The sequence below is a fragment of the Belonocnema kinseyi genome, chromosome 1 (genome assembly GCF_010883055.1).
Source record: "Belonocnema kinseyi isolate 2016_QV_RU_SX_M_011 chromosome 1, B_treatae_v1, whole genome shotgun sequence".
In the NCBI taxonomy this organism is placed as follows: Eukaryota; Metazoa; Arthropoda; class Insecta; order Hymenoptera; family Cynipidae; genus Belonocnema; species Belonocnema kinseyi.
The window spans coordinates 46,065,387-46,183,766 of NC_046657.1; the positions used below are offsets into that span (position 1 = coordinate 46,065,387).

At 25.4% G+C, this 118,380-nt stretch overlaps 1 protein-coding gene across 9 annotated transcripts; it reads right to left on the reverse strand.

Moving 5' to 3' along the window:
* Positions 1-31,892: 31,892 nt before the first annotated feature.
* Positions 31,893-105,395, reverse strand: LOC117168158 (radial spoke head protein 3 homolog B). Of its 9 annotated transcripts, XR_004466468.1 has the most exons (13): positions 89,158-89,213; positions 82,861-83,561; positions 80,123-80,472; positions 76,454-76,528; positions 73,994-74,072; positions 71,064-71,234; positions 69,229-69,357; positions 68,071-68,274; positions 67,830-67,992; positions 67,668-67,754; positions 51,440-51,622; positions 48,459-48,794; positions 39,647-39,859 (listed from the first exon to the last, which is right to left on the reverse strand). XR_004466468.1 is itself a non-coding variant. In XM_033353618.1 (12 exons), exons 2-11 carry the CDS (start codon positions 83,329-83,331, stop codon positions 51,444-51,446), a joined length of 1,908 nt encoding a protein of 635 aa, XP_033209509.1. In that variant the 5' UTR covers positions 83,332-83,561; positions 89,158-89,213; the 3' UTR covers positions 31,893-31,978; positions 51,440-51,443. The 9 variants fall into 9 exon arrangements, 8 of the variants coding, with proteins under 8 accessions (XP_033209509.1, XP_033209488.1, XP_033209519.1 ...); XM_033353618.1 differs by lacking the exons at positions 39,647-39,859; positions 48,459-48,794 and adding an exon at positions 31,893-31,978; XM_033353597.1 differs by lacking the exons at positions 48,459-48,794; positions 89,158-89,213 and adding an exon at positions 105,290-105,395.
* Between the last annotated feature and the right edge of the window lie 12,985 nt (positions 105,396-118,380).

Genomic DNA, 118,380 nt, shown 5'->3' on the forward strand with positions numbered 1-118,380 from the left:
TCAACATTTGTGTTGAAAATTCATATTTTCGGGTAGAAAATGTAACTGCATTTAGAAAATTTGTGTTTTTATCTTAAATATCTTTTAGAAAATATAATTATTTAATAGTTTTATTGTGCTTTTTTGTTGGATTTTTAATTTAATCAATAGGTAGAAAATTCAACTCTTTCGTTGAAAATGCGTTTTTTCTTTTAATTCATTTTGTAAAATAAAAACTTATCTTTCCCATTTTTGTTTGAAAATGGATTTTTTTGTTTAACCAATTCAACCACTCAGTTTGAAAGTTATGTATTTTGTCAATCTTTTGGTTTAAAAGTAAACTTTTTTTGTAAAATTCATATTTTTGGGTTAGAAATTCAACTTTTTTGTTCAAAATCCGGGTTCTTATTGCAAAAATAAATTTTTCAAACGAAAATCTAACTATTCCACTATTGGTGAATATTCTATCTTTTTAGTTAGGCACGAAAAAACATTAATAGACAAAAGTTTTTCACCCAAAAAGGATGTACAAATTTATTATTGATAACTTTCAGATAAGACGATTAGACTTTCTTTTAATCCTAAAAAATAGGCTTATAATTTAAAAAATATATATTTTTGAAAAAACAACACAAGAGACGAACAAAGTGAAATGAGAAAAATTGTTTAACAAAACGAATATCTACAATATTTTTATAAACTCTTGTGATAAAAATATATTGAAAATAAACAAATTAAGTTTCTGGCAAAACAATACAAATTAAGAAAATGTTCAATAGCATATTTTTTTAAATAGGATACGCACTTAATTAAAATATAAAAATAAGACGCTCGAAATACTTTGTTTTCAATGTTAATGCATATTATGGATTGGAATAATATATATTTATCGAAATGATAAACATTTTGTGGATAGCTAAGAATCAAATTTAATGCAAAATAAGAAACAAATATTAGAATAATCTTTAAAAATAAAATTTTTACATTATTTTGCAATATCTAAACAACTAACATCAAGTTCGAAGCACGAGATACGTGTTCAGAATGTGTTCGTTAAAGCCGAAGGAGCTTTAACGAAAGAGAATTCACAATCACCAAATTTCACTTGTCGATTCTTTGACCTTTAATTTTTAAAAGTCCTTGGTAAAAATGGGAGAGCGAAGAATACCGAGCGCGAAGCGCAAGATGCACATATTATTGAACGCGAAGCGCGAGATTCGACAGTCGCGCTCCAAGTGCACTCAAACGTTTGGAGAAAAATGGTCTTTTTGCCTTAGAAATTAAAAAAATTTAATTTTTGGTTTAGAAATCATTCATCTTATTGAATAATAATTTTTAGGTTGAATGTAAATTTTCGGATTGAAAATTTAATTGTTATGTGGAAAATTGGTCTTTTTGCCTTAAAAATTCAAAAATTTAATAGAATATTCAAACGTTTTGTTCACAATTCTTTTTTTATTGACAATTAATTTTTTCAATAAACAAAAATTTCACTCCTTTGTACAAAGTGTGTATTTTTGTGTTGAAAATTTAATTTCAATTAGCAGAATCAATTCATTTATATAATTTCAAGAAAGTAAGGAAAAAACTTTCAAGTATTTTTTAAATACCACTGACTTGTTTGAACAATAATTATTTATTTAAACGATTTTTCCCCTGTGAGTCGCAAGAATTTTGAAAAGTTGCATGGCTGGCATCATGATCTTTTTTTTGCAAACTCCTTTTTTTAGAAGTTTAATTTTTTTTCTGGTTATAAATATTTGTTTTTGTACTTAAAATTTAACTATTCCTTTAAAAATTAACTTTTCTGTTTGAAGTTTTATCAGTTTAGTTCAAAGTTCATTTATTTAGTTAGAATTTTTTTAAATTTAGAAATGAAAATATTTGCTTGAAAATTCATGTTTATTTTTTTTATTTTCAAAAAATTCGTCTTTTTGGTGAAAAAATTAGATGCTTGCTTGAAAATACATCTGTTAGATTAAAAATTCACTTTTTTATTAAAACCTCGCCTGTTTTGGTAAATAATAATTCTTCTTGCTTTAAAACTCGTGTTCTTTTAGTAGGAAATTAATGTTCTTACTTTAAAATTAATATTTTCAGTTGAAAATCCAACTACATATTTGGTTGAAAATTAATTTTTTCCTATGAAGACCTTATAATTTTAGTTGGAAATTCATTTATTTGGTTAAAAAATCCTGTGTTTGATTAAAAAATGGACATTTTTTGTATAAAATTAATTTTTCTTTCAAAATTTATTTTTTTTCTTGTTAAAAAGTTTAGAATTTTTTCAAATTTGTTGTTGTTGTTGAAAATGTACATTTCAAACTGCAAATTTTAATTTTTTTGAAAATTAGTCTCTTTTGATATAAATTCAATCTTCTGGATTGAAAGTCAAACTTCATTGGTAAAAAATTAGCTAATTGGTTAAAAATATATTTGTTATAATAAATTTGTTATGTCATTAAAAGTTCAATTATTTAGTTGCAAACTCTCCTTTTTGGTAGGAAATAATTTTTATTGTTTGAAAATGTATCTTTTTGGTTGAAAATGTAACTATTATATTGAAAACTCGTTCTTTTTTTGTTGCAAGTTAATTTTAATAACTGAAAATTTAACTTCTTCATTTTTTATTGCTAATTTATCTTTTTTAGTTAAAAAATTTACATTTTTGGTGAAACTTAAACTATATGGTTACAAATGCATCTACTTTGTTAAAAATACAAAACTTTTCCTTGAGCAGACCGAATTCTGTTGGAATTTCCTTTAAGTTGTAATATTTCTAGATTTATTTATTTTTTTTTTTGCTATTTAACTGTTTACAATTCTTGTGACTTATAAGGAGAAACAACTGTTTAAATAAATAATAATTGTTTTAAAAAGTCAGAGGCATTTAAAATATACTTGAAAACACTACATATTGATTAAAAATTATTCATTTGGAAAAATTTCCAAAAAATACCGGCTTTAGCTTAATTATCAACCGAATTTCATGAATTTTTATTTCACTTTGTTGCAATTATGTAAATAAATTGCTTTGGCTAATTTAAATTAAATTAATCAATGATTTCATAATGCGAGTTTCTCTAACTTGCCATAATCTCATAACAATGCCGAGTTCATTCGTTCCGGATAATTCGACTTGCTCCGGGGTGTCCGCCGTCTGGGGTGGACAGCTAACACTGAGCGTCACTGCTATTGTTCTCACGTTTTTTGATTTTAAAATAAAATAAAAACATTTTATCAAAAAACCGACTTTGCTTGCTCCAAGATATGCTTATTTAGATGAAGTATGCCCAAAATTAATACAAAAATATTCAACCGTGCGGCCCCGAAATTCAGAACCGATTACACATTCTGATAAAGGCTTTAAGTTTATTTTTTTTGTTGAGAATTCATATTTTCCGGATGGAAATCTAACTATTTTGTGGAAAATTTTAAATATTTGGTAGAAAATTAAATTTTGTGGTAAATTTTGTTGTCAAAAACTGATCATCTTAAGTTTAAAGATTCAACAATGTGTTTAAAAATGTATGTATTTCAATACAAATTAATGTGTTTTTTATTTAAAAAATAATCTTCTGGTTTGAAAACGAACTATTTTTTCTGTAAGGGATTGATATTTCTGGTTCAAAAAATGAACCAACTTCGGAGAAAACTGGTCTTTTTGGTTTGTAAATCTAAAAATTTGATAGACAATTTAATTACTTTAACAAATTTTCATTATTTTTGTGAAAATTTCAAATATTTTGTTGAAAATCCTATTTTTTGAAAATTAATTATTTTAATGCGTGTTACATTATTTCATAATTTATTAAAAATATATCTTTTTAGTTTCAAAAAATAAACTAATTGCTTTCAAATTTATGTATAGCTTGTTGAAAATTCTTTTTTTTTTGTAGAAAATTGAAATGCTTTGTTGCCAATTGTTTTTTTTTTTTGAAGATGCATTCTTTCAATGACAATTTAATTATTCCATTTTTATAATCGCTTTGATAAAAAATTCAACTATTTGGTTCTAAATGTATGTAGCTTTTTGAAAATTAATCTTCTTAATCAAGACTTCAAGTGTTTGGTAGAAACTTCAAATATTTTGTTATAAATGGTGTTTTTTTTGCAAATTAATTTTTTTTAATGGAAAATTTGACTATACCATATTGTTCATATTTGATCTTTTTTAGTTAAAAAATCGAATTATTTAGTTAAAACTTTATGTAAATTATTTGAATGTAATCTTTTTTGTAGAAAATTAATTTTCTAGATCCAGAAATCCATTATTTGCTAAAAAATTTACTTATTTTTCTTAAATCCGCCCTTTTTGGTAAAAAAAAAAGTAAATTATATCGTCGAAAATTCCTCCGTTTTGGCTAAAATTCGTTTTTCTTCATTGAAAATTAAGGTTTTTAAAATAAAAATTTAATTATTTTATTTTTTGTTGAAAATTCACTTTTTTTGGGAGACTTAAATAATTGATTAAAGTATGTATCTCTTCAAATTAATATTCTTAATAAAAAATTCAAGGGTTTGGTGAAAAAATTCTATGAAATTATGTAGCGGATTTTTTTTTTTTTTTTTAATCTTCTGGTATGAAAACGAACTTTTTGATTAAAAATGTATATTTTCGGGTTAAAAATGCCAACTTTTTGAAAATAATGTTTCTTTTTGGCTTGAAATTTTAACAATTTGGTGAAATATTCAATCAATTATTAGAAAATTTAATATTTTGGCACATTTTTGGTTTAAAAGTAGAATTTATTTGATCATTCATATTTTCGAGTTGAGAATTCAACTGTTATGTTGAGAAACCTCTTTTTTGATTGAAAACTTTTTTTCAATGAAAATTTAACGATTCCATTCATGGTTATTATTGGATTTTTAATTTAAAAATTCATCTACTTCATTGACATTGTACGTATTTTGTTGGGAATTTGGGATTTTTAGTTGAAAATTAATCCTCTGTTTGAAAAATGAACTATTTCAATAAAAAATATTATTTTAGGTTTGAAAATGTTAAGATAAAAAAATGGTCTGCTTGGCTTGTACATTTAACGATATGGTGAACAATTCAACTGATTTGGTAGAAAATTAAATTATTTGGTAGAAGTCCCCTCTTTTATCAATAATGCGCTTTTTAATTGAAATTTAATGTTGTTAAATAGAAAGTTTACTCTTTTATTTTTAGTTAAAAATAGATCTTTTTAGTTTCAAATTTTAAATTTTGGTTAAATGTTATGTATTTTGTTTAGAATTTGTGTTTTTTTAGTATAGAATGAATCTTCTGGGTAGAAAATTTACTAATTTAAAAAAATCCAATTATTAGGTACAAAATTCAATAATTTTTACAAAATCCAGTTATTGGGTAGACAAGCCAACTGTTTTGTTCTAAATTAAACTTTTCTAGTTTAAAAATTCAATTATTTAGTTCAAAAGTTATGTAATTAATTGAAGAATTTGGTAAAAAATGCAATTACTTGGTAGAAAATTAAACAATTCAGTACAACATTAAATTATTTGATAGAAAAGTCCACTGTGTCATTAAAAATTTCTTTATTTTGTTGAGAATTTGTGTTTTCAGAACAAAATTATTCTTCTGAATTTAAAATAAAATGTTTTTCTCTAAAACTGAACGATTTAGTAGAAAATTCAATCATTTTTTGGAAAAAATAATTTTGTTTGTAAAAATATTTTTTATTATTATCAAACATTTTGTTAATAAATCTTGGTTAAAAATTCAATTATTGGGTTGAAAACGCAGCTGTTTTGTAAAAAGCTCGGTTTTTTGGAAGAAAAAATTCGAAGCATCAATTTAAGAATAATTCTTTCGGGTAAAAAATTTAATTATTTAGTAAAAAATTCAATTAATTGGTAGAAAAATAAATTGTTTGGTATAAAGAGTCAACTCTTTTGTGAAAAAAGAATTTTTTTAAATTAAAAATTAATTTTGTTAAATAAAAGTTTTACTTTTCTTTTCAAAGTTGAAAATATATATTTTTCGTTTAAAAATTCCATTTTTTGTTAAAAATGTAAGAATTTTGTTGAGGAATTATGTTTTTTAATATAAAATTACGTTTCTGGGTTTAAAAAAAACCAATTAGGTGAAAATTTAACTTTTTTGTCGAAAATTCTGATAGAAAGTTAAATTGTTTGGTAGAAAATTTAAATTTTTTTAGAAAATCCAATTATTGGCTAGAAAAGTCAATTGTTTTGTTGTAAATTGATCTGTTTTATTTTAACAATTTAATTATTTAATTTAAAAGTTATGTAATTAGTTGAAAATCCTTTTGATAAAGAAAAGTAATCTTTTAGTTTGAAAATTATAACTTATTTGTTAAAAATGAATCTTTTTGGCTTGGAAATTTAAAAATTAGGTAGTTCTTAGTTAATTTATAGAATACCTTTTTGAATATTTCAGAATAAAACCTATGTTAATGATAAAAAATACTAAAACATAATTGTATATACGGAGGCACAATGTTAAAATTGTGTTTGTTCACAATTTTATGTCGAAAGAAACAAAAAGGAACGTAACTAAAGATTCGTTAAGTTTCTTTTCGTTCTTTTCTTTATAAATTATAATTATAATATAATCTTTTAATATTTATTTAGATTGATCTTTGTTTTCAGTCGAATAGTTTTTAAAATATCGAAATAATTGGCAAATAAAAAAATGGCCTTCAAATTCTTTTGAATTCCTGTGTGAAGATATATTAGACAATCGAGAAAATGCAGTTTGAAACAGGTGTTATCTGGTTCTCCTAAATGCAGAAATAGACATTAGCGAAGAAAATGAACTTTCACCTGGACTTGAACGGCCGGCCGGCACCAGCGAAGCGGACCCGTTTGTTAACAGCTTTTGATTTTCTGATTTAAGGTGGTCCAAGCAAGCCATTACCAGCGACGATAGAGATTAAGATAATTTGATGATTGTCTTTATCTCTCTGAAAGAGGAGAGAAATTTGCCTGTTTTGAAAAGGCTGTCTCGACAGACCCGTTAATGGGCATGATTGTGTCCAGTCCAGACCAGGTCCAGACGTGAAGGAGATTTCTTCAAGGGTGGTGGCGGACACAATTGTGTGGTTTCGCCAGTAAGACTTGGCTCTATCTTGTCATGCCATTGGTCAGCTTGCCCTTCCGAGTGGAGTTAGTCTTCTTAAGGCAACACAGTCAAAATGCCGATACCCAGAAGTTCCGAGGTGGTAGGAAGATTGCCGCCATCATTGTTCAGGTGATAGACGCTGTCGCCATTTTATGGCGCTAGTACTGCGCTCGGCAGCACTACTCGACACCTGGCTGGCCTCTTCTATTCTTAAGCAGGTTACTCGCAGGTTCACAGGTTCACAGGTTATTCTAGTTGTAGGTATAATTTAATAAACAGAGATTCCGATAAGGTCCGTTTTTCCTTTTACTCGATTTTATGCTCTTAAGCTGCTTCTTCATTTTCTTTTTCTTCTTCTTCTCCTTCTTTTTGTGTACAGATTATAAAGGGACCATTCCGAACTTAATGGGATTACAATCTTGCAAATTTCGTTACTTACTTTTACTTTCGCTTTTTTACTCAAAATATATTGCAGAATTATATTTGTGATAGAGGAACATCCACATCTTAGGTGATATTCTAATTACTGGGGGGGGGGGGGGGGGGGGGGGGGGGGGTGACGTTACGTAGAAGGAGAGTCGCAGAAGTTTCGTAACACTATTTACGTAAATTTTTAATCAAGCATTCGAATTTTAAAAAAATGCACATTTTTAACCAAAAGTGCAATACTGACATTTTCTTTAAAAAACATTAATATTCAGTAAAAGAAAAAGGAATTTTTTAGAACCAAGTTTTATTTTGTGTCAAAAATATCAGTCTTCCGCGAAATAATTAAATTTTAATTGAAAAAATTATTTATTAATAAAAAGACAGGAATTTCGATAAAACAGTTGAATTTTCTACTCATTAATTAAAATTTCATCTGAAAAAATTAATTTTTAATAAAAGAACAGGATTTTTTAAACGAAAAAGTTTAATTTTGTATCAAAATATTCAACATCCTGCGAAATAATAAAAATGTTATTTAAAAAAATTTATTTCCGGTGCCAAACAAGATTTTCAACAAAACATTTGAATTTTATACAATTTAATTAAATTTTCAATTAAGAGAATTAATTTTTGACAAAAGAACAAGATTTTTTCCGGAAAAGTTTAATCTTGTGTCAAAAAATTCAACTTTCTGCGAAATTTAAAAACTTTTATTTAAAAGTTTCAATTTTCGATGAAAAAGCAGGAGTTTGATACAAATAGTTAAACTTTCTGAAACAAAATATCAATTTTTAACCAAAAATGCAATAATTAAATTTTCTTTACAAAACAGTTCAATTGAATTAAATATTCACTTGAGAAAATGAGCATTTAATAAAAGAACAGGATTTTTTTGAAAAGTTTAATATTGTGCCAAAAAATTAAGAAAACAGTTGAATTTTTTTAAACAAAATATGAATTTTTAAATAAAAATTCAATAATTAAATTTGCTTCACAAATAATTAGTATTCGATCAAAGAAACAATAATTTTTAATAAAAAACTTAGATTTTGTGCCTAAACAAATTAATTTGCTACGAAATAATTAGGTTTTCATTTAAAAAAATTAAGTTTGAATTAAAAAAAATTTTTTTTACGAAATAGGTAATTTTGGGACCAAATTATTAAATTTAAAAAAATTCATTTTTAATAAAAAAATATGACTTTTAGCTATAAGTTTTAATTTTGTACCAATTAATCAAATTTTTATTTAAAAAAATTAATATTTAATGAAAAATCAGGATTTTTAACGAAAAAGTTGAATTTTGTGCCAAAAATTTGAATTTTCGGCGAAATAATTAATTCTCCACTCAAAACAATTATTTTTTAATAAACTAATTATATTTCCTAACAATTAATTAAATTTTCATTTTAAGCAATTTAAATTTTGCATGAAAGAACCGGATTTTTTCACTGAAAAGTCGAATTTTGTTACAAAAAATGCAATATTTTGCAAAATAATGAAATTTTTATTCAAAAACATTAATTTTTAATGAAAAAATAGGATTTTTGTCAAAGCAGTTAAATTTGGTGCAAGTTAAATAAGATTTAATCAGGGACTAATAATTTATAATATAAGTACAGCATTTTTAACAGAACTGGTAAAGTTTCTACCATATAATTCAACTTTGTATTAAATACTTTAATTTTCTACAAAAAAGGACGAATTTTCAATAAAATACATACATTTTTAACTATATAGTGGAATTTTTGAACTGAAAAAGGTACATTTTTAACCAAGAATGGAATAGTTAAATTTTTATTTTAAAGAAACTAGTTTTTAATCTTAAAAAAACAGCATTTTTAACAAAATAGCGGAATTCCTTATGAAATAATTGTTTTTTTTTCAAATCGTTTGATGTTTTTTACAAAATAATTGTATTTTATATGAATTTATTGAATTTTCAACAAAAAAAAGGTTACTTTCAACCCAGAATATTAATTTTCCACTAAAAGAACACGAATTATTAACAAAAGGCAGAAATTATTAACCCAACAGTTAAATTTTCAATGAAAAAATAATAATTTTTTAACAAAATCGATGTATTTTTAACAGAATACATCAGTTTTGAACTAAATAGTTGAATTTTTAAGCAAAATGCAAGAAAAGAAATATTTTTTTAAGTAGTAAATGAATTTTCAACCCAATAGTTGAATTTTGAAAGTGAATATGTTATTTTCAATTTAAAAGGCATTAACTTCTAATAAAAATAAACCAAATTTCAACAAAGCAGTTGAATTTTCCACCAAATATTAGTATTTTCTATTAAGTTGATGAATTTTCATACATATTTTACCAAATATTTGAATTTAAAAAAAAAATGATTTTTGAACATAAATAATTTAATTAAGTTCTCAATCATTCAAATTAGTATTAAAAAAAAAAGATTTTAAAAAAAAAAGTTTAATTTTTTGCAAAGTAATTAAATATTCAGCAAGAAAATGTTTCTAAATGAAAAGCAGAATTTTTAATAAAACAGTTGAAATTACCACCAAATAATTAGGTTTTTTTTTTTAATTTGATTTTTAAGGAAAGAACAGAATTTTTAACAAGGTAGTTAAAGTTTTTACCAAATTATTCAGTTTTCTATCAAATAATTCAATTTTCTACGAAAAAGGACGATTTTTCAATAAAATACGTACATTTTTAACCATATATTTGAGTTTTTACGCTAAAAAAAGATTAAGTTTAAATGTTTTAAAATTTCATTTTGTTTGGAACCTAAGTTTATTTTTAACTTCACTTCATCGTAAACTTGAATTAATTAGAAACTTGGTTTAATATTGGACTTAAATTCATTTAAAAATGGAAATTGCCTTAAGCTCGCATTACTTTAAAATTCGATTTTATATACAACCGAAGTTTTTTTTTTAATCTGACTTCATCGTAAAATTGAATTAAATATAAACTTGATTCAGTGTTGGGGTTAAATTTATTTTAAACTTGCAATCGCCTTAAGTTTGAATGGCGCTTTAAAGTTTTATTTTGTATTGAACCTAAGTTTGTTTTTAACTTTACTTTATCGTAAACTTGAATTAATTAGAAACTTGATTTAGTATTGGACTTAAACTTATCTTTTTAAACTTGAAATCGCCTTTAACAAGAATTACTTTAAAATTTGATTTTGTATAGAACAGAAGTTTTTTTTAACTTGACTTCAACGTGTGCTTGAATTCATCATAAACTTTTTCAATATTATACTTAAATTTATTTTTTAAATCTTGAAATCGCCTTTGACAAGAATTACTTTAAAATTTAATTTTCTATTGAACCGATTTTGGTTTTAAACTTGACTTTGTCCAGAACTTGAATTATTTATAAATTTTATTCAGTTTAGGGCTTAAATTTATTTTAAACTTGAAATCGCCTTAAGCTTGAATTACTTTAAAATTTGATTTTGTATAGAACCGAAGTTTTTTAATCTGACTTCATCGTGCACTTGAATTCATTATAAACTTGATTTAGTATTGAACCTAAATTTATTTTAAACTTGAGTTACTTTAAATTTTGATTTTGTATAGAACCGATGTTTTTTTTTAATATGACTTTATCGTGTACTTGAATTAATTATAAACTCGATTCAGTGTTGGGCTAAAATACATTTTGAACTTGAAATCGCCTTAAGTTTAAATTGCTTTAAAATTTTATTTTGTATTGAACCTAAGTTTGTTTTAAATTTGACTGCATCGTGAACTTGAATTAATTAGAAACTTGATTCAATATTGAACCTACATTTATTTTAAGCTTGAATTACTTTAAAATTTTATTTTGTATAGAACCAAAGCTTTTTTTTTAATCTGACTTCATCGTGCACTTGAATTAATTATAAACTTAATTCAGTGTTGGGCTTAAATTCATTTTAATCTTGAAATAGCCTTAAGCTTGAATTACTTTAAAATTTGATTTTGTATATAACAGAAGTTTTTTTTAATCTGACTTGATCGTGCCTTTCAATTAATTATAAACTTAATTCAGTGTTGAACCTAAATTTATTTTAAACTTGAATTACTTTAAATTTTGATTTTGTATAGAACCGATTTTTTTTAATATGACTTTATCATATACTTGAATAAATTATAAACTTGATCCAGTGTTGGGCTAAATTATATTTTAAACTTGAAATCGCCTTAAGTTTAAATTGCTTTAAAATTTTATTTTGTATTGAACCTAAGTTTGTTTTAAATTTGACTGCATCATGAACTTGAATTAATTAGAAACTTGATTCAATATTGAACCAAAATTTATTTTAAACTTGAATTACTTTAAAATTTGATTTTGTATAGAACCGAAGTTATTTTTTTTTAATCTTACTTCATCGTGTACTTGAATTAATGAGAAACTTGATTCAATATTCGACTTAAATTTATTTTAAACTTCAAATTGCCTTAAGCTTGAATTACTTTAAAATTTGATTTTGTATTGAACCGAAGTTTTTTTTAAACCTGACTTCGTCGTGAACTTGAAATAATTAGAAACTTGATTCAGTGTTGGACCTAAATTTATTTTCATCTTGAAATCACCTTGAATTTGAGTTAGTTGAAGACTTTATTTTGTAACTGATGTTTGCCTTAGAGTTGAATTTATCCTGAACTTGAATTATCTGAACACTTAACATAATTTTAAAGGTAAATTTGCTTGAAACTGGACTTCACCTTGAACTTGAATTAGCTTAAAACTTGATTTCACATTTAACCTACTTTTAAAAAAACTTAATTTAATTTAAATTCTTGATTTCATATTAGATCTAAATTCTTTTTAAACTTAAGTTCATCTTGAACTTGAATTAGCTTAAAAGTCGAGTTGTTATTGTACTTAAATTCCGTTTAAACTTGAATTTACCTTGATGTTAAATTAGTTTAAGACTTAAATTCACACTGAATTTATTATTGCTTTAAAATGGAATTCAACTTGAACTTGAATTAGCTCAAATATTGATTCCTTGTTAAGCATAAATTTGTATTAATTTTGAGTTAACCTTGTACTTGAATTAGCCTAAAACTTGATATCCTTTCGGTCCTATTTTTTTTTTAAGCTGGACTTTATCGTGAAATTGAATTAATTTGAAATTTGATTTTATATCGGACTTAAAACTTTTTTATGTACCTTGTATTAGAATTTATTTTAAACTTGAATTCTTCTTGAATTCAAAGTAGTCTTATTTTAGAATTCCTGTAGAATTCAAATGCTTTATGAAAAATTCCTCTTTGAATTAAAAACTTTGAATTCCTTTTGTACTTGAAGTCATTTTAAACTTGAGTTTAGTTTCAACTTGAATTCATTTTCAACTGGAATTTAGTTGAAATTTGAATTTATGTTTAATTTGAATTTATCCTAAATTTATCTTAAACTTGAATTTATATTATTGCGGATTTTATGTATCCCAAATTCCTTTTAAAATTTTGAATTCGTCTTGCACTTAAATTCATTTTAAACTTAAGTTTATTTGAAACTTGAATTTATATTTAATTTGAATTTATATTAAAACTGAATTTAAGTATCCTAAATTCCTTTTGAATTGGAAATTTTGAATTTCTCTTGTACTTGAATTAATTTTAAACTTGATTTTAGTTTTAACCTGAATTCATTTTAAATTTGAATTTAGTTTAAGCTTGAATTTATTATAAACTTGAGTTTAATTTCAACTTCAATCCATTTTAAACTGGAATTTAGTTGAAACTTAATTTTATGTTTAATTTGAATTTATCTTAAACTTGAATTTATATTAATCCGAAATTTAAGTATTCCAAATTCCTTTAAAATTTTGGATTCCTCTTGTACTTGAATTCATTTTAAACTGGAGTTTAGTTTCAACTTGAACTTATGTTCTATTTGAATTTATCTTAAACTTAAATGTATCCTAAACTTGAATTTATAATAAACCGGAAATTAAGTATCCTAAATTCCGTTTGAATTTGATATTTGGAATTCCTCTTGTACTTGAATTCATTTTAAACTTGAGTTTAGTTTCAACTTAAATTTATGTTTAATTTTAATTTATCTGGAACTTAAATTGATCCTAAAATTGAATTTGTATTAAACCGGAATTTAAGTATCCCAAATTCCTTTTAAATTTAAAATTTTGAATTCCTCTCGCACTTAAATTCATTTTAAACTTGAATTTATCTTAAACTTGAATTGATATTAAATATGAATTCAAGATTGAGAAAAATTCAAATTAAACATAAATTCAAGTTTCAATAAATTCCAGTTTAAAATGAATTCAAGTTGAAACTAAACTGAAGTTTATAATGAATTAAACTTTAAACTAAATTCAAGTTTAAAATGAATTCAGGTTAAAACTTATCTCAGGTTTAAAATGAATTCAAGTACAAGAGGATTTCAAAATTTTCAATTAAGAAAAAAAATTCAATTCATAGAGTACTTAATTTTTTCTAAACTTGAATTCGTCTTAAACTCAAATTCTTTTAAAACTTGAATTTTTCTTGAATACAAATTTTGTAAATTATATTGTTCCTGAATTTATCTTAAACTTTTGATCACCTTAAACTTGAATTCATCTTACATTTGAATTCGTTAAAAACTTGAACGCTTCTTCAAATTCAATTACCTAAAACTCAATTTTCTATTACAACTGAATTTTTTTATACTGAAATTCGTCTTGAACTTGCAATAAATTTAAAACATGATGTCACATTGGTTTTGAATTACAATAAAATGTAAAATGAAACAAATATATATAATTAGTCTCAGGTTCAAAATTTTGAACTTTTGTTAAATTAATCTTGAACTTAAATTGATATTTTTCATGAAAGTAAATTACTTGCTTAAAAATTTCGATTTATTAAATTGATGGTATAGAAAATTTGTTATACATATTATTAAATAAATATATAAATAAAATTATTTAATATGGCCATGGGGTTATACACAGAATCCTTTCCTTATTTCTAAAACATTTGGACAAGAAGTAAAAAAAAACAACAGAATTGTTGCTATTATTTAAGAACCATTTACAATTCAAATTTCTATTTTAGAAATAAATTTTTACAAGATATAATGATATTCTTTTTCCAATGTATGATGAAAATGAATAAGCGGTTATACCCCATTTCATTTTTGATTTTCATGATCCCCAGAAGCAAATATCAGTAATAATACTAGTTTTTTCTTTCTTCATTATCGCACCACGTTAACGGAAACGTATTGCAATTTCGAGACCATAAAATGACCGTGCGGTTTACTGGGTCCAATGAACCGCACGGCCATTTTATGGTCGCTTAATTGAAAAACCTTTTAGTTCACATGTTTCGCTAGGTAAAATACGAAAAAATAGCACTATTACTGGTATTTGTGGAAGATCATCAGTCTCGAGGCTGAAATAGGGCATTCGCTACATCTTCTTTGGTGTGAAACGTGGCTGAACTATGACATTTTTGTTCACTATAATCTCTACTTCATTTCAATCATAAACTGGAAAAAGCATATCATAATATCTTACTGCAAAGATGAGACCATTCTGTCTTACTTTAAATCGATCGAAAGTAGAAGTGGTCTAATAAAATAAATATTTTTTATTTAAGATTGAAGTACTTACTCGTCGCAGAATAATTAATATCCCTGAAAATTATCATTATTTTAGAGGACACTGACAAGTTTTTCCTAAGTAGATTAATCTGCATAAGCGTTACATATCGTGTGTGCCCAATGGCAGATTGCCAGAACAAGGCATCAGGACGTCTGCGCGAGTAGTACAGCACCAAGAGAATTCTTTATACTCATCTGGTAATGTAAGAAAAATAGAAATTATATAATTTTTAAACATCAAATTAATTATCTTCTTCCTTATGAACGCCCATATAATATTACAGCATTCTTCGTCGTACGACTAGACTTTAAAGTTTGATAACTCGGTTGAAAATTGTGGAAAATTTTTTTTACAGTAGACAAGCCCTGAAATCTTATCTTTAATTTAAACCGAGGATATTAAAAAAATCTTTAAGGGTTCCCGAGTTATGACCAAAAATGTCCTAGCATCTCTGCGTCGGGGTTCAGTCCTTTTTCAACAAGTTTCCTGAGTTATAGCAGGCGTTGAATTTGAGGTATGAAATTCGAGATATTTTTTTTAAACTTCTCACTTAAAAAGTTCAAAAATATTCTTCACCCTTGAAATATCTGCGCACATTGTTTGTTCATATAATTTATTTATAAATTTTATAAGAATTATAGAATCACAATTTATCTCCACTTAGCAAGACTGACGATACAACTGTAAATAATTTAACAGAAAAAACTATTTCTTTGTGCCCTCAAGTGTTAACACAGTGAATTTGTTTACATAAATTGTTAATAAAATTAATAAAAATTTTTTTAAATGTCGTCAACAAATCTCACTGGCCATATAATTTGAGAAAAATAAGGAGAAAAAAATCTATTTCAGCCTTCAAATGTCTACACTGGAAATTTGTTTATCAAATTTGCCCCAATTTCTTTTTGATATTAACTATCCACGCTGGGCATTTTTTGTATGTCATTTCTTTTTTAAATTAATAAAATAATGTCAGATCTAACAATCTGACGATCTTGAAATTGTCATCCATGACAATTTGAAAATTATTTTTTTTTCATTTCAATATTAACAGGTGCCATATTGACAAATTCTATCCCCCCCCCCCCCCCCCCCCCCCCCCCCCCACGTTCTACATTAAAGCAAAAATAAAAAACTTTATTTTTACGTATTATTGTTTATTATTTTATTTTAAACATTTCCTAAAAGCGAGCCAGAAATGTGCACTTTTTTCTACTTATTATAGAATTTTAAATGACTTTGATACTTTTCTACTAATATTTAACAAATTCATATTTGTTTAAAAATTTGTTATAGCATTTAAATGTATTTTATGTATACTTAGCTGACGTTGTACCGGAGGACAGAAAAAAAATTAATATATTTTGGTGAAAATTATTCGGTGTGTTCTATTTTATATTTTTTATCGCCATTTTTTAAAAGAAAACTGAACAAATGAAAATTGTTTAAAAAATAATGTCACATTTTAAACAGAATTCACTAGTTCTCGAAATCTTTCAATATTGAGTTTAATTAAGAAAATACGATTTTTTCAACATTTGTCGGGATAAATAATTACTTAAACAAATTATATTTTGTTTAAACTATTTGAAAATTATTAATATATTATTTTATGCACTATACGATCAGAAAAATAATTGTATGTGTTCTATTTCATACAAATTTTAAAAAATTAACCAAAAAAACTGCTGGAGCAAACGAAATTGTTTACAAAAATAGAAATTTGTTAAACATTAGAAAAAATGTAAGAAAGTTATATAAGTATTCAACAATAAGTAGCATAGGATACCAATTTGAGAAAACATTGCACAACTCTCTCTCGACTGTTAAAAATTTTTTAAATAAACAATAATTAATTGTATAAATAACTACACAATATTCTTTAAAAAATGTGAAAAATTAAAAAATAACCAACAATTATCTTTTATTTAAAAAGTATGATTATTTTGATTTTTTTAAAGAAAAAATTGTTTAAATTAGTTACATTCATTTAAACAATTAAAAATTGCCTTAAAGTCATTAGGGATAATCAAAATGTCCACTAATATTTATTTGCATGAAAAAGACGGCGGAAAATTCTGAAAATGAACAATAATTTTCACTCCTCTTCAATTTCTGGCAAATTTGGTAACTCTAGATCAAATCCTTAATTATCAGTACAATTTTTCGAAAAGCCAAATTTTTTAATGTATATACTATTTTCAAGGGCTCGGTGCCATATGTTATTATTGAATGTATATAATATATTATTGAAATTTTGAAAAAATACGGATTTTATTTCTCTAGAAATGGAACTGGGGGGGGGGGGGTCTTGCCCACTAAATTAAAAAAAAATGGAATGCATTTTTGAACCACCCGGCTGTGCACGTCTTAATTAATAGAAACAGATTTTCAACTTAAAATTCATGCACAATTGGGAGGGTACCATCTGCACTCGCGTATTTGTAAGTTACATCTGGTTATATTATTGGAGACGTGCACAGTTGGGAGAGTACCACCTGCTTACGTGAAATTTCAAGTGAGAATTCTGATCGCATTAATTTGGACGTGCACATCTGGAAGGGTACCATCTGTGCACGTTAAATTGTAAGTGAAAATTCGAATTGTTGTAATTGAGACATGCAAGGTTGAGAAGCTACCATCTGTGCATGTGAACTTCTCAGCAGAAAATCTAACTGTATTAATTAATAAATGCACAGTTGGAAGTATCCCATCTGTACACGTTGACTTATGAGTTGAAAATCTGACCGTATTAATCAAGAGGTGCATAGTGAGGAGGGTAACATCAGTGCACGTGGAATTCTGGGTTGAAATGGGTTCAGTGAAAAATATCATAGCACAAATTGAGACATGCACATATGGGAGTCTTCTACCTGTGCAAGTGGGCTTCCCAGTTTAAAATCTGATTACATTAACTGACACGTATGTAAACGTTTATGCAGAAAATCTGATTGTATTTGTTTTGAGGTGCACGGCTGGGAGTGTTCCATCTGTGCACGTGAACCGTTGGTAAGGTACCATACGTGCAAAACTAAATTACGACATGCATTAAATTTATAAATCTGATATTATAATATGTAACAATACAATTAGAGTAAAATGTTAATTAGGTAAAGAAAAGTGCCCTAGAAAAGATACTTATTTTCTCGAAATAGAAAAAAATTGTTTGAACAGAATTTTCTCAACAGTTTCACTAATTAATGTTGTTATAAGATGTTTCATTATTTAGCGTCACTCTCCGACTGAAAGCTCACCATAAAAAACAGCGAGTCATACGCTGTTATCAAATGTTATTTGAAATTACTCAATTATCATTTTTAAGTATTCATAATTAAAAAATGGTAAAACTTTACCGCTAAAAATTAAAAATTAAACTAGATATTTTAAAACAGTGTTTCATCTCACATCGTGCCAAACTGTAAACATTCAAAATTAATGCATGTTTAATTTGTGAATAATTAAAATTAAGAAAATTCAAGTTGCAAGCCTTTAAAATTTAAAAATCTTGAAAATTTAACTATTAAAAAAAACGTTCAACATTAAATTTTTAATAAAAAATTTAAAGCAATTTCGAATTCTTAAAATTGCTGGATTTTAAACAGCATTTTAAATTTTATTTTAAATTCAAAAGATTTTAAATTGTACTGTTTGAACAAAACGTTCAAAATTACATCCCTTATAAAGTATAAATACTCCAAATTGGTGAATCAGCAACTTTATGAATCTTAAAAAAAAAGTTCAAAATTTAATAATTAATGTAATTTGAAAGAGTTTCACATTTAATAAGTACGCAGTATAAATATTATTAATTACCGAATCATCAATTAAAAATTTTTTGAGTTTAAAAATTAAAATAATGCAAATTGTTATAGTTAAAAATGAAAAATAAATGAACTGGATGTTTCAAAACAGAAAGTTTCAAATTACATCGCAACAAACCGTAAACATTAAAAATTAATTAATCTTCAAAATTAATCAAATTTAATTTGCAAATCTTCAAATCTTCAAAAATAAAGAATTTTTAATTGCAAATCTGTAAAATTGAAACTTTTTTCTACTGAGAATCTTTAAATTTGAACTATTCAAAAAAAATATATATGTATATAAAAATTACATTATTTATGTAATTTGAAGCAATTTTAAAGTAAAAAGTTCAATTTGAAATCTTAAGCATTTAAAAATAAAAAACTGCAAATCTGTAAAGTTCAAAATCAAAAACGGTACTAGTATTTCAGGAAAAACAATTAATTATTCTACATATTTAGGTAATTTCTAACAAAAATAAATCCAAAAAATAGCTGATTGATTAAACATTAATAATGAAAATACTAAATAATTATTTGCAATCCTATATTTTTAAAATTTAGGAATTTTTAATTCCAAATATTAAAAATTGTAGAAAATTATATTAAGTATTTCAAAACTTGAAGAATTTGTAATTTCAGAATTTGACAATTAAAAATTATGCTAGATTCGGGTTTTAAAGATTAAAATTATGTAATTTTGATGATTTACAATTGAAATTTCTTCCATTTTAAGGATTTCGAATGAAGAAATCTTAACTTCTGATCTTCAAAATCATTAAAATATAAGAATTTTTATTTGTAAATCTATAGAATTGCAGATCCTTCAATTCCAAATCCTAAAAATGGAAATATTTTCAAAAAAGTATTAAAAATTACATCATTTTGAACTTGAAACATTCAACGTTTCTGAATTATTCATTTGAAATTTTCTAAATGTAAAAACATTTTTTATCGTTGATATACTTTACGATTTTTCTAACGATTTATAGTTTATATATTTATTTATGCGTTAGAAAAAATTACAAATGAAAGTTTTCAAATAATAATATATTAAAAAACATTAATAAAATAGTTGATAAATACGAAAAAGGAGGAAAATATGCCCTAATGGGCCCAATGAACCGCACGGCCATTTTATAGTCACGCGATTTCTCCGCTAGATACTAAGACTGAAATAGGGTACTCACTGCATTTACTCTGACGTCTTACTTTGAATTCATCAAAAGTAGGGCGAATCTAATATAATCTGTATTTCTTATTAAAAACTAATAAAAGTATTTTTTCACTAAAAAGAAATCTTTATTCTGTACCATTCTTATAACTTAAGATAACTCTGACAATTCTTTCCTAAGTAAAATAATATGCAAAAGCGTTACAAGCCACGTGTGCCCAATGTCAGTTCACCTAAACATGGTTTTAAGACTTCTGCACGAGTAGTTTTCTTACTGATATTTACTTCTAGAAGATCATGAGCCTTAAAACTGAAATAGGGTACTCACTACATTTCCTCTGACGTCTTAATTTAAATCGATCAAAAGTATAGCAAATCTAATGAAATAAATGTGTCTTCTCTGATTAGAGTAATCTGCAAAAGCGTTACAAGCCATTTGTGCCCAATGGCAGTTTACTTAAAAAAGACCTCAATACTTCTGCACGATTAGTATTATTACTGATATTTACTTCTGGAAGATCATGAGCCTCGAGGCTGAAATAAGGTACTCACTGCATTTCCTCTGAAATCTTACCATACATCGATTAAAGTAGTGCGTGTCTAATAAAATGTGCATTTTTTATTAAAGAGTAATAAAAGTACTTTTTCCTTGTAGAAAAATATTTATTCTGTACAATTATTATAAATTTATATAACTCTGACTATCTGTTTCTGAGTAGGGTAATGTGCAAAAGCGTCACAAGCCATGTGTGCCCAATGGCAGTTTACCCCAAAAAGGCTTCAAGATTTGCGCACTAGTAGTGTTATTACTGTAGGTCGAAAGAGCCACAAAATTGTATTTTATTCGTAGACATTTCTTGACTTGAATTATTTATAGCGTTGAAAAGTTCTCGAGAAAATTGAAAATTTACAGAAGACAATCCTTGAAATGTTACCTATAATTTGAGCCTTTAATATTTAAAATATATTTACCAGTTCCTGAGTTATGACCTAAAATGTCCTAGCGTATTTGCGTCGGGTTTTAGTCGGCGGTCACGCTATCGAAAATTTTAGTCATATCTCGGCAACCACTGGCAATTTTTACGCTATCTGGTATTAAATTAAAGATAAGATTGTAAAGATTTAATTTGAATGCCTAACAACGTAACGTGAGGAAAACGAAAAAAGAAAGATTTCTTTTTGCCTTTTAATGTCTGAAGAGTATTTGATTACGTAATTTGTTTATAACGTTCATGAAAAATATCGAATAAAAAATAAAAAATAATTATAAAAATACAATTAAAAATCATTGACTACATAATATAAGGAAAGTTGAGGAGAAAAGGAATTAATTTTAGCATTTAAATCTCTACACTAGTAATTTGTTTATAGAATTTGTTTTAGGTATTAATTAAGATTTTTGGACAGTAACATTTCAGGAACAAACATAATTGGAAAAATAATGTGAGGAAAAAATTTCTTTCAGCCATTAATTGTCCACACAGGGCATTTCTTTATATAATTTTTTAATGAAATCAATAACAAATATTAGATGACAATTTCACTAAATTTTGAAAATAAAAGTTTGAAAATTATTCAGATTTAAACATTTATATTTGATAGATATGTAATTAGGAAAGGTTTTTTGATAAGTTCAGTAATGAAAATTTTCAGCAAAAAATTCTTCAATTTGAACGATTTGCAATTTTAAATTCTTTAATTGTGAAGAATTAGAATTGCTCATTTATTATTTTGCAATTTTTGTACTTGAACGTGCTGTAATTTCCAAGACTTTATTTGGAAAGTACAATTTTATAGATTTACAAATAAACCGCGTTTAATCAGTCTTGAATTATTAGAATTAATGTTTATTTTAAAATTCTTTTAAAATGTGGATTAATTAATTGTTTAAAAAGTCATCTGCAATCGAAAATGTGTAAAAACATGGTCGGTGGAGAACTATCAACTTTTTTTTCTTATGAAAATGCTGAATATTCCAGATGTGCAAAGTGACAACGATGGAAGTGGTACAACTGCGCACCAGCCCATATATGCGCGTCTTAATAAATACGTTCAGATTTTTAACTTACAACTGCACGTTCATAGATACGATACTCCCAACTGTGCACGTGTCGATTAATACGATCAAATTTTAAAGGCAAAAGTCGTGTACATCTGGGAATGTAACATCGATGCGCGTAGATTAAAAATTTGAAAATCTGATTTTATTATTTGAGACGTGCACATTTTGGTGGGTATCATCTATATAAGTGGAGTTTTTATTTTAACATTCGGTCGTATCATTTAAGATGTGCACATTTGGGAGGGCACCATCTGTGCTCGTGGATTTCAAAGTTGAAAATCCGGTCTTATTATTTGGAATGCATAAATTTGGTAGCGTACCCTCTGTGCACGTGGATTTCAAAGTTGAAAATCTGATATTATTATTTGATATATGCACAGGTGGGAGGGTACCATATGTGCACAAGTAAATTTCGAAGTGCGCTGTTGTCCGTTACCCGACCCCGACCGCAAAAAAAATATATTAAAATTTTAGATCGGATATTATTATATTTACCAATACAGTTAGAGTAAACTGACAATAAGGTGATGAAAAGTGTTTCAATAAAGATCCGCATTTTCGAAAAATAGAGAAAAATGATTTAAGCTGATTTTTCTCAACTGTCTCACTAATGATTTTTCTGTAAGATGGTTCAGTATTCAGCGCCATTGTCTGACTGTTAATCTTTAGTGAAACACGCTTATAACATGTTTCTTATTTTTATTGACTAATTATTCAATTCCAATTTATTCTTGAATGTGAACTGCTATTAAATAAATACGAAACTTACGACATCGGCTTTTATAGAACTTAAACTTTAACTTCAACTATAAATTTAACTCTAACTCTAACTCTAACTCTAACTCTAACTCTAACTCTAACTCTAACTCTAACTCTAACTCTAACTCTAACTCTAACTCTTGTTTTTTTATAAATTAATTTGATTTATTTTTAATGCTATTGTTTACAATTCAACCTAAAAATATGAGTCCTAGCTTAAGGTGGTTCTAAGTAAATTTGTAGATATAATTTAGGACAAAAATTGTGTTTAATAACGTTTGTCTCATTATTATTTTTTTGTAGATTGTGTCGCTTGTTCTAAATTTCTTATTGCTTTTAATTTTATTCTTATTTTTAACGAATAAAAGAAAATCTACTCGTTGTATCTTAAAATTATGAATAACAAATTTTAAGAAATTTCTTTTGGATTAACATTTTTGTGTATTAATTTTTTCTTACCATGTGTCGTTTTTTAAAAAAAAATAATTTGTTGTATTTTGAATGTTATTCATTACGAATAAAAAAACTAAGCTCCTTATAACAAAATTATTAATAACAAATTTGAAGCTACTTTTTGGATGAAAAACTTTTATCTTGCCGTTAACTTTCGTAGCTTGTGTCGTTTGCCTAAAATTTAATTTTTTTATTCTTAATTTTATTTTTAACGAGTAAAAGACAATCTACTTGGATCTACAAATTATTAATAACAAATTTTAATATCCTTTTCTGATAGACATTTTTTGTGTAACAATTTGTTTTTCGTACCTTTTGTCGTTTTTCAACAAATTTAATTTTTTTATTTTCAATTTTTCTTTTTACGACAAAAACAAAAACTAAATATTTTAAAAAACAGTAATTCATAACTAATTCGTAGATGCTTTTTGGATGCACAATTTTTATTTATTCATTTGTCGTATCCTGCATAGTTTGACTGAAAAATGGAATTTTTTATTATTTTTCGTGCGATCGCAATTTGAAATTTAATTTTCCGAATAATTAAAAAATTTATTATGATAATCTTGTAGGACTTTTAAAAATAAATGTTTTTCTTTTTTTACTTTTTTCACATCGTGCGTTGTTTGGCTTAACATTTTGATTTTCTTTTTAATTTTGTAAATGTGATAAAATTGTTATGTGTTTTACTATAAAAAAGTCACTGGGATAAATTTTTCCTCTTTTTTAATAACCACAAACAGGTGCACATACAATTTTTAAATCTTGAAAAAAAACGGTCTAAGCAATTTTCAAAATGCTCTAACTTTTTTATTTTTAATTCAAAATAGCTGGCTAACAAACTCGATCTTCAGTTTTCGACACTAAAAGAGTGTACAAAAGATCAATCTAATAGACTATTTTTTTTAACAAAACATGTGTTTCGGATTTAAAGTTTATCGAAAAGTGAAAAATTGACAAAAATGGGGGGGGCACATTTAAAAAAAATCTAATAGCTTTTTTGATGAGAATGTAAAAATTATAATCCATAGTAAAATTGAGCAAGTGTCAAAATAGTAGCAAAAAATATTTTCTAGTAGATTTTCAGAGATAACTAAATAAATGAATGTTAAGATAAATAAATGTTGATAATTTATTTTGCTCTCGGGTGTAATATTTTATTTTCATTAATTTGTAAATCATGAGAAGCTTAGTTTGAAAAGAGATCATAGCACCAGTGATTATGGCCCTTAACAAAAGATGATGGGGTTTCCTTTATTGGTCCCTATTATAAGAATACAATATGTTTTCCACCCTTGGGCGGTAAAGTACATTGAATCCTTTTAAGCACCTGCCGGAAAAGTCTTGATTCGGTTAATATTATCATGACTCTTGTAAGCGATATAAGTATTTCTGAAATTTATTTACTTAAATTGGATTAATATTGAATTTATCTTGAACTTGAATTAACCTTGAATTTGAATTAATCTTGAACTTGAATTCATCTTGAGCTTAAATATATCTTGAATCTAAATTAATATTTAACTTGGATTAATGTTGAATTAATGCTAAAGTTGAATTAACTTTGAACTTGAAATTTATCTTGAACTTGAATTCATCTGAAGTTTCAATTTATCTTAAACTTGGATTCATCTTAAGCTTGAATAAGTCCAAAACTTGAATTCTTTCTAAACATGAATTTATCATTCACTTATATTCATCTTACGCTGTAGTTCAAATATAAAAAATTTCCACCGTCACTAAAATGTTGAATTTATTTTCAACTTTAATTAGTTGAAAACTTTTTTTTTGTATTGAAACTTAATTTATCATAAGCTTGTGTTCGTGTTGAACTTAAAGTAGTCTTATAATTGAGTTCGATTATAATTGGTGTTTTTCTTGAACTTGAATCAATTAAAAACTTTATTTGATAAAGAAACAGAATTCGTTTTAAACTTGAATTCGTCTCCAACTTTATTTAGTCTTAAACATGATCTTACCTTAAAGTTGAATAATTGTAAACTTAATTTTAACTTAAGCTTAATATTCTCCTAAACTGGGGTTTTGAAATTTGAATTACTATTGAATTAAAAAATTTTAATTCATCTTAAACTTAAATTCATTTTCAACTTGAATTCACCTTCAACTTGAATTCATATTTATCTTGGATTAATCTTGAATTAACTTTGAACTTAAATTCCTCTAGAACTTGAATTTATCTGGAACTTGAATTCACCTTGAACCAGAATTCATATTAAACTTAAAATTAACTAGAACTTAAATTCCTCTTAATTTTGAATTCATCTCGAACTTGAATTGATCTCGAATTTGAATTCAGCTAGAATTTGACTTTATCTTGATCTTCAATTCATCTTAAACTTGAATTCAGCTTGAACTTCAGTTCACATGGAACTTCAATTCATCTTAAACTTGAATTCACATTGAATTTGAATTCATTTTGAATCTGAATTCATTTTGAACTCGGATTCTTCTTGAATTTAAAATATCTTGAACTTGAATTCATCTTGAACGTGAATTCATCTTAAACTTAAATACAACTTGCATTCACAATTTTCAATTTATATTGAAATTAAATTCGTTTCTAATTTGTATTTTTCTTGATCTTGAATTAATTTAAAACTTGATTTCGCATTGGACGTTAATTCATTTTAAACTTAAATTCGTCTTTGACATGAATGATTTTAATGCTTAAATGCGTCGTAAGCTTGAATAAGTTTTTAACTTGAAATCATCTTAAATTTATCTAATACTTAAATCAGTTAACATTTTTTTGTTGTATTTTTAAACTTGAGTTCGTCTTCAAATGAAAGTAATCTTATATTTGAATTAGATTTGAACTCCAATGCGTCTTGAACTTGAATCAATTTAAAACTTTATTTGATAAAGAACCAGAATTCGTTTTAAACTTGAATTCGTCCTCCACATGATTTTGTCTTAAACATGAACTCATATGAAATTTGAATTTATTTAAAAATCAATTTGATCTTAAGCTTAAATTTATCTTAAAGTGGAATTTAAATATTTACAATACTATTGAATTAAAACTGTTGAATTCCTCTTGTACTTAAATTCCTACTGCACTTAAATTAATTTTATACCTAAATTTATTTTAAATTTGAATTGCTTTTTAAACTTAGTTGGTTTAAAACTGAAATTATTCTTGAACTTGATCTAGTTTTAAACTGAAATTTGTTAATTATTTTAATTTATCTTATTACTTATATAATCATAAACTTTTAATCACCTTCAACTGGAGTTCATCTTGAATTTAAAATCATAGATTTATAATGAACTTACCTTAACTTGGATTATGTTTGAATTTGAATTCATCTTGATATTTAATTCTTTTTTTCTGTACTCGTATGGACCTTATTTCAGCCTCAATTCAAATTCAACTTGAATTTATCTTGCACTTAAATTCGTCTTGAACTTGAATGTATGTTTTTACACTCGCATTCATCTTGAATTTGTTTTGTGATTGAGTTGGTTTTAAACTTGAAATCATTTCAAACCTAACTTCATCTTGAACATGAATTAGTTTAATTCTAGAGCTTGAATTAGTTTAAAACTTTATTTTGTGATAAATAAGAATTCTTTTTAAACTTGAATTCGTCCTCCACTTGAAAGTGCCCTCAACTTCAATTTATCTTAAACTTGAATTTATTTTAAACTTACATTTATCCTTGAATTCGTTTCAATCTCGAATTGATTTTATACTTAATTTCGTCTTAAACTTGAGTTCCTCTCAAACTTCAATTGGTCCAAAACTTGATTTCGTATTGAGCCAGAATTCGCTTTAAATTTAAATTCATCTGAAACTTAAATTCGTTCTAAACTTGCATTTATCTTGAAATTGAATTCATTATAAATTAAATTCACATTGAGCTTGAATTATTCGATAACTTAAATTTGGATTCGACTTTAATTTACTTTAAACTTGAATTCGACGTTATCTTCAATGCCTTTTAAACTTGAATTGGTTTTAGATTTGAATTGGCGTTAAACTTTTATTTGTGTGAACTTTAATTAGTCTGAAACTTGATTTCGTATTTGACCTGAATTCGCTTTCTACATGAATTATACTTTAATTTTATTTATCCTTAAACTCGATTTCGTATTGAACCAGTTTTCGCTTTAAATTTTTCTGAAACTTAAATTAATTCTAAACTAGAATTCGTCGAATTCAGCTTGGACTTCAATTAACCCACAGCTTTATTTCATATTGAAGCAGAATTTTTTATAAACCTAAATTCAAGTTTAACTTGAATTCTCCCAAAAATGGAATGTCTTTTAAACTTGAATTGGTTTAACACCTAATTCCGTCTCAAACTTATTGTTTACTTCTCAAACCTTAATTAGTCTAAAACTTGATTTTGTATTAAACCAGAATTGGCTTTAAATTTAAATTCGTTTTAAACTTGAATTCTTCTTAAGCTTAAATTCATTATGAATCAAATTAATATTGAGCTTGAATAATTTGAAAAACATAATTTGTATTAGACTGTAATTTATTTCAAACTTACATTCAACTTTAACTTGAATGACTTTTAAAATTGAATTGGTTCTATACTTAATTTCTTCTTAAACTTGAGCTCATCTTAAGCTTGAATTAGTTCAAACCTTAATTTCGTATTAAATCAGAATTCGTTTTAAATTGGAATTTGTCTGAAACATAAATTCTCTCTAAACTTGAATTCACCTTGAACTGGAATTCATTATAAAACAAATTTATATTGAGCGTAAATTATTTTAAAACTTTATTTTGTATTCGACTTTAATTTATTAAAAACTTGAGTTCGACTTTAATTGAATTCCTTTTAAACTTGAATTGGTTTTATATTTACATTTGTTTTGAACTTGTATTCGTCTTGAACTTTAACTAGTCTTAAACTTGATTTTGTACTGGACCTAAATTCGTTATTAACTTGAATTCGACTTCAATTTGATTTAACCTTGAACTTGCTTTCGTATTGAATCAGTATTCGCTTCAAATTCAAGTGTTTCTGAGACTTGAATTTATTCTAAACTTGCATTCATCTCGAATTTGAATTCATTATCAACTAAAATTCATATTCAGCTTAATTATTTTAAAAACTTTATTTTCATTTAGACCTAAATTAATTAAGGAATTAGAATTCGATTTTAATTTAAATCTCCCTGAACTTGAATTCGTTTCAAACCTAAATTGGTTTTATACTTAATTTCGTCTTAAACTTGAGTTCCACACAAACTTCAATTGGTCCAAAACTTGATTTCGTATTGAACCAGAATGCTGTGTTGGACCTAAATTCATTTAAAACTTTGAATTCGACTATAACTTAAATTATCTTTGAACTTGAATTCGTTTTAATCTTAAATTGGTTGTGTACTTAAACATGTATTAAACTTAAATTTGACTTTAATTTGATTTATCCTTAAACTTCATATCGCATTGTACCATAGTATTCGTTTCAAATTTAAATTCGTCTGAAACTTTAATTTATTCTAAACTTGCATTCACCTTGAATTAGAATTCATTATCAACTTAAATTCATATTTAGCTTAAATTATTTGAAAACTTCATTTTTATTTGGACCTAAATTCATTAAAAAATTTGAATTCGACTTTAACCTACATTCTCCTAGAAATTAAATGTGTTTTAAACTAAAATTGACTTCATACTTAATTTCGTCTTAAACTTGAATTCGTCTTAAACTTTAATTGGTTCAAAACTTGATTTCGTATTGAACCAGAATTCACTTTAAATTTAAATTCATGTGAAACTTAAATTCGTTCTAGACTTGAATTCGTCTCGAAACTGAATTCATTATAAATTAAATTTATATTGAGCTTCAATTATTTAAGAACTTTATTTTATATTGGACTTCAATTTATTTTGTACTTAAAGTCTACTTTGACTTAAATGTCTTTTAAACTTGAATTGGTTTTATATTTAAATGCGTCATAAACTTGTGTCCACCTTAAACTTTAATCAGTCCAAAATTAGATTTATCGTATTGGACCTGAATTCGTTATCAACTTGGATTCAACTTTAATTTGGTTTGTCCTCAAACTTGATTTTGTGATTAACCAGTTTTCGCTTTAAATTAAAATTCTTCTGAAACATAAATTCATTCTAAACTAGAATTAGTTGAATTCGTCCTGAATTTGAATTAGCCCAACATTTTATTTTATATTAGAGTTGAATTTGTTACAAAGCTGAATTTTCCTTAAACTTGAATGCCTTTTAAACTTTAATTGGTTTTATATTTAAATTCGTCTTAAACTTGTATTCGTATAAGCTTTAATTAATCCAAAACTTGACTTCGTATTGAATCAGAATTCGCTTTGAAATTAAATTCGTCTGAAACTTAAATACGTTCGAAACTTGAATTTGTCCGAAACTTGATTTCATATTGAATCAGAATTCACTTTCAATTTAAATTCGTCTAAAACTTAAATAGTTCTATACTTGAATTCATATTGAACTTGTATTATTTAAGAACTCTATTTTGTATTCCACTTTAATTTATTTCAAACTTTAATTCGAATTTAACTTGAATGCCTTTTAAACTTGAATTGGTTTTATAATTGAATTCGTCTTAAACTTGTATTCTTCTCGAACTTTATATAGTCTAAAACAAGATTTTGTGTTGGATCTGAATTTGTTATCATCTTGAATTCGACTTTGATTTGATTTATCCTTAAACTTGATTTCGTATTGAACCACTTTCCGCTTTAAATTTAAATCCTTTTGAAACTTAAATTAATTCTAAACTTGAATTTGTTTGGAACTTTGAGTAGCTTAAAATTTTATTTCTTATTGTAGCTGAACTTGTTATAACCCTAAATTTGACTCTAACTTGAATTCTCGTTGAATTTGAATTCTCTTTAAACTTGAATGCCTTTTAAACTTCAATTGGTTTTATATTTAATTTTGTTTTAAACTTTAATTAGTCCAAACCTTGATTTTTTATTGAATCAGAATTCGCTTCCAATTTAAATTCTTATAAAACGTAAATTAATTCTAAACTAAAATTCATTGAATTCGTCTTCAACTTTAATTAGCCCAAAATATTATTTTATATTGAATTTGTCATGAACCTGAATTTGATTTTAATTTGAATTCTCCTTAAGTTTGAATTCTCTTTAAACTGGAATGCCTTTTAAACTTGAATTAGTCCCAAACTTACTTTCCTATTTAACCAGAATTCGCTTTAAATTTAAATTCATCTGAAATCTAAATTTTTTCTAAACTTGAATTCATCTTGAACTTGAATGAATTATAAATCAAAGTCATATTGAGCTTAGATTGTTATTATTATAAACCTGGATTCGACTTCAACTTGGATTCCCTTTAAACTTGAATGCCTTTTAAACTTGAATTTGTTTTATAATTAACTTCGTCTTAAGCTTGAGTTCGTCTTAAACTTTAATTAGTCCAAACCTTGATTTCGCATTTTACTTGAATTCGTTATCAAATTGGATTCGATTTTAATTTCATTTATTCTTAAACTTAATTTCATATTGAACTTGTATTCGTTTTAAACTTAAATTCGTCCGAAAACCTAAATTCATTCTAAACTTGAATTCGTTTGAAAATTAAATTCGTTTTAAACTTTAATTATTCTAAGAGTTTATTTCATATTGGACCTGATTTTGTTACAAACTGGAATTCTCTTGGAACTTGAATGCATTTTAAACTGGAAAGCCTTTTAAACTTGAATTGGTTTTATACCTAAATTTTTAATAAACTTGAATTCACCTTGAACTTTAGTTAATTCTTCACTTGAGCTCGTATAAAACTTTACATACTTTAAAACTTGATTTCGTATTTGACTTGAATTTGTTTTAAACTTGAATCTGATTTTTACTTGAATTATTCTTGAACTTGAATGTGTTTTGAACTTGAATATTTTTTTCTCCTTATTTTAATTCGTCTTAAACTTGAATAAGTCCTAAAATTGAATTGATATTGAACTTTAATTCTTTTATAATTCAAATGCAACTTAAACTTGAATCAGTTTCAAACTTATTTCATGTTGTACCAGAATGCGTTTGAAACTTGAATTCGTCCTAAACTTAAGTTCATTCTAAACTGAAATTTCTCTTAAACTTATATTAATTCAAATCTTGAATTTAACTATCGTAAATTCCTATTAAAACTAACGTCCAAAATTCCAAAATTAAAATTCATAATAGAAATATTTTCTAGTGGTTTTACCTAAATAAATAAATGTTAAGATAAAAGAAATGTTCAGAATTGATTTTGCTCTCGGGTGTAATATTTTATTTTCATTAATTTGTAAATCATGAAAAGCTTAGTTTGAAAAGAGATCATGGCGCCAGTGATTATGGCCCTTAACAAAAGATGATGGGATTTCCTTTATTGGTCCCATTTATAAGAATACAATATGGTTCCAACTATTGAGCGTCAAAATATATTGTTTCCTTTTAAATACCTACCTGAAAAGTCTTGATTCTGACAATATTATCATGACTCTCATCAACTATACATTCAATTTTAAAATTTATTAATTTCAATATCCACCTGAAATTATGAGCGATAGTTAATTTCCGCCCTGGGCACCTGTGTACGGTTCCCCCACTTCTCTCCTGCCGCCGAGCCTGGTCAGCGGGAGTCCTTTGTCCCTAATGAGGACTAAAATGAGGAATACAAAATTTTTTTAATTTAGCACTTGAGGTTGAAGATTATTCATTTTAGTTGAAAATTAATCTCTTTAGTTAAAAATTAAACTACTTTGTTGAAAACTCAATTGTTTTGCGTTTGAAAATTAATGTTTTCAACTGAAAATGTAACCCTTCCCATTTAAATATTCATTATTTTAGTTAAAAATTAATCTCTCCGGTTTAATGTTAAACTACTCAATTTGTTAAAGCCTAAATTTTCATGATAAAAATAAATTTTTTTACTAAAGATTTTATTATTTAATTTTTTGATAAAATTACATATTTTTTGTTCATAATTAATTTTTTATCTTATTTTCTGCTGAAATTATATATTTTCTTCGTTAAAAATTTAACTACTCGCTTAAAAGTTTGTGTAATTTGTTTAGGAAATTCCTATTTTTCGGTAGAAAATTGACTTTTTGTTTGAAAATTACACTATGTTTTCTAATTCGTCTTTTTGAATAAAAATTCACTTTTCAACTAAAAATTTCATTATTTTAGTTAAACATTGATAATTTTAATTGAAAATTAATCTATTTGTTTAAAAATTGAACATATGTTGAAAAATCAATTTTTGTTTTAATTCGATCTTTTGATTTCAAATTAAATTATTTTGTTCAAAAATAAACAGTTCTTATAAAAGTTAATACTCTCGATGGAAAAATCAAATATTTACAATTTTGAAGAGTTTGTAACTACAAATCTATAAAATTGTATAAATTTCAATAATTATCTTTTAAAATTCAACTTTTCATTTTTAATTTGGAAAAAAGCTCTCCCAAAAAGGGCATTTATAATTGCAAAACTTGTAACGGTAAATTTTTTTAATTGAAGAGCTTTTAATTTTTTAAATTTAATAATTAAATAATTTTTCAAACTCAAAAAAGTACGAATAAAAATAATTAAAATTTTTAATTTTGCAGCTGACAATTCTGTGAATTTAATAACATAGATTCGAAATTTTTTAATTTTGATGAATTAGAATTAAAGGCTTGACTTTTGATCTTTATTCATTATTTATTAATTATTACACCAATACATTAAGGACACTGCCGTGGATTTGAGTAAAATAAACTCAAAATATTTCATTCAATTTTACATAAACTGGAAAATTTATTTTTTATTTTAAATTAAAATATTTTTTAAATTGAAAAATAAAATATTATATTTTGCGTTAAAAATTCATCATTTTAAGTTGAAAAATCTTACATAAAGTGAAGAATCTTCAAATAAAATAGTTGAATTTTCAGTTTAAAAATTAGTATTTAACTAAAAAATATTGAATTTTTAATGAAAAAATTAGTTTTCTACCAAAATAGAGGGATTTTTAACAAAGAAAAGAAATTTTTAACCAAACAATTCCATTTTTAACAAAAAAATGTAATTTTATCTAAAAATGTAATATTTGAATTTCCAAAAGAAAATTTATGTAAAAAAAATCGGTTTTCTACAAAATAGTTAAATTTTTAACCAAAGAGATCAATTTTCAACTAAACCGATGGATCTATGACTGAAATACTTCAATTATTGTTACAAAATTAATTTTTACCAAAAAAATATGAAATTTATACAAAAAAGTCTATACTTTCAAAACAAATAGAAGAATAAAAAAATTGAATTTTCAATAAAAAAAAATGATTTTCCTATAAAAAAAGAGGAACTATGAAAATTGTACATGCATTTTCAACCAAATAATTTATTTAAAATAAAAGTAATTTCACCCAAAAAATGAAATATTTCAATTCTCAGATAAAAAATAAATTTTTAACAAAAAATTTAGTTCTCAACAAAGTAATTACTTACAATTTTAACCAAATGGCTTAATTTGTAACTAAAATTATAAATCTTAAAATTAAGCTGTTAAATTATTAGTTGAAAAAATTAAATTTCAACAAAAAATTGAATTTTCTAAAAAATAGTTAAATTTTGAACCAATAAGATGAATGTTTATCTCATGCGATAAATAATTAACTGAAATAGTTAAATTTTTAGTTAAAAAATTATTAATTACCAAAACCTATGAAATTTCTACAAAAAGGGATAAACTTTTAAAGCAAAAAGAAGAATTTTCAACAACAAAAAATAGTTAAATTCTCAAATGAAAAATAATTTTCTACACAAAAAACGGGACTAAGTAGTTAAATTTTCAACGAAGAAATATATAATTTTAGCAAAAAATAGAATAATTAAATTTTTAGTTTAAAACATTAATTTTTGACTAAAATCAATTTTAAGTTCACAAATACATTTTTAATAAAGGATATTGAGTTTTCAATCAATTAATTAATTAAACTTTCGACAAAGGAGATTAATTTTCAATTAAAACAATAAATGTTCAACTGAAATAGTTGAACTTTCAGTTAATAAAAAAATAGTTTTATGCCAAAAAAGAGGAATTTCGAACAATGTACATGAATTTTGTAACAAATGGTTCATTTAAAAAAAGTAATTTTATAAAAGAAAATTTTTCAGTTAAAAAAAAATTATTTTTAAATGAGTTTTTAACAAAGCAATTAGTTAAACTTCTACTCAAAAAAATTAATTTTTAACTAGGATGATGAATCTTAAACTGGAATCGTTAAATTTTCAATTTAAAATATAAATTTTCAACAACAACAAAAAAAAGATTTTTTTACAAACTAGTTAAATTTTTAACTAAAGAGATTAATTTTCAATTAAAAAGTCATTTCTAGCACAATATATTAAATTTGGTTTGATCAAATATTTACATTTTTAACAAACAAATATATAATTTTGACTAAAAATAAAATAATTACATTATTAGTTACAAAATTTGAATAGTTGAGTTTTAATTTTAAAAAAATTTTTTGATCTGAAGTTTCTACAAAAGGAGATGAATTTTTAAACCAAAAAGACGAATTTGTAGAAAAGTAGTTGAATTTTCAGCACCAAAATATGAATTTTCAAAGAAAAAGTACATCTTCTATAAAAAATAGTGGAATTTCCAACAAAAGAATAAAATAAAACGATTTGAAATGTATTTTTCTTGGTATTTATTTGAATGCCTCTTATAAAAATTTCCTGCCTTTTCTATTTTTTTGAGCTCAGAATTGATTTTTTCTGAACAAACTTCAATAACTAATCAATTTTATGAACAATTTGCTTTTGATTTAATAAAATGATTTATTAAAAATTTTATTATGAAAAGACTCAAATTAAAGTAATTTTGTGTTTAAAAAATCGAAAATTATATATAAAAAAAAATGAAAAGTTACAAGGTAATTTTGAAATTGTAAAAAAGAATTATCTGAATTTGAGACAATGGTTCTTAAGTCCACAGCAATAACACAAATGAGACCAATAATGTCTATCGAAAATAGATTGAACATCCTGATATCTTGACCCTAGCTTTAAGAAAATTTATTGGTTATTGCTCGAGCCCGACCTGCTCACAATTTTCGGATGCCCATTTCCGGGTAGAATTTTTGTGGAAAAATAAAATTTCCCTAAACTAGTTAAGCTGCAAGAAATATTAAATTATTACAACCTTTTGTTACCTCGAAAGTTCCATATTTTTGAGGTTTAGAGAACTTTCTGATCTGCCCGATATTGATTTTCAAGGTTGATTCAGGAAAAAGATAGACCAGGAAAGTAAAGAAATTTGTAAAAATATTTCTTGCTAATTGAATTTTAATTGAGATATTGATTTACTTTTGATTGGTTTAGAAATGCAATTTTTACAAAGCATGAGTAATTATTTCAGAAGGAAAATTAAATAAATATCAAAGCAATATTAAATATCAAATTAAAATTTCGATTTCTCAATTAAATTTTTACGCTTTTTCGGGATATTGTAAAAAATTCGCTTACAAGAGTTCATAAAATTTAAAATAATTTCCTCAAATTAGGAAAAAGAATTAAAATTTCAAAGAAAAATTTCAATTTTGCAATATTTAAAAATTTGAGAAACAGCTTAAACAAGTTGAATAAATATTTATAAGTTTTTACGGGATACAAAAATAATTTTTTTTATAAAAAAATGCTGAATTTGGAAAAATTCGAAAATTTTAAAAGACTGTTTATTTCATAACATTTATTTTAAGAGAATATTTAAATATATTTCAAACCATTCCCTAAGATTTTCGAAATTATCAAAAAGAATTCGGGAACATTTGAGAGAAATTTATGTATTTTTTTTTTACTTTCTTATTAAAATTTGGAAATTTGTTGAAGAATTTAAAAGATTCCAAGATAAGAAAAACGTTTTCTTCAAATTCCTTGCATTATTTAAAGTGATTATATATTGTAAAAATTAATTAGAAAAGAATATCTAAAAAGATTAGAAAATATTACAAAAGATTTATCAAATTTGAATACCAAAATTTTCTCCCTTCAAGTTCCATAACAATTTTAATAATATATAAAGAAAATCCATTTTCTTTTCAGAAAAAATAATGAAAATAAAAATTCCTTCTATTTATCCGAAGCAAAACACCCAAAATAAATTTGACCCACTTCAAGTCAATAAAAATATTATTAAAAATTACTTAAATAAAAAAATCTGTGTTCCAATTTAAAAAAGAGAGTTAAAAACCAGAACTCTGTACTATTTAAATCTAACAAAAAAAAATTTACCGAAAATTTTCCTACTGTAATTCAAAAATAAATCAATAACCAAAATTCTTTCCTTCATTTTAAGAACGATCTCGAAAATAAAGAATTTTCTGTTAATTTAAGTAGCCATTTGAAATCATTAATAAATTATGGAATTATTATTCAATTATTACGCTGTCTGAGCAAAAATATAATTTATAAACGAATCAATGATATTAAAAAAATTCAAAATTCAAAAATGAATTTTAAAGATTTTAGGGCATTTTTTAAATTTTGTTCAAATTTTGAGGAAAAATTAGATTGCTTTTGAAAGACATTTTAAGGTTTTGAAAAAACTTAAAAAATAATAAAAAGTTTCAGAAAACTCAAAACAAAGTGTAGATTTTTCGAAAATTTCGAATTAAAATTTTTGAGTTGATTAAAGGTTTTGAAAAGTTAAATGAGAATAGAAAAATGTATTTAAGATTCCTGGGGATATTCAAAATTATTATTTATTTGTTATAATAAATTTCCAGATATTATTTAAAATTATCTTTAAAAAATTACAATAGATTTCTAAAAACTGTAAAAAATTATTCAGAAAGATTTTTAAACAATTTCAGAATGAAATCAAGATAGGTAACAAGATATTTAAGAATTGTTTTAAAGAGATTAACAATATTTTTCGGCATTGAAAGATTTCCCAACACTTATAAAATATAAAAAATATTTTTCAATTTTTTAGAGAAACATAGAAAAATTATATTTACATAACTTTAAAGAAAAAAGTAATTTGGAACTTTTTTTGTTTAACTAAATATTACTTTGTTTCCAAATTATATTTTTCTTTAAAAACATTTTTTTGATTTTTTTGTACGAACCAAACAGTTTTCCTTTAAAAACAAAACATTTTTTTAGTTTAAATATCAACTCAAAGATTTTTCGTTGAGAATTCATGTTTTTGTTTAAAAATTAACTTTTTTATAGAAAATTTCAATTTACAAAAAAAAAACTGTTGAATTAAAGCAAAAAATATGAATTTCGAACGAAAAATTTGAAATTTCAATCAAGAAAGACTTACAATTCAATTAATAAAAAATACGATTCAAAATATAATTCATTTAAAAAAAGCAACGTTTTTTTTACTCAAATTGGAAGATTTTTAACCAAAAAAAAATAATATTTCAACTGAAATAATGCATGTTCAATATTCAAAAATTAGTTTTTGGCCAAATCGTTGAATTTTTAACCCACAAGAAACATTTTCTACCAAAAAAAAAAACAATTTTTCAACAAATAATATAAAAGTATAGTTTTAAGTTAAAGAAATACGTTTTAAACCATTTAAAATACATTTTCAACGAAACATTAAAAATTTTTTACTAGACAGATGAATTTTTGATAAAAAAAAGACTAAATATCTAAATAAAAATCCAAAGATATAAAATTTCTATCAAAAATGTACTCTTCTACAAAAAAAAAGAATAATTTTTAACAAAATTCATGAATTTTCAAGAAAAAGGTTAATATTCTACAGAAAATAGATTAATTTAATTTTGAGTTAAAGATATAAGTTCTTGAGTGAATAAAATTAGAAAAAAGGAGTTAATTTTCTACCTAAAAATGAATTTTCAACCAAAAAGATTAAATATCTAACAAAAATGTCAACAAAAAAAATGGAATAGTTAAATCTTTAGTTGAAAAAATTAATTTTTTTAATTTTTGAAAATTACTTATTTTTAGTCAAAGAAATGTAATTTCAAGTAAACAGCTAAATTAACTAAAAAAAAAGTAATAATTTTTAACAAAATAAATTAACGTTCAATAAAAAAAAATTGTTATCTACCTTTGGTAGAAAATTATTCTATTTGATTGAAATTTCATTAAGTTTGTTGAAATATTATTTTTTGTTAATATAAATTTAAGTTACAGATATACATTTTTAAACAAATAAAATAAACTTTATTAAGATTTTTAACCAAATAGGTGAATTTTAAGTAAAAAGGGTTCAATATCTCGAAAAAAGGTTGATAAAAATGGGAAACTTAAAGTTTTGGTTCAAAAAAAATTATTTTTGAACAAAAAAAGTAATTATAACCAAAGTAAATAAAATTAATTTTGAAGAAATCGGTTAAATTTTCTACCTAAAAATGAATTTTCAACCAAAATATGAAATGTCTAACAAAGACACCATTTTCAACTAAATAAGGTTTTTCATTACAGAATAAAAAAATCTGAACCTAAATTATAATTTGCAAAAAAAATAATCATTTTTGCTGAGAAATAAACATTTCGAACGACTATTTGAAAAAATTATTTGTTTATTTGCTTTGAGCTTACATAAATATAATTTTTCCATGTTTATCGAAAATATTCAAAAATACTTTTGAAGAGTTCAGATATGTCAGAAAAGTATTTAGAAAATTTCTAGGAAATGTTTTCCCTTCTTACAGAATTTGACAAAATTTTAGAAAAAATTTGATCAGTCTAAAAGAAAATTATTTTGAAATCCTCCGGCTTTATTTTTGACAAATATTTTTTCCTGATTCGGGAAAGGAATTTTTTAAAATAAGTAAACTTCCTTTGATATTGTAATTGAGATGGGAATATTCTTTAATTTTTTTCGAAAATGAAGGTGATAGATTTTTTCAAACTTTATTTCTGAACTGAAATGAGGAAATTTTGTATTTTAAGCATTTTTATTGAGTTGGGAGAAGGAAAATTTTGGATATAAATATTTTTTCACTTTCAATTTTTCAGAAAAAATTTTCTATTTTGAACGCATGATTTATTTTTGATTGGTTTAAAAATCGGCTTTTTACTCAAAAATAGTCATAATTTAAGGAGGAAACAAAAAATTTAAATAATTAAATATTATTCTAACTGGGGTTAATAGGGTTTTAATCCGTGGCAAAGGGCGAGGAGACACTTCCGGAAAGGAAGTTTCTCAGCTGCTTAGTAATACTTTATTAAGATCCATTTACTGCGGGAAATTGAAAAAAAATAAGCACCTGTTGTGAAATTTGTTCCCACCTTTGAACTTGAAAATTTCAATAAATAAAATCGATATATTTGTTTTATTCACTGCATGAAACAACCTTGGCAAAGACATTTTAAAAATAAAAAAAAAATAAAACATTTTTTTATACAAGTGGTAAATTTATTACACACAGAAATCATTTTTTGATGATTTCTTGATTTCTATTGCATATGGAGAGGAGAGAGTAACACAAATTGTTGAGAGAAGATTATTTGTATAATCAAACCACAATCCAAGTGCCGATTTTTAACGCCAAACCTGAAATATAATATATAGTAATAAAATAATTATAAAATATAATACATTTATACAACATTTAAAAACAACTATTATTATAACATTATAATTGCTAAATCAATTATACGTAATATAATAATGATAAATAATTAATTAATTAAAAATAATTAATTAATAAAGGGACTAAAATTATAGTGTCGAGAATAGAATTTTCGACACTGTAAAATTCCGCAGAAAGAAAATATGGTAAATAGAAAATTCCGAAAATTATAAAATTGCCGAGGTAAAATATTGATTCCAAAAATTCATGATTAACGAAATTTCTTACAAAAAAATACTGAATTATATAATATCGACTCGTAAAACCAAAAACTTGGAGGAAAAAGTTACTTTTTTTAAACAAAAGAAATTAATTTTTGACGGTGAACTTGTATTTTTAACTAAAAAATTTATTTTCAACCAGATGATTGACTTTTTAAATAAAAACGATTCATTTTCTAACAAAATAGTTTTATTTTCAAGGAAACAAAAGAATTTTCAAAAAAAGAGTTTAATTTTTTACCGGGAAAGATTTTTAAGACAAGGGAGAAAAAATTGCAAGTAAATTGTGGAATTTTTAAACAAATAAGACAAATTTTTTAGAAACGTTGAATTTTTAACCCGAAAATAAGAAATTTTAATCAAAAGGTTCATTTTTAACCAAATGGTTAATTTTTGTCCCGAAAATATGAACTTTCGATAAAAAAGTTAATTTTCAATAATCATTATTCATTTAAATTTGTAGTTGAAAAATTTGATTTTACAGTAATAAAAATCTAATTTTCAACAAAATAGTTAAATATTCAACCAAAAAGATCGACTTTCAACTAAAATGAATATTTTTTAAAAAATTTCTAATAATAATATTAATATCTTTTAATAATAATCTTGATTAAAAGTTTAATTTTCAACCAAGCAGTTAAATTTTTGTTTAAAACAATTATGTTTTTACCAGAAAAAATGAAACATTTAATAGTGAATTTTCAACTCAAATTCTACACTTTAATCCAAAAATAGAATAGTTTAATTTTCAGTTACAAAATAATAAAATTCAATTCAAACAAATTTTAAAGGAATTATTTTTTAAGGAAAAATAGTGAAATTTTCATTTTTCGTTTTATTAAAGAATTTTAAAAAACAGTCGAATTTTCTACCAAAAAGATGAGTTGAAAAACAGTTTTATTTGTCAACAAATGAATTAGTTTTTCAACAAAAAAATTCAATTTTTTTCCCAAATGGCCGAAATTTTAACCTACGAAGATGAATTTTCACCAAGCAAGTTAATTTTCAATTAATAAAGATGATTTTTCAATGAAGTAGTTTAATTTATGACTAAAAAACGAAATTTAAGAAAAAAGTGCAATCGATTAATATTTTATTTAAAAAAAAATAACAACAGCTTTCGACAATAAAAAAAGGAATTTTCAACCACTTTAGTTCAATTTAAAAAGAACTAATTTTTTAAACAAAAGAGTTGCATCCTTAACGAAAATGAATAATTCGAAACAAAAAAGATTAATTTTCTAACGAAAAAGTTAAGTTTTCAATATTTATAAAAAAAAATTTAAGCAAGAGAAAGAAATTTTAAGTGGAAGGTTACATTTTTTAAGAATTATTTAATTTTTAATCAAAAAGTTTAATTTTTTAACTAATTGTTGAATTTGTAAGCAAAGAAAGCGAATTTGCTACGAAACAGCTGACATTTTAACAAAAATCTTAATTTACGATCAAATAGTAAAATTCTCTACTGAAATGATAATTCTTCAAAGTTCTTAATTAAAAATGGAATAGTCAAATTTTCAGTTTAAAAAATTATTTTTAATTAGAAATGTAACGCATTTTTAAGGAAATAGTTAGGTCAGCATTTAACCGAATAGTTGAATTGTAAACCAAAAGAGGAAAATTTTCAACAAAAAATGGAATATTACGATTTTTAACAAAAAGATGAATTTTCGGCACAATAGTTAAATTTTGAAGAACAAAAATGAAGTATTTACGAAAATAAATCAAGCAGTTGAATTTTCAATAATAAAATTTTTTTCTAAACAGAATGTATTAGTTGATGTTTTTAAAACAACTGAATTTTTCACAAAGTAGTTGAATTTGTCACATAAAGAAATCAATTCTCAATAAAGTAGTTCAACTTTAAATCAAGTGTTTAAATTTTCTATTAAAGAAGATAAATTTTCAATAGATTAATTTCTGTTAAAAAAAAGAAGTAATTTTCAACACAATACTTAAATTTTCATAAAAAAATGATTTTTTAATTAAAATGATGAAAAATAGCTAAAAGTTCAACCAAGGAATTGAATTTTTAGTTAAAACAAACAATTATGGATCTAACCATAAAAGAGTCATTTTTTCAACCAGAAGAAAATAACTATCAGCCAAAATAATGAATCTTTAACCGAAAAATAAATTTGTAAGGAATTACTTTAGTTTTAAACCAAATAGTTTAATTTTCTTTTACAGCTAAATTTTTAATAAAAAATTTAATAATTTAATTTTTAACAAAAAGATGATTTTTTTAACTAATATGAGGAATTTTCAACCTAAAAAAATCAATTTTTTATTTAAGTGATGAATCTGGAATCCGAAGAATTATTTTGTAACAAAGTAATTCTTCTCTAAAGTAAGCATCTTAATTTTCAACTAATAAGAAAAGGAAAAAATGCAATAATTGCATTTTCAACCAAGCATATTAGATTTATAAAAAAAATGTCAACACAATAGTTAAATTTGCAATAAAAGGGATGAATTTTCAAAGAAAAAGATGAATCTTTAATAAAAAAATTAATTTATAATAAAGTAGGCGTTAAAAAAATCTGTATTTTTAACCAAAAAAAAGGAACAATTTTTGTAAAAAAAAGAAGGAAAATTCGGCAAAATAGTTAAATTTTCAACAACAGAAATTAATTTTCTACTAATATGATTTATCCAGAACGAAAAATCCAATTTCAGCTAAGTAGTTGAAAATTAAACCAAGTTGTTGAATATTCAACAACAAATTTTTTTCTTGAAAAATGTGATAGTGGATGTTTTAAATAAAAACTGAATTTTCAACAAAATAGCTAAATACAAACAAGTTCAATTTTAAATGAAGTGTTTTAATTTTTTATTGAAAAAGATAAATTTTCAACAAACAAAAAATGAATATTTACATTTTCAATCAAAAAGATCGATTTTAAACAAAAAAAGAAGGGATTTTGAAAACAATAATTGTTTCCAACTAAAAAGATTAATTTTGTACTAAAATTATGAATCAATTAATTAAAAACTATACCAAATGTTTCAATTTCCAACTAAAAAAAAGGATTTGTAACCAAAAATCGAATAGTTATTTTTTCAATCAGAAAAAATTCATTTTCAATAGAAATGATGAATCTTCAACTAGCAAAGATAAATTTCAAACAACAAAAGTTCAATAGTTACATTTTCAACCAAATAGACTAATTTCTACTTTAAAAAGAAAGAAGGAATTTTCAACACAATAGTTAAATTTTAATTAAAAAAAAAATGAATTTTCAACTAAAATTCTAAAAAGTAGTTAAAAATACAACCAAGTAGTTAGATTTTCAACTTAAACAAGCCATTTTTGAACTGAGCAAGGAACAGTCATTTATTTAATCAGAAGAAATCAATGTTCAGTCAGTTGAATTTTCTTTTAAAGAAGATAAATTCTTAATAATTAATAGCTACATTTTTACATTTATAACAAAAAATAATAATTTTCCACTAAAATGATCAAGATTAAATGGAGAAATATGTATGAAAATAAAAAATAAAAATTCCCATGCATTTCGACAACCTTAAGGCGGACGCTCCCCAAGTCTCAATAATAATTGTTAAACAATAAATATAAAATTATTTTTTAATTTTTAATCAGTAAATAATGAGTAAGAGTGGTCGGTCAGTCGATAGATCTTTGAATCGATAATTAATGTTCGATAGGTGAGTAGAAGACCCATGACCCTGCACTCGCGGATGTTTTGTTTGGCAGGCAAAAGGGGGATGTTGCCCGGGGCTTGTCGACAGGAGAGATGGATTTGTCGTGCAGCTGTGTACACTGGTTAATGTACGAGTAGGAAATGGTGAACCTGAACCGGGGGTTGCTTCATTGCTTTATTGCTGGTTAAGGTTTAAGGCTTAAGGTTTAAGGTGTCCCTAAATCTATTGCTAACTTGCCTTTATCTTAAAACCCTTAAAACCGAGTATCCGATTAGATTTTAATCATCCAATTTCACTTTTAAATTCCAATTTTTTTAAACTATAATATTTTTTGCAATAACCCTCTCTTAAAAAACTGTTTTTTCACCATTTTTTATTTACTTACAATTATTTGAAAAAAGCAGATTATTTTTCTCACTAACAAAATATGTTTTACATGAAAAATACATTTGACACTGTTCAACTTCAAAAGTTGACACTTTAAAGATTTTTCATATTTTTCCAAATTTATCTTAGAAAGAAAAATAGGAAAATCTGAAGCCGACACCCGCTTTTTTACAGAAAAAAATGATATGAATGTGTTGTTGAATTTTGATTTTCTGATTATAATCCTTTGTAAAAATCGTTTTTTTTTTGACTCAGGAGACTTTAAAAATGAAAGATTTGAGGAAATTCGACGAAGCCCAATTTAACATATAACAAATATCTTCCCATTATAGGATGAGAATGTAAGCGATTTAAACATTTATCTTGTTCCTTTGAAAATTCAGTTATTTTGTTCAAAATTAATTTATCATGCATTAAAAGTTTATTTAAAAATTCAAAATTTAGTTGAAAATTCATGCATCTTTTTTAAATAAATCTTTTTTGGTCGAACTCAAAATTCAACTATTTTATATTTGGTTCAGCATTTATCTTTTTCCTTTCAAAATTCAGGTATTTAATTGAAAATTCAAGTATTTCGTCGAAAATACATTTAAAAATTGAAAATTCGGTTGAAAATTCATGTATTTTGTTCAAATGAATCCTTTTTGCTAGAAAATTAATCTTTTTTGTTTAAAAATTCATCTTTGATTGAAAATTAATTTTTTGTGGAAAAATAGTTTTTAAAAATAAAAATTAGACTGCTCCATGTTTAGTTCAACATTTATTTTCTTCCTTTGAAAATTTAGTTATTTTGTTCAAAATTTAATTATTATGTTGAAAAGTCATTTAAAAATTTTAAATTTAATTGAAGATTAAAGTTTTTTTTTTTTAATGAATCTTTTCTGGTATAAAATAAATCTTTTTGTTTTAAAATTCATCTCTTTGATTGAAAATTAGTTTTTTAATTAAAAATTAATTTTTTAAACCGAAAAATGAATTATTCCATTTTTTGTCGTAAACTCATCATTTTTGATAATAAGTTAGTCTTCTTTGCTCAAAATCCCTTTATCAGGTTGCTAATACAACTATTTTGTTTAAAATTAATGAATTTTGCTAAAAAAATTTATTTATTTCGAAAACAATTTTTTACCAAAAAAAGACAAATTTCTAACAAATCTTTAACTAATATAATGAATCTTCAATCAAAAAAATTATTTTGTAACCCAATAGTTATATTTAAATAAAAAATTCAACTTCCGGGTTGAAAAATAATTTTTCTGGTTGAAGATTCATTTTTTTTAAATTAATTTATTTGCTATACAACTTAACTATTTGGTTTAAAATTATTTTTCTCATGTTCTAAATAAATTATTTTTTAAACAAACAATGTATCTATTTCGTGTTTTTTTAAACATTTATCTTCATTATTTAAAAATTTAGCTATATAGTTAAAATTATCTGTATTTTGTTAAAACTTTGTCTTTTGTGGTTGAATATAAATCTTTTTGGTTAAAAGTACATTTTGGATTTCAAATTAGTTTTTGTATGGAAAATTAATTTCTTTGACTGCAAATTGAACTATTCCATGTATGATTAAACATTTAGCTTCTTCCTTTGAAAATTCACTTATTACGTTGCACATTTAATTCTTGGGTTGAAAATAATTCATTTACAAATTCAAAGTTTGGTTGCAAATTCAAGTACTTTGTTATAAATAATCTTTATTAGCAGAAAATTAATCTTCTAGTTTAAAAATTCATCTCTTTGCTTAAAAATTAGTTTTTTATTGAAAATTAATTTTTTTAAACAGAAAATTGAACTATTCCATTTTTTGACGCAAATTTATCTTTTGTGATAAAAATTTAATCTTCTTGGATCAAAATTCATCGGTTTGCAAATTTAGCTATTTTGTTGAAAATTGGCCTTTTTGAAAAAAATCAACTATTGGGTTAAAAATTCAATTTTTTTAGTTAAAGCTTAATTATTCTAGCTAAAACTTAATTAATTTGCTTAAAAACTTATCTCTTTGGTTGAAAAATCGTTTATTTTGTTGACAATGACTTTTTCAAACTTTTTAATAAAAAGTAGCAAATTAATCTTCTTGAATAAAAATGCACTTTTTTGTTTGATAATTCAACTATTTCGTTGAAGTTGTGTTTTTATTAAAAACTCATCTCTTTGTTTAAAAATAATGTTTTAGGAATAAAAAATTTAACTTTTAATCTAAAAATTTATAAATTTGTCTTTTTTGATGGCCAATTAACTTTCTTGGTTACAAATTCACATTGTTGTGCGATAATTCGGGTATTTCTATGAATATTTTTTTTTAGTTAAAAATTCATCTGTTTGGTTGAAAATTCTTTTTATGAATATAAAATTAATTTTTAATACCACCAATGTAACTTTTCCATTTCTGATTAAAAATGTATCTTTTTTAGTTGAAAATTCAATGATTTGCTCAAAAATACATGGATTTTTATAAAAAATCGTATTTTTGGGTAAAATTTTTTTTGTTAAAATTTAATGTATTTAGTTAAACAAAATTTTCTTTTCTTATTTGAACCAAATTGTTATATAATTTTTACATGATACCATTTCAAATAAAGAGATGAATCTTTACATAATTTTTCTTAATTGCTTATTGTTGTTGAGTGAGAAATGGACTTTTTAAATTAAAAATGTAACTATTCCATTTTCAATAAAAAATTAATCTTCTTGGTTAAAGATTAATTTAATTATCGATCAAAAATTCATAATTTTTAGTTACAAACTAATCGCTTAAGTTTCGAATTTATAAATTGAATTGGAAATTTGTCTTTTTGAGTAGAAAATTATATTCTTTATTTTAATTGACAAGACATCTCTTTGGTCAAAAATTTAACTAATTTTTTGAAAATTGATTAAATGAATGAATTAAATAAGCTCATATCTCAAGTTCTCAAAAATCTGTCTGAATTTGCTTAAGAATCTTAATACATTTAATTATATTATAACCCTACAAAAAATGAACTTACAAAATAAATACACACACATACAAATTATTTTGTGTTTTACATTTTTTTATAATCCAGGTGGTTTCATAATCCAGAATTTGAATCACCGAATTAAAGCCGTTTTTTGAGCCTCGATTTGTTGTAGTTATACTTCTACTTTTGCAATAAATATTGTATCACTAGTTAAAACATCAAAGATAATTTTTTTATTAAGGATTTTGAAGTTAATTTGTTCAAAAATGAATTTTCCTTTTATATTTGAGGACGAAGGCTTCTTTTTATATTTGAAAACGAAGAATTCCTTTTATATTTTGTAACGAAGAGTTCTTTCTGTATTTGGGAATGCAGACTTCTTTTTATATTTGGGTATGAAAATTTCTTTTTATATTTGAGAACGAAGACTTCTTATTGTATTTTATAGCGAATATTTTTTTAAATTGAAAGCGAACACTTTCTTTTATATTTGTACTCGAAGGCCCCTTTTTATATTTGTTAACAAATTTTGAACAAAAAATTCCTTTTATATTTGGAAACGAAGACTTCTTTTTATAGTTGGGAACAAAGGCTTCTTTTCATATTTGAGAACAAAGACTTTTTTTATATCTGTAACCAAAGATTTCTTTTCTTTTTTTTTGAGAATCAATACTTCCTTTTATATTTGAGAATAAAGCCTTTTTTTAATTTTCGAAAGAAGACTTTCTCTTATATTTAGAAACGAAGACTTCTTTTAATATTTTAGAGCGGAGATTTATAAAATTGAAAACGAACACTTTCTTTTATATTTATAATCGAAGGCCTCTTTTTAGATTTGAGAACAAAGTTCTTTTTTTAATTTTCGAACAAAAAATTCCTTTTATGTTTGGGAACGAAGACTTCTTTTTATAGTAGGTAACAAAGACTTCTTTTCATATCTCAGAACGAAGAGTTTTTTTTATATTTGTGACCGAAGATTTATTTTTTTTTTTTTATTTGAGAACTAATATCTTCTTTTATATTTGAGAACAAAGCTTTTTTTAATTTTCGAAAGAAGACTTTCATTTATATTTAAGACCAAGGACTTCCTTTTATATTTGAGAATGAAGGCTTCTTTTTGTATTTGAGAACGAAGATTTTCTTGCATATTTGAGATCGCAGACTTCCTTTTGTATTTGAGATCAAAGGCCTCTTTTTATATTTGAGAACAAAGATGAAAACAAAGAATATTTGAGAACGAAGACTTCTTTTTATATTTGAGAACGTAGATTTCTTTTCTTTATTTAAGAACGAATACTTACTTTTATATTTGAGATCAAAGGCCCCTTTTTATATTCGAAAACAATTTTTTTTTAATTTTCGAACGAAGACTTCCTTTTATATTAGAGAACGCAGACTTCCTTTTATATTTGAGAACGCAGACTTCCTTTTATGTTTGGTAACGAAGAGTTCTTTTTGTATTTGGGAACTAGGACTTCTTTGTATATTTGGGTATGAAGATTTCTTTTCATATTTGAGAACGAAGACTTTTTTTATATTTGTAACCAAAGATTCATTTTTTTTTTAATTTCAGAACCAATACTTCCTTTTATATTTGAGAACGAAGGCTTCTTTTCATATTTGAGAACGCAGACTTCCTTTTATATTTGGGAACGAAGACTTCCTTTATTATTTGAGAAAGTTAACTTCCTTTTATATTTGAGAACGTAGATTTCTTTTCTTTATTCAAGAACGAATACATTCTTTTATATTTGATATCAAATGCCTCTGTTTATATTTGAAAACCACTTTTTTTAATTTTCGAAAAAAAATTCCTTTTCTGTTTGGGAACGAAGATTTTTTTATAGTTGAGAAGAAAGGCATCTTTTCATATTGGATAATGAAGCCTTTTTCTATATTTGTAACCAAAGATTTTTTTTTTTTTATTTGAAAACAAAACTTTCTTTTGATTTTCGAAAGAAAACTTTCTTTTATATTCAGGAACGAAGACTTCCCTGTATATTTGAGAATAAAGGCTTTTTTTCATATTTGAGAACGCAGACTTCCTTTTATATTTGGGAAGGAAGAATTCCTTTTATATTTGAGATTAAAGGCCTCTTTTTACATTTGAGAACAAAGACGAGAACCTAGGATATTTGAGAACGAAGACTTCTTTTTATATTTGAGAACGTAGATTTCTTTTTTTCATTTAAAAAAAGAATACTTCCTTCTATATTTGAGATAAAAAGCCTCCGTTTATCTTTGAAAACAATTTTTTTTTAATTTTCGAACGAAAACTTCCTTTTATGTTTGGTAACGAAGAGTTCTTTTTGCATTGGGGAACGAAGAGTTCTTTGTATATTTGGGTATGAAGATTTCTTTTTATATTTGAGAACTAAGACTTCTTTTTATATTTTAGAGCGAAGATTTCTTTTTTTTTTATTGAAAACGAGCACTCTCTTTTATATTTATAATCGACGCCCTCTTTTTATATTTGTGAACAAATTTTAAACAAAAAATTCCTTCTATATTTTGAAACGAAGACTTCTTTTTATAGTCGGGAATATAGGCTTCTTTTCATATTTGAGAACGAAGCCTTTTTTTATATTTGTAAGCGAAGATTTTTTTTTATTCCAAAACCAATAATTCCTTTTATATTTGAGAACAAAGATTTTTTTTAACTTTCGAAAAAAGACTTCCTTTTACGTTTAGGAATGAAGACTTCTTTTTATATTTGAGAACGAAGACTTCTTTTTATATTTTAGAGCGAAGATTTATTTATTTATTTGTAATCGAAGGCCTCTTTTTATATTTGAGAACAAAGTTCTTTTTTAATTTTCGAACAAAAAATTCCTTTTATGTTTGGGAACGAAGACTTCCTTTTATAGTCGGGAACATAGGCTTTTTTCATATTTGAGAACGAAGACTTTTTTTATATTTGTAAGCGAAGATTTTTTTTTTATTTCCAAAACCAATTATTTGAGAACAAAGATTTTTTTTAACTTTCGAAAAAAGACTTCCTTTAATATTTAGGAATGAAGACTTCTTTGTATATTTGAGAACGAAGACTTCTTTTTATATTTTAGAGCGAAGATTTATTTATTTATTTGTAATCGAAGGCCTCTTTTTATATTTGAGAACAAAGTTCTTTTTTAATTTTCGAACAAAAAATTCCTTTTATGTTTGGGAACGAAGACTTCTTTTTATAGTCGGGAACATAGGCTTTTTTTCATATTTGAGAACGAAGACTTTTTTTATATTTGTAAGCGAAGATTTTTTTTTTTAATTTCAAAAGCAATAATTCCTTTTATATTTGATAACAAAGATTTTTTTTAACTTTCGAAAAAAGACATCCTATTATATTAAGGAATGAAGACTTCTTTTTATATTTGAGAACGAAGACATCTTTTTATATTTTAGAGCGAAGATTTCTTTTTTTTTATTGAAAACGAGCACTGTCTTATATATTTGTAATCGAAGGCCTCTTTTTATATTTGTGAACAAATTTTGAACAAAAAATTTCTTTTATATTTGGAAACGAAGACTTCTTTTTATAGTCGGGAACATAGGCTTTTTTTCATATTTGAGAACGAAGACTTTCTTTATATTTGTAACCGATGATTTTTTTAAAATTCAAAAACCAATAATTCCTTTTATATTTGATAACAAAGATTTTTTTTTAATTTTCGAGAAAAGACTTCCTATTATATTAAGGAATGAAGACTTCTTTGTATATTTGAGAACGAAGACTTCTTTTTATATTTTAGAGCGAAGATTTATTTATTTATTTGTAATCGAAGGCCTCTTTTTATATTTGAGAACAAAGTTCTTTTTTGATTTTGAACAAAAAATGTCTTTTATATTTCGAAACGAAGACTTCTTTTTATAGTCGGGAACATAGGATTCTTTTCATATTTGAGAACGAAGACTTTTTTATATTTGTAAGCGAAGATTTTTTTTTTAATTCCAAAACCAATAATTCCTTTTATATTTGAGAACAAATATTTTTTTTTAACTTTCGGAAAAAGACTTCCTATTATATTAAGGAATGAAGACTTCTTTTTATATTTTAGAGCGAAGATTTCTTTTTTTTTAATTGAAAACGAGCACTGTCTTTTATATTTGTAATCGAAGCCCTCTTTTTATACTTGTGAACAAATTTTAAACAAAAAATTCCTTCTATATTTTGAAACGAAGACTTCTTTTGATAGTCGGGAACATAGGCTTCTTTTCAATATACACGGGCGTATAGTGATAGTTAAAACAAATTCAAATAATCCGACTGATTTTCGTCATAATTTACCTTGCTAATTTTCATCTACGTTTTCAGTCATGGACTCCTGATAATGAATAGAATTAATCGGCTCTTCCTCGAACTCTCCTCCCTCCTCGTCATTTTGTCTAGTTCGATCCCTCGATGCATCGTATTCTTCTCCTAGTCTTTTGTAAGTTTCTGCCCGATTTTCCAAAATTTCTTTAATGATTTCTGGAATTAGAGATTTTGCTTATATTCTCCTTCAAAAATATAGAAAAGTTCAGCAATAACTTTTTAGTATTCCGTGCTTTAGTAGTATAACTATACAGGAGTTACTTCGCTTACCGACCTCCCTGTTTTACCGACCGATGGTAAAATGCAAGTCTAGCAGAAATCTGCATTACCGTAGGAAGGACCTTGCTCGTTCGGTAAGTGAAGTGAATTCTATATAGCAATACTACTAATGTGGAGCACATTTGGTTTTAACAATTTTTTGTGAAGATGGTAGGCAAGATTTTTTTGTTTTTAATTCCTTTCTAAAGTAAAATAGCAAAATTTTGTATTTTTTAGATTTTTGTTGATTAAAAAGGAAGGGGATTTCGTTCTATAATTTTTTTTATAATTGAAAGAGGGAATTTTTTCATTTTTAAGATTTCTATAAATATTTTAAATGAGGTGATGAGATTGGGACATCAATCATTAAATTTTTGGTTATTAATTCTTTTTTTTACCGAAAAAGCTATTATTTAGATAAAAGTTAAGCTAATTGAAGAAAAATTCATCTCTTTGATTCAAAATTTAACTATTTGGTTTTAAAAAATTGCATTTTTCTTAAATTGGTCTGTTCCATTTTTTGTTAAAAATTGATCTTTCTTAGTTCACACGTCTCTGTTTTAGTTGAGGATTCAACTACTTATTTTTTACATCATTTTAGTTGAAAATTGATGCCTAGTTAAAAAATTTTAGAACTTTATAGAATATTTTTTTTTTTCGTCGAAGATTAATTTTTTCTCTCAGAAGTTAACTATTTAACTTTTTGTCTAAAAATTACACTTTTCTATTTTAAAATTTATCTGGATTGGTTGGGGATTCAACTATTTTTTTGAAAATTAGTTTTTCTATTGAGGCTCAATTTTCTTCTTTGAAAATTCAACTATGTTTTTGAAAATTAATTTTTATAACTGCAAATCTAACTATTCGATATTTTCTTCAAAGTATATCTTTTTTGGTTGAAAATTGTTTTGTTTTGTTTGAAGATATAACTATTTTTTTAAAAAATCATTTCTTCGCAGTAGAAAATGATTTTTCTTTTTTGAAGACTTAAATAATTTATTGAAAATGAATTTTTTTAAACTGAAAATTAGAATATTTAACTTTTTGATGAAAATTTATTTTTTTTTAGTTAAAAATTCTTCATTTCTGTTGAAAGATTCAGCTATTTTATTAAAAATTCATTTTTAGAGTAGAAAATTGAGCGACTTCATAGAAATTTTTTTTTAAATTAATTTTTTATCTAAAAAATTAACTGTTTCCTTTTTTGTCAAAAATTGATCTTTTTCATTTGAAAATTTATCTGGATTAGTTGGGGGTACAACTATTTTATTAAAAATTTATTTCTTCAGTAGAAAATTAATTTTCTATTTTGAAAATTTAATTATTTTATTTGAAATTGGTTCTTTCGGAAGAAAATTAATCTTCTTGTTTGCAAATGTTAACTTTTTTGTTGAAAAATAAATTTCTTAACTGCAAATTAAAATATTTCATTTTTTGTTAAAAATTGATCTTTTTCAGTTCAAAATCTTTTGTTTCGGTTGAGGACGCAACTATTTTATTTAAAATTTGTGTGTTTTTTCAGATAATTAATTTTTTTCGTCTGAAAAACTACTTATTTCATTTTCTGTTTAAAAATTAATCTTTTTAGTTTAAATGTCTTCTGTTTTGGTAGAGGATTTAATTATTTTATTTCAAATTCGTTTTTTGGGGAAAAATTAATTTTCTTGTTGCAAATTTGTCTCTTTAGTTGAAAATTTAACGACTTTATAGAAAATGTTTCTTTTTTTTCTTTAAAAATTGATTTTTTTAGTTGAAAAATTAACTATTTCATTTTTTGTCAAAAATTGATCTGTTTTATTTGAAAATTTATCTGTATTGGACGAGGATACACCTATTTTATTAAAAATTCGTTTATTCTTTAGTAGAAAATTAATCTTCTTTTTCGAAAACTTGACAATTTGTTTGAAAATTAAAAATTTCATTTTTTGTTGAAAATGGATCTTTTTGAGTCAAAATTCTTCTGTTTTGGTGAAGGATTCAACTATGTTATTGAAAATTCGCTTTTTAAAAAGAAAATTATTATTTTTAAGTCTGATAAATTAGTTTATTTTCTGTTGAAAATCGATCTTTTTTATTTAAATTGTATTCTGTTTTTGTTGAGAATTTAACTACTTTATTGAAAGTTAATTCTATTAAGTGAAAATTGCAAATTTAAATATTCAATTTTTTTTTGAAAATTGATCTTTTTTAGTTAAAATGTCTTCTGGTTTTATTGAAATTTTAATTTTTTGTTTTGTTTTTTTATAGAAAATTAGTCTCCTTGTTTTAAAAATTAACTATTTTCTTAAAAGTTAATTTTTTGTAACTGCAAACTTAAATATTCAATTTTTTTTAAAAACTGATCTTCTCTAGTTAGAAATTCTTATGATTTATTTAATGATTCAACTATTTTATTGAAAATTCGTTTTTTTTTGTAGAAAGTTATTTTTTTATCTGAAAAATTAATTATTTTATTTTCTGTTGAAAATTGATCTTTTCAATTTAAATGTCTTCTGATTTTGGTTGAGGATTCAATTATTTTACTTCAAAGTCATTTTTTGTACAAAATTAATGTTCTTGTTGAAAATTCATCTCTTTTGTTGAAAATTTAACGACTTTATAGAAAATGTTTTTTTTTTCGTTAAAAATTAATTTGATTATTTGAAAAATTAACTATTTTATTTTTTTAAAATAGATCTTTTTTATTTGAAAATTTATCTGTTTTGGTCGAAGACACACCTTCTTTTATTGAAAATTCATTTATTCTTCAGTAGAGAATTAATCTTCTTCTTTGAAAATTTAACAATTTTTTTGAAAATTTAAATATTTCATTTTTTGTTGAAAATGCACCTTTTTCTCAGTTAACATTCTTCTGTTTTGGTTAAAATTTTAACTATATTTGATTGAAAACTCCTTTTTTTGGAAGAAAATTATTTTTTTCAATCTGATAAATTAATTATTTTATTTTCTATTGAAAATAGATATTCTTTAGTTAAAATGCATTATGTTTTTGCTGAGAATTCAACTATTTTATTAAAAGTTCGTTTTTTCTTATAGAAAATTATTCCCCTTGTTTGAAAATTTAAATATTTTATTGACAAGTAATTGATTTTTTTCATTTAAAATTCTTCTGTTTTTGTACAAGGATTTAATTATTTCATTGCAATTTAGTTTTTTTTCTGGTAGAAAATATATTTTCTTCTTTGAAAATTTATCTCTTTAGTTGAAAATTTAATGACTTCATAGAAAATGAATTTTTTTTCGTCGAAATCTAATTTTTTTATCTGAAAAATTAACTATTTCATTTTTTGTCAAAAACTGATCTTTTTCATTCCAATATTTATCTGTATTGGTTGAGGATTCGACTATTTTATTAAAAATTAGTTTTTTCAGTAGAAAATTAATCTCCTACTTTGAAAAATTTAATTAATTCTTTTAACTTCAAATTCAAAAATATATATATTTGTTTGGAAAATCGTCCTTTTATATTTAAAAATTCTTCTGTTTTATTTAATGCTTCAACTATTTTATAAAAAATTCGTTTTTCTTTAGAAAAGTAATCTTCTTGTTTGAAAATTTAAATATTTTGTTGACAAGTAATTGATTTTTTTTCATTCAAAATTCTTCGGTTTTTGTTCAAGGATTTAATTATTTTATTGCAATTTCGTTTTTTGGTAGAAAACTAATCCTCTTGTTTGAAAATTCATCTCTTTAGTTGAAAATTTAATGAATTTATAGAAAATGAATTTCTCTCGTTGAAATCTAATTTTTGTATCTGAAAAATTAACTATTTCATTTTTTGTCAAAAATTGATCTTTTTAATTTCAATATTTATCTGTATTGGTTGAGGATTTAAATATTTTATTAAAATTTAGTTTTTTCAGTAGAAAATTAATCTCCTACTTTGAACAAATTTAATTATATATGTTTGTTTTTAAAATCGTTCTTTTTTAGTTAAAAATTCTTCTGTTTTGTTAAAAGATTCTTCCGTTTTATTTAATGATTCAACTATTTTATTAAAAATTAGTTTTTTCAGTCGAAAATTAATCTGCTACTTTGAAAAAATTTAATTAATTTTTTTAAACTTCAAATTTAAATATTTACTTTATTTTATATTTTATAAATATTTAATATTTCGAAAATCGTTCTTTTTTAGTAAAAAATTCTTCTGTGTTGTTTAAAGAATCTTCTGTTTTATTTAATGATTCAACTATTTTATTAAATGTTTAAAGATTTTAGTGTTATCCCAAAAATTTATTTCTTTGCTTAAAGATTTATAATTTGAATTGAAAATTGATCTTCTTAATTGATTGTTAAAAATTCGTCTTGTGCCTCAATACAAAAGGTGTGTATTTCAAAATTTGTAAGATTTTGGACCCTATTTTAGGGTGCTTTAAAACAATTAACCTGGATTTAAATAGCTGATCTCGGAATTAGTGTCTTTATTATAGTAGAAGAGAATGTTGTCTGTTTCTCTTTTCTTGCTTCCATCCCTTTAATGATTATAATTTATTATGGACTTAACAAGATGAAGAAGTCGTCGGCGACTGTGCGTCGCGACAAACCCCAATCCTGAAGGATCAATCCTCGTCTGTCAGTTCAGTACCTTTTCAGTTTTCACACAATATAGAATGGATGCCTATCCCTATATATATAGTACCTCCTTCTGGTTACGAGCACCATAAATAATAATAATCAACCACGATCGCAAACAGTACCACTCAGCTCACCAGAGTGACCAGAGGCCCGAAAGGACCGACTCTACTCCCAGTTCAAGATTGCATCTTTACTATCATACTTACTTCACAGCTTACCCATTTACCATCACTATACAATACACAACTCATTTTCTCCAGTCTTATTGTAGGTACCCTTGTACTATTAACTCAGTTCGCACAGGTTCTCGCGCCTTCAACTAACAACTCTGATAATAATCATCTATTTTGCATCTAGAATCCAGATTATTGATCAAATTCAACAATAGTTCCGCAATTTTGTTTGACAGCTTTTACTCCTATTTTGTAAAATACGAAAATCATTCATTGGTGATTCAAATAATGAGGAATTTTTAATACTAAATAGAGACATTTTTAACCGAAAATTAAATATATGAATTTGCAGTTTAAAAATTGATTTTCAACCAAATAGTTTAATTTGTAAACAAGAAGATTAATATTTTCTGAAAAAAATTCAAAGAAATGCTTAAATCTACAACCAAAATAGAAGATGTTTTAATTTAAAAAAAATCAATTTTTGACCAAAACTGAAATTATTAATTTTTTAGTACAAAAAAATCCTCCGCCGAAACAAGAATTTTAGCTGAAAAAATCAATTTTTAACAAAGAATGAATTACTTCAATTTGCAGTTAAAAACATTAATTTTCAACAAGAAATGGAATGTTTCAATTTGTAGCATAAAAAATTAATTTTTAATAAAATAGTTATATTTTCAAAAAAGAAGATTAATTATCTACAAAAAAAAAATTTCAATAAAATAAACCGAACAGAAGAATTTTTTAGTGAAAAAAATCAATTTAAAACAAAATAATAAAATATTTTAATTTGCAGTTAAAAAAAAATTAATTTCCAATAGAATAGTACAATTTCCAAAGAAGAAGATTAATTTTCTACAAAGAAAAACGAATTTTTAATAATATAGTTAAATCTTAAAAAAAGAAATTTAAAAAAAAATTAAAATTTTCAATTAAAAATGGAATAGTTAGATTTGAAATTAAAAAATTAATTTTCTACTAATTAACGAATTTTTTAATAGAATAGTTGAATTCTGAACCCAAAAAGTAGAACTTTAACTGAAAAAATCAATTTTCAACAAAATAGTTAAATTTTCAAATAGGAAGATTAATTTTCTACTGAAAAAAACGAATTTTAGATAAAATAGTTGAATTTTAAATCATAACAGAAAAATTTAACTGACGAAAATCAATTTAAAATAAAAAATGAAATATTTTAATTTGCAGTTAAAAAAATTTATTTTGAACAAAATAGATGAATTTCCAAAGAAGAAGATAATTTTCTACCAAGAAATACGAATTTTCAATAAAATAGTTAAATCTTGTAAAAAACAGTACAGTTTTTAAGTAAAAAAGATAATTTTTCCAAATAAATGGAATAGTTAGATTTGTAGTTTAAAAAATTAATTTTCTTCTAGCAAACGAATTTTCAATAAAATAGTTGAATTCTCAAACCAGAACAGTAGAATTTTAACTGAAAAAGATCAGTTTTCAACAAATATTGAAATATTTTAATTTGCAGTTTAAAAAATCAATTTTCAACAAAATAGTTAAATTTTCAAAATAGAAGACTTATTGTCTACCAAGGAAAACGAATCTTAAATTAAATAGTTGAATCCGTTAACTAAATGCGCAAAAAATTGAATATTTATGTTTCCAGTTAAAAAAATTTATTTTCAGAAATAGTTAAATTTTCAAAAAGAATATTTATTTAGTACTGAAAAACAAATTTTTTTTATAAAATAGCTGAATCCTTAAACAAAACAGAAGAATTTTAACTAAAAAAATCAATTTGAAACAAAAAAAGAAATAATGTTATTTGCAGCTAAAAAAACAATTTTCTACCACGGAAAACGAATTTTCAATAAAATAGTTGAATCTTGAAACCAAACAGAAAAATTTTTAACTGAAGAGAATCAATTTGTAAAAAAATGGAATAGTTATATTTAAGTTTAAAACAAATTAATTTTGTATTGCAACTGAAGAAACTATTTTTCAATAAAGTAGTTAAATCTTTAAAAAACAGAAGAATTTTTAAGTAAAAAAGATAAATTTCCAACAAAAAATGGAATAGTTATATTTAAGTCTAAAACAAATTAATTTTTTATTGCAACTGAAGAAACGAATTTTCAATAAAGTAGTTAAATCTTTTAAAAAACAGAAGAATTTTTAAGTAAAAAAGATAAATTTTCAACGAAAAATGGAATAGTTAGATTTGTAGTAAAAAATATAATTTTATACTTAAAAACGAATTTGCAATAAAATATTTAAATTTTTAACCAAAGCACTAGAATTTTAACTGAAGAATAACAATTTGCAACAAAAAATAAATATTTTAATAAGTATTAAAAACATGAATTTTCAATATATTAGTTAAATTTTTTAAACTAAAATCAGTTCGCACAGGTTCTCGCGCAAAAACTCTGAGATTATCATCTATTTTCCATCTAGAATCGAGATTATTGATAGAATTCAACAAAAGTTCCGCAATTTTGTTTGACAAAATTTATTCTCAGTTGGTAAAGTACGAAAATCATTAATTGATAAACAAAATAATTAGGACTGTTTTACTAAATAGAGGAATTTTTTAACAATTAGTTGAATTTTCAAATGAAAAGTATAAATTTTAGACAAAAAATTGAATAAATGAATTTGCATTTTTAAATGCAAAGGATTAATTTGGATCAAAAAATGGAATAGTTATATTTTCAGTTAAAAAAATTAATTTTAAAAAATAGTTAAATTTTCATAAAAGAAATTTTGTATTGCGACTGAAAAAACGAATTTTTAATATAATAGTTACATCTTTAAGAAACCAGAATAATTTTTACCTAAAAAGGATCAATTTTCCACCGAAAGTGAATTCCTTAATTTTCAGTGAAAAAAATGAAATTTCAACAAAATAGTTAAATTTTCAACGAAGAAGATTAATTTTCTAGAAAGACAAACGAATTTTCAATGAAATAGTTAAATCTTAAAGAAAAAAACAGAAGAATTGTCAAATCTAAATGATCAATTGGAAACAAAAAATGGAATAGTTAAATTTCAAGTTAAAAAAATTAATTTTTAAAAATAGTTACATTTTCAGAAAAGAAATTTTTTATTTCGAATGAATAAACGAATTTTTATAATAATAATAATAATAATAATAATAATATCTTTAAAAAAAGAGAAGAATATTTAAGTAAAAAAGATTAATTTGTAACCAAAAATCGAAGTTATATTTCAAGTTAAAAAATTAATTTTAAAGAAAACAGTTAAATTTTCAAAAAGAAAATTTATTTTGTAATAAAAAACGAATTTTAAATAAAATAGTTCAATCTCTGAACAAAACAGGAGAATTTTATCTGAAAAAACTCAATTTAAAACCAAATCAGAAATATTTTTATTTGCAGTTAAAAAAATTAATTTTCAACAAACTAGTTAAATTTTCAAGCAAGAAAGTTAATTTTCTACCAAGAAAACAAAATTTTTAATAAAATAGTTAAATCCTTAAGCTAAAGAGAAGAATTTTTAAATCTAAATGATCTATTTGGGTAACAAATGTAATAATTATATTTCAAGAATTTTTAACTAAGAAAGATAAGCTTTGAAGAAAATATTGAATAGTTAGATTTGCAGTTAAAAAATTAATTTTCAAGAAAATTATTGAATTTTGAAAGTATAAAATTGAACTTTTACTCAAAAAACTAATTTTCAATAAAATAGTTGAATCCCCATCCACTCCAGATCAATTTAAAAATGGAAAACAGCCATTTTTTACAACAAGTTACATAGTTAAATTTTGAGATAAAAAAATTAATTTTCAACGAAAAAAAGAAATTTTTCATGAAGCCGTTAAATTTTTTAACTAAACATCGATTTTCAACTAAAATTATGCATTTTATACTAAAGAATAGAGTATTTCAATTTGCAGTTAAAAAAACTTAATTTTCAACAAAATGGTTAAATTTTCAAACAAGAAGTCTAATTGTCTACCAAGAAAAATGAATTTTTAATGAAATAGTTGAATTTTTGAAATTAAAATATTCATTTTCTACTCAAGAACGCGAATTTGCAACCAAACAGTTGAATCTTCAAACAAAATAAAAGTTTAAACTTAAAATAAATCAATTTTGATCCAAAAATGGAATAATTAATTTTTGAGTTAAAAAAATCCTCAATCGAAATATAAGAATTTTCACTACAAAAGATCAATTTTCAACAAAAAATGTAAGACTATAATTTAATGTTAAAAAAATTAATTTTTAACAAAATAGTTAAATTTTCAAACAACAAGATTAATATTCTGGAAAAAAACTGTCAATAAAATAGTTGAATCCTCAACAAAAAACAGAAGAAGTTTTAACTAAAAAAGATCAATTTTTAACAGAAAATATAAAGACATTGAATAATTTTTTAATTTTTTAGATCAAAAAATTAAGTATCAACGAAATTTTTAAAAAATATTTTAAACGAACATTAATTTTCTTAAAGAAACTAATTTCCAATAAAAAATTATATAGTAAAAATTTGCAGTAAAAAAAGTATTTTTCATAAATATGGTTAAATTTCTAAAAAAGAAAATTAGGTTTTCTACCCAGAAAAACGATTTTTCAATAAAATGGTTGAATTAAAAAAAAACAGAAAGAATTTCAAAGTAAAAAAAATGAATTTTCAGCAAAAAATTGAATAGTTAGATTTGCCGTTAAAAAAATTAATTTTCAAGAAAACTAATTTTGTACTGAGAAAAAGAATTTTCAATAAAATAGTTGAATCTTCTACCAAAACAGAAGAATTTTAACTGAAAAAGATCAATTTTCAACCAAAATGAAATATTTTAATTTGCAGTCAAAAATTAATTTTCAATAAAATAGTTGAATCTTTAAACGAAACAGGGGAATTGTTAACTAAAAAGAGAAATTTTTGTCAAAATAAAATAGTTAAATTTTTAGATAAAAAATTAATTTTCTACAAATAGTGAATTACTCAATTTTCAGTTAAAAAAATTAATTTTTGACAGAATAGTTAAATTTCCAAAGAAGAAGATTAATTTTCTACAAAGAAAAACGATTTTTCAATAAAATAGTTGAATTCTCAAACCAAACAGAAGAATTTTTAAATGCAAAGGATTAATTTGGATCAAAAAATGGAATAGTTATATTTGTAGTTAAAAAATTAATTTTCAAGAAAATAGTTAAATTTTTAAAAAAGAAGATTAATTTTCTACGGAAAAAAAACGAATTATAAATAAAATAGTTAAATCCTCAAGCAATCCAGATACATTTTTAATTGAAAAAGATCAGTTTTTGTCAAAAAATGAAATAGCTAATTTTTCAGATAAAAAAAATAATTTAAAAACAACTTTTTTCAAATTCCTTAAATTTTTTACTAAAGATATGAAAAAAAAATTTTCAATAAAGTCGTTGAATTTTCTATAAAAGAGATAGATTTTGAACTAATGTAATAAATGAAAGTAATGAGTTTTTAATCAAATAGTTGAATTTTAAACTTGAACAATTAGTATTTCATTTAAATAGTTGAGCCAATTTTCACAAAAATGAAATAATAAAATTTGCGTTTAAAAAAATTATTTATCAACAAAATAGTTACATGTTCCAAGAAAAGGATTAATCTTTTACCAAAAAGTCGAATTATGAATAGAAAAAAATAAACAAAAAAATAAACAAAAATAAATTATCTATAAAATCTTTAATTTTTCTACTAAAGAGATGAATTTTCAACTGTAATGATGAATTTTTCAAAAAAAACGTTAAGTTTTCAAATAAAAGAGGTTAATTTTTGGAAAAAAATAAAATAGTTAATTTTTCAAATAAAAAATTAATTTTCATTGAAGAAAAGAATAAGATTAGTTCTAGCGAGTAGCATCGTTTTTTTTATTTATGAAGAAATAATAAGTCAACTATAATAAAAATAATTTTTCAAATAGTATTGTTCTTTTAAGTGAATTATTTTCGCTCTTAGCCACAAAAAAGAAAGAGATTATTAAAAATGTAGTTTTCTCTAACTTTGATTTATTAATTGTTGATAACAAAGCAGGAGAAGCAAAGTTTAAGATTTTATAAAAATAACCACAACTTTCTAGCACTTATTTAAGAAAAGATAGTAATAAACATTATTAATTTGTTTAAACAACTTTTTTGTTAACTTTTATTAATTATTATGTCTTTAAGTGAAAAGGACAGAAAGGTGAAAATTTCCGAAAAGAGCACAACTATCAGACATTCCTATAGATGGAAATAGTCATAAACAATCATAATTTGTTCAAAGAATTATTTTTGCTAAATCTAATTAATTATTAATTCACGCCTAATGCAAATTAGAGAATCAGTTGAAAATTTCAGAAAAAAACGAAAAATTCTATTAATTAAGCAAAGAGAAGATTATTAACAATGATAATACATTCGTTATTAACATTAAAAATTGAACGGAAAGCCAGAAATTTCATAAAAAACGGCATCTTTCTAGCATTATTCTAATATAATATTATTTTTAAAAAAATGGTTTAAAAAATTAATTTTCTTCACTAATTAATTACTTAAATCATCTGAATTGAAGATTTGACTGAAATTGCATTTTTTTAAAATGCAATTTCGTAGCATTTTTCTAAAAGAATAATATTAACAATAATAATGAATTGTTCAAACAAAAACTCTTGTAATATTGATGAACTATTATTTTTTTTAAGAAAATTGCTAAAAACTAGAATAAATTGTTTAAACAATTTATTTGAACATCTCATCATCAGTGAAATAGTATTTTATGTGCTAGAAACAACTTGCATTTAAAATATTTTAACAGATACATACATTACATTTTCAAATGGAAAGGATTAATTTTTAAGAAAAAATAAAATAGTTAATTTTTCAGATAAAAAAAAAATTTTACGCGAAGAAAAGAAATTTCAGTAAAGTTATTTAATTTCCAACTAAAGAGATTAATTTTCAACTAATATGATCAATTCTCAACCAAAATTAGTTTTAATTTTAAATAAAAAAAAACAATTAAATCTAATCGAAGAAGGTAAATTTCAAATAAAATTCTTGAATCACTTACCCGAATACACGAATTTTTAATTACCAAGATCAATTTTCAACAAAAAATGGAATATTTAAGTTTTCAGATAAATTGTTTTTTTTTTTAACAAAACGAGGAATTTGTACTAACATAGTTCAATTTTAAACTAAACAAATAAGTTTTTAAATAATGGAATACATAAATTTTTATTTATAAAAGTTAATTTCACAAAAAAAGACGAAATTTGGAATAAAATGTTTACATTGTTAAATTAAGAAATTAGTTTTTATTTAAAAAAGCTGAAATTTCAAGTAAAAATAAAATTGGCAAATTTCAACGAAAAAATTAATAAATTTCCAATAAAATTGTTGAATTTTCCACTTAAGAAATGTATTTTCAACTGAAGTAATAAATCCTCAATCAAAAAATATATTTCGAAAAAATAAAAAACAGTTAAATTTCACCCAATAAAATAAACTTGAAATAAAATATTTGAATCCTCAACTTTGACAGATTAATTTTAAACTAAAAGGGATCAATTTCCAACCAAAAATAAGACTATTAAATATCCAGCCATAAAAATGGAATTTCCAATAAAATAGAAAAATTTTGAACTAAAATGATAAATTTCCAACCAAAAGAATTTTAATTTTCAATAAAAAACAGTCGAATTCAACCAAAGATGACGTATTTTCAATAAAATATTTGAATCGATAAACAAAACAAATCAATTTTCAATTAAAAATGAAGTAGGTAAATTTGAAAGTAAAAAATTAATACTGAATGAAAAAATGAAATTTTCAATGAAATAGTTAAAATTTTAACTAATGAGAATAATTTTCAGCTACGAAACTTAATTATTATCCCAAAAAGATTCTCAAATTAAATAAAAAACAGTTATATTTAATTTCATGAAAATATTTGAATCCTCAAACAAAACAGATTAATTTTCAAATAAAGAGCATCAATTTTCAACCAAAAATGAAAAAATGAAATTTTTTGGATTAATAAAATTAATTTAAAAAAAGGATTTTTTAAGAAAGTAGTTACATTTTCAAATAAATGAATTTTCAACTAAAAGCATTATTCTTCAACCAAATAAATTAATTTTTAACATAATAACATAACAGTAATATTTTCAACGAAAAAAATCAATTTTGAAGCCAAAATGAAATTGTTACATTTTAGTTTTAAAAAATTTTCCACACAAAAAATATTTTTCAATAAAATAGTAAAATCCTCATAAAAAATAAATTAAATTTTAACCCAGAAAATTAATTTTTACCTGGAAAAACGATTTTTTAACAAAATAGTTGAAAATGTTTGAAACCTGAACAAAAATAGATTGATTTTCAATCATGAAGACTAATACGAATTTTTGAACAAAACTTAAAAGAATCAATGTTCAACTCAAAATAAAATAGTTAAATTTTTAGTTGAATAAAAATTTAATAAATTTTTTTTACTTTTAATTAATTTTAATTAATTTCAAAAAATTTCAACATATAAAAAACTGTTGGATTTATCCAAAGGAAACGAGTTTTTAACAAAATAGTTTAATCCTCAGCCAAAAAGTTGAATTTTTCTAGTTTTCAACTAAAATTATAACTTCTTATGGAATAATTTAAACAATTTAATAGTTAGTAATTCAGAAAATCAATTTTCTGCCAAAAAGATGGATTAAAAAAAAATAGATTAATTTTCAACCAAATAGTTAATTTTCTTCTCGAGCCTTTTTTTCATAATGTACGTTGTTTGGCTTAAAATGTTCATTTTCGTTTGATATATTAGATTTTGAAAATGTTATAATTCTGATTTTTTTTTCAAAGTCATAGAGATCAGTTATTCTAATTTTTTAGTACTACGTAAGGCAGTAAATAGAATTTTTGAATCTTGAAAAAAATGTTCTTAAAAAATTTTTGAAAATGCTCTAACTTTTTTTTCGACAATTGCTAGCTAACGAACTTGTCATTATCCTGTACGTCTTAAAAAAGCATGGAAAAGCTCAATCATATCCGATCATTTTTTCGGAAGTTATCGGGCCTACAGAATACAAACAGACGAACAGACACTCGCGAAAAAATCATTTTTTTCTGACTCAGGGTGAATCAAAACGTGAAGATTTGATAAAAATCGACCAAGTTAAAATTTACATAAAACCAACACCTTCTCATTAGGATAAAAATGTAAAAAAATAAAAAGCAAAATTTACTTTCCTTTCTACTTAAGGCCATGTAATGAGCGGGTCACGTGATCAGATTCCTACCTTACCGACACTTTTTTTATTATCTCACTTATTTTCACACGGAGCGGCGCATCGAGTTGAAAATTTGGGATGATAAATAATAAGCATTAAGAAAGGTGGATCTGGTCATACATTTTAATATTTGTGAAAAAAAGCAACGAAAAAATATATTCACAATAAAAACTTTTTTCATAATTATAAAAATTTAAGACCAGAACTGCCTTTCTTAGTGCTTCCTATTTAGTATCCCAAATTTTCAATTTGATGTGGCGCTTTATGTGAAAATCAGTTAAGAAATAAAAAAAGTGTCCGTAAGGTAGGAATCTGGTCATGTGATCCACTCTTCACTTGTGGGTGTAATGGACAAGCAATTAGCGGGAAATGAGCGTAAGTAAGTAGAACTGAGGGGAAGAAAAGTGTCGAGAAATTATGGGAGAAGTAGTAGAAGGAAATGAGGTAAGGAGAAGTATAGGAAGTGTTAGGAGAAAACTAAGGGAAGTGAAGGGAAATTTAGGGTGAAAAAGTAGGGAAAGTAATGTTAAATAAGAAGTGGGGAAGTGACAGGAATTTCAAAGAAAAGGGATAAGTAGGTAAAGTAGAGGAAATAACATGAGAAAGAACATGGTGAAATAAAGGAAAGCGGAGTAGGGGAAATAACGATTGAGGGAGAAGCAAAAATTAAGCCTGGCAGTTAGGGGCGGAGAAGTAGTGTAAAGTGAGCAGAAGTGAGGAGCGGAGAAGTGTGAAGAAGTATTGGGGAAGGATGGAATGGCAAATAATATAAGTAAAAGGAAACCAGTGGAGGGAAAGTGCAGGAAGTGTTGGGATGGAAAAAATGGGAAGTTAGGCGAAATATGGACTAGAGAAGTGAGTAAAGTGATAAAAAATGAGAAGTGGGAGAGTAAGACGAAGTTAGGAGATGATAAGTAGGTGAAGTAGAGGAAGTAACAGGAGAAAGAGCGTTGTGGACTAAAGGAAAGACAAACAGAGAAGAAAGGGGAGTGGAAACCAGCGGAGGGGAGTATGGGAAGTATCGGGGTAGAAAACCTGGGAAATGAAGCGCAATTTGGGTTGAGGAAGTAGGCACAGTAATGATAAATAAGAAGTCGGGAAGGGACACGAAATTATCAGAGAATAAGTAGGCGAAGTAGAAAAAACAACTAAAGAAAGACCGTGGTGAAATTAGAGAATGAAAAATAGAGGAAGTAAGAGTTGAGGAAGGAGGAAAAATGAAGAGTGGCAGTGAAGGGCCGAGAAGTAGTGTAAAGTACGTGGTAGTGAAGGGCAAAGAAGTGTAAGGTAGTAGAAAAAGCAATTACAAATAAGAAGTGGTAAAGTGACACGAAATTAGGAGAGGAAAAGCAGGTGAAGTAATGTAAGTAACAGGAGAAAAAGCGTGATGAAATTAATGAATGGAAAATAGTAAAAGTGAGGATTGAGGGAGGAGGAGAAGGTATATAGAAGTGTGGCAGCGAGGGTGGAAGAGTAGTGTAGTGTGAGGGACAGTCAGGGGATGAGAAGTGCGAAGGAGTGCTGGGAAATGATGAGAGGGTAAATAGAATGATTGAGAGGAAACCAGGAGAGGGGGAGTATGGGTAGTGGTGAGATGATGAAAAACCTGGTAAGTGAGGTGAAATGCAGACTGGGGAAGTAGGTAAAGTAATGGAAAATGAAAAGTGGGATAGTGATACAAAACGAGAAGAAATAATTGGAGGAAATAATTGGAGAAAGAGCGCTGAGTGACAGCGAGTAAAAGGAAAGCAGTGGAGCGAGAATATAGGAAGGAATGTAGGATTGGAGTACAAGAGTAGAGGATTATTGGCTAGGGAAGAGAGGAGAGGACAAAGTGAAGGTTGAATTGTGGGAAAGTAAGGGAATGGGACAATAGAGTGTGGGCGTGAGGGAGAGAAAATATGAGAGGGAAATAATTTTTTTAAGTTAGCACACTCACCCATTAATAGTTCTCTGCTATCGATCATCGAGCCCACCTCCTTCTTGACCTCTTTCATCAACCAGGGCATAAAACCTTCCTCGACGTCTGTGAAAAAAAAGATTGTTAGTAGAAAAAACAAATTTCTTTATTATTTGTAATGAACTTTTTTTTCTTTCGTACCAGCCTTGATTTCGTCCAATAGGAAACCGGACATTTTGAGGCCTTCAAGAACGGCCGGAAGTAGTTCAGCTATGTAGCCAGTTAAGAGAACAGCTGCAGCGACTCTGTCCTCAGTTTCTTGTTGCGTTTTCGTTGCCTCTTGATGTTGTTTTACTCGTCGACACTTTAGATACATTACTTATTTTAAAGAAATTAATTTAATATTGATTATTTTTTAGTTAGAAATATTTTATTTTAAAACCTTCTCTTCTCTCAAACGTCTTTCCTGTTCTTCCAGCCTCTGTTGTTCGGCCTTCTCAGCAGCTCGAAGTTCCAAAAACCTTCTCTGCTGTTCTCTCAAAGCTGCTATTTCCTCTTCCTCTAAAACTTCAATCAAAGCCTGCTCGATTGTTTTTCCAACTAGTATCTCAAGGATTGGCTGAACCTCGACGTCGTAGTCGAAGAGCTAAAAGAAACGTGAGTTTCTACACTTCGAATTTAAAACAAGTCAATATTTTACTGATTAAATTAGTCAAGCATACTTTAACTAAAAAATCAGTTATTTCTAGTAAGGAAACAGTCGTTCTAACAGATAAATCAGTAAACTGAACATTTTATTTAAGTTATCATTCAAAATGACTGATTTAATCAATCAAATGTACTCATTTGAATGTAGAAGTGTTATGGATAAAATCACTTAAAGTGACTAATTCATCAGTGACTTCCATATAAAGTGGATTAACTCATTTAAAAGGATTGACTTCGCCAGTAAAAATAACAGATATATCATTTAAACTTACTGATTTGATTAGTAAAAGTTACTAATAAGATGATAATTATAGTTCAGATAATTTGAAGTAAAGTTCCTTTATTGCCATTAATGCTTTCTAAATACAATTTGCATACTTGGAATCATTTCAAGTGACCCATCCCATCCCATCCCATCCCATCCCATCCCATCCCATCTAAGCACAACCCAACCCATTCTATCCATCCTATCCGAACCCATCACATCACATCCCATCACATCCCATCCGATCCCATCTCATCCCATAAAATTTATTTAAGCTATTTTAATTAAAATTTTAAAACAATTTCTTAAATTTAAGAAATTTAAAATGATCATTTATAGTCAATTTAATTAACTAAAAAACATTCTCAAAGTATTAATTAATTTATTAAAAATTAAAAACGTTTTATCAACATTAATCAACGTGGCAATTTCGATAAAACTTAAATAAAATTTTTTAAAGTAATAGAAAAGACTTGATGGTTACTCATATATCCATTTAAAAAAATCGCCTTATATAAATTTGCATCAGCCTATTATAAATATTTGATTAATTCACGAATATATTCCGATCGATATCGTTTACGATAAAACGAGCATTAAATTCTATATAAATAATTTAATACTCACGTCACCCGCTTCGATCTGCGTACAGACGTCTTGGCCAATTTTTCCCGGGCAATAAATTGGCGTTGATGGTCTGTCCAGGAAGTAGTCTGTTTGAGTAGCTACCTCCGACTCGTCAGGCTTTTCATAAAGCTAAGAACAAATTATTATTTTATTAAAGCTGGTAAATCCTTAGTTTGTGCTCACAAAGTATCCGATTTTCTCATTTCTCAACAGTAGGAAAAACAGTAGGAAAAAGGGAGGGAAATGAAGGAAATTGATCGGTAATGTTGAGGGGGAAACAGGGGAAATGAGGGAAAATACCCAGGGGAAGTAAAGAAAATAAGAGAAAAATAGGGGAGAGGAAGTAGAGCAAGTGAATGGGAATGAGGGGAGAGAAAGTAGCGGAACGAGATGAAATGAGGAAATGAGGAGTAGGAGAAATGAGGAAAAAGAGGGAAGTTAGTAGGGGAAATAAGGGTATTATTAGAAGGTGTAGTAAGAAAGAGAGTGGAATGATGGGAACGGAAGTTAGGGAATGATAGGAAAATTATGCATAGCGAATTAGAGGAAGTAATGATAAATAAAGGAAAAGCAAATAGAGAAAATGAGGGCAGGGAAAGTGATATGAAATGATAGAAGAGAAATTAAGGGAAGTCAAGAGAAACTAGAGGAGAAGATTTAGGGAAAATGAGCTGAAGGGAAGCAGTGTTAGTAAGGGATGGTGAAGTAGGCAAAGTGAGGGAAAATTAGAGGAGGACTAGCTGAAGAATTAGAAGTATAGGAAATGACGGGGACTAATAAAAACGGAAGTAGGGAAAGTTAAAAGAAATTATTGAAATAAGTTAGTGGAAGTGAGGGCAATGGATGGAAGAAGTAGGGAAAATTATGCGAAGCAAAAAAAGGCTATTGAGGGGTGGCAAAGTGATTTGAAATTATGGAAGAGGAAGTAGGGCAAGAAACCGAAAATTATAGAAGAGAAAGCAGGGAAAGCGAGGGAAAGGAAGGGAACAGAAATAGGGGAAATGAGCCCGAGGGAAGTAGGCATATTTAGGAAAAATAGGGAACAGGTGTTAGGAGAAGTCAAGGGTCCAGAAGTAGGGAAAATGAGTGAAGGGGTAGTAAAAGAAGTAAGGATGAATGCATGAGAGTAAATAGGGGAAGTTACAGGAATTGACTAACGAGGACGTGGGAGATGTGAAGTGAAATGAGGGGAGGGCCAGAAGAGAAAGGAAGGGGAAATGAGTGCAGGTGGAGTAGGTAAATTGATAGGATGTGGGGAAGGGAGCAAAAATATAAGAAGGAAAGTAGGGGAAGTGGGATGAAGGAAAAAAGTAGGGTAGAGAAAGTATGAGAATGAAAAAAGAATTTTTTCAAATAATTTAAAATGTAATTCTTTGAAAAAATTATATATGCAGGTTAAAAATTGACAAACATTTGTATGTGTTTATGACATTTTTTTATATAAATTACAAATGTTGTCGACTAATAACAATTGTTTTTAATAATGACGTATTTAGAAGGATTAAGGTCCTCAGAACGCGAAATAACTAATATATTAATTTTTTATTAAATTTGTTTATAACATTAAAAATTACTATTAAATTTTTAAAAAATTAGTAACTTAACATTTTTTTACGAATATCCAGAACGAATAATGAAAAAAATTGTGTCTTCATGTAGTTTTAATCTTGAAGTAGAACTTTTACTAATTTATTTGTTAATAAAAATAAAAAAACTTTGAAAGCCGCTCTTACAAATTTGTTTAAACCAATTTTTGACGCTAAAGTATACAAATGTAAAATCTTGAAATTTATTAAAAATGTTTTGTAATATTTTAATAATTAGAAAGAGTTTACCTCCTCAAGGTAAAGGTCAGTCTGTACAGGTTCATGCTTCCTTCCAGGTACTGGAGGTGGAGACCCGATGCGCCTTAAAAGTGCTCTTGAAGCTTGCGATCGAACTTTTCGTCCTGCCATTTCGCGTCTTCTCGTTTCAGCGTGCCTCATCGCTTGCGATTCACAATCCATCTTAAATTTTGAAAAAATATTGAAAAAAAATTAACAAAAATTAATAAAAATCAATAAAAATTAATTTAAATAGTTTAAAAAAAAAAATGCAAGGATTTCTCGCATTTTGTACCTGAAATTTAACTCGTGCTAATAATCCGAGGAATAGTGGAAAAAATTTGAAATTTAGAGAAAATAATCTTTGAAATCTTATCTTTAATTTGAGATAATAAAACTGAAAATATATTAACGAGTTACTGAGTTATCACTGATAATGTCCAAGCGTATCTGTCTCGAGTTTAAGGCGGCGATCAGCACTGTCGCACAGTGCTACGAAAAGAGATTTTGGGATTTAAAAAATACTTTTTAATTATTGTAGGTATTACTTATTTTATTCTGTTTATTGATATTATTTTGAAGATACATAAAATTAGTAAATATACCTTTTGCGAAAGAAAATTTCAATTACAAATTAGATTTCCTAATTGACTGAATTGTTATAAACAAATTAATGGGAAAAACTGATATTTGCTTCATTTTCGGTATTAAAATGGGTTATTTGTACTGATTTTGCCATCCAATTACGTAAAAGAAATATTGGTGACCGATATCTAAAGCGAACAATTTTTATTGTTACAATTAATTGTTATAAATAAATTTACTTATAACGCATTTCTGAACATAGAGGTTTTTCATTTTGCACGGGATTATTTTTGTTCATCTCATGGATAATAGCTTGGTATAAATTATAACCATTCAATAAAAATTGTCATTGTTATAAAAAAATTTACTCAATAAATTGATTTTATTATTTTTCTAATAAATCATTTTTCTTTTTAGTCAATTCGCTTTTTCTCTTGACTGAAAAATAATATTAGCGCACAAAATATTGCTATTTAATTAAAATCATCGTTATTATAAACAATCATAGAACAATTTTATTTTCTTAAATTAAAAATTCGAATTCTCGGGTTGAAAATTAAACATTTTTGTACACAATTTATTTTTAAATTATTCTTCATTAACTACAAATTGACTATTTAATTTTAAATTGTAAATTATTTTGTTTTAGTTTAGAGTTCAGCTATTTGGTTGAACAATTATGTAAATTTTTCAAAATTCTTTTTTTTTTTAAGAACTCCTATTTTCAGATAAAAATTCAACTACTTGGCTAGAAGTTGTTTTGGTTGAAAACTAATTTTTTAATTGCAAAATATAATTATTTTAATTTTGGGTGAAAATTAATCTTTTTCAGATAAAAATTTATTTGTTTGTTGCAAAATTAGTCTCTCTGTCTTAAAAACTTAACAATATGAAAAAATTTAACTGAAAAATCTTTCTTGTTTGAAAATGTTACTTTTTTTGTTCCAAATTAATTTTTTCAAATTGAATATTCATGTCTTTGGCTAAAATTTAACTATGTTATTAAAAAAAAAATTTCTATGAAAATTAATTTTATATTGAAAATTAAACTATTTGGTTGAGGAATGAACTATTTCGTTGAGATTTCTTTTTATCGTTATTTTTTTAACTGAGAATTCAACGATTTTAATTTGAATTAAAAATTCTAAGTTTTTAGTTGTAAATTTAAGAGTTTCTTGCAAATTCATGTATTTCAAAAAAATACTTCTCCAAAGAAAAATTGATTCTTCGGTAGAAATTATTATTATTTTGTTGAAAATATACCATTTTCTTCAAATATCCTCCTTTTCGTTTAAAATTGCACTGCTGTATTTAAAATTCAACTTTTTTGATTGAAAATTAAACAATTTAAAAGAAAATTGTTGGTATTCTTGGTATTAATTTCAACTATATTGCTGAAAATTTGTTTTTGTTTTTCAGTAAAAATTAATTTTTGTAACTAAAAGTTCGCTTTTTTCATTTCTTGATAAAAATTTACATTTTTAAATTTAAGTTTCAAACTTTTTTTTTAAATGTATGTGCTGCGTTACATTTTTTTTAGGTCAAAAATTAATCTTCTCTTTTAAAAATTCATCTTTTTTATCGAACCATCCCATTTTTATATAAAAATTGTCTTGTTTAGTCGAAAACTCAACAAATTACTCAAAAATGTTTGTAATTCGTTATAAATTTATTTTTTGAAATTGATCTTCTCAGTTAAAAACTTACGTTTTTGGGTCAAAAATTGAACTACTATCATAATGTTTTATAAAGATAAGAAGCTCTTGTGAGACGATATTCAGAAAAGAAAAGAAATGACAAAGCTAAAACGAAAAATGGTATATGATGAAAATTTGGATTTGTTTATGAAAATATTAATTATTGTTCAATAAAACTTCTTGAACCCTAATATCTCTTATTCTAGATTATTTCCATAAACATCAGCTCGCCATATGACCTTGGAAAGCCGTGGAAAAAATCTGAAATTTGCAAAAATCACTCCTTGAGATCTTATCTTTAATTGAAGCCAAGAATCATTCAAAAATCTTCACGAGTTCCTGAGTTGTGAATACAAATATCCAAGCGGGTCTGCGTCGGGTTTCAGTCGGCGATTATCGCTGTCGGTCAGCCCCGCTTGCGGCCAGCCCCACTGTCGGTCAGCCCCGCTGTCGGTTAGCCTCTCTGTTGGTCAGCCTCGCTGCACAACAACGCAAATTCTAAGCTAGCACGCTTGAACATTTTTAGTCATAACTCGGGAACCCGAAAAGATCTAAAAACTTTTATTAGCCTTAATTAAACCCAAGATTTTAAAGATTGCTTCAAATAAATTTCAGATATTTTTCTGAAGTTTTTCATTTGTATTTTAATTTTTTACTTACAGCAACTGGAGCAGAAGAAAAATTACTTCCACGCGCCACTCGCCGATCGTACATGATGTTCCCGAAAGGAACATTATCACTGCAATAGAAAAAAAATATATAATAAGTTTCTTTATGAAAAAAAAATTTTTTTTTCAGTTACAAGTTCTTGTGATAAAAATCTACTCTGTGACACACGATGTTTTCTTTTCTTAATATATTAAAAAATAAATAAACAGGAATTTAATTGTAAATTTAATCATTTCTGCAACTTAAACTTCTTTTTAGTTTTTAGAATTATTTATAAATTTCTGAAAAAATATTTTCTTTCACATCTTTTTTGCGTGTGTCGGACGATTCTGCCTTGGTTATTTTGTTAAACCTATTTTTTTCCGGAACACGGCTTTGGATTTTTTTACTTCTTAAGCTTTTCCATGAATTTTGTTAAAAATTTCTTCTAGAGATTTTTGTTTTTTAATTTTAATGTTATAAACAAATTCATGATTCAAAGTTATTTTTTGGGATTCCTAATTTTTATCTCATCGAAATTCATAGTTTTGTATAAAAATTTTGAATTCTTTGGTAATGGCTTCAATTTTTGTTTCGAAAATAAACTAAGAATATCGTTCCAATCGTTTTTTGGTGTACTTTGCAGATTGCAAAGAATTTTTATTATTTGAGCAATTTAAATTTAAAAAATGCACGGTTTCACTTTTTTTCAATATATAGTCTAAATGTTCTTTAGAGAATTATTAAAAATAACTCAAAAATAACTTTTCGCATTGATACTTTAAAAATGGATGTTTCAAATATTTAAAAAAACGTTATAAACAAATTCAAAGTTTTTCTCATCAATTTGCAAAATATCATTACAATAAGTCATTAGCAAGAAGTTTTTAGTTGCTTCCGTAAGAAATAATTAAGGCCATTGATTTAACAAAAGTCGATTCGTGAATTTGTTTATAATAAATTTCGTAAACAACTGTTTTCCTATGTCTGATTAAGTAATACTTCATTAGGTATTATCATACTCTAAGTGAAAAGTTAAAACAAAAATGATAAAAAATCAGCATATTCTGAAAGAATATTGTTATACAAAATAATGAATTGTTTAAACAATTTTACTTTTAACATCAATGTATTATATCTCACTGTAAATGAAATGTGAAGAAAAGTTTGAAAATCTGAGAACAATGCCAACTTTCTCTCTATTATCTATGAGAATATTATCATAAATAATAATAAATTATTTAAACAATTATATTCGCTAATCCTTATTAATTATTATCTGTCTAACTGAAGTTATGAAAAAGTGGAGAAATTGGGATAAAACCATAACTTGAGAGCATTATTCTAAGAGAATATTGTTATAAATAATAATAAATTGGTTAAACAATTATAATTTTTTACTTTGAGTAATTATTATCTCATTGGAAGTGAAAAATTGAGAACAGTTTAAAAATACAGAAAAAGCGCAAATTCTCCGGCAATATTCTAAGAGAATATTGTTATAAATATTAATAAATTATCGAAACAATTATTCTTAGTGAACTTGATCATTCAATGTCTTTTTATAAATAAAATAATAAAAACAAAGTGAAAAAATTAAGAAAATACTACAACTTCATAGAATTATTTTTAAAGAATTATATTATGAATAATTACAAATTGTTTAAACAAATATTTTCGTAGCTATTAATTAATTATTGTCTCTAAATGAAATATTAAAAACAAGTAGAAAAATTCCAAAAAGACCACAAGTTTATAGCATTATTCTAAGACAATATTTTTATTGTATATAATAATAAATTGTTTAAACAATTAAAATTTCTTACTTCGATTAATTAATTCCTCACTGTGAATGAAAAGTTAAAGAAAGTTTGGAAATTTTATAAAAAATGCCAACTTTCAAAAAGTACTCTACGAGAATATTATTATAAATCAAAATAAATAGTTTAAACAATTATTTTTGTTAATCCTTATTAACTATTGTCTCTTTATAACGGAAAAATAAAGAAATGTTTGAAAATGTCAGAAAAAACTCCAACTTTCTAGCAATATTCTGAGAGAATATTATTATGAATGATAATAAAATATTTAAACAATTATCTTTCTTAAATTTAATCAATCATCGTCTCTCTACAAAGAAAATTTTTTTTTTCCCGCTATGATTGATTCTTAAAATTAAACGAACGATATTTTTAGTGGATTCCTTAAACAATAATTGAATACACTAATAGAAATATTATCCAATTGTAAATTTGTTTATAAAATTGTATTAAAATTTCAAAAACGCACTTATTATTAATTAATTATAATCAGGCATTAATATAGCTACTTCTTAATTAAATATCTTATCAAACATCGATTTATTTCTTCCTGAAATTAATAAATAAAAATTTCAAAAAATTTTATTCAATTTTTTTCTAAAAATAGTAAAAATGTAACACTAAAGTGTTAGGAAGTGCAATTTAAATTTACCCGCGTATTGGCAGCATTTTCATGGTGCCCTCGATCGGTTCCAACTTTTTTGGTAACGCTCGCTTTGGATATCTGCTAAAAAACAATTCCCGCTCTTACGAACTTAATCGAATTTTTAATGCCATTATCAAATTTATCTAAGCAAATATTTTTGGGGTTTTTATTTTTAAACTTCTCACTTTCTTAAAAAAGGAGAGAAGAAATCATTACTTTTAAATAAAAAATTTAATAAATAACAAATATAAGGGCTTGTATCAAGTGCAAATACCTTAATTACCCACATTTTTGTAGAAACTAATCTCTATATGAAATGAGATATCAAGTTGACTGCTTGGTAAATTAAAATAAATCGCCTAAGGAAGCTTTATCTGTTCTTAAATTTTTATTTACTTTTTTAAATGTCGGTAAGATAGGAATCGGGTAACTAGTACATGGCCCACTGACAAAAACAAAATTATCTGAACAAATTAATTTTCAGAAGAAAATTCTGATCTGATTTCAACATTCTTTGAAGGATAAAAGCTAATGAAATTCCGCGTAAATTTCAGGAATCAGATTTAAAAAATAATTATAATGATGATAATTATACGATAATTATTATAAAAATTAAATAATTCAAGATATTTAGAATTAGTAAAGTAACTATTCAAAACATTTTTCCAGTTAAAAAATTGATTAAATTTATTATAAACAATTAAGTGCATAGAAATGGTTTTTGTAGAGATTGGCTACAATTCGACTTTTGATCCGCACTCAATCTAAACAATTTATCAAAAACAAACATTTTTATATTAAAATAATTAAAATTTTGAAAACACTTGTTATTTTATTAACAAATTTCATAAAAAATTATTCTTTTCAGGTGTTTAAGATGAAATAAATAAATTTTTTCTATAAAATCGATCATACTATATTTTTTTATTCAATAGAATTTGATTATTTTGCTCACAGTTTTAATTAGAAATTGAACTATTGGGCTATTTGTTGACATATAAACTTGATTTTTTCAGAGTAATGAAATATAAGTTACTATTTTTCAATCTTTCAGGTACACTTAAATAACAGAAAGCAATTTTTATTCTTAATAACAATTTTTTAAACAAATTTGTATCAAATTATTCATTTATAAACAAAAATTGAGCTTAAAAAAAATTACCAGTTAATTATTTATCAATATTTCTTTGCTATAAATAGATAACAATATTGATGGTCGTTTATAAAAATGAATTAACAGATGCATTATTTATCTATTTTCCAAGAGTTACACTTTTTAAACATAATCAGCTCTGTTAATTACTGATTTCAAAACATTTTGATAACAACATATTATTTGTATTGTTATTAATAATTTTATAAACAAATTTATCTTTTCTTATCCATTTCGAAACTTAAATTTTATTTTTCTTATTGAATTTACTGACAGTTGCATGGGACGGTATTTTATTTATGAAATTTTTATTAACAATACAAATTGTTGACCGTAGTGAAAATGTTTAGGAAAAGTTTAAGAAATAGTTATTCACAGTTGATTACGTTAAGAAAAAAAGTTTGGGTCTTGAAAATTCACTAAATAAGGCATTTGTTAATTAAGAATTTTTATTAAAAAATAAATACTTGGCTTGTTTCTGATTGAAAAACTATGATAACAATGAATCATTTATAAGAAATATTTATTAAGTTATAAAAGAAAAACTGTATTCTTCATTTAAAAATTCATAAGAAAAACGGTTTAAGACATTGTTAACAACAATAAGGACAGTTTATGGTTATCCAAGCGTCTTTATATAGTTTAAAAATTAGTTTTAATATGTCGATTACCTTACAAGGGCATTGTTTAAATACTAGAAAATAGATAAGCAAGTCATTTGTTCATTAATTTTTTTTAAACAATGATGAATTGTCATCGATTAATAGCAACTGATAGCAAGAAGTCAGTGGGTAATAATTGACTGTTAAATACTTGGTAAAAAGTTGAACTTTTTGTTCATACATATATTTACATTATTTGCAAATACGTAAGATTACTAAAATTAATTTAAAATTTTCTTATTAACAATAATAATTAATTGTCATTAAAATTTTATAAATTATTTATTTAAATTTTATTACTGTGGAAACCCCAAGCTTGTACGTTGAAAAATAGCTCAACAGAGGATCTGGTATTTAAGTTTATTTGAACAATCATTATTTGTTTCTTGCTAACATCCACATAAATCGATTTCCATGTAATTATTCGTTTATAACAAATTCAATAAATTTTTCAACTTTAACATAGCTTTTATTCTAAAAAAATTAAATAGTTTGCGTCTGAAACGACCACTCTGGTTTTGTATATTATTTAAAAATATTTTTAATATACTTAAATTCTTTTGAATTCCAATTGAATTCACTTAGGGTTCTATGAATTCTTTTAAGTTCGTCATACTATAAATTCTTTCTCATTCTTTTGAATTCCGTGAATTATTCTTGAATTCTTTCTTTTTTCAATTCTTTTAAATTTCTTGAAATATTTAAATTCCTCCAAATTCCTATATATATTTGAATTCATCTAAATTCTCTGAATTCTCTCAACTCCTTGAATTCGTTTAAATTACCTGAATTGTTTGCATTATTTTCAAGTCTTCGGAATTCTCTGAGATCGTGGAATTAATTATCTGAATTCCTGGAACTCGTGAAACTCCATGAAATTTCATGAAATTAGAAAATTAGAATATTTGAGAAATTTCTAATAATCAAGGAAATCAGAGAATTCATAATATTCATAACATTCAAGGGATTAGGAAAAATCAAAGAATTTCATAAATTCGGCATATTCCAGAAATTCATAGATTTTTAAAAATTAAGAAAACTCATGGGATTTAAACAACTCAAAGTATTTAAGGAATTTAGGAAATTAAAAGAATGTAGATCATTTAGAAAATCAAGGAATTTAGGATATCCCACGAATTCAACGATTTCATAGAATTCAGAGATTTTCAGGGATTTTCAAAAATTTATAAAATGAAAGGAATATCATGAATTAAAAATATTATAGGAATTCAGGGAACTCAGTTAAATCAGGAATTCAAAGAATGAAGAAATTTATGGATTTCAGAAGAATCGAGGATTACAGAGAATTCAAGGGTTTTGGAGATTTTGAGAAGATCAGAGATATTCAGGAACTCAGAAGATTAAAAAAATTCAAGGAATTTAGAAGTTTCAAGGATTTCAGGCAATTAGGAGATTTTTTATCATTTTAGGGTGTTTAGGGAATTTAAAGATTTTCAGTAATTCAGAATATTTGAGGTTTTTAGGGATTTATAGAAAACGGGGATTTGAGAGAAATAAAAGACTTCAACAAATTTAACAAATTCTAAGAATTTAACAAATTAAGGAAAGATCAAAGAATCTTAAGGAATTCAAGTGAATTCAAAGGAATTTGAAGGAATTGAAATGAATTCAAAGAAATTTAAGGGATTTCAAAGACAATCCAATAAATTCAAATGAATTAAAAGAAATTTAGATAAATTCAAAAGAATTGAAAGAAATTCAAGGGAATTCAAAGTAATTTAAGGGAACTCCTATGTTTGGGAATTTTTTCCAAAATCACTTGAGGATCAAATATTCAAAAATGGTTTCCCCTCTCCTCTCTTATCTTTTACTTCCAGGTTAAATTTCATCCCGACTTACACAATCGGAAATTCATTCCTCTTGATTCGTTTCGCTCGATCATCCATCGAAGAAGCAGTAGTTATAGAAGAAGCATTCATTGGAAGATAATAGAAATCCTCGGTGGCCTTGAGAGCTGCCGGACATCGAGAGTTGTGACTGCTGTGACGAACTTCCGGCCTTTTGCTGAGAGAGTCAAGGTGTCGAAATCTCGGTCGATGGAAGAGATCCACCTCGTCATTTGTTTCGGACAAGACACTTCCGTAACCACAGTTTGGAGCGATTCCAAGTAAAGCCGCCACTTCCGGTGGTGGCATCAAAAATTCTCCAGTTTTGACGGTTGTGAAAAAAGGCTTTGGGTGTATGACCTGCTAAGCCAGAGTCGATTCTTTTACTTTATAATTATATTCCAAGAGTTTCATAGCCTGAGGCAGAAGAAAAATAATGGGAGGGAAAATAGGATAAATGAGGGGAGGAGAAGCAGTGATAACGATGAAGTTAGAAAAGAGGGGAGATGAGTAGGGAAGAAGTAAGGGAAATCAGAGGATGGGAATTAGAAAAAGTAAGACAAAATTAGGGGAGCGCAAGTAGGGACAGGGAGTGGAAATGAGGAAAGGAGAAGGAAGGGAAGTCAGAGGTAATGTAAGTAGGGATAATATGAAAAGTGAAGAGAAGTGTATGATAAGAAAAATTAAGGGAAGCGTAAGGAGGGAAGTTAGAGAAAATTAGGGGCGGTGAAGTAAGAGGAGTGAAGGGAAATTTAAGAGTGAATGAGAGAAATTAAGGGAAAGTAAGGAGAGGAAAAGTACGGGAAGGGAAGGGAAATCAGAGTGGGGAAGTAGAGTAGTGACGGAAAATTATGGAGGGGAGGTCAGGGAAGAAAGAGGAACTAAGGGGAAATGAAGAAGGGGGAGCAGGGAAAGTGAGTAGAAATGAGGGGTGGGGAATTATAAAAAAGTACGGGGAAATGTAAGAAATGGACTGGAGGAGAGGAGAAGTAGGCGAAGAGAGGAAAACCGTGAGGAGGGGATTAAGGGATGGGGAATAAGGGAAAATAAGAAGAAATTAGGGGAGTGGAATTAAGGAGAGAGAGGGGAAAATATGGTAGGGAAGTAGAGGAAATGATTGGAAGTGAGGAAACTTTGTGAGGAGAAGTGAGGGTTAGGGAAAAAAGAGTTATTAGAGGAAGTGTAGAGTGACACGGAATTTTTTCCTCGATTCAAAAACCCACCCTGAGGATCTCCATGCATCAATGTTTAAAAAAATGCTAAAACTAAAGTGTTTTAAACTTTAAAACTCTGGCATTGATCGCAGAAAAAACCGATAGAATTAGTATTTAAATATTTAATATTCCTTGATTTAATATATTATTCAAAATTATTTTGAATTAACATTAAATTCCATTGAAATATTTGTATTCTTCTGAATTCTTTTAGAACCTATTAACATCCTGGAGTACTTAAGAATATCCGAATTCATTGAAGACCTTGAATTCCTTTAATTCTTTGAAATGCTTGAATTATCTTAAATCCCCGATTTCTCTCAATGCGCTGAAATCCTTAAATATTCCAAGTTCCTTGAATTCTGTGAATGCCTAGAATTGTCACAGTTCCTTAAATTTTCGGAATTCCTTGTTCTAGACTTCTCGGAATTCCTCGATTTGTCTGAATTTCCGAATTTCTTTGAATTTTCTTCTTTCTTGGAATTCACTAATTTCCTTAAATATTCTAAATTCCTTGAACTGTCTTAATTTCTATAATTCTCAGAATTCCTCGTATTCGAAGAATTCCTTAAATTTCCACAATTCCTTGAATTCTCCGAATTCCCTGATTGCTCTGAATTCCCTAAATCATCCGAATTTCTGGAATTCTCTGAATTCCTTGGATTATATGACTTCCTTAAATTCTATGAGTTACTTGAATTCTGCGAATTCCTTAAATTCTCTGAACTCTTTGAAATTTCTCATTGATTAGAATATCCTAAATTCATGAAAATATTAAAGTACGGTATATTCCTTGAATTCTTTAAATCCTCTAAAATTCTATAAGTTACTCTGAATTTCCTGTGATCTTTGAATTCCCTCGATATCCTAAATTCCGGGAATATTTGGAATTTCCCGAATGCTTTAAAATCCGTGAATATTACCATTTGCTTGAGTTTTCCAAATTGATAAAATTATTTTAATTCTCTGAATACCCGTAATTTGTGAAATATTTTGAATTCCTAAAATTACTTAAATGCTTTGAAAGTTCTAAATTTCTCTGAAATTTTCTGAAATGTTCTAAATTTCCCCAATTCCTGAATTCATTGAATACATAGAATATTTTAAATTCCATGAATTCTCTGAAATCCGTAAATTCATTAGATTCTCTGAATTTCCTAAATTCATTAAATATTCTTGACTCTCTGAAATCCCTGAATTCCTTGATTATTCTGAATTCTTTTAAATCCTTCAATTCCTTCGGAATTAAAGATTAGTTCAAAATAAATAAAAATAAGGCATTAAAAAAAATAGTATTAAATACTAAACCTATCTGATTTTTGTCGCATATAATGTTTAATAAAAATGAGTCACTGATTCAAAAATCAGATTGTTCTTCTAGAAGACCAACGCCAGAGTTTTTTTTTATACTCTCAGATATCGATTTTCTGACTTAATAATTATAATAAAAATATAATGATGATAAATAAATGTTTTCCTTCAAAAACTATTTCCACCTTGAAAATGAATATAATCCAAATCATTCCACCATAATGACCTGATGTTTCCTGAAGTTCCTCCTAGTCAATTCCTCCTCTTCCTGTTCCTGGATCCTTCTCAACTTGGCATTCAACACCTCATTAAAATCCTCAGTGGAAAGTACCATTGAAGATTTTCCCTGATCCGAAGAATCGTCATCAGTTTTAAGATTCCCATGACTCTTGCTCTGCTCTCTGATCCTCAGAGGGTTAGACTGATGACTCTGAAGACTAGCCAGCACCAGGTGATCATTAGACTTGCTGATTCGTCTGCGTGTTTGGAAGCCATTCTTGCCATTCTGGCTCAAGGTCATTGTCCTTGCGGAAGCTCTCTCGTAGTCATCGTCATCCATGTCCAACTGGAGAATCGGAAGGGAAGATTCGAGACCATCTTTTTGGATGATGGTGAAGGCTGGTGGATCCTTATCATCCTTTTGATCAAAGAACCCATTTTTTGTGTTTGGTGCCAAGGTCGAGATTCTGGCTGGCATTGCGTCCTCCAGGTTCAAAGGCTAAGATCAACTGATTGACCATCGATTAGTTGGCGAACAGCCTCAAGCTGATAGATTCCTTTGGAGAGTGATAACTTTCTTCGGCGCCGGCTTTTCTAGAGGATTTATGTCCTTCAGACATCAGGTCGATATTGAGATCCAAGATCATGAATTCGCAATGTCGCGTGACTAGGATCTGAAGGTCTGGAGGGCGAAAGTGTCCAGCTAATCTACGATAGGCAGGAAAGAGTCAATGTAATTTGAATTGGAAAGATGGAATCTTTTGAAATTTTCAATCTGAGAATTTTTGTGGAAACTTTCCAACTTAGGGTGTGGTCCAATTTTTTTTTAATTTCATGCTCTCATCCCCGAACGTTTTTTTAATCGAAAAACAAATTAACGAATGTTTTTGTTTATTTTAAAAGTATCTGATGTTTATGGTCCGCGCGCCTACAATTTTTTCATAGATTTAAAGAAATTTTAGGGTCATCAAATCGAATTTGCCATTTTGAATTTGTAAATTTTGACCCTCCATCAGCATTCAGCGACCCGAAAGAACCGTCGTATCAAGTTTTATTGAAATCTGCCAATTTATTAAATTTTCAAACATTTTGGGCGCTATATTGTATTACAAATTTGCAATTTTCGAAATTTGACCTTGAATTTGTATTTAGCGAACCCAAAAACCCTATTGTATCAAACGTCGTTGGAATTGGCCACTTTGAATTTTGGTTGCCATATTGGATCCGAAATTTTGGATTTTTGAATAGTCTCCCCGAACTCGTATTAGCCGAACACTAAAACCGAGTTTTATTGGCACCCCTGAATTTGATTAGTTTTTTTTTAATTTGGGGTCGCCATATTGACTCTCCATTTTGAATTTTAGAATTTTTACCCTGAATGTGCATTCAGCGATCCAAAGCTATTATAATATCTTGTTTCATTAAAATCGAAATTGTTTTGAATTTTTTAAAATTCGGTCGCCATATTGGTTCCGAAATTTTCAATTTTTGAGATTTGACTAAATTCCTAGTCAGGAAGGCAAACAAAACCTTAGTTTTAAGATTTATTTAAATCCGCAAATTTTTAACATTTTTTGATATGCAGCCTCGATAAAATTGGATCCACCACTTTGAATTTTTCACTTTTGACTTTGAATCTGTATTACGCAACCTAAAAAACGCTTAATTCATTATTTTATTCAAATCCGAAAATTTCATAAATTTTTGTAAAATTAGATTCACCATGTTAGACCAGCCTTTTTAATTTTCCAACTTTGACCCTGGATTACCATTCAACGACCCCAAAAAAACCAGTAGTATCCATTTTCAAGACTTTGGTCCGCCATTTTATATAAAAAATTTAGAATTTTTAAAATTTGAATCTGAATTTATATTCAGCAAGGCCAAAAACCTTTTAGCTACGGGTTTTTATCAAAACAGGGAAATTTTCGAAAATTTAGTTTCACCATTTTGGATCGACCATTTTGAATTTTTTAATTCTGACTCAATTATACTAAATGACCCCAAATATCCCCTGATTCCGGGTTTTAATCAAATCCGCGTACTTAATTTTTCTTTCAATTTAAGATTGCCGTATTGGATCCTTTGTTTTGAACTTCAAAACTTTGGCCATGAATTCACATTTAGTGACCCAAAAACCCCGTATTATCAAGTTTCATAGAAGTTAAAAAAATTTGCCATTAAAATTGGCTGGTTAGGTATGTTTTCCAAAATTTTGGTCACCATATTGGATTCGCCATATTGCATTTTATAATTATGACCTCAAATTTACCATTCAGCGACCCAAAAAATTCCCTAATATCCGCGTTCATTAAAATAGGCCAATTTAGTACATTTTCCAAAATTTTTGTCTTTATATTGAATCCGTAATTTTATATTTAATAATTTTGACCCCAAATTCATATTCACTGACAAATATTTGGAAACTTTGAAAATTATTGCTAAATTTAACAATTATCTATTAAAAATCTTGATTATTTTGGAAATTTATAGTTAATTTTAGAAATTTTTTTTAAATTCTGGAGTTTTTGTGGAAGAGAATAAAAAGTAGTTTTTACTCCCTAGGGAATAAAAAGTATATTTCCAGTTGCACATGAAAAAGGGCTGAAATCATGCATGTGTTATAAAAAATTACTTTTCTTGTGATTTATTTGAATGAAAACTATGTTTTTACCAAAATATTACTTTTTGCTAATATTCAGATGTTTCAAAAAATGTTTAAAACAACTCAATATTTTTTAAAGCAATTTTTGTTATCTCAAATATGAAGGGACATTGGAAAAGGTAAGAGATTCATGTATTTTATTAACTTTTATTATTAGTGATCTTTTAAACCAATGGAGGAAGAAATCTACATACAAAATTCACGGTGCGGTCTGAGAGACCGCACGGCCATACATCCACACAAATTTGTCACTTTTTGCTTAAATAAAGGATAATCGGGACGTAAAATTTTTCTGGGACAGCCGTGTTCCGTAAATTGTGACGCTACTTTGGCCGTGCGGTCACGCATATCTCACATAGGACCACATTTTCCCACCTATTTCGACGAAAGCACGACTAAAATTTAAGCTACTAATAACGGCAACCTTGATGAAGGCCTGGGGGAACCGGACCCACATATCTGAAACACCGTGCGGTATGTGAGACCGCACGGCCATTTTTAAAGGTCGATATTGACAATCATATCGCTTTACAAAAAAATCTTTTTCTTTTTCGTTACAAATCTTTTTAAAAGAAGAATTAATTTTTTGGAGGGAGACCTTCAAAATCAAGGGTTGGTGAGAGTTTGAAAATTAAAAAAAATTTGAATCCATTTTTTGACCACTCCACTTCTCATTCGAAAGAATCACTTCCAAATAAAAGCTTCGTTTCTGAACTTTCATTTTTGGCAAAGATTTCAAGTTTAGAAGTTATTAAAAGAAAATTCGAATAACGCCGTAAAGTTTGAAAAAGTAATGTTTTATTGCTTGTAGTTCTACACAAATTTCAGTTAATGCTATAGGTTAGCTTTTTGACCTTAGTCATTATTAATGAGTAGAAACATGGTTAGTAATAAAAAACCAAATAATAAAAAAATAATAATAAATAATTAATAAGCAATAATTAAATTATAAGTATAATAAAAAAATTATAATCATAAAACTTTTTAAAAAAAAATTAATTAAATTAAGGCCTTTGATTCTAATTGATTGAAGTGCGATAAATGTTGGTGAGTCGTTAACCTGGCGTGAAAAGAATTCTTTGATCGATCAATACAACTGGTTCTTTTTTAGCCAAACAGGTGTGTCATACGCGCAGGATAATAAGAAAAAGTTGCTACAGGTTATTGAAAAAATTATTTATACTCTAAAAGAAATAATGAAAATATTATCAATCTATAATTTTAAATGACTCCATAATTAATTAAAGAATCAAACAATTGTAAAATTACTAATTCTACGAGTATTATCAGTGCATTTTGGAGAACTCAGATTCTAAAAAAAAAAGTTTTAGATAGTTTGCTCGAATTTTTTTTTGGAAAAGTTACCGCATTTTTTACTTTTAATATTTTATGTAACGAAAAATGAAAGTTTTTCATAATAAGTTATAGCGTTTGGCCTGTTTTTCATTGAATTAATTAAAACTGGCTTCTATTCCTGCATTTCAAGGAATTACAAGTATTGCATAAAATTCAGAAAATTTCGAAGGAATTATCAGAAATCAAGGGAATTTTTATAATTTAGGGAATTTAGAAGATTCTAAGAAATTCACCACATTCAAAAAACTCAATGAATTCAAGAAATTTAAGAATATCGAGGATTTCAGAAAAGACGAGAATTTCAGAACATCCACAGAACTTCAAGAATGTGTGGAAAATTCAAGAATTCAGAGAATATAGAGAATCACGGAATTTGGAGAATTTAGAGAATTCAGGGAATTACAAAAAAAAAACCAAGGAATTTAGGGAATCAAGGAAATTAAAAAATCAGAGTATCAGGAGAATTCTGAAGAATTGTAACATTTCTTGAATGAATGAAATTTAAGAAATTCAACAAATGCATGGAATTCAAAGAATTTACGGCAGGTATAGAATTTGAAAACTCGTGGAATTCAAGAAGTTCAGGGAATTCTAGTAATTCATGGAATTCCAGAACAACATGGAATTCTAAGAATTCATGAAATTCCAGAAAATCATGGAATTATAAGAATTCATGAAATTTAAGGAATTCATTGAATTGAAGAAATGCATGGAATTGAAGGAATTCATGGAATTTAATGAATTCTTGGAATTCCAGGAATGCATGGAATTCAAGGAATTGATGGATTTCAAAGAATTCAAGTAATTCTGGGAATATAAGAAATTCATGAAATTCAAGGAATTTATGGAATTCATAGAATTCGAGGAATTCATGGAATTCAAGATATTCGTGGAATTTAAGGAATTTATATCAATTTTGGGATTCAAGGAGCTCGTAGAATACAATCAATTCATGGAGTTAATAAAACTTGAAGAATAAATTTAATTTCAGGAATTCATGGAATTCAAAGATTTCTTGGAATTCAATGAATTTATGAAATTCAAGGAATTTAAGAAGTTCAGAAAATTCATAGAATTCATTGTGATTATGATATTCAAGAAGCTTTTGGTATTCAAGGAATTCTATTAATTCACGTAATTGTAGGAATTCATAGAATTCAAGAAATGCGTAAAATATAAGGAATTCATTAAACTCCAGGAATTCTTATCAATAATTTAAGGTATTCTAGAATTCAAGGTATTCTGGAATTCTATGAATTACCGGAATTCAATAAATTCACGGAACTCGTGGGATTCATGGGATGAAATGAATTTATTTAATTCAAGGTATTATGGAATTCAATGAATTTGTGGAATTAAATTAAATGATGTATTTTGGGGGATTCTTGGGATACAATGCACATGTGGAATTCAAGGTATTATGGAGTTCAATGAATTTATGGAATTCAAGTAATTCGAGGAATTCAGAGAATTCCGAGAATTTACGTAATTCAAAGAGTTCAGGGTATTCAAGGAATTAAAGGCATTCGGTGTATATAAGGAATTATATTAATTCGCAGAATTTAAGGAAATTTGAGTATTCAAAGAATTCAACGAATTCACTGGATTTAAAGAATTTAAGGACTTCGAAAAATTATCAGAATTTCAAGAGTATTCCATAAAATCTAATAGAAAACTAATAATAAGGATAATGCCAAAAATCTGATATGAATTCAAAGAAGATATAGGAATCATGATAACTGTTTCTGCGTAAATCACAGGATATTTTGAAATTTCCGGAGTTAAAATCTTCTATCTGGTTGAAATATATATTTTTATTATAATTTTTCTTTGACTAAAAAAATAAAAAAATGCTTGTTAAAAATTAATTTGTTTAAATTAGAACATTTTTTCACTGTTCTCAATTTTCTTTCTGAAAAAATACAGGAAAAAAATTAAACCGGGCAACTTTAAGAAATTCGATTTGGAACCATTTTTTTAAAACAATCCAAGCATGAAAAACGTAAATTAGGAGCATATTGCAGCTAATTTAGATGACATCATTAAAAATGCGCTGAAACTTAGAAAAATAAATTTTCGAGCAAATTATCTGAGTTGTTTTCATACGTGTAACAAGTTGTGTGAGTTTAAAAAAAATCTGTGACATGAAGTTCCCTAATAATAAATCTAGAAATTTAAACCATTGTAAAAGTATTGATTCGACAAATAATACGAGTGCATTTTTTAATAAAAATTGGGAAATGAGGGATGAAGAAGTGAAATTTAGATTTTAGAGCAACCTACTTGTGAATTTTTGGTTCAAAATTTTTTTTTCTAGATAGCGATGTTTCCTAAATGAAGCTCGCGGCACTACTGAGTTGATAAGTTTGTAGACTGGACAATGTCCTATACCCGCCACCGATAAAAGCAGCATGTATATATATTGTTATAGGGCCGGTCACTCAATACCACTGACCAGTAGTTGCGCATGCCTAAAGGTACGTTCATGACGATGCTGGTGACTGCAGTATAGCTATAGTCAAGTCAAGTGTAATGTCTCAGGTGAGAGGGGAACCAGGTTAACCCCTGGCGACACTTCAAGGTGAAGCCTTGAATCTTCAGTGTCAATTTCGTGAATTCTTTAAAATCCTTTGGAAGTCTTTGGTGTTTTCTAAAGTTTTATAGAATTATTTAGAATTTTATAGAATTCTTTAGAGTTCTATCGAATTCCCTAGAATTCTTTAGAATTATCTCGAGTTCATTAGCATTTTTTAGAATTCTTTAGACTTTTCAAGAATTCTACAGAACTCTTTAGAGTTCCTTAGAATTCTACATAACTCTTCAGAGTTCCTTGGAATTCTACAGAATTCTTCAGAGTTCTTCAGAATTCTACAGAACTCTTTAGAGTTCCTTAGAATTCTACAGAACTCTTTAGAGTTCCTGAGAATTACTTAACATTCTTCATAGTTCCTTAGAATTGTAAAGATTTTTTTCAAGTCTTTGGAGTTCTTTAGAATTCCTTTGAGTTATTTCTAACTTTTCAGAATTCCTTAGAAATATTTAGAATTCTTTGGAGTTCCTTAGAATTGTATAGGATTCACTACCATTTTTTAGAATTCTTCGAACGTTTTAAGAATTCTACAGAATTCTTGAAAAGTCCTAGGAATTCTTAAGGATTCCCTAGTATTCTAATTGACAAAGATATCATATTGGGAGGGGGCAGTATAACGCAGGTGTTAAATCTTCATCAGTGATGTGCAATATAAAGTTGCGGATATGAATTCATTCGTCTTCAAAGGCGCGCATATGCGCTATAAATTTTGGTTGAAAATCTTGTAAATTGCCCAAGATATGGAAGTAACCAAATTTTACGAACTGATTTTGTTAGTCATCACTGCGTAAAATTTGGTGACCTTTGTATCTTCGGCAATTTTCAAGATTTTCAAAATCATTTCATGGCGCATATTAGCGCATTTGAAGACGAATGAAGCCACGTGGCGCAACATTTTCTCTTGATGGCGCATATGAGCGCGTTTGAAGATCTTCAAAGTCATGTAATTTAAACTTTGATTTTTCTAATAGGGGGATAGCGTGACGCTAGCCCCTCACCCCTGCATAACAATTGATATAACTCCTACAGTTTTGTGGCGCAACATTTTTTATCGGTGGCGTGTTTGAGCGCATAATTCCTTAATATTTTTTGGAATTACTTAGTATTCTTTACAGTTCCTTAGAATTCCATAGAAATTCTTAGAGCTCCTTAGAGTTCCTCAGAATTCCTTACAATTCCTTAGAATGCCTTAGAATTCTTGAGAATTCCTAAGAATTCTTCAGAAATACTTGAAATTCTGTAGATTTCCTTAGAATACTTTACAATTCCTTAGAATTCCTTGGAGTTCTTTGTAATTCTACAGAACTATTTAGATTTCCTTATAATTTTAGAAAATTATTTGGAATTTTATAGAATTTTCTGGACATCCCAAGCACTCCACATGATTCCTTAGAATACCTTAAGAATGTTTAGAATTCTTTGTAGTTCTTTAAACTTCTTAAGAATTTCTTAGAATTCTTTAGAATTCCTTAGAATTTTTTACAATTTTTGCGAACTCTTTAGATTTTCTTAGAAACCTTCACAAATCTTTGGAATTCTTTAAAATTTAATAGAATTCGTTAAAAAAATTTAAATTATTTTGAATTGCTAAGGATTCTTTCAAATTTATTCGAGTTCTTTCGAATTTTTTTAATTCTTTTGAAATCTTTCGAATACTTTCAAATTATTTAGAATTCCTTAGTTTTCTTTCGAATTCTATAGAATTTCTTAGAATTTTTCAGAATTCTAAGAACATCTCAAGCATTTCAAATAATTCTTTGAAATTCCTTATAAATTATTATAATTCTTTGAAGTTTTCTTTTTAATTTTATAGAATTATTTCAAATTTTTCAGAATCCTTTGGACTTCTTAATAATTACACGGAATTCCTTAGAATTTCTTAGGGTTCCTTAGAACTCCTTACAATTCCTTAGAATGCCTTAGAATTCTTTAGAATTCCTAATAATTCTTTAGAAATACTTAAAATTCTGTGGAGTTCCTTAGAATACTTTTAAATTCCTGAGAATTCCTTGGAGTTCTTCGTAATTCTACAGAATTATTTAGATTTCCTTATAATTTTAGAACATTATGAAGAATTTTATAGAATTCTCTGGACATCTCAAGCACAGTACATGATTCTTTAGAATACCTTATAAATGTTTAGAATTCTTTGTAGTTCTTTAGAATTTTATAGAGTTTTTTAGAATCCTTTAGACTTTTCAAGAATTTTTCAGAATTCCTTTAAATTCTACCAAATTTCTTAGAATTCTTTAGACTTCCTTAGACTTCCTTAGAATTTTTTACAATATCTTCGAATTCTTTAGAGTTTCTTAGAAACCTTCACAAATCTTTGTAATTCTTCTAAAATTTAATAGAATTCTTTTTAAAGACACATATGCTGTTATAAAAAAATCAAGGGTTTTGTCGCATTCTTAGGAGCTTTTTGGAATCCCTGAAACTTCTTGAGAATGTTCTGGAATGCTTTGAAATTCCTTAAACTTTTGTGAAATTCTTTGAAATACCTTGAAATTCTTCGGGATTCTTGAAATTCATTAGAATTTTTTACAATACCTGAAAATTCTTTAAAATTATTCAGAATTCGCTGATTTTTTCTCTCTAGAATTCTTGGAAATTCTTTAGAGCTCTTTTAATTTCTTTAGAAATCTTTGATTTGTTTGGAATTGCTTAAAATATTGTTTTAAATTGTTTATATTTTTCGGAAATTCCTAAAATTTTTATAAATTCCTAAAAATTCTTTAAAATTCTTTGAAGTTCTTTGGAATTCTTAAAAACTATTTGGAATTCTGTCGAATCATTTATAAATTCTTAAAAATTGTTAGGACTTCTTTAAGATTTTATCGAATTCTTTAGAATTTTTCATAATTCTTATAAATTCTGAAATTCCTTAACATTCTCTAGAATGTTCTGGGATTCTTTAACTCTCTTTAGAATTATTTTAAATTATTTGAAATAACTTGAAATTCTTTGGAATAACCAAAAAAATTTTGAATTCTTTGGAATTCTTTGAAATTTTTTTAAATCGTTTGGAAAATTGTTTTAAATTGTTTATAATTTTCGAAAATTCTTAGAATTCTTATAAATTCCTCAGAATTCTTCAAAGTTCTTTGTAGTTCTGTCGAATTCTTAGAAATTCTTCGGAATTCTGTCGAATTATTTTTAAATTCTTTAGAACTCTCTAGAATTTTTTAGAATGCTTTGGAACTCTTTAAAATTCTTTTGAATTTCCTGGAATGCTTTGAAATTTTTCAGAATTTTCTGGAATTCCTTGAAATTATTAAAATTATTTGAATTTCTTAAAAATACCTTTACATTCTTTGTAATTCTCTAAAATTCATTGAAATTCTTTAACATTTATTTCAATTTTTTGGAATACCAGGAAAATCTAAAAAAAATATTTAGAGTCCTTTACAATTCATCGAATTTTTTCGCATATTTGGAAGTTTTTCAAAACTATTTATATTCCTTTAAAGTTATTTTGGAATTTCTTGGCATTCTTTATCTTTCGTTTAATTCTTTGTATTTCTTTGGATTTTTTATACATTTTTCAATTGTTTATGTTTGTTTATATTCTTTACATCCTTTACATTTTTTGTAATTATTAAGAATTTCTGAAATTTTTATAAAGTTCATTGATATTTTTAAAATTCTATTGAATTCTTGGAAACTGTTTAGAATACCTTAGAAATCTTTGTAATGGTTTAAATCTTTATTTCGGAAATTCTTATAAATTCCTTAGAATTCTTAAAAATTCTAGAGAATTCTATAGAGTGCTTTAGAATTATTTAAAAAATTTGAATTCTATATAAAATTATTTAAAAATTTTTAGAAATGCTTCAAAATTTTTCACAATCCTTGATAATTTTTTGACATTCTCTCCAATTGTTTGGAACTCTGTAGAATTCTTGGGAATTCTATAGAATTATTTATAATTTTTGAGAATTTTCTGAAATTTCTTATCATTGCTTGGAATTCTCAGGAATTCTATGAAATTCTATAGAGTTCTGAGAATTTTTATCCTTTTTTTGAAATTCTTTTTTTTTAATTCTTCATAATTTTTGTTTAATTTTTTAGAATTTCTGATCATTTTTTGCAGTTCCTTAGAATTATTAGGAATTATTTAGCATTGTTGATAATTGTTTCGAATTCTATGGAATTCTATGGTGCCCTTTAGAATTATTTGAATTTTTTATTTATCTGAAATTTTCTAATATTCTTAGGAATTATTCAAAAATTTTTATTCTTTTTAGGAATTCCTTATAATTCTTTGAAATTCCCTACAATTTTTTTGAACTCTATAGAATTTTTCGGAATTCTATAAAATTCTATAAAATTTTTTAGAATTCTTCGAAATTCTCTACAATTGTTTGGAATTCTCAAGGATTCTTTGGAAATTTTTAGAATTCTATGGAATTATTTGGAATTATTAAGGATTCTTTAATGTTATTCAGAATTAATCGGAATTTTTTAAGTTTTTCGAAATTCGATAGAAATCTAATTATTTCTTTATTATTTTGGGAATTCTTTGCTTCAATTCTTTATCAGTTTTTCAATTCTTTAGAATTCCTGGACATTTTTTAGAATTCCCTAAAATTCTTTGTAATTTTTTGGAATCCTCAAGAATTCCATGAAATTCTATAGAATTCTAATTAATTTTTGGGAACTCTGTAAAATGTTTCGGAACTTTATAGAATTTAATCAACTTTTTTAGAATTCTTTCAAATTCTTAAAATTTGTTTCGAATTCTTTATAATTCTTCGACTTTTTTTAGAAATATTTGCAATTTTTTACACTTATTTGAAACTCGGTAATATTCTTAGGAACTCTTTATAATTTTTCGATATTCTCTACAATTTTTTGGAACTCTGTAAAATTCTTCGGGATTCTATAAAGTTCTATAAAACTTTTTAGAATTTTTCGAAATTCTTTACAATTGTTTGGTATTCTCAAGGATTCTTTGGAACTTTTTAGAATTCTTTAGAATTATTTGGAATTATTAGGAATTCTTTAAAGTTATCCAGAATTCTTTGGAATTTGTTTAGAATTCTTCGAAATTCTATAGAATTCTACTTAATTCTTTATTATTTTTGGAATTCTTTTTTTTAATTCTCTATCATTTTTTTAATTCTTCAGAATGCCTGGTAATTCTTTACAGTTTTCCCGGAATTCTTGGTATTATTAACAGTGCTTTGGAATTCCCTAAAATTCTAAAAAAAATGTAAGCAAACTTCGACCATAAAATGTGCCGGTATAGAAAATTAATATCTGGAAAATTGCCCTTTGCATTTAATTTAATAAGGGACTTATTTCAGTAATGTGTTGTAATATCACACCATAAATTTGACTCGCTGCGAGTTATTTTCTCGGTCCTTGTGAATTGACTCTCGTACCTCATTTGGTTAAATAATTCCTAGAGAAGTAGTAAACGAAGTGGAAAGATCGCGTGTACGCAAAACGATTTATTTATTGTCAAAAATACATAGAATTAGTAGGTTTTCTCTGAACAAAAGAAATTTTTTATTAAAGATGAAATACCTTAATTTCTTGAAATGTTATAAACAAATTATTGGATAAAACTGACATTTACTGCCTTTTTGGTACAAAAATGGATTATTTATACTGGTTTCTTCATTGAATTACGTGAAAGTAAAATTATAAATTATGATAATAAAGTGAAATAGAATAATTGTTTTTGTAATGAATAATTGACATAAACAAATTTATGTATAATGTACTTCTGAACATAGAAACTTTTAATTCCGTCTACGGGTTAATTTACTTTCATCTCGGAAATAATAGCTTCATACAACAATTGATATTTTTATAAACAATTGCATTGATAAATTCATTTATTTTGCATTTTTAAACACAGAAAATTTTTCTTGAGAATTTTCTCAGGTCTCCTTGACTTTCTTTCGAATTTTATAAATTTTTTAGAATTCTTTATAATTCTTTGAAATTCTTAATAATCCTTTGAAATTCTTCAGAATCCTTTTAAATTTTTTGAAATTATTTAGAATTTTTTCAGAATCTCTAAGATTCTTTGAAACTCTCTGAAATCATCTGTAATTCTTCAAGGATCGTTTAAATTTCTTAAATTATTTGGATGTATTTAGAATTCTTCAAAATTATTTAAATTTCTTTAAAAAACTTAAGACATCTTTGAAATTCTTTAGAATTCATTAGAAATCTTTGGAATTTTCTTATAATTTCTTAAAGTTCTTTATATTTTTGTTTAATTTTAGAATTTTTTAGAATTCTTTAAAATTGTTTTAAATTCTTTAAAATTCTTGGAAAATTGTTAGAATTCTCTGAACTTCTTCGGCATTTTTCTAAATTCTTCGGAATTTTTGCAAATTCTTTTAATTTTTTAGAGTGCTTTCCAATTATTTCTAAATCTTTAAACTTAATTACATTTTTTGAAAATCTACCGAATTCTTTTAAATTCTTAAGAATTCTTTGAATTTTCTAGAATTCCTTAAACATCATTACAGTGATAAGGAATTATCTAGAAATCTTTAGAAATTTTCAAACTTTTTTCATTTGCTTGGACTTGTTAAGAATGGTTTGAAATTCTTTACAATTTCTTGGAATTCTTTAACGTTTTTTAAAAATGTTTAGACTTCTTTGAAATTCTTCATAGTCTTTTTCCAAAGTTCATATTCTTTTCTATTTTGTTTCACTTAAGCATAATTGCAATTTTTTAAAATTGTTTGAAATTCTCTACAATTCTTTGTAGATTGTCACAGATTCTTAGAATTGTTTAGAATTATTGAGAATTCCTTGAAATTATTTAGAATTCTTCAGAATTTTGTGAAATTCTGTAGAATGGAATTAGCAGTGGAGGTGATGTGATGATTGACGAAGGGGTAGAGAGGGGAGTAGTGTGAGAGTAAGGCAGAGATATATGAGGAGGAAAATAAGTTATGAATATAGGAGGGGTGGTGGAAGGGGCAGTAATTGTAGGGGAAGTAGTGGAGAGGAACTAGAGGAGGACGTGCGAATGGGATTATGAAAAATGGAAACGAAAAAATAAAAGAAAAGTGTAGAGTTAGAGGAGAAGTGGATAATTAAAGTGGTGAAAGTACAGTAAGTAAAGAGGTGGCATGATGGGAAGGGAAGTGATGGTAGAGGAAGTAATTGAAGGGGTAGTGGTAGAGAAGAAATCGAGGAGGAAGTATGAATGGATTGTGAAAACTGGAAACGAAAAAATAGAAAAAAGTGTACAGTTAGAGGATGATTGGATAAGTAAAGTGAAGGGAGTACAGGAAGTCAAGAGGTGGCGGAACAGGAAGGAAAGTGATAAGCGGGAGTAATAGGAGGGGTGGTAGTGAAGAGAAACGAGAGGAGGAATTACGAATGGGATTCTGAATGATGGAAAGGCGAAAATAGAATAGAAGTGTAGAGTTAGAGGAAAGAGTGGAGAAGTAAAGTGGTGGAAGTACAGGAAGTAGAGAGGTGACTGGATGAAAAGGGAATTGATACGAAGGAAAGTAATTGGTGTTACAGTAGTGTAGGGAGACTAGGCGAGGAAGTACGAATGGGAGAAGTGATTTGGAAAATATAAACTAGAACGTAGAAGTTTAGTGTTAAAGGAGGGATAGTAAGGACCAGTGTGGGGATAAGTGAAAAAAAGTAGAGGAAGTAAAAGGGGTGTGGTTAAAGGTTAAATAATGGGATGTATAGAGTAGTGGAGGGAAGTGATAAATATGCAAAAGGGACTAGAGGAGAGAGTATACTCCCAATTTGATTGTTGATTACTCTTTTTTCCCCATAATCTCATTAAATCTCATAGAATGAATAACGTCACTTTACGATCGTATTGATGTTCTGTATAAAGCAGTTTCTAAAGTACAAAATGCTGATAAAATGGCTGCTTGCCCGGAAATATGAGAGTGTAGGGAAAGTAAAGAGAGAATTAGAGTGGATCACAGGGAAGGGAGGTAGGGGCGGGAAAGTTGGTGAAGCCAGGCGGAGAGATGGAGGGTGTAGGGGAGAAGAAAGTAAAGTGGAGTAGGAAGTTTAGTGGTAATTAGTGGCAATAGTAATTCAATAAGCAATAGTGAACAAGTGAGAACAGAAGTAGGTAGCGGTGCGGTGAGGAGAGGATGGTAGTAGGTGGTAATAAAAGTAAGTGAGAGTAGTAAGGATGAGAGGAAAAGGGGAGTAGGGGGTGAGCTGGAGTAGGGAGTGTAGTGAAGAGTAGAAGTGATAGTAATTCAATAACTATAAACAAGGTGGTGAGGAGGGGAGTATGTAGCGGTGAGGCGAGAAAAGAAGTGATAATTGGGGGCAAAGGACGAAAGTTAGGGTAGTAAGGAGAGATAGGGAAAGTGTTAGGAGGGTCTGCGAAGTGGGGGAAGAGAATTAGACTTCGAACAGGCTACTAAAGCCTTGTTCGTAGACTCATGGCATCTATTTTAACTAATCTTTTTTTTTAATTATTTCGAGATCTTATGAAGTTTTGTTGTTGTTAAGGACTGGTTTCGGCACGAAGGATTGAAAATTAATCCGATTCCGTTTCTTGCATAAATAATGATAATCAAGCTCAGGCGATTCAGCTTTCGTGACTGAGGATTGTACTTCACTTTACGATCGTATTCTTGTATTCCTGTGGAGAGGGGTTGCTAAAGCATACGGTGCCGATAAAATCGCCATTCTCCGGTCATTCCCTTCTGGCAACCGCTTTATATGTGAAAATTGCTTATAGCCGTAGGTCGCTCTGGAGGTGGTCGTGTCATTATCGATGCATCGCGTTTTGATAACTTATCATTATTTTTCCCCTGAAGTATGACATTCTGTCCGTTTATTATTTTTATTATGAACTGAAGTGTTGATGAAATTGAAAAATGTGATCACTGATTAACCCTGATTATATAGTAAGGCTCTCTACTAGGATGTGCTAAACAACGTTTTTTTATACTAGTTACTCTAAGTTGTTACATATTTGGTATTGCTATCTTGTTACATTTGCTGAATAAAATTAACTATATTAGGGAAACGGGAATATAAAATAGAGGATCGAGAACTTTTTTTAAATGATAATTCTGAGTTAATTCAGGAAATATTTATAATTTTTAGTTGTTTCAGGGAATTATTTAAAAGAAGTAGGATTTTCACTTGAAACGAAAAATTTTCGAAAAGAATGTTAATACTTTGCTGGAACATGAAACTTTTGAAAATAATGTTAATTTTAAGTTGGTTTAGGAAATTATCCAAAAACATGCATTTTTCCCTTGGAACGGAGAGTTTTCGAAAAGAAGATTTGGAACAGGGCATTTTTTTGAAGAATTATAATTTTGAGTAAATTCAGGGAAATTTTCAAAAGAATTAGTTTTTTGACTTTACACGTAGAATTAGTCAAAAAACGTAAAATTTTGACCTGGAATTGGGAATTTTTGAAAAGATTGATAATTTTTAGTTGGTTCAGGGAATTTCCAGAAAGAATTACAATTTTCACCTAAAACGGTAAATTTTCCAAAAGAATTATAACATTAATTTGGAACGTCGACTTCTTAACAACAATGGCCATTTTTAATTTTGTTCGGAGAATTTTCTTAAGAATTACACTTTTATTTAGGAACAGGAAACTTTAAAAAATAATTAAGATTTAGACCAGCATCCAGGATTTTTTAAAGAAATATAATTTTTACTTGGCTCGGGGAATTTTGAGTTGGCTTAGCCAATTTAACAAGAGAATTAGGATTTGTATTTCAAACATCAATTTTTTGAAAAGCGTGATAATTTCAAGTTGATTCAGGGCTTTTTCCACTATAGAAAATAATTTTGTTTCACCAAAAAAAATTTTAAGTAATTTGAATTTTGGATTAAAACTGGGAATTTTTGCGAAGAATGCGAATTTTGTGTTCGTTCAGGTAATTGTTTAAAAGAATTATGATTTTGATTTTAAACCGGAAATTTGTGATAAGAATAATAATTTTAAGTTGATTTAAGACTTTTCTCAAAATAACGAGATTTTTCACTTGAAACAAAAAATTCAGAAAAAATAACGTTTTAATCTGGAACTGCAAATTTTTGAAAATAATTATGATTTTGAGTTTGCTCAGAAGAATTTTTCAAAAAAATAGGAATTTTGACATAGAATAAGAAACCTCAGAAAGAATTGAAATTTTGTTTTCGGAAATTTTAATATTCATGAATTTTATAATTCAGCTATATCGTTATTAAGAAATTTTACTATTCAAAAATTTTATTTTTCGGAAATTTCGCTATTCGGGAATTTTATATGTTTGGAATTGTATTATTGGGGAGTTTTTCCTATGCAGGAATTTTATTACTGGGGAATTTATGTATCTGGGCACTCTATTATTCGATAATTTGCCAATTCGGACATTCGATTATTCAGTAATTTTATCATTTAGACATTTTATAATTCGTGAGTTTTATTATTGAGGAATTTTCCTATGCGGGACTTTAATTATACGTGATTGTTATAATTCAAGAATTTCATTATTTGTGAATTTTTCTTTTTGCAAATTTGGTAATTTAGAAATTTTATTATAGGGAATTTTTCTATTTAGATATTTTATTATTGAGGAATTTTGAAATTCGGGAATTATATTATTAAAGAATTTTCCTATTCTGGAATTTTAATATTCGGGAATGATATTATTGGAGAATTCTCCTATTTCGGGAATTCTATTATTCTGAAAAAAAAATTCGTAAATCTTATTAATCGGGAATGTTCCAATTCAGGAATCTAAATTATTCGTGAATTTTATAATTCAGGAATATAATTATGATGAGGGATTTTCCCTATTTGGGAATTTTATTTTGCGGAACTTTTTGAATTCGGGAATTTTATAATTAAGGAATATCATTATTAGGGAATTTTCCTATTTAGTAATCTTGAAATTCGTGAATTGGGAAATTCAAGAATTTTATATTACTAGAATTTCATTGTTAGGGAATTTTTTTATCCTGGAAAGTTTTTATTCTGATATTTTTAAATTAAGTAATTTCATTATTGTGGAATTTTATTATTCAGAAAATTCCAAATTTGGGAATTCTATCATTCGGGAAATTTATTTTTCGGAAATTTTATAATTCAGGAATTTTGTCATTGGGGAATTATCCTATTCGGGAATTTTATTATTGGGGAATTTTTCTATTGGCGAATTTTCAAATTCGGGGATTCTGTTATTCGAGAATTTTGCAATGCGGAAATTTTATTATTTAGGAATTTTATAATTGGGGAATTTTCCATTCAGGGATTTCGTTATTAAGGAATTCCCCTATTTAGGAATTTTATTATTGATAACATTTTCTACTTGGAGACTTTATTAATTGAAAAGCTTATTATTTGGGAATTTTATTATGCAGGAATTTTATAATCGGGTAATTTTCCGATTCAGAAATTTTATTATTCGGAAATGTTATTTTTCGGGAATTTTTAAATTCAGATATTCTATAGTATCGGCAATTTTACTATTCGGGATTTTCCATATTTGGGAATTCTATCATTCGGAAATTTTAGTATTTCGAACTTTATAATTTTGGAATTTTATCATTTGGGAATTCTCCTATCCGGGAAATTTTCTCTAATTAAAATTTAATTTAATTATTAAACATTTTAATTTTAATTAAATTAAATTAATTAGGTTTTATTATTGGGGAATTTTCCTATTTGGGAATCCTATTTCCTATTTTAATTGGGAACTTATAATCACTTGCAATACAAAATTTATTACAATTAATTGTATTTTTGAAATTTGGAATATTCAATTTTATAAAATTTGTATTTGTTACTTTAAAGTATAAAAATAAGAATCTAATAAAAAATGCAAAAAATGAATTAGTGCACCGACTTAGTGAGTAAAAATCGATTAAACTGACAATTAAGCAAACTGCTTTTTCAAACAATCCATACTTCGTTGAGTTTCTGACAAGTAAGATAGTGAGAAAGTCAGCCACGCGAAACTCCCTTTGATAACGTTAATTTTATATACCCCCTTTGCAAAGAATTTCGATTTCTATCTTCTAGAATTTTTATATTGCGCTAAGGCTTCTTAAAGCACTTCGATTTCTAGGTCATTTCTAATTTTTGTCACAAAAAATAACTAAAATAAGGTAATTATTTTTTAATTTATTTAAATTTTTAATACTAAGAACTTTTGGATGCAGGTGCAAAACCTCTTGAAAACCACCAAAATAATTTACAAGAAATATGAAACTGCGCAGCTTTTATTTGTTTAATTTATTTTAAAAATTCAGTTTCTGGTCCTCGCCGAGATTTTTTTAGTCGTAAAAAGAATATTGAAAATAAAAATTTTTTGTACCGATTAATTTTTATTTTTTTTATTTCAGAAAGTTAAATTTTCAACAAAGATACGAAGATACGAACGAAAAAAAAATAATTATAAGAGACATTAACGAAGTACTTAGTCGAATAGTTATAAAGGATTATTATAATTTTTTAATTTTTAGCTTATATGTTAAAAGCCAGACTTTCAGGCAAAAATTCATATTTTAGAAAATTTTTTTTTAAGCTATGCACCCTTTGATACATTTGCAATTTTTTATTTTTATAAAATAATTGTATTAACAAGTAAACCAGTTTCATACTTTTTTCATACAAAAAATTCCTTGCTATCTAATAAGTGTCAAAGTATCTCCTCAAACTTACTAAATTACCGAAAATTATTAACAATAATTTTTTTTAGCCCAAATTATTTATAACAAAGCGAAATTTAAGTCTTGACAATTTTTGTTGTTTCTAGTAAGTGTTGCGAACAATCTAAATATATATTAAAAAGTAAATAATTGTTTTCCGCTGAGAACAGATAAAAATTTATTCTTTGTTTACTTAGAATCTTTATAGTACGTTCAAAAACTTTTTTAGTTGAAAATTTTCATATAAAAAATATGCGAAAATGGAAAAAATTCTTCGTACGTTTGTCAAAAATTGAATGCTATTAATAAAAAACAATAAAATTGAAGACTAATTGAAGAAATTAAAAGAATTCTTTTTTAATCAATATCGTTTATTTGTTGAAAAACAATGATAAAATATTTTGAATATTTTATTTTTTATGATCAAATAAATGTACTACAAAAAAATTTCTTGCCTGTTTTTAATTTGGGAATTTTACAGTTTCGGATATTTTACGAAGGACACTGTAAAATTATAAAATGAAAACAATTTAAAAAATCGTTTTTCAAAACCTCATGATAATTTTTTTTTAAATACACTAATAAAATATTTCTGTACAACAACTTTTTTCGATTGTATGATATATTTTTAAAAAGTTGTTGTTTGAATTTGAAATAAAAAAAATGATAAGAAAATGTTTTTTAATGCAAAAAACAATATATAAAATATAAAAAAAATATAAAATACTCATTATTGTATTTTTCATAAATGAATATTATTGTTAAAAAATCAATATTCTCAATTTTTTAGTTCGGGAATTGCTGAATGTCTGATGTTTTATAATTCGGAGGTTTTTTAACTAGGGATTTTTATATTTCGGCAAGTTTATAATTTCGGAAATTTTATTATTGACAATTTTCGAATTCGAGAATTTTAGAGTCGGGAATTTTTCGGGATTTTTCGATCATCCTAAATATGAAATAATAAATAATAGGAAAAATAAAATACTTTTATTTCACCAACATATTTTTCATTTAATTCATTACCTATTACTTTTATTTTATTATTTATTTTTACTACCATTAGTTTTAAATATTGCTTAGATTCAGGTATTTTACAATTTTGAAGTTTTCTTATGTCGGCCATTATAAACAATTCCAAAAAAAGAAAATTCCTAAAAAGTTAAATTAAAGAAATTGCTTTTTTTAAACATTTTCGAATAATCAAAAGTACAACACAGTTTCTTCTTTATTAAAAAAACTACATTATCGTTTTTCTTAATAAAATTAAAATTTTATTATTCAACAATTTTTCAATTCGGGGTTTTCACATTTCGCAAATTTCCTACTTCAAACATTTTATTTTGATATTTCGCAATTTTTTGGCAGTCCAAATATTATATTATTCGGAAATTTTGCAATTTGGCACTTTTATATTTTGGAAATTCTCTACTTCAAAGATTTTATTTTTCCGAATTTGTTTGCTATTCCAATTCTATTATTCGAGAATTTTTATGTTCTGGAAATTTGCTACTTCAAAGATGTTTTTTTCTCAATTTGTTAGCCGTCCCAATTTTATTATTCGGAAATTTTTCAATTTGCGATTTTTATATTGCAGAAATTTTCTGCTTAAAAGATTTTATTTTTCGAAATTTGTTAGCCGTCCCAATTTTATTTTCTGGAAGTTTTCAATTTGGGATTTTTATGTTTCAGAAATTTTCTACTTCAAAGATTTCTTTATATTTTTTGAAATTTTTATATTTTCGGAAAGTTTAAATTTCAAAGATTTTCTTTTCCGAAAACTTAATAGTGTCGGAAAATCTTTTTATCGGAATTTTTCGTATATTTCGGGAATTTTCTACATCAAAGATTTCATTTTTTGGAATTTTTTAGTCATCTCAATTTTACGATTCAAAATTTTTCCAATTTGCGAGTTTTATATTTCGGAAATTTTCTGCTGCCAGGATTTTATTTTTTATTTTTCGGAAGTTTTGAGACATCCCAATTTAATTACTCGCGAATTTCCCATGCGGGATTTTTATCTTTTCGAAAATTTTTTATTACGAAAATTTTCTGATTCGGTAATTTGACAGTTTTGGGAATTTAAATATTCGGGAATTATCCAATTTGAGATTTTTATATTTCGGAAATTTTCGACTTCAATACACTTTTTTTTATTTTTCGTCATTTTTATATTTTCCGAAATTTTTTATTTCAAAGATTTTCTTGTTCGGAAACTTAACAGTATCGCAATTTTTTTTCCTAAATTTTCATTCGTACAATTTTATTGATCGAAAATTTTCCAATTTGGGATTTTTATATTTCGGAATTCTTCTACCTCAAGTTTTATTTTTTATTTTTCAGATTTTTTTAACCATCCTAATTTTATTATTCCTGAATTTTCCGATTTGGGACTGTTAAATTTTATTATTAGGAAATTTTGCAAATTGAGATTGTTATATTTTGGAAATTTTCCACTTCAAAGATTTTATTTTCCGCAATTTGTTAGCTGTCCCAATTTTATTATTCGGGAATTTTTCAATTTGGGATTTTTATATTTCGGTAATTTTCAGGTTGAAAGATTTTATTTTTCGGAATTTTTTAGCTATACCAATTTTATTATCCGGAAATTTTTCAATTTGGGATTTTTATATTTCGGAAATTTTCTATTTCAAAGATTTTTTTCCAGCAACTTGACAATGTCTGGAATTTTATTATTCGGGAATTATCCAATTTGAGATATTTATATTTCGAAAAGTTTCTACTTCAATATTTTATTTTTCGGAAATTTTCTATTTAAAAGATTTTGTTTTTCGGAAATTTTCTACTTCAAAGATTTCATTCGCTATTTTTCGGAATTTTTTGCCCATCCCAATTTTATTATTTAGGAATTTTCCAATCTGGGATTTTTATATTTTCAGAAATTTTCTACTTCGAAGATTTCATTTGTTATTTTTCTCATTTTTTTTGACCCACTCGATTATATTCTTTGGGAATTTTCCAATAAGGAACTTTTATATTTCGGCAATTTTATCATTTACATTTTTTTTTTAAATGTTGCTTCTTTGGAATCTTTCAGCCGTCCTTTGACTTCAATTAAAAAAAAAAATTAAATAAAAACTATAAAATCACTCAAAAAAATCCATTTTCAATTTGTTTATTCAGAGTAATTTTGCGCCTGCACCCAATTCATAATTTATAATAATAAAAACTTACAGAGGTGGATTTCGATATCTTTTTTGGATTTGTAAAAACGCCTGTTGACTTTTGACAATTGTGTAAGTTTCCTTCCTTTCTGGCATTGTAGGTATATTGTATGATCGTAATCCTCGATTGCACATTTGACACTGTTGAGTTTTTGTACCCATTTTTAAACTTTTGATTTCAGATTAATTATTAGAAACTGAAAATGCACAATATTTATTTTTTTTTTACATCAAACTGAAAATATGTTTTTTTATTTAAAAATTGGTTGTTTTATTATTATTGAAGTTTTGAAATTTTTAACAGTATTTTGTAAATATTGCATCGAGACCTGTCAAAGGAGCGAAGGGTCGAAAATAAACTGATTAGATCGAAAAATTATTATTGTTTCACTTTATTCTGACTGGCGAACATGAAGGGTTGTCATAGAAACAAAACAATTTTCGTCGATATTTCTTGAACTGAATTTAGAACGATTGTATTGAGGTCTGAACTTTTAAAATTTTCATGATTATAGCCAGATAGTCAAAATTGTTTTTTTTTTGTTTTTAGTTCAAAAATATTTGTACGTATTTTGGAAAAATTTCGGATACAATAGAGACTTTAGAGTCCAAAATGCTAGTTTTCTAAATAAAGGAAATAGGGTGGTTTTTAATAGATAAATAACAAAAACAAAAAATAAATATTAAAATAAAATTTGTTATAAACAAACAAATATTTGATTTTTTTTAGCAAAAGAGACCAGTTTTCAATAAAATAGTAGAATTTTTAACAAAATAGTTGAATTTACAACCTAGGAAGATAAATTTTTCACTAAATTATTGAATTTCCAAAATAAACAAATTTTAAACCTTAACCAAAATCAGTTGCATTTTTCAGCAAATATTTGATATTTCAAGCCGAAAAGAACATTTTTTCAGAGAAAAGTTTCAACCTTTTCTACGAAAAAAGTAAATTTGAAAACAAAGACTTTTCTACCAAAAAGTAGATTTTCGAACACTTTTCTACAAAAAAAATTAATATTAGAACAAAATCTGTTTTTTTTTTTTTTGCAAAATCGTTGATTTTTTAACAAAAATTTTTCAACCAAAAAAGTAGATTTTCGACAAGAAACTTTTCTACCAATAAAGAAAATTTTTCAATAAAAGTTTTATACCAAAAAAGGTAATTTTCAAACAAAAACTTTTTTTAACCGAAAAAGTACATTATAGAACCAAAAATTTTCTACAAACAAAATTAATTTTAAAAAAAAATCTGTTTTTTTTTTGCAAAATCGTAGATTTTTGAGCAAAAATTTTTCAACCAAAAAAGTAGATTTTCTACAAGAAACTTTTATACCAATAAAGCAAATTTTTCCACAAAAGTTTTATACCAAAAAAGGTAATTTTCAACAACAAAAACTGTCTTTAAACGACAAAGTACATTATAGAACCGAAAATTTTCTACAAAAAAAATTAATTTAAAAAAAAAATCTGTTTTTTTTTTTGCAAAATCGTAGATTTTTTAACAAAAATTTTTCAACCAAAAAAGTAGATTTTCGACAAGAAACTTTTTTACCAATAAAGCAAATTTTTCAACAAAAGTTTTATACCAAAAAAGGTAATTTTCAAACAAAAACTTTTTTTTAACGAAAAAGTACATTTTAGAACCGAAAATTTTCTGAAAAAAAATTAATTTAAAAAAAAAAATCTTTTTTTTTGTGCAAAATCGTAGATTTTTTAACAAAAATTTTTCAACCAAAAAAGTAGATTTTCGATAAGAAACTTTTCTAACAATTAAGTAAATTTTTCAACAAAAGTTTTGTACTAAAAAAGGTAATTTTCAAACAAGAAGTAAATTTTCGAACAAAAAATTTTCTACAAAAAAAAGTAAATTTTTGTACAAAAGCTTTTCTACCAAAAAAATTAATTTTCGAACAAAATCTTTTTCTTTACACAAAAAAAGTAGATTTTTGACCATAAACTTTTATGCTAAAAAAGTGAATTAAAAAAAAACTTTTCTACGGAAAAAGGACATTTTCAAACAAAAACTTTTTTGTACCCAAAAAGTATATATTCGAACAAAAACATTTCTACCAAAAAAGTAAATATTCGAACAGAAACGTTTCTACCAAAAAAATACATTTTCGAACCAAAACTTTTCTACATAAAAAAGTAAATTTTTGAACAAAAGCTGTCCAAACAAAAAAGTAGATTTTCGACAAGAAACTTTTCTAACAATTAAGGAAATTTTTCAACAAAATTTTTATACTAAAAAAGGTAGTTTTCAAACAAAAACTTTTTTTAAACAAAAAAATACATTTTCGTAAAAAAACTTTTCTACAAAAAAAGTAAATTTTTGAGCAAAAGCTTTTCAACCAAAAAAGTAGATTTTCCACAAGAAACTTTTCTAACAATTAAGAAAATTTTTCAACAAAAGTTTTATACTAAAAAAGGTAATTTTTTTACAACCAAAAATTTGGTATTAAAATTTTCAAGTAAGAAAATTAATCTTTAGTCAAAAGAAAAAAAGAAAAGAAAGAAAATTTTGCGCCAAAGTAGTTTACCAAAGGGTTATATTTCTAACCGAGAAAAAAATCAATTAAAAAAAGTAAGAGTTACATTTTCGGATAAATACCTTAAATTTCAACCAAAGAAATAAAAAAATTGTGAATAAAATAGGTTAAACTCTGATTAATAAAATAATTTTTTAATCAAGTAGTTGAATTTTCAACCAAAAGAGAGAAATTATAAAGAAAAAATTTGGCAGTTAAATTTTCAGTCAGGAAAATTAATGTCCAGCAACAACAAATAAAGAAAGAAACTTTTCACCATAAAAGATGACTTTTTTATAAAAATAATTAAATTCTTAACCAAATATTTGTATTTACAACTAAAAACAATCAATTTAAAAAATGAAAAAGTTAAATTTCTGGGTAAATAAATTTAATTTCAACCAAAGAAAAAACAAATTTTAAAGAAAATAGTTAAATCTTTAATCAATAAGATAACTTTTTAAGAAACGGATTTCAACCAAGTAGTCGTATTTTTAAACAAAAAATATAAATTCGCAATTAAGCATTTTGTAAACCAATTTTTATTTAAGAAAATCAATTTCAATTAGAAAAAAAGGGATACATTTTTGACCAAAAAGGTGACTTTTTATTAAAATATTTTAATATTTAACAAAATAAGTAAAGTTTCAACCAAAAAGTTGTTTTCTTATTTAAAAGAGGTTAATTCTGCCAAAAATATAATAGTATGCTTTTCAATTAAAAGAAATTAACATTTAAACAATTTCAATCGGACTCTATTTTCATTTTATCGTGAATAAAAGTTGGGTTAATTAATTAAAAACGTTAACATTTTCAAATCTTTTAATTTTGGACGCCAATATTTGAAATTTTTTAAACCTCTTTTTGAGATATATTTCATTTTTGTCGTTATTGAAAGATTTTTGATTTCGTTGAAAAAACGAAAGTACTTTTCATTTCTCGTCTTACCGCACGCATAGGTTGCATTAAAGTTGCCTAACTTATCAACAATTGGTCAAAACTTAAGGTCACGTAACACTTATCTGATTCCTAACTTATCGACTTTTTTTCTGCATCATACCAAATCGGCCAAAAGAAAAAATGTCGGTAAGGTAGAAACCGGATAATTTCTTTCTTACAATATTAAATATTGTGCGCTAAAATTTTACGAAATAATTCAGAACATAACAACGAATATCTGCACATTCTCATCTTTCTTGCAAAATTAGAAAAAAAAATTATTAGGTCGGTAAAACAGAATATTTAAATTAATTTTTTAAAACAAAAAATAATAATAATATTTTAAGGACATGTGTTTTTATTTTCTTTAAAACTTAATCGAATTTTAGCAGGAAAATATTTATTATTGTGAATTAATAACAAAAGAACCTTAAACTGATGTAACTCATATGATAAGTCTCATTTTCATAAGCCTTAGTCTATTGTAGGTAAGCTGTAAAACTGTTATACAACCTTGTTAAAATAAAAAGAAAAGGCAATTTCGCTTATTTCAAGAATCAGAAAACTTTTCTAAATAAAATTTAAGTTATGGAATATATGTTTAAACAAAATCAATTTTCTTTTGTGTAAATTTCTAAAATCGACTATCGATACTGCAGAAACTATTTTACTTTAGTTTTTATCTAAATTTTATATGAATTATAAATAATTCAACGTTATCTTATTTAATATAAATAACGATAATTTGAAATAATAACTTGTTATTCACAATTGTATTAAAAATTAAACAAATTGCAAAATACCGACATTACCGACCTCGAATGACTCACCTGATATATAATTAGCCATTTCTGTAGAAAACGAATTTCTGTGGTTTTCTGAAATATCAACTGGTGCTAATAGAAAATGAACCGATGTCTACATTATCGACGTTTTTGGTGTGGATCATACCAATTTCATACGAGATTAGATATGAAACTGAAACTTTGAATATAGAAAAGAAAATAAGGAACGTGTGTGTAACAATACATTTTTACTACATACTAAACAAAAATTTTCAAACATTTTTTTTTTATAATTGTAAAAATTTATTAGCAGATAAACGTTCCTTGGTAAATTTTCTTTATTCTACCAAAACTCACAGTTTTATATCTCATTTCATCTGGAATTTAGAGAATCCGCAAGAAAATTTCGGTAAGGTAGAAATCGGGTAGGTGTCACATGCCCTTATTTCATTTATCATTTTATCTTTATCTGAAAATTAATGTAATTTCTTAAAATTTATTTTTTTTCCGCTATATTATTATCTCTTTGAACCTCAATTAGTTATTTTAAATGAACATGAAAAATATTTCATTTTAGATTGTAAATTTTTCTGTCGTAGTTAAAATTGAACTATTGAACTTTTTATAAATTGGTTAAAAATTTAATTCTGTGTTTAAATTATTGATTTAAAAATTAATGCACTTTCTTGAAATCTTGTTTTGTTTTTCGGGTAGAAAATTAAGATTCATGATTAAAAAATTCTCATTTATCGATAAAAAATTAATTTTTTTATCTGAAAATAAAGCTATTCTATTTTTAATCATTAATTTATCTTTTATAGCTCCAAATTCAACTATTTGGTTAAAATTCAGGAGTTTTTGTTAAAAATTTGTCATTTAAAAATGAATCGATTTATTTATTTTTAGTTGAAAATTTATGTAATTTCTTGAAAAAAATAATTTTAAAAGAAAATTAAGATTCTTCGTTGAAAATTAGGCTTTTTGGTTAAAAAATCGTTTATTTCGGTCGAAAATTAATTTTCTTTTCTGAAAATTAAAACTACTTCACTTTTGATCGTGAATTCATCTTTTATAGTAAAAAATTTTACCATTTAGTTTAAATTTAAGTACTTTCTGAATAAATTTTTTTTCAGTAGAAAATGTTTTTTCTTTTAATAAATAACTTATTTATTTTTAGTTGAAAATTCATATACTTTCTTGAAAATTTTTTCTCAGGCAGAAATTTAAAATTCTTGAGTGCAAATTTATACTTAAGTTTAATATTTATTTTCTCTCTGTCCCTAAATTAATTTTTTTAATTATCCGTTGAAAAATATTCCATTCCTGATTGATAATTTATCTTTTCTTAGTTGAAAATTCTACTATTCGGTTAAAAATTTATCTATTAAGCTTTGAAGATTCCTTCTTTTTAGTTTAAAATTATCTTTTTAAATAACAATTTATTTTATTTCAAAAATTTTTTTCCATGCAAAAAATATTTGTTTTTATTGAAAATGTAACTATTCCACTTTTGATTAAAAATTTATCTTTTCTGATTCAAAATTCAAATAATTGGTCCAAAAATCACTTCTTTTGTTAAGAATTTGTTATTTTAGTTAAAAATTACTTTATTGTAATTGAAGTATTCTATTTTTCATTGTTTAATTTTTTTAATTCAGCAATTTGGCTGAAAATTATATTTTTGACATACAAATTTAACTTCCATTTTTTATTTATATTTTTCTAGTAACAATTCATATCTTCAGTAGAAAATTTAACTAATTTGTTTTGCATGTTCTTTTACTTTTATTAAAAAATAATTATTTCACTGAAAATTTGACTATCCCATTTTGGATTCTAAATTTGGATTTTTTTTCTTGAAACTTCAATTATTCGGTTAAAAATTTATTTAATTTCTTAAAAATCTTTTTCTTTTTTGGTAGAAGATTAATGCCCTTGCTTAAAAATTAATCTTTTTTTTGAAATTTTTTTTTAATTACATTTTTAAACTGAAAATTTAAAACTTATTTTTTATTGCAAATTTATCTTTTTTTTAGTAAGATTTCATCATTTAGGCAAAAATTTAACTATTTTGCTTTCAAAATTCGTTTTTTTTTAACGATCCATTTAAATAAAAATTTGAATATTTATTTTCTAATTGTAAATTTATATTTGTTTTTTTTCAAAATTCAACTATTCGGTTTATAATTTACCAATTATTTCAAAGTTCGTCTTTTTCGGTATAAATAGTTGAAAATTCACGTTTTTGATTAAAGATTCAGAGTATTCAAAATTTTTATTTGTTATAAGAAGGTTTTCCATTTTTGATTGTTTTATCTTTTTCAGTTACAAATTCAAGTATTTAGTAAAAAAAATTAATGTATTTTGTTAAAAATTCGTTTTCTTTCTTTTTTTTGTAGAAAATTAATGGTTTTTGGTCAAATATTCATATTTAGAGTGTAACTTTTTTTGTGCAAAATTACACTTTTGAACTAAAAATTCGACTCTTTCATTGCTTATTGTAAATTTATCTTTTTTATTATTCTTGCTTAAAAATTCATCTCTTTGTTTAAAAATGTAACTATTTTGTTTAGAAAATGTATTTTTATAAATTATTTTAAAAATTCATCTTTTTTGGTAGAAAATTAATACACTTGCTAAAAAATTCATCTTCCTGGTTTAGAAAGTCATATTTTTGGTTGAAAATTCTTTTTTTTTTTTTTAAATTGAATTTTTCAAATAAAAATTCAACTTTTTTTAGTGTAAATCAATCTTTTGTTTAGTGAAAATTCATATCCTAAATTCATCATTTTGGTTGAAAATTTTTTTTAAAAAGAATAAAATTTTTGAACTGAAAATTTAACTTTTTATTTTTTATTATCAATTTTTTTGGTAATAAAACTTTATCTCTTTGGTTAAAATCGAGGTTAAAATTTAACTATTTTGTTTTTTAAACGAATTTTTGTTGTGTTCAAAATTAACTTTATAACTGAAAATTTGAGTATTTCTTTTGTGACTATAAATTTATATTTTTTGTTAAAGTTTGAACTATTCGATTGAAATTTCATATATTATGTTAAAAATTCCTTTTTGTTTTTATAAAAAGTTAAGGTTCTTGCATGGAAATTCATCTTTTTGCTTGAAATTTCTTTTTTTTTCTTCAAAATTACATTTTCATATTTTGAAACTAAAAACTTTATACTTTTATTTTTTATTCTTAATTTATCTTTTTTTTCGCAAAAATTCATCTCTTTAATAGAAAATTTAAATATTTTGTTTTGAAAATTCGTTTGAAATTTTATAAATAAGTTAGAAATTTCTCGTTTGTGGTACAAACTTAATGCCCTTGCTCAAAAATTGATCTTTTTGGTTAAGTGAAACGAATTTATATTTAAAATTAAAATCTTTTTTAACTATTCTATTTTTATCTATTTTATATATTATATTTGATAAAGATTTTTTGACCAGGGAAATTAGTAAATATTTTTAGATGTTAATTTTGTTTTGTCTACTGGTCTAAATCAATATTATCAAAGCATTGATTAATCTTAAGATTAATTAAGCACTAGAGAGAATTTTTTCACAATCTTAAGATTAATAAATATTTTAATAATATTGATTAAGGACATGTGATATATTATGACGTCACCTATTACCGACCGTCCCATGTTATTTTTTTTCCGCCGATTTAAAAATAGGGAAATCAAAATATCGTGCTAATTTTTTTTTAATGATAGGTATTATTATGGGACAGGTCTGCCTGATCAATTATAGTTTCTATATTATTGATCAATATTAATTTGTAATATTTACAATGTTCACCACAAAGCCTTGTATTTCAATTTATTTGAATATTGAGAAAGCAGTTTCAGAATAAGATGCGAGCGCCACCTCGCAGTTGTGGTTGCTAGGAGAAGCGCCCTTCCGTTTCGTACAGACTGAGTCGGTAACGACGATAGAAATTTAAATTTTGTAATGTGACTAAATGTCTAAATACAAAAATATTCCCAAACATGTGCTGCCACCTTCTAATTTATGAAACCTCAGGTTTCTTTGAACATTCTTGACATTCTTGACATTCTTTTGACTTATTTGAAATCTATTAAATTATATTTTATTCTTTGAATAGTTTCGAATTCTCTGAGTCACCTTGAATTATTTCAAAGTGAATCTTTCTTAAAAAAATGTTCTTTTTAAATTCTTTGAATTCTTCTGCATACATAAAATTATTTGAATTTTTTTACAATCTTTTTACTGTTTGGAATTCTTTCAGATTCTTTAAGTACATATATTTTAAATATTTTGAATACATTGAATTCTATTTGATTCTTTGAATTCTTAATTAAAAAAAAATTCAAGTATTTTTTAAATACTTTTCGATTCTTTAAAACCTTTTGAATTCTTTGAGTTCCATCGGAATGGCTCACATTCTCTTCAATTCTTTTGAATTTATCAAATTCCAAAATGAAGAAATGCTAAAAGTTAAAAATTTATTTAAATTCGTTTGAATCTTGACATTTCTTTAAATTCTTTTGAATTCTTTTGAAACTTCAGGATTTTAGGAATTCTTTTAAATTCTTTTGAATTCTTCGAATTCTTTTTTGAGTATTTTTGAATTCTTTGGCTTCCTTTAAATTCTTTAAATTCTATGAACTCTTGAATTCTTTGAATAATTTACAATTATTGTAGATCTCATATATTTCAAAGATAAGATATTACCATTTTTTTAATTACTTTTTTACTTCCTAATTTTTCATGTTTTATTTTAAAAATATGGTTACTGGTGATATTCAAAAGCAAGGAAAGTAAAAAGTAGTGGTGATTTAGCTGATAATTCGAATTTTTTTGTAAGAACTGAACTTTTTGCTTTAAATTAGGAACACGAAACAAAAAATAATAATTTTGACCTGAACTTATGAGAACGCGAATATTTATATTATTTGAATACTTTTGGATTATCTAATGCTTTTAAATTCTTTCAATACTTTTTAATTGTTTAATAATTTTTTTGAATTCTTTTGAATTGCTTGCATTCTGTTGAATTTTTCGTATTCTTTGAATTTATTTTTATTTTTCTAATTCAAAAAAGTAGTATTACTTAAAATTAAAAACAAATACCGCAAATTAAACATTCATTTTAATTCTTTTATAATCTTTTGAATGCCCTCGAATTGTTTAAATTCATTGAGCTCTTGAATTCTTTGAAATCTTTTGAATTCTTCAAACCCTTTTAAATTTTTTGAATTCTTTTTTATATTTAGATTGTTTCGAATTCTTTTTAATTATTTGCATTCTGTTGAATCTTTTCCATTGGTTTGAATTTTACAAATTCGAATATTAATTACAACTAAAAATTAAAAGCAACTAACTAAAATAAAAAATTCATTTATATTCAATTAATGCTTTAAAATTTTTTTAATTCTTTGAATTCGCTTAAAATCCGTGTAATTTTTTGAGTTCTTTGCACTCTGCTGCATGGTTTTCATACTTTGAATTTAAAAAAATTGATTATTATTTAAAATCGATATTAATATTTTTAAATCAAGAAGAATTTATTTGAATTCTTTGAATAGATTTCGACTCTTTTAATTCGTTAAAAGTCTTTTGAATTATTTTTAATTTTTTAATTCTGTTAAATCTTTGGAATTGATTGAATTCTTTGAACTCTTTTGAATTCTTAGAATACTTTTCAAATCTTTTCAATTCTCTGAATACTTTTGAATTTTTTGCCATCTGTTAAATTGGTTTCATACTTTAACTTTCTTGATTTGTTTAAATTAAAAAATTAAGTATTACTAAACATTAATATTAGCAAATTAAAATGATTTCGTTTGAATTCTTTGAATTCTTTTGTATATTTAGACTTAAAAATTTTTTTTTGAATTATGTTGAATCCCCTTGATTTTTAAAATTCTTTAAATAAAAATATTATAACTTCAAATTAAAAGCAACGACCTAATACTAAAAAATCATTTCAATTCTTTAAATTTTTCAAATTCTTTTTAATTTTTTTGAATCTTTTGGTTTAGTTTGATTCTGTTTGTCTTCTATTTGTATTCTATTAAATTCTTTACAATCCGTTGCATTGTTTTCATGCGTCGAATTTTTTTATGCTTTGAATTCAAAAATTAAGGATTGCTTATCGTTAATATTAAGTATTTGAAATTAGGAAGATTTCGTTTGAATTATTTGAATGCATTCGGATTTTGTAAAATCTTTTAAATTTTTTGTATACTTTTCAATTCTGTAAATTCTTTTAGATACGCTTAAAAGTCTTTAATTTGCAAATAAAGAATCACTTTTTACTCAACCAAAAATTACAATGTGGAATAAAGTGCAGAACATCTTTTATTTATGATTCTTTTAATTCTTTCGAATTTTTTACATTATTTTAATTCTTTTGGATTCTTTTGAAGTCTCTACATTATTTGAATTCTTTTGAATTCTTTCAAATCTTTTGAATTCTTTGAATACTTTTGAATACTTTGGATTCTTTGAATACTTTTGAATACTTTTGATTCTTTGAATTCTTTGAATACTTTTGAATACTTTGAATTCTTTTGTTAAAGTGTAGAACATCATTTTTTATCATTCTTTGAATTCTTTTAAATTCTTTGAATTCTTTTATATTCTTTTGAATTTTCTGAATTCTGTTGAACTCCTTTGAATTCTTTGAATTCTTTTAAGTTCTTAAAAATCTCAGAAATAATTTAAACTCGTCTAAATTCTGTGTATTCTTAAGCATTCTTTGCAATCTGTGGCACTTTTTTGGTGTTTTCAATTTTTTGAAACCTTGGAATTAAAAAACTAAGTATTGCTTGACATTTATATTAACAACTTAAAATTACGAAGAATTCATTTGAATTTCTTTAAAGCTATTCGGATTCTTTGAATTCTTTTGAATACTTTGGTTTTCTTAATTATTTTTAGTCCGTTTAAAATGCATCAACATGCAAATAAAGAATCACCTATTGCTTAAAAATAATGAAGTATTAAACAGTAAATTTATAATTTCTTCAAATTTATTTTATTTATTTTCAAAAACTATAATAATTATTCTTACTCACAAAGGAAAGACAAGCGCCCTCTTCCGCTCTCTGGCTTTTCATTTGTTAAGGTGTAGAACATTTTTTTTTTGTATGATTCTTTTAATTCTTTTAAATTCTTTGAATTGTTTGAATTCTTTTAAATTCTTCGAGTTCTTTAAAGTTCTTTTAATTCTGTTGAATTCTTTGAATTCTTTAAATTCTTATAAATAATTTCAACTCGTCTCAATTCTGTGTAATCTTTAGCATTCTTTGCAATCTGTGGTACTGTTTTGGTGCTTTGATTTTTTTGAAACCTTTGAATTAAAAAATTAAATATTGCTTATCATTAATATTAAAAACTTAAAATTACGAAGAATTCGTTAGAATTTCTTTAAAACCATTCGGATTCTTTGAATTCTTTTGAATAATTTGAAATTCTTTTAAATCCGTTTAAAAGTCATCAACTTGCAAATGAAGAATCACCTATTGCTTAACAAAAAATGAAGTATTCAACAGTAAATATATAATTTACATGCTTAAAATTTATTTTATTTATTTACATAAGCTATAATAATTATTCCTACTCACAAAGGAAAGAAAACCGCCTTCATCCACCCTCTGGCATTCCATTTCTTAAAGTGTAGAACATCATTTTTTATGATTCTTTGAATTCTTTTAAATTCTTTGAAATTTTTTGAATTCTTTTGAATTTTTCATTGTTTTTCATTGTTGACTTTTTCATGTTTTGAATTTTTTTAAACCTTTGAATTCAAGAATTAAGTATGGCTTAAAAATAATATTACCAACTTAAAATTAGGCAGATTTCATTTGAGAAAATACCGTGGAAAATGTAAAAATTTGAATTTTGATCCAAACGATTTAAATTGCAGGAAAAAATTTGAAAGAGGAATGATAATTTTTTAAAAGTCCTAAGAAAGTTATTATTTTTTTTGTAGGGCTTGTCATTTTAGTTTAATTTTACGAAAATATAGTGGCAAAAAGAACATTAAAATTTCGTTTCAAACGATTTAAAATACTTGGAAAAATCTCAAAAAGGAATGATATCGTTTAAAACGTTCCAAAAAAATTTATTAATCCATTTTTTATAAGACTTGATAATTTATTTTTATTTTTCAAAAAATACAATGTAAAAATAGAAGATTTAAATTTCGAATCAAATGACTCAAAATACAGGAAAAACTTTTAAGAAATTAATTAAAATACAAGGAAAATTCTCAAAAAGGAATAATTATAACTTTAAAAGTTTCTAAAAAATTTTCTTTTAACCTTTTTTATTAGAAAGAAATGAGAAAATTACATTAATTTAAGAAATCAAAGTTTCAGGCATTCTACAAATTACACTTCTAACATTTCAAACCAGCAGCGCCAACATCTTCATAATGAATTTACCTAGTTCAATTTTAAAATATCATATGCAACTTTACTATTTGATTTTATGAATTGTGAACAATTTATCATCATAAATATTTTAATTATTCTCCAATAGTTATCTCAGATGTTTCTGTGATCTTTCAACGATTTGCCCGTTACCGGCGCAGTTTCTAGAGACTGGCCATTAAGCTTCTGTAACTTGGCGCTGTTATCCATTTCTACACATGCTTTGTTCGCTAGGAGAAAATCCAGCCCCATGCATCGCCCCCACTTTTCTGTTTTCTTACGATCCCGAGGGGAATTGTCGGTCAAACTAATTCAACAGATGGCGCCACTAACAGTAGGTCTGTAACACGCGGAGCCGAATTTGGCGCGGAATTATCCCGAATTTAAAAGTTCAAAAATTTCGCGTTGATTTATTAAAATAGATCCTGTTCGGCTCCGTTG

What these genes read in the sequence shown, in the direction of transcription:
- LOC117168158 (XM_033353618.1), bottom strand. Translation starts at nt 83,331, where the DNA reads ATGCCAGCCAGAATCTCGACCTTGGCACCAAACACAAAAAATGGGTTC. An exon ending in GACGTTTGAGAGAAGAGAAG is followed by an intron (nt 67,993 to 68,070) that starts GTTTTAAAATAA and finishes ATGTATCTAAAG; the next exon opens with TGTCGACGAGTAAAACAACA. An exon ending in ATTGGACGAAATCAAGGCTG is followed by an intron (nt 67,755 to 67,829) that starts GTACGAAAGAAA and finishes TTTTTTTCACAG; the next exon opens with ACGTCGAGGAAGGTTTTATG.